Source organism: Phalangium opilio, unplaced genomic scaffold (assembly GCF_054372755.1).
Source record: "Phalangium opilio isolate 3A_F unplaced genomic scaffold, DU_Popi_V2 ptg001170l_1, whole genome shotgun sequence".
Classification (NCBI taxonomy): Eukaryota; Metazoa; Arthropoda; class Arachnida; order Opiliones; family Phalangiidae; genus Phalangium; species Phalangium opilio.
The window spans coordinates 8,366,818-8,490,000 of record NW_028324255.1 but is presented as its reverse complement, the minus strand read 5'-3'; the positions used below and the strand labels follow the sequence as shown (position 1 = coordinate 8,490,000).

The 123,183-nt window shown below is 36.5% G+C and overlaps 12 protein-coding genes and 2 long non-coding RNA genes across 18 annotated transcripts; 5 read left to right on the top strand and 9 right to left on the bottom strand.

Annotated features, from left to right (window-relative positions):
- Positions 1-5,290: 5,290 nt before the first annotated feature.
- LOC149584718 (sterile alpha motif domain-containing protein 3-like) lies at positions 5,291-6,585 on the bottom strand. Its single transcript, XM_089863413.1, has 5 exons — positions 6,450-6,585; positions 6,146-6,342; positions 5,879-6,059; positions 5,743-5,819; positions 5,291-5,670 (listed from the first exon to the last, which is right to left on the bottom strand). Exons 2-5 carry the CDS (start codon positions 6,239-6,241, stop codon positions 5,389-5,391), a joined length of 636 nt encoding a protein of 211 aa, XP_089719539.1. The 5' UTR covers positions 6,242-6,342; positions 6,450-6,585; the 3' UTR covers positions 5,291-5,388.
- Positions 6,492-11,682, bottom strand: LOC149584717 (uncharacterized). Its single transcript, XM_089863412.1, has 7 exons — positions 11,455-11,682; positions 10,519-10,636; positions 8,286-10,408; positions 7,355-7,623; positions 7,046-7,270; positions 6,812-6,904; positions 6,492-6,627 (listed from the first exon to the last, which is right to left on the bottom strand). The coding sequence occupies exons 3-6, from the start codon at positions 10,398-10,400 to the stop codon at positions 6,862-6,864; spliced, it is 2,652 nt and encodes an 883-aa protein (XP_089719538.1). The 5' UTR covers positions 10,401-10,408; positions 10,519-10,636; positions 11,455-11,682; the 3' UTR covers positions 6,492-6,627; positions 6,812-6,861.
- Positions 11,683-15,492: 3,810 nt separating this feature from the next.
- LOC149584716 (uncharacterized) lies at positions 15,493-18,705 on the top strand. Its single transcript, XM_089863690.1, has 3 exons — positions 15,493-15,790; positions 17,314-17,615; positions 18,169-18,705. The coding sequence occupies exons 1-3, from the start codon at positions 15,617-15,619 to the stop codon at positions 18,377-18,379; spliced, it is 687 nt and encodes a 228-aa protein (XP_089719816.1). The 5' UTR covers positions 15,493-15,616; the 3' UTR covers positions 18,380-18,705.
- A 2,601-nt stretch (positions 18,706-21,306) lies between these two features.
- Positions 21,307-28,979, bottom strand: LOC149584715 (uncharacterized). 2 transcript variants are annotated; one of them, XM_089863390.1, is made up of 5 exons: positions 28,925-28,979; positions 28,759-28,873; positions 28,557-28,672; positions 22,863-23,092; positions 21,307-22,432 (listed from the first exon to the last, which is right to left on the bottom strand). In XM_089863390.1, exons 2-4 carry the CDS (start codon positions 28,810-28,812, stop codon positions 23,002-23,004), a joined length of 261 nt encoding a protein of 86 aa, XP_089719516.1. In that variant the 5' UTR covers positions 28,813-28,873; positions 28,925-28,979; the 3' UTR covers positions 21,307-22,432; positions 22,863-23,001. The 2 variants fall into 2 exon arrangements, with proteins under 2 accessions (XP_089719516.1, XP_089719515.1); XM_089863389.1 differs by having other exon boundaries at positions 28,759-28,970.
- Positions 28,980-31,417: 2,438 nt separating this feature from the next.
- LOC149584714 (uncharacterized) lies at positions 31,418-37,408 on the bottom strand. The gene is made up of 3 exons (XR_016380387.1): positions 37,381-37,408; positions 36,967-37,269; positions 31,418-31,514 (listed from the first exon to the last, which is right to left on the bottom strand). It is a non-coding gene; the product is annotated as an uncharacterized LOC149584714 (long non-coding RNA).
- A 12,675-nt stretch (positions 37,409-50,083) lies between these two features.
- Positions 50,084-92,503, top strand: LOC149584708 (uncharacterized). Its single transcript, XM_089863440.1, has 9 exons — positions 50,084-50,210; positions 88,400-88,534; positions 88,639-88,710; positions 88,892-89,001; positions 89,920-90,022; positions 90,083-90,389; positions 91,075-91,286; positions 91,403-91,710; positions 92,070-92,503. The coding sequence occupies exons 3-9, from the start codon at positions 88,669-88,671 to the stop codon at positions 92,299-92,301; spliced, it is 1,314 nt and encodes a 437-aa protein (XP_089719566.1). The 5' UTR covers positions 50,084-50,210; positions 88,400-88,534; positions 88,639-88,668; the 3' UTR covers positions 92,302-92,503.
- Positions 51,799-53,409, top strand: LOC149584713 (uncharacterized). The gene is made up of 2 exons (XM_089863466.1): positions 51,799-52,217; positions 52,284-53,409. The coding sequence occupies exons 1-2, from the start codon at positions 52,017-52,019 to the stop codon at positions 52,908-52,910; spliced, it is 828 nt and encodes a 275-aa protein (XP_089719592.1). The 5' UTR covers positions 51,799-52,016; the 3' UTR covers positions 52,911-53,409.
- Positions 55,583-56,545, bottom strand: LOC149584712 (uncharacterized). Of its 4 annotated transcripts, none has more exons than XR_016380336.1 (4): positions 56,392-56,545; positions 56,058-56,324; positions 55,870-56,001; positions 55,583-55,791 (listed from the first exon to the last, which is right to left on the bottom strand). XR_016380336.1 is itself a non-coding variant. In XM_089863632.1 (4 exons), coding segments are annotated over exons 1-4 (459 nt in total). In that variant the 5' UTR covers positions 56,461-56,545; the 3' UTR covers positions 55,583-55,789. The 4 variants fall into 4 exon arrangements, 3 of the variants coding, with proteins under 3 accessions (XP_089719758.1, XP_089719757.1, XP_089719759.1); XM_089863632.1 differs by having other exon boundaries at positions 55,870-55,975; positions 56,043-56,324; XM_089863631.1 differs by having other exon boundaries at positions 55,583-55,975; positions 56,043-56,324.
- LOC149584711 (uncharacterized) lies at positions 56,654-58,365 on the bottom strand. The gene is made up of 2 exons (XM_089863494.1): positions 58,126-58,365; positions 56,654-58,066 (listed from the first exon to the last, which is right to left on the bottom strand). The coding sequence occupies exon 2, from the start codon at positions 58,004-58,006 to the stop codon at positions 56,654-56,656; it is 1,353 nt and encodes a 450-aa protein (XP_089719620.1). The 5' UTR covers positions 58,007-58,066; positions 58,126-58,365.
- Positions 64,314-66,426, top strand: LOC149584710 (uncharacterized). Its single transcript, XM_089863328.1, has 2 exons — positions 64,314-64,579; positions 64,667-66,426. Exons 1-2 carry the CDS (start codon positions 64,536-64,538, stop codon positions 66,201-66,203), a joined length of 1,581 nt encoding a protein of 526 aa, XP_089719454.1. The 5' UTR covers positions 64,314-64,535; the 3' UTR covers positions 66,204-66,426.
- LOC149584709 (uncharacterized) lies at positions 66,359-69,186 on the bottom strand. The gene is made up of 3 exons (XM_089863330.1): positions 68,687-69,186; position 68,423; positions 66,359-66,830 (listed from the first exon to the last, which is right to left on the bottom strand). The coding sequence occupies exons 1-3, from the start codon at positions 69,046-69,048 to the stop codon at positions 66,420-66,422; spliced, it is 774 nt and encodes a 257-aa protein (XP_089719456.1). The 5' UTR covers positions 69,049-69,186; the 3' UTR covers positions 66,359-66,419.
- Positions 92,504-103,629: 11,126 nt separating the features above from the next.
- On the bottom strand, positions 103,630-105,798 carry LOC149584707 (nose resistant to fluoxetine protein 6-like). The gene is made up of 3 exons (XM_089863433.1): positions 105,252-105,798; positions 105,039-105,181; positions 103,630-104,157 (listed from the first exon to the last, which is right to left on the bottom strand). Exons 1-3 carry the CDS (start codon positions 105,385-105,387, stop codon positions 103,987-103,989), a joined length of 450 nt encoding a protein of 149 aa, XP_089719559.1. The 5' UTR covers positions 105,388-105,798; the 3' UTR covers positions 103,630-103,986.
- Positions 105,799-105,824: 26 nt separating this feature from the next.
- Positions 105,825-113,317, bottom strand: LOC149584705 (nose resistant to fluoxetine protein 6-like). Its single transcript, XM_089863432.1, has 16 exons — positions 112,521-113,317; positions 112,163-112,423; positions 111,744-111,913; positions 111,517-111,664; positions 110,424-110,584; positions 110,131-110,242; positions 109,461-109,569; positions 108,887-109,393; positions 108,174-108,361; positions 107,983-108,088; positions 107,816-107,909; positions 106,922-107,011; positions 106,577-106,742; positions 106,408-106,487; positions 106,086-106,283; positions 105,825-105,972 (listed from the first exon to the last, which is right to left on the bottom strand). Exons 13-16 carry the CDS (start codon positions 106,724-106,726, stop codon positions 105,825-105,827), a joined length of 576 nt encoding a protein of 191 aa, XP_089719558.1. The 5' UTR covers positions 106,727-106,742; positions 106,922-107,011; positions 107,816-107,909; positions 107,983-108,088; positions 108,174-108,361; positions 108,887-109,393; positions 109,461-109,569; positions 110,131-110,242; positions 110,424-110,584; positions 111,517-111,664; positions 111,744-111,913; positions 112,163-112,423; positions 112,521-113,317.
- On the top strand, positions 109,361-110,148 carry LOC149584706 (uncharacterized). The gene is made up of 2 exons (XR_016380276.1): positions 109,361-109,592; positions 109,677-110,148. It is a non-coding gene; the product is annotated as an uncharacterized LOC149584706 (long non-coding RNA).
- Positions 113,318-123,183: the final 9,866 nt, after the last annotated feature.

The window sequence follows — 123,183 nt, the reverse complement described above, 5'->3', positions numbered from 1 at the left end:
AATAGGCGTCACCCAGATTCTCGCGTAATCTGGGTAACACAGGAAAGATTGCGGGCAACTGGAAGCGTTTTGATTCAAGGGGTGGATCGTGGACGTCCAGCATTAAGAGCAGTGGCAGTTGAGGAAAATGTTTTGGATTTGGTGTCTAACGACCCCACTCTCAGCACTAGACGTGTTAGCAGAATGCTCAACATTCTCCAGCCGATCGTTTGGCGAACCATTCACCATGATGATCACAGGGTTGGCAACTACCTATCCAGTCCGGTTTAAACCACCTGGTTTAATCCGGATTAATCCACTTAAAAAAATCCACCTAAAATATCCGGCTTAATTATGAATGGGGAAAAATCAATTTTGTGCCATAAAAATAATTAAAATACAACCAGAAACAGGACAAAAGTATAGGAAGCGACAACTAAAGATTATTTATTTTAAATGATAAAACTAATAGTTATGTTACCAGTTACTGTCCAGTTACAGCTTACAATATTTTATCAGTATTACTCGAACTTAAAACAGAGCGTGGTTCCTGTGGATCCCCTACAAGTTGACTTTCCTTACGAACTCCAGCCGTCCAGTTTTGGCTTGGGAAAGCTAGAGGCATTTGTGGGCGAGAATTATACGTGCATGTATAAATCCCGCCCACTAGCCTTTACCAAGCCAAACCCGGAGTTTAGAAGGAAAGTCCTCTTTCAAGGGATCCACTGGAGCCGCGCTAATGTTAGGCTCGTGCACTCGGGAAAGAAATAGATTTTATGAATACATTTTTGCAGTTAAACTTGCAGACGATTTTATATTGGAACCAGGGTTAGCGGTTGGGGAGTGCCCCAAAGCTTAAATAAGAGCTAAACAGACGCACTTTGCCTTCAAAAAAACCTAAAATGACTCGTGTTTTTAAAAAATCCGGATAAATCCAAAAAAATCCGGTTTAATCTGTTTAATCCAATAAAAACCACTGGTCTGGATTTTATTCAAATTATCCGGATTTTTTCCAACCCTGGATGATCAACACCCATACCATTACCAAAGAGTGCAGCAATTGCGACCCCTCGATTTTCCAAGGCGCCAAATGTTCTGCCAATGGCTCTTGGAACAACATGATGCGGACGACCATTTCCGTGGCCGTATTCTCTGGTCGGATGAGGCAAAGTTCACAAGGAAGGGCATTCTAAACTTACACAACTTGAACTATTGGGCTCACGAAAATCCGCATCTCATTCGCAACGCAAGTTTTCATGAAGAATGGCGTATAAACATTTGGGCCGGTATGCTAGGCGACACCCTGATTGGTCCATTTATCCTTCCGTTTCGTCTTAACGCGGAACGTTATTTGGAGTTTTTGCAAACAGATGTTCAAGATGTGTTGGACGAACCACCATTGGCTGATCGTGTTCAACTCTGGTTTCAGCACGATGGGGCACCGCCGCACTTTGGCCGTCAAGTGAGGGCATATCTAGACGAGACGTTTGGTCCAAGATGGATTAGTCGAGCGGGACCAACGCCTTGGCCTGCCAGATCGCCAGACCTTACACCAATCGACTACTTCCTTTGGAGCCGCGTGAAGGATTTAGTTTACGCAAAGGAAGTCCCTGACGAAGAAACCCTTTGCGCGAGAATCCTTGGTGCGTTTGACATCATCAGGCAAAGTGGCGAGAAAAGGAGGGCATGCTTTTCCATAGTCCGACGATCACGGCTATGCGTAGACGTCCATGAAGGGGGACATTTCCAGCAATCCGGCCACGAAAGCAAACAAAAGCCAGCGATTCATCAGGTTTTGAGAATCGAATGTGAGAATATCTAGTCGGACTCTCATTCCTTCGAAATTCCAACTGATTTTACAGTTAGTTGCAATCCGGCTACGAAAGCAAACAAAAGCCAGCGATTCATCAAGTTTTGAGAATGGAATGTGAGAACATCTAGTCAGACTCTCATTCCTTCCAAATTCCAACTGACTTTACAGTTAGTTGCAATCCGGCCACGAAAGCAAACAAAAGCCAGCTATTCATCAAGTTTTGAGAATCGAATGTCAGAACAACAAGTCAGACTCTCATTCCATGAGGCAAAACACGCTACACCTCCAAAAACTGACATTTAGTTCATTTCTTAATTTGGCTTCTGACTTTACAATTTTTACGTACATTGCAGTAGAGCCCATGTGTTCCGTAACTTCTTACTCCATTGACGATCAAATTGTTATAATTAAGTTTTGATCCGCTTTAAACAAAAATACGTGTAATTTTGCTTGAAAAGCTTCACTTCTTTTTGCGATTCTCAGAAGAGAGTGGAAATAAAACATTAAACCTTTGTTGATTGTTTGATAGGTTTTTCTCAATCCGGCAAGAATCTTCCCATTTGGTCCTTTTTTATTAAATTTTAAATGCATTTCCCCATTGGGTTAGGCTTTTCTCAATTCGGCATGAATCTTCCCATTTGAACCCATTTTCAAGCTTACATTGGTGGAGGACTTCTTTACGGAGTTCACGGGGAAGTAAATCGCGAGCGCCATTACTAAACACGTGAGTCCCCTTAAAAAATGTATTCAACCCGCTGGGCTTTTGTTTAATTTAATTAATTTTAAGGGGTCATCCGTAAATGATCCTTATCATAACTTTTAAACGGTGGCCTGGATGACAAAATGTCATAGAACATTTTCGACTTAAAATCGCTCATAGAACCCGCAGTAGTCCGGTTATACCACCATTTTAGAATCACCCTGTATTTAAAATATACAGAAAACGACTACAATAGTAGTTTTACTACTGAGGGCATTTGTAGGCACCCTTGGTAAATTTGTAAAATAGTGTTGGCCCGTTTTTAAAACATTTATTACATTTAGTCCCACCATGTTCAAAAAATTCTATTTATATGATTTTATCATGAAATTTTGCATTTTTGAAAAGAGCGCATGAGAGGACAAAGAATTAAATTTTTATGTTAAAAGTGTTATAATGAAAAATATTAATTTGTAGCCGCTATAGGGTACTTACGTTCCGCGATTCGCTTATACGGCAATACTTTTTATCGACACACGTTGTGTGTGGAAGAAAATATACCACCCTGGAAATGGGCGCGTATTCTCATCGTTTGCGAGAGCTCGGTATTATCTATTCTTTATCTACGTCATCAAGATCTCATTCACGTAAAGAGAGAACGTTCGAGTTTACCTTCATCTTCGCTACCATGAAGTACTACCTAGGCCCCTCCCTAAAAAAATTCCCGCCATTTTATCGATACACTAACACCGCCTGGTGGACTATCCATTCATTATTTATCGAAATTGTCGTTCTCGATCTCGATGTGAGGGAGACTGACTCCAGAATTAGTAGAAATGTTTATTAGAGCAACAGTTGATAGTGCTGGTTATGTCGATATAAATATAGACCGAATAGTCAATAGTAAATAGTGAAATAGACAATTGTTACTCGATTATTATAACAAGGAAAGGCCACTATTATTTTCCTTAAGTGCCAGAACAACCAAGGGTTACGTTTGAAACTTCAGCCATATTTTAATATAATACCACGTTATTTTTATCTGTCCCTACCCCGATTGATAAAAAATATATTTTTAATAAGGCCGATCCGATGTTATTAATCTGAATCGTATACTAATACTTAACATTGTTGTCAATAGTTTCTTTCGATTTCTTGCCTAGGCCGACTCTCGAGTCGCTACTGGCCGCGTCCATTTAACATTTTATTTAGTAAATTCCGGTTATTAGGTGGCGCGCTAAACCATACCCCACTCGATCACGCGCGTCACGACGCAAGCTGCTCTCGCTATAGCTATAGCGCAGAAGCGCAGCGTCTGGGAGCGCGGATCGAGTGGGCTATGGCTAAACCGACTTAAACTAGGCCTCTCCCAGAAAAAAAAAAGATAACTCTGACTTCATGGAAGCGGATTAGACTGACTCGAACGTTCTCTCTTTACAAGAATGAGATCTTGACGTCATTTTATCTTTATCCATACTTTAGAATTATCCACAGAACTTACCTGTTAAATCGTATTTTATTCACAACCTCGTTTATAAAATAAATAATCGGTTATCAACCAATTTGCGGATAATGCATAGAAAACGAAGAGCTCTATTTGCGATTCATGTACAAGAAGAGTGCCCAGCTTTAAAGTGCAGACGTAGTAAGACGTACTCGTGTGTTTTCATACCAGGGCTGCCTTATTCCTCCCAAAACACGGAAAGCAGTCACATCTGGGGTCATAATATTCGAAGAAAGAGTTGAAAATGTTATATTTTATTAAAAATGTTGTTTATTTAAGAAAATATTTTGTATTGCTTAAGTGGAGAAATCCCCATTACACCGCTTATCGACACTACACTGTTAAAAAAAAGGGGTCATTCGATACCTATAGAGGTATTTGATCGTGCATCTGTGGGAGAACCAATAGAGGTTTTTATAAATACTCTTTCTAGACTGTACTGGAAAATACCTTAATTTAAAGGTATTTCCATGATATATAAGGAATGAGAAAGTACCTTTACAAGTATTTTTCCCTGCTCAGAAGGGCATTTTTGGGTGCTAAGAATGGTATTTTTGGGTGCTAAGAATGGTATTTTTGGGTGCTAAGAATGGTATTTTTGGGTGCTAAGAATGGTATTTTTGGGTGCTAAGAATGGTATTTTTGGGTGCTAAGAATCTTATTTTTGGGTGCTAAGAATGGTATTTTTGGGTGCTAAGAATGGTATTTTTGGGTGCTAAGAATGGTATTTTTGGGTGCTAAGAATGGTATTTTTGGGTGCTAAGAATGGTATTTTTGGGTGCTAAGAAAGGTATTTTTGGGTGCTAAGAATGGTATTTTTGGGTGCTAAGAATGGTATTTTTGGGTGCTAAGAATGGTATTTTTGGGTGCTAAGAAAGGTATTTTTGGGTGCTAAGAATGGTATTTTTGGGTGCTAAGAACGGCATTTTTGGGTGCTAAGAACGGCATTTTCGGGTGCTAAGAACGGCATTTTCGGGTGCTAAGAATGGCATTTTTCGGAGCTAAAAACGGCATTTTTCGGTACTAAGAACGGCATTTTTCGGTACTAAGAATGGCATTTTTCGGTACTAAGAATGGCATTTTTCGGTACTAAGAATGGCATTTTTCGGTACTAAGAATGGCATTTTTCGGTACTAAGAATGGCATTTTTCGGTACTAAGAATGGCATTTTTCGGTACTAAAAATGGTATTTGTCGGTACTAAAAATGGTATTTGTCGGTATTAAAAATGGTATTTGTCGGTACTAAAAATGGTATTTGTCGGTACTAAAAATAGTTTTATTTGGTACAAAAAATTGTTTCATTTGGTACTACAAATGGTTTTATTTGCTACTCAAAATGGTACAATATTCATGTAAACTAACCAATGAAATGCGATTTTTGACTGTATTGTTCAGGCACTTAATCGATTGATGGCATTTTTAATTGGCACTGATATATTTTTCAAATTAGGCTCCACTTGTAGAATAGCCTTTTGGACGAATTCTAATGTCTTCGTAAGTTTTTTCGGGTACTCTATGCCAAAAACGTAGTATGACACAAATAAGGAAACAAATCCTTTTGTTATATTCGAAGACGAAAATATGGCGTTTTCCAACAGCATTTTCGTTGGTTTTTCTAAAAAATCCTCAGTTTCCAGAATTAAAATGGCATTTTTGTGTTCAGCACCCGGGTCCTAAAATTGAGTAGAATAGGGGTTATAATGGCGGTTTTCGGGAAAACAGAAAACCATGATGTCTAAACCCACTTCAAACTTTATCAGCATTTCAAAACTTTCCTTAAATACCAATGGCAATAGAATAATCGAAGCGTTGATTTGAAGCTCTAAATTAAATCCAAATATTATAAAGCTTGGAAAACATACTTCACCGTTCTATTCATACCATTATACTTTTCTTCACTTAAAAAATCCTTTTTGGCCAGTAACTGTTCGGTTATCTTTCGAGAAATAGATGTCCGCTTCGTGATGCTTAAGATTTTTGTAGCTAGAGGCATGATATACGATTTAATTTTCTTCTCGGGGTCTATATCACTGGCTGTCACTCTTCGAAACTCCCTGATAAGCTAATATACATTTACAGAATGAAACAATTAGATTCTTAGAATTTTAATACGATTCACATAATAAAGTTTAATTATTCGTAATTCACCTCGTCACCATTGATTAGATTGGGGAAAATTTCCAAAATTTCGGAGACATACTTGTCTTTCACTAAACTTTGTCTATGATGAAGAGTTCTCTTCATTTTTTCATTAAGCAAAACTTGATTTGGCTTGGTTTTTTAAACTCATCTTGGATAATTTTTATATGGGCTTGAATACTCAACTCATCTTCAAGGAAAGACTCCTGGAAAATTTCATCGTCAAACATGTAGAACAAATTACTTTTGTTTTAATATTTTCCCTTTAATATTTAGAAAAATGCCATCCTCAAAATGGGGTCTTTGAACTTACAGTCACTTTAATCCTCTGTACTTTCGTTATTGTGTCTTTTTTAGATTCAGGGCTGAGCTCCCTTTTTTTTGTTCTTTGAGTGACCATGTTTCTTTTTCTTTTCTTGTACGCAATCCAAATGAGTCAAAGGTTTTCGCTCTCTTTTAAATTTTGAAATTAAACTTCCAAGCCAAGTGTCCTTGAGAAAAGAGAGAAAATTAATGAAGACAACCCCCATCCAAGAGACTGATACCACATTAAATGGTATCTTTTCAAATCCTCATTAATTTAGATTACTGGTGAGCTTTGGCAGTTCATTTCAAGGCACATGCGAAGCATATGAGACCAAGTTGACAATTGATTAATATATCATTCGAACTTACATATTCAGTCCCAACTTTGGTTCTATCTACTAGAAATCGGTTGTCTCTAACTAAGCAGACACAACTCTTACGTATTCGTCATGTTGAGGATACCTAGGTTAAAAATGGAACAAATAGTATAGATTCGAAAGTTTCAGCCGAAAATAAAAGAGCTTTTAAAATATGCACCATGTCAATTTTGATAAAAATGTGCATATTTTGAATAAGCGTAAAGTGTAGTTGAATATAGCGTACATTGTATATCGACTCAAATCTTCATATAACAAATCTATTATTTTCGACTTGAATTGTGTTGCGAAAACGAAACTGTTTTTTGAATCAATCAATTGCTGAACAACAGCTGGTAAAGGTGGAACCCTATATCCTAGCGGCAGAGTGGCTATTGGTTTCAAATTCGAATCATCTGCTGTAGAAGAAAGCCGACTTTCTAAATCATAATCACTTGATTCACAATTCCCACTATGGTAGAGAAATTCGTCGAAATTAGGAATAATGAGTATAATTATTTTCAAACCTTAAGTGCATGAACTTTAATTTTATTACCTCATTGCTGGCAAATAACCAACTTCTAGAGAAGCGGTTTTCTCAACCGTACCAATAATATTTAATTCTGTACCATCTGGCGGGCTTTCTTCCTCATCGCTATCAATATCAACGTATTTGTTCCATTTGGCAGATAATACTTGTATAGCGGTAAAATCTTTTTTGAAAGCTTTCTTGATATTCACAGAGAGGTTTTCTATTGTGAAGGGGCTATGTAGATTTACTTCTTTTGTCCTTTGATGGTATGTGACACAGTAGCTACGTGACGCCTACTCGGGTGGTTTTATGATAATGTTTAGATTTCATACTTGTCAAATATAATAACTATTTAGAGTTTAAAATTATTCTTTGAAAATATTCGTAACTATTCTTAAACAATATTCGTAATTATTCTTTAACAATATTCGTAACTATTCTTAAACAATATTCGTAACTATTCTTAAACAATATTCGTAATTATTCTTTAACAATATTCGTAATTATTCTTTAACAATATTCGTAATTATTCTTTAACAATATTCGTAATTATTCTTTAACAATATTCGTAATTATTCTTTAACAATATTCGTATAAAATATGTTTTAATTTAACACATGAAAAAGGTTTTAAATTTGTATTTTATATATTCCTGAGCTCCAAAATGCTATTTGCAGAGACTATATCTTAAACTTACATATAGTTTTGAATCTATGCTGTAAGCATTGTAAGCTGAGTAATCTATTTCCTGCCCAGGATGAATAACACCCCACTTTTTAGAATCACTGACATTAAAGGAGTGCAAATGAGGTGAGAATTCTCTGGCCAAAAATATTTTGCCACAAATAAACCATTCATTGGATATTTTTAAAAGGTGCGAAACTTTAAGAAATACAGGAATATTTTCGCCATGCACTAAATCTATTGTTATAAACGTACCAGGCTTATAGCATACCGATTTAATTTTTATTTCCTTGGCTTTCCAAACCGTTTCTGTCCCGTCGTTTAAAGTAATATAGTTTAAATCTTTAATTTTTCCTTTCAACTCATACGGGAGATTCTTAAACAAAATAACTTGGAGGTTTTTCTCTTGATTATCGTTATCTAAGCCTATACCTAAACTAAAATCATAACATTGAGCGTACTGATGACGAACAGCTAGTGTTTTAGAAATGTTCGTAAAATTGCGTCCTCTCTCCGCCATCGTTTTTATGTTCTGGTGTTTGGCTTCAAATCTTATGCACGAAAGTCTGCGAATGGGTCCGAACAAGTAAATTAATCTAGGATAGTGAATCATATAATGAACTTTGGGAGTAAATTTTTCTGGGGCCAGTTGTTTAAGTTTTTGGTAAAAATTCTCTATTAAATCGGCAGCATAGGATAACCAGGATTTATGTATAACTGGGGCAACAACGATGTCAACAATTTCTCTCAAGTTTAAATATAGCTTCCAGTGCGCATGGTTTTCTGGTACTAATGCCCCAAACATCAACGGAAACATGTAAAATAAGCAACATTTCTGAGATGCCGAACCGATTAAATGGCCATCTTTTAATATCATGTTTTTTGTAAAAGTACCAGATTTGCTGGTTGAATCTAAAGAACCGTAGTTAAAATTTTCCAAAATATGATTCGTTTTATCCAAGCTAAGAACGTCTGCCGTGATTAAGCCAGCCAATACAACTTTTATCACCAGAGGTATGACTCCTTCATAAAGGTCGTGCATGACATCGGGAGGGAAGCTTTCCGTAACGCGAAAACCAGGAATTTTGAGAAAGGGAGATTTTCCCTTGACACCATAAATCGTAGAATTGTCACTATTTGCTAAAACTGCCTCAATATGGTACAAATGACCTTCTTCATTTCTAATTGAATATTCAGATTCACAAAATTGTTCTGCTATATTGTTTTTAGTGGCCATGCAATGGCGACATATTCTTCCACGTGAAAAACTTTGATTAAATCCTGCCAATAAATGCGATGACAAATTATCACCTGAAACAGACGCTAAAGCTCCTTTAACGATCGAATTTTGTTCTTTTACATATATACCCTCAGTTTGAAGAGTAATTAAATCACGTATTAGAGGTTCCAAAATGGCTTCATACCCGTAAAGCTCCACTAGCTTATACCTCACTATAATTGCCAGATAAATATTGCTAATTTTACTTCGATATCTTGGGGAAACGTTTCCAATAAAAAAATAGAAAACACTAATTTTATGTTTTCCCCGCTTAGATCCTAGGGGATTTGCCAATTCCAACTCGTCAGTGTACAAATGTACTCTTAAAGCTGTGTTGTCTATCGCAAAAAGATGATGATTTTTAAAAATATCTCCATCATGGTAATCAGAAAGCCTCTCTGTCCCAAAAGACGTTTCCCGGTATGATTTTATCTCATCCCACACGTCATTAAATGACAGCATTCTGCTAAGCAATGTCAAAATACTAACATACTGAAAGCTATCTTTATATACTTTTCCAAATCGTTCTCTTACACCTAGATTATACTCAGTGGGAGGGATTAATTTGAGTTCTTGCATGCAAAAGGTATTGAGCCTGTAATCACTTCTAATTACATCCGTTAATGTTTCAATAGGAATACTGTTTGGCTCATAATTTGAAAACAGGTCTTTAACGTTTTCTAAAATCATCCCAACACCATTGGCGATATCTACGGCTACCGAACGAGGAAGCATATGCTTTTCTCGAAGTTTTAAAACCATGAGGGCCAAGTTTTTCCTCGTGTTAAATAAATAGTTTTCCCTATTAAATTCTGGAGCTCCTAAGTTTAGCGTCTCATCACTTTCCGCTAAACATTCATTTAAATTATTGTTTTCAGCTAAATGCTCAACATTAGCGCTTTCCCTAATTGGATTTTCTCTGATCTCGTTTTTATGTTTACGATGGGCATGGCTTTTAAATGTATTATAGTTGATAAATGTCTTTGCACAGCCTCCTAAACTGCAGGTAATTTTAAGATTACGTTCATGTAAGTGCAAATGTCTGTAATGAGCTAGAAGTTTGATGAAAGAAGCTCTCTTGGCGTGGCACACAAAGCATTGATACATTTTCAGTTCTGAACAATAACAGAACACTCTTTTAGAAATGTTTGTATAGACTTTAAAGATAGAGTCAAAATAATAGTGTAGGCCTATTGAATAATAACCGAGTTGAGTTTATAATTACCATATCAAAATATAGTGGCTGAATATTAGTTCTCTTTTAAACCACAAAACTGCAAAATATCGTCAAGTGAGAAATCTCGTTGATAATTTCAAAAGCAAGAAAACCCCAATGCTCTCTTCTGCAAGGTAAATTATATTAGACGTTACTTAAGACAGCCTAACTGATCAGTATAAATTTTATATATAATTATGTAACCATTTATTTGTATTTTCACACAAAACACAAAAACTTCCCTAGGCTAACTAACTGCCTTTACTATAGTGTTTCTGTCGGAGTAGACTAGGGGGAGGGGAAGGATATGCGCTTCGTACCCCTCTCGCCTCTAAAGTAGAATAACCCGGGGGAGGGGGAATTTCCGTTAAAAAAGGTGGGGTAAAAATTTTCCACATTTTATTCTTTGAAACCAAAGAACATGAAAGCAAGGAATGTAAAGAACAAAAGTCCTCAACTTGGCCATTCCGGAGTTTTTCTTATACAGCAGAACGCAGGGGGAAGAAAGTTTTGAAGCGTTTTAACCCTTAACCCTTTTGAATATAATAGGCCTTAAAAAATGGTTAATAGCAAAAAAATACGCGTAGTTTTTTAAAGATATGGTTGTGGCCTAACAGTTTCGAAATATATCTCGTAAACATGTTTACACTAGACACTTTAAACCGTTTTTAAACGAGAAAATGCAATTATTTTTTCAGAAAAGGGTTTAGGGCCTAAACCATATCTGAACGCTTCAAAACCGTTTCAAAGCGTTTGGCTTATGAGACATACTTCGAACCTGTTTGGCCACAATTACATCTTTAAAAAGGTAGGCCTACTTAAACAGATATAAACTTTATTTGAGTTCAATAATGTAATCTTAGTGTTAATATCGAAATAATTTCAACAATAGTATCTCTAATTATCCAACCCAGATGTTCAAATAAAAACAACAATATTGCTTACCTTTCTAAACTGGGCGACTGGTTTGAAATACTTCCGCAACTTCGATAAAATAATGCCGTACTAGGCCTAGCTCTGGCACGAGGAGCGTCACGCGAGGCTCTTTTCCTATTCTACCGCAATGAAACACACGTGAACCGGTCGAACTCTTGCGCCCCTCGTCAAAGCGATAAATAAAAAGTCCGAAAAGAGAACGTAAATGGCGACTTTAACCCTCTTAACAACGTGGGAGACCTGCTTTACTGCTAGTGCTACGCCTACCGGTCCAGGCCACTTCGGCAACGAGGGAGATCCCCTTTAGCTCAAGCCCCCCCGGCGAGGCGGGAGAGCGTGAACTTTATACAGGGTTACTAAAGTTAAAAAAATATAACAAGGGGGCGGGAATTTTTTTTCTGTTCAAGCCATGGTCCTTAAAATTTTCCGTGGGTTTAAATAAATATTATAGAGTAATATTGGTGGAGAGGGGTATAAGACTTAATTTTGCTTTTGGGGAGCAATTTTTTTTATAAGAGATACTGCTGGGGGAGATGAGACTGGTGTAGGGGATAGATAGAAGTGACGTTCCATTGTATAGGAATGAAATCGCTATTCTTTACTAGTTATGCTTTAAAACATTTAAAGCAATAATGATTTAAGTGAATTTAAGATAATGTAAATTATTATTTTGAAAGAATAAGAGCCTTCGGAATGACGGGCTTATCCTAACTTCCTTGTACTCTATCATATTATGGATTATTATTCACTAATATAGCTTTGACCTGCCACAGGGCCAAAATGATTACGAGTAATTCGTAATCGGTGTACAAGATTTATCTGAGTGATTAACTAATCGCAAATATACCATTTTAAAAAGGAGTAACCCTCTAATAACCCTCATTTCAAACATTCCCGACATTTCTGTATATCTTGCATTGTTAGAATGATTACTTACCTCTCTTATAAGGTACTACTCAGAAAAGTATTTAATTATACCAATGTTTCTGAAGAACCTTTTTCGTGATTTTGTAGATATTTCTACCAGCAAAACTTCCCGAAAAGGTATTACTTTATACCAAAGTTTCCGAAAAACCTCTTTGAGATGTTTTCAGTACCAAGGTCATAAGGGAACATCAGTTATACCTTAATGGGTACTAAGAAATACCAAAGGGAATTGCGGAATACCTTTGCAGTACCTTTATTTTTAACAGTGTAAGTTTCGATAATTAACAGGTGTGCAGACTGCCGGGGTCATAATATTCGAAGGAAGGGTTGAAAATGTTGCGCATTAAAGAGATTGCTTTGCATTTGCTAAATTGGATAAATCCCCATTACACCGATTTAGCGACACTAAGTTCCGATAATTTTTCAGTTCTTTGTGACTATAAGGTGTGCAGAATGCCGGGGTCATAAGAGTTAAAAATGTTAAATTTTCTTAAAAATGTTGTGCATTAAAGAGATTTTTTTATTTCCAAAGTGGTTAAATCCCCGTTACACCGCTTTAGCGATCATAATTACCGACAAGTTGTCAGTACTATGTGACTAACAGGTGTGCAGACTGCCAGGGTTATAATATTCGAAGGAAGGGTAAAATATGTTAAAATTTCATTAAAACTTTGTGTATTAAAGGATTTTTTGCATTGCTAAAGTGGTCAAATGCCCGTTACACCGCTTTAGCGACACTGATAATTCATCAGTTCTTTATGACTAACAGGTGTGCAGTCTGCCAGGGCTAGTAAAATGGCGACTTCCAAGCTCTACCAAGACTATGATACCAACGGCAGCACCGTTCGTGGCCGAGTTGAGCATTAGAGATCTTAATAGCACACCCCACATTTTCCCCCTTTTCCACAAGAACTCGGCATACTGATTTCCACACCTTCTATAAGTACTCAGAGCTTTCACGCGTTTATGCGATTAAAAGAATTACATTCGCTTTTTACACTAAAGTAAAATTAACTGTGCTGTTACTCTTTTTCAGACGAAATTTTATGCAGAGAAGCCATTGAAAGGCCGTTTCATTGTTGGTCACGTGGCAACGTTTTTTCTTGCGTTAATTAATAAATTCCAACTTAAGTAATTAGTGCTCAAAACCTGTACCTAATCCAATCTGTTTAATCTGGCTAGAAAAAAATTACCATTAATTAAATTTTTAAGGTATTCTATAAGTTACCTGGAAAAAGAGAACTTTCAAGGAGAGGCAATAAACGATCACAATGGGACGGGACTTATTGGACACTTACTTAGAAACGTATGATTTCCAGTTGGTGTAGGCAATTTTCTCGATTAACTACATCGTTTATTTCAGGAAAGCGATTTGGCGCTGATGCCAATACCGGTTTTACACAAAACACACTTGCACTTGAAATTTACCAGCACAATATGGGTCACTAATTGGAGGATGATTTCGGGCATTCCGGAAACTCAACCCGCTAGTATTTTTCAAGCTTTACAATCATTTGACTTTGAAGTCTGGCTAGCTCTTTTAGTGACCTTAGCCGTCTTCCCGGCTGCTTGGAACCTTGCCAGTAGAATCACAACCTATTCGCAATCGAACCGCGGATATTTTCATAAGGTTTTCGCCGCTTATTCAACTTTGGTTTTGCAAGGTATTACCTATAGTTCTTTTAAGGGGAACATTGGTTTAACCATAAGAAAATAATATATAGCTCCTATTATTTTCTTATGGTTTAACCAAAATCTGAATTATGTACTAAGAGCGTTGGGTCCTAGCTTTAGTCTCTGGGCCATACATCATTAAGAAACTTCGTCTGCTTATATTTTAACTCCACCCACAAACTTTGTCTATAGCGACTTATAGTGGTAAAAATGTCATTCTTATCTCTATTTTGTCGGGAATTGCGCCAGTGTTTAAAAAGCAAAGCGGACAACAATACCTCTAACTCCGGATTTGGTGGAATTAATTAAGTTTTAAAGTTGAGAATATAATTAATTGATGTTTCTTTAAATAGTAGTTTCTTTAAGTATGTGGCTTTTCATGCTATATACTAAAATTATTATTTTAATGCAATTATAACTTATTATTTACTTGCCTTACATGGTATCAGAAGTGAGATGAGACTAGAAGTACTGAGCTAACCAAATTCTTCACTCGGCGAAAGTGAATATTCTTGATAACACACCAACGGTTGGCGCTCTAGTGGCGGTTTCAGAATTTCCCCTCCAAAACGTGAGGCGCTCGCGGTGGTAGACGGCCGAACTAGATTCAAGCACCCGCGTCCGTGTTTCGCCGCTTTAGGTTGAGGGGAAGGGGGTAAGAAACTTTTTTTGGAACTCAACCAATTTTTTTCTCTCTAGCGTAGGCGCGATTGAAGCGGCGTAAAATCCTCAAATTTGTTCACTAATGCCAGGATCTATTACCAATGCTAGAGCCCTTCACTTCTAGTCTCATCTCACTTCTGATGGTATTCATCTTTAAAGCCCAAAATATAAGAGAATATGGCCGATAGATGGCGAGTTCGAGTTTTGAAATTACAAGCCACTCCCATCAAAACATTAAAAGTAGTCGACGACGGGTAGGGAATTTGCTAAATTAAACGTTATAATTACATTAATCCGTTTTTGCTTTAAATTACCCGTTTTCGTGTGCAGCGTCTAAAATAATAGTGTTTCACGAACCAAACTTTTCTAAATCATTGATAAACTCCCAGTATTTGAAATATTTTTTATGAATTACGGGGTATACGTTTTAGGATTTCTAAGATAAGCACCTCTTGAATATTTCACGATCGAGTGATATTTTGGTGTCTATATCGGGTTTCTTTTATAACAATATATGAGACAAGTTGGGAAAGATTCCACGGTCTCGCCCTAGCTAGGCTTTTCATTGTTGTTATAGTGCGACATTTGAGTTATGAGAAATATCGGAAAAGGATTCGAGATTTAGGCGGACAAGGGTCAGTCGATAGGGAATTATTCGATAAGATTGCCAACATTACCTCAATCTTTGACATCCATCATCTTCGCTTTCAGAAGTGCGCCACACACCCGAAAGTGCTCGTTTACTAAAGTTGCGATTCAGAATATTGAATACTTTTTATTTCACTGTTTACTACCAAGGCTGTTTTAAGCCAATATTTTATTTAAATTGCATTTCTACGCTAAAAATAATTTCATATGGCTTTTAGCTCAAGATTTTTCGATTGGATTGGCACAAAGGATATTATACATGTCTTGGTTATTGGCCTCATTTTGGTTGACTGCTGCTTTTATGGGAGTATTTTTGTCCAAACTAACCATGCCTGATCCCCCTGAACGTCTGGAATACTTAACGGATACACTTAAATACAAGAAATTTGAAATTTTCGTCGTAAAAGACACCAGAGTTCAAAAATTCATAGAGGTTTGTCTAATAGATACATTTTAACAGAGATTATGAAGAGAATGTAGATGAATCTGAAGGTAAAATGGTATCACGCGAGGTATATGTCCGTACTCAAGTTGAACACAGAATTTTTTTTTTTAAAGTACCTAAAATTTTAAAATGAATTGAAATTAGTGAGACCGAAATTTACTTGAAAATTAATTAAAAAAACAAATAAGATATTTACAGAATTCAAAAAAAATAACACACGTTACGGTTTCCCACCTTTGTGGTTGTCACATTATAGAACGTGGCAGACTATGGATATCGAGTTCTCGCCCAATCACGAGCTGTTTTATCTATACTATTTTCTCAAGTTAGGACTTAGGAGACCAAAGTGAACCACTCCGAGTCGAGAGACAATCAAGACGTTTTTTCAAAAATAATTAAATAAATATAATTGATATCAATTATTTTAATCGTCATTAATTTACCTTAATTCTAGTTAAATCGTTTTAAGAAACTTTATTCCTAAAATCATTTTAAACATATCTATTGTTGACGTTTGAAATCAAGCGTATGCCTCTGTATCAATTATGGAAAACTTAGGGTATATATGGCAATTGATTCACCGTAAACGAAAAGAAACCCCGTAGTTGCGTGAACCTTTGGTGGAAGCCTTGCCGTTGGGATGCTAGACGTTTCTCGTAACCCTAGCTGATCGCCGCGTAATACTACCGATGGGAGTAGAAGACAAAAATTGCTTCCTGCGAACACGTTTGCTCCGATTTGAAAACTGCGAACGCGGATACAGACGCACTCACAGACGCGTCCAGTGTAATATCTCTCCGTGTCGTAATCGTCACTCGGAGAGATAAATATTAAAAAAAATTCTTTAGCGAGTGAAAGTCGGTCCACTCGGTCAAAGTTTTCGAAGTTTAAAAAACCTTATCTCGATGCCATTATTAATCTTGCTTGATATTTAACTATAGCCAAGAACTAATTCAGGATACTATAAGAACGTTGGAACAAGGCAATGCTGGCGTCATACTTTGGGTATATGGAAAATGGAATCGCCTAGGTCTAGGAGTGTTGGTGTCGGTGTCAAGAACAAAACGGTTAAAATAGATAATGATGAACTGATATATTTTAAAAGATTGGACAATAATGAAGTTATAAATAACCTAGATTATTCTATTAGAGAGCCAGATATATCTGGGGCAAAGTCAGTACAACGGATTTCCCAAACTTTGGCGTATAACGCCAGGGGTTAAGACCAGAGAAGTTGAATGTTATGTGATACTAGCCACTTTAATTGATTCATAACCGACCGATGGCGCTAAAAACGGATTTTAAGGCGTTACCTCGAACGAAGGCGCTAACGGTTTTCGAAAGAAGTGATACCAGGGACAATGTTACCCTTCCACATTCTTATGGTATCCTGAATTCGGTCTTGATAAAGCCTCAGAATAGATCTACTTTCATTGGATAAGGAAGTAGACACGGTTATAACCGTTACATATCTTAATCAAATTGGAGATCTTATTGTTTCTCAATATTAGGCCTCCGAGGACTCAGAAATGCGAAAAGTTTGGAAGCGTATCTTGGATTCAAACAGCATTATTTCGATCGATTTGACTAAAATCACGATGACAATCATGGAGATTGGCAACCCAGACTTTCGTGCGATGAAAGCAATACTTCTAATGGATCATGCATTCCTACAAGGATTGGCCTATTATGGAGTTGACTTAATTTACCCCAACCGCTTCTATATGCCCGACCACATAGCGTTCTCCGAACTGTGTGCTTTCGCATTCAGAAAGGGAATGGACAAAGTCCTCGCTGATAAAATATTACAGATGTAAGTTCAAGGAAAAGCAGTAGCGTTGCTAGGGTTTGAAATTTTGAGGGGGGGGGGTAAATCTGGGCAAACTATTTGAAAGTTATTATAAGAACTATATATAAAAAATTGCATAATGGGCTTATTGGCAAATGTGTTGACCTTTAAAACTATCCATAAATTTGTGTCAACGTGAAATTATTCGTATTTTAAACCTTTCAATGATAAAGACTACGGAACCGAATTCTAGGTCTTCCCGTTCAGACGACGAATCTTGTTTATGTTCGGGTTCAGCGCGCATAGTGGCGGAAATCGCGGCGCAAGCAGATCATAAAAATTTTAATAATCAAATGTAGATGGTCTGAGAGCATTCTGAATCCTCTACACTCTAAGCATTAGGATATCAAGGATTGCATGATCGCATTTCAATTAATTATAAAATTTATCTGACTATAAAAATAGTGTTGATTGTGTGAGTGGCCAATTTTCTTCATTATAATGGAAGAAAATACACACTTGGCAATAGTACTAAAAGTATACATTAACACAGATTTTCATTTCTCATGTGTTTCAGGGCTATGTTTTTCTTCGAATCAGGAACCCAGCGTCACGACTTCGACTTGGAGATTTGGAAAGGTACTCCAGTATTATACCACATCCCATCAGTGATTGACGAGACATCTTTGGATATGCGCAGCCTTTTTTTCCCCTTGGTTATCCTCGCCATTGGAATTCTTTCTGGGCTTATATTACAACTCTTCGAGAATATAAGGCAGTTCTTTTAAGGTATAATGTTAGTTATGTTACCTGAACTTTTCCTTTAATTTAATGTAAAAACCGCATTATATACTGTTAACTTCACTTATCTATTAAAAAAAGCTAGCATGCGAACCACTGTTAGCTCAATCATGTCCTGAAAAGTTTAATGCAAAATTTAAATAGATAATTATGAATTGTTTTTGCTATTTCACCGATAAAACGTTGGCAAATATTTCTAAAGATAAAATATTTCAGTTCAACTTATATTTAAATGTTGTGTAATATTATCCCTTTCTATATTGGCGGACTTAGTAGCATTTGCAACTTTGTCTCATTCAAGTTGTAGACTAGACTGAATTTTACCGTCTTTAGTTATAAAGCAATCGATAACTTATCGACTAGCTAAACCCTTTCGCTATGTTATCACTCTCATGAAAATTAAAAACGGTGAAATTTTAACTTAAGCACCTTTTTCTTATTAGCACGAAAGGAATTCGCGAGACATCCGTTACTTTTCGTTCAAGGGCTGATGACACCTAAGACTAATCACGTTTTTAGACATCGCGCACTCATGGAACGTACGAGGTTGACACCAAACCTTTAGACTATAGTAATATCACTTAAAAAGTTAGAAAACTGTTCCAAAAAGTAACTTCGAATTGGACATACATTAAGCCTTTACTTGAACTTCGAGTTAGATTACATTGCTTTAGAAACTAAATTTAATTTGAACTACATTGTCTTTACAATTGATCTTGTATTTAGTACCTATTAAAGTCTATATTTCTTTGTTGAAATTCGTTTTTTTACAGCCTAGTGTAATTAACGTGCTTAAGCCTAATAGGGTAACATGGCTTAATGGCGCATATCTTTTTCATATCAACTTTAGAATAGAGTTAATCATCACTGTTGATTGCTCGTATTGAACCGTTGCGATTTTTGTCTTTTACTTCATTATTTATAACGCTTAAATATAAAACAATTGTAATTTGTAAAATGTTGCATACACAAGAAGTATAAGACTCGTAGATGTATTTTTTTGGTTTCCCAAAGTGTTTTCTTGAATCTCATTTTCAATTCAAGATAATGCAATACATATATATGGTGGTACAACATTGATTGGGTGAAGTATTTGAAGATATAAAATCGAAAATTATTTATATTACATTTCAATTGTTCATGTTTAGATTTTTCTAATTGAGGATTGATACACACAAAATGTTTTTTTCCACAATGACGGTCAATAAGCGCCGGATGAAAGGGGGCGAGGGGGCACTGGCCCCCGGCCGCAAGGCTTGTTGGGGGCGCATTGAGTTCAACTATTCCCCCCTAGCAACATTTGCTGTTCCCTTTTTTTCGGCTTAAGGGGGCGCATACTATTCGGCCCCCGGGTGCAAAATTGCTTAATCAGGCCCTGCGGTCAATTGTAACTGGTTCGCGCAGTTACAATCTTTTAATCATCAATTATTTCACTATCTTTTGGAATAATCTTTTTCGGTTTTCTACGACTGTTCTACGCGCTGCCCTACATCTTTCCACTTTTAACGAAAAAAGATCTGAAACGTAACCACTAAACAATACCATTAGTGTCGTGTACAAGTCACTTAGTTGTATATAGACGGCTGAATCTGTGAATGCATCCTTCATTCCTTGCATTTTAACTGGCCACATCATTTCTTCTTGCCACCAAAGAATACAACCACTTTCGCGCATGGAAATGATACTATTAGAAAATCAAATTTAAGAAATTTCAGTGGACAAATGGATGGATTATGGATAGAAGAAAGAGGCCAAAAGGAGACACGAGTTCAGCAAAGTGGAAGTAGCATTATGACATTTTGTTATTTGCATCACGGGCCACTAAACTAGTGTAGTGGCCCGAGTTTGCAACCAGGATTTATGAACTTCGAAAGCAAGATAATTTTTCGACCCCAGAGAGCCTATGGATATATTCCCATTGAACAGAAATCCTATTCGCTAGAATTCCCAATCGACAGAAATCTCATTAGGGCAAACTTTAGCAACAGGCAAAAATCCCATTAGGGCAAACTTTAGCAACAGGCAAAAATCCCATTAGGGCAAACTTTAGCAACAGGCACAAATCCCATTAGGGCAAACTTTAGCAACAGGCACAAATCCCATTAGGGCAAACTTTAGCAACAGGCACAAATCCCATTAGGGCAAACTTTAGCAACAGCACAAATCCCATTAGGGCAAACTTTAGCAACAGGCACAAATCCCATTAGGGCAAACTTTAGCAACAGGCACAAATCCCATTAGGGCAAACTTTAGCAACAGGCACAAATCCAATTAGGGCAAACTTTAGCAACAGGCACAAATCCCATTAGGGCAAACTTTAGCAACAGGCACAAATCCCATTAGGACAAACTTCAATAACAGATAGATATCCCATTAAGATGAAACATTCCAATCAACAGAAATTCATCTGGACGAAACATCCCAATGTAAATTAATCCATTTGGACTAAACGGGACTAAACGGGACTAAACGTCCCAAAGGACAGAAACCAGATTTGTTTTATTAGTTTTGAATTGCGATTCGGAAACACCACAGTACCTCCAATTGAAACTCATTCGGCCCCTAGTAATGCGTAAAAATAACAATTACGATTCAACATACATTTGGTGTTGTTAGGTTTGCTAAAGACAAAAAACCACGTTAAATGATGCGTCATTAAATGTTCATTTAAAAAAGTAATTTAGTTAAAATGTTATAATTTATAAATATATTATGTTTGTCAATTTAGTATGAAATCATTCCATTATCATTTGGGCAGTGTTGTGAACTAAAAAAATTTTCAAATCACATTTGCGCAAACCCCATTTACTAATAAGTTGGCACCTTTCCAAAAAATTGGTGTAATAATTAGTTGCCACTTTTAAAAAAAATACTGTCCTTAATACATAGCTACCACTTTTTCCAAAATATTGGCTTGAGATTGTATTTATGAATTTCTTTTGACCATCTCCCGGCTGACGAATAGCCTAACTTTTAACAATTTTTTCTAAACTAATCGTGTTCTAGTTTTATTTGAATCCTTGTAAAAAATAGCAATTAAATTAACCTTAGGACAAGAGAGTTTGGGTTAGGTTTGCTAGATAAAAAAAAATATCGTCAATGCAGACCTATCTACTCATAGGTTTTTACGTTTTCGAAATATTAATCCTAATAATTAGTTGCCTCGGTTTCCAAAACGACCTAAATAATTCGTTGACACGTTTTACAAAAACTTAAGCCCAAAAAATTCATTTTCATCGTTTCCAAAAATATTGCCTCGAATAAGTGGTTGCCACAGTAACCGTTTCCAGATTATTGGCAATAATAATTAGTTGACACCTTTTCCAAAATCTATGCCCCAATAATATTACTTTGACCTTGTTAATTTGCCCTTGCCCCTTCAAAGTGAGCCTCCTTGGGATACATTGAACTTTGTTTTAAAGTTTTGGCTTCGTGCTAGTTTTGCTCTTCGATTCAATTGTAATTTAATTACTATTCATTGGGAAAAGCCATTTTTGTATTTTTTTCATTGAGACACATTGGTTTTTTCATTTCGGTCGAATGGGATTTCTACTCTTTTGGATTCTATCCAAAGAGACACGAGCAAACTGTGGGAAAGGAAACGTGTTTCCTAGAGCTCGGCATTTTCTATAAATTATCCACAAATTAGTGGAAAACCGAAAAGTTGTGGATATAATACGATTTAACACGTAAGTTCTGCGGATAATTTTCGAGTATGGATAAAGATAAAATGACTTGGATAGATAATGCCGAGCTCTTTTTCTGTCCAAGTAGCTTAGAAATTATAATTGCACTCGGTTGAAGGATTCTTTACAAGTAAAATATTTCCTGAAGCCGATAGCTATTCTAATGGAAGCTATTGGCTCTCCAACAGCACGAATTAAAGATTCCGGGAAACCCTTTTGATAAAGTAAACGAGTCATTCTTAACTTCGGATAAACAGTCGTAATAATCTTATTCTTAATATCCGAGAGATCTGTTTGTCTTGGCGGTCGAACATCACTAACTCTCCGGAATAAGACGCCGTAAGGATAAGATGGCTGCTCGTAATGGTTACCATCAGTAATGTTTTCGACAAAAAAACTCATGTTATTTTAAGGAGAAGCTTAGATAACATAACATTTTACCTTGCTAGAAGGGTCTTTTTCTAAATATAAAAGGAAAAATATTAAAATAAATAAATGATCTCTTGTTACATTATAATTATCACTTAATTACACTTAGAAACGTGAACTACAACGTCGCTATTCGTTGCTGAGAGAAGTAAGGTGTAAGAGGTTTGGTTTAGCAGACGCCACTAAACCAATGGCGGTGCAGTTTGCTAGTTTTTAAGACTAATTAAATGCTAATTATTTTGTAATAAGAGACCATTTATTTTATTATATATTTTCCCTCTTATATTTAGAAAAATTCCGCTCTTGCGAGGTAAAATGTTATGTTACCCGAACTTTTTCTTTTAATATTGCTTACCATTCCTTGGATAAAATTGTATAAACCATGATGTTCGGGTATAAAAAATTTCATCGAACCACTTTTGAAAATATCTGAGAGTTCATCTAGTGAATCGATGTTGCCATTGATAGAAATTCCTGCCGATGCTGTGAGCGCGTCACCATAGTGAATAGTTATTAAAGTACAAAATGATAGCCAAGATGAGATAATCAGAGCAGATGACGTCTGGGAACAATTCACATCGACACCTGTTAAACAAATGCCACAATTTTAGAGTTAGAATATACTGATAAGACAATATAACTCTTTAATAAAGCGCGTGGTGCCGTTACACAAAATTCGCAAAATTTCAATGACTGTGAATCAGGTCTCGAAAAAACCGGGGTTTTATTAAAAAAAAAGTCAGCCCACCGGGTTTTATTGCGTTTTGTTTCTTTATCTTAAAGGGAGGGTGAAGTGGAAAATCAAGTGATTTTTTATCGATTCTTCTACTAATTATGAGAAAATTCTGCATAGTGTAACATCCAGGAAATATCTCTGAATGATTTTAAAATTCAAATTAAGTTCAGATTTTATGGATAATTTAAAATAAGGACCTCTGACCACTCGCGTAACGCCCTGCCTTCCTGTTAACAAAATTGCACGCTGAATATCTCGCACTGATATCAAATCGCGAGCAACTTATATCAAATCTCGCGTTAAATTTCATTCGGCATGGAGCGTGCCACGCGAATTTCATTAACAAGAAGGCAAGGCGTTATGAGATTGGTCGGAGGCCCTTATTTCAAATTATCCATAAAATTTGAACCTCCTTTGAATTTTGTAATCATTCGTAGCAGGAATGTATGGAAGGGCTGGAATGGCTAAGGGGGCTCTCGTTGTACCCTTGATGGTGGAAACATAAGGCTAGTCCTTTTTGTTTTCTAGAAGTGTAGCTCCTCCCCCTACGTCTGTTTAGCTGTCCACCGAAGGCGAAAAATGTCATGACTCGTTAAAAAAGGCAGGGCAGAAGTGACCTTTTAAATTTTTTAAAGTTAAATGCGCTGATTCGCCGCCGTTTGCGTTCATATTCGATTCTCTCAGCCTAGGTAGAGGACCTAGGGTAGAGGGTGGAGAATTATAGAAAACAAGTTTTTTGGCAGCCAATGAATGGATGAAAATAATTTAAGTGGTAAATACGATTTTTACGTCAGGCTATGACGTCACTAGCGTAAATTAAGCCACGCCAGTTGTTTCCAAGATCATTTCACGCTGATTAGGATTTTACCTTAGACATTCCAATTCCTCCATACATTCCTGTTCGTAGATATTTCCTGGATGTTTCACTATGCAGAATGGCCTTATAGTGTGTAGTAGAACTGATTAAAAATCACTTCATTGTCCACTTCACCCTCCCTTTAAGCAGTTACGTGCATTGTAGAAATTTTCATTCAAATGTCATTGCTTAGTAAATGAAAATCTCAAAATTATTCATAAAACATATATAAATATTATTACATAATACTTTTGAAGTTGAAACAACAAATAACTATTATTTTTTAAATATCTTAAACTATCTTTTAATTGAAATTTCTCTGGCATTCAAATTCATCAAATTTGAAGATTTTAGAGAGGGTTTTTTTAAGTGGCTTTTTTATGGTGGGTAAAACGTAATAAAACCGAGGGTTTCTTTGTACTGGGTATTTTTAATTTTAAATACTCTGAAAGGCGGAGAAATCTCCAAATCGAAAGAGCTCAAAATGTTTCCGAGCTTTTTCACTGGACTATCAAAAGGAAAACACGACCGAATATTTTTAAATGAAGTTTAATTTAAACGAGTATAGAGGAAGATTCATATACAAGTAATAAACTCGTCATGTTAGTTAAGACCTACTATAGTTGAAAGGTCTAAAATAGCTCTACTTCGCAATAAGCGTGAAATTCGTTTAGGGACGAATGCTTGTATATAGGCTAAAGGCCAGAGAAAGCCAATTTTCCCACGCTTTATTACATGTAAAAATACAACGGAACGCTATTTGTGGAGAGAAGAAAGACTAAAAGAAAAGCACTATTTCAGTGACTAAGCTCGCGAGTCGTAGTGGCTCGATCACTAACGGCTCGGCTCGACCTTAAAAAAGCTAGCCCGTTAATAAAATCGAGCCGCCAAAGTGTCGGCTTGGCTCGAGCTCGTGACCAGTCCTACTACTTTATCTATTCATTATCCACAGAGTTAAGATCATAATACAATTTAACGTCTGATAAATTTTCCATTATGAGTAAAGATAAAGAATGTGGCTAATAGATAGGAAATGTCGAAATCCATCAGGAGTTCATAATAACCCCCTTCGGGGGGATGTATGAAACTGGCCATAGAGCTAATGGTAAAAATCGCGAACAACAACATTCTGTCGTTGCGCATAGAAAGGATTAGCCTGTTTATGGACATACAACCTTACAGTATATCGTAGTGGTATCTATGCTCCTTGGTTTTCGTTCCAAAACTTCCGTTGGCTGGGATCTCCGTCGAAAAGAAAAATGGCGATATGGTGGACGTAGAAACACGTTGCAATTCTTATATTAAGGATACTGGGAATAAATTTGTCCAAACCGTTTTAATTTAACCACGGAATTCTCACTCACCCATATCACAAAAAAACATTATTGACGATCGTTTAAATGTTTTGTTGAAAACTAGAAACCCCGACTAAAAGCCAACTTCTTAGCCAAGGCTTAATTTACATCGTTCCGACAGAAGTAGACGTGAGCCATTTTCACTCCCAAAATCACAAGATAAAAATAGTGCTAAACCAGAAGTGTGTAAGATAATGCGCGTGGGCCCTAAAAAATGGGGTAACCATTTCTTTGGGAGTTAAGCGGTGTATGAATCCGCTGAGCTTTACGGTGAAACTTTGTTATTACTGGCTTTTTAACCAGTTTCGTACTTCGGGTTATTATGAACTCTTGATGCCATGAATAGTATTACGAGCTTTATTCACATTATTCTGAAAAGGAGATAGAAAAAAGACACGTTGCGTTCTGACAAGTTTGTTGACGCCAACAAAGAAGTTGAGGGTGTCAATGAGGTAAGATTCGCTGAAATCTATCACTGTTCTTCTAGAGTTTGTATCCATCAGAGCTGATAGTGCAAAATCGGCTTCCTATAGAAAATTTACTACGTTACTCTAGGTTTTAATTATGTAACCGTTTTGTTATTCATAGTACATTTAATACAGGAAAAGGTTTAAGTCCAGAAATCATTGAAAACCGTGAAGGGTGGTTAATTTCCAAAAGTGAAATTAGAAGTGGGTAAGTTTCAGCTTTATAGACCGCTCCTATTATGCCATACAGCAACCAGCAAAGGGTATGGGCGGCCATATTAGGTAGGCTTGTTTCCTCGCTCTTTGAAGCACCGAAAGCGATAGTGTGAGTCGACTAACCTCCGCCTGTAGCGAACGTGAGGCGTTGCCTCATGCCGCGAGGGAACTACCCTAATATGGTGGCTTCTCCCTGTACGCAGTGGCGTCGCTAGGCCTTTTTTGGGGGGCTATAGCCCCCAAATTCCAAACTTTGCCCCCCAAAATAATCCGTAAACCCTACCAAAAAATTACTGTTAGCAACCTAAAATTCTGTAGCAATATATAAAAAATTATAATGATAGATTCGTTAAGTTTCATCTCTGCAGAGATGAATTTCAATATCAAACAGTACAATTTTGAACAAAAGAGCAGATGGAGACAAGTAAAATGTTACATGTTCTTTCGAAGGGAGTGCCAATAGTGTGGACTAAAAGCTGACCAAAACTAAAAGTAAACTAACGACGAGTGAAAATCCTTCATAATCGGTTCCGCAGCTTTTAAAAAAGGTTGTATATCTTTAAAATACGAATAATTTCACGTTGACACAAATTTACCGATAGTTTTAAATTTAAGGTCTACACATTTTCCAATGAACCCGTTATGCAATTTTTTTTATTAAGTTCTTATAATAACTAGTTTGCCCAGATTTAGCCCCCCCCCCCAAATTTCAAACCCTAGCGACGCTACTGCCTGTACGTTCTAATTGGTAAATTCATTGACTTGCTTTTCATTTCGGATGAACTTACTTTATTGTGGAGACGACCCACAACTCCAGTCCATGAATTATTAGATACTCGAGTGCCGTATTCTTTAACGTTTCAAAGTGCGTATCATTAAACGATATTCACTATGATACTTGTTGCACGTTCTCATTTGCATACAATGACACATGTCACACCCTGTATACGAGCTCGAAAATGTACTGCAGTGAAGTAGTCCGTCAGGGGTTTTGGGGGTTTTCCACTAATTGAAGCCGATCCATTGTTCTTAAGAAAGGTTCTTTTTTCTGATGAGGAGACATTTCACAGGGATGGTACGGTAAACCGACATAACTTACATTACTGGACCCAACGAAATCCATACTGGTTACGGCAACATTACCATCAAATTCGAAGGAAGATAAATGTTTGGTGTGGCATTCTGGGGAACAGAATCATCGGACCTTTCTTCTTCGAGGACAACATTACTGGTGACAGGTATTTGCACTTCCTGCGCCACGAGTTTAGTGATGCGATAGACGCATTATCATTAGCAGTGATGCGGGATCTGTGGTTCCAGTAGGATGGTGCGCCACCACATTGGGTGGTCAATGTTCGCCAATGGCTAACTGAGCACTTTCCAAACCGTTGAATCGGTAGAGGTGGACCAATTCCGTGGCCAGCAAGATCCCCTGACCTAACCCCACTTGATTTCTTCTTATGGGGATATGTTAAGGGGGAGGTGTATGCAACCGAACCTTTATATGTAGACGACTTGAAGGCCAGAATTCGAAGCGCAATTGAACGAATCACTCCTCAAATGCTAGAAAACGTAATACAAGGCATGGACAATCGTCTTGAAGAGTGCCTACACCACGACGGTAGGCACATCGAACATTTACGCTGATGGGTTTACCAAACAGCCCATTAATTTGTAGTGTGATGCCTTAGTTCCTAAGCTTAATCGTAGGTCTTTAACGTTTCAAAGTGCGTATCATTAAACGATATTCACTATGATACTTGTTGCACGTTCTCATTTGCATACAATGACACATGTCACACCCTGTATACGAGTTCGAAAATGTACTGCAGTGAAGTAGTCCGTCAGGGGTTTTGGGGGTTTTCCACAAAGGTAGGTGTTACTCTGATCTCTTCCACACTGTATAATAGCCAGTTCATTGATTGAAGGGATACTCTCAATGTTTTCCGACTAGTACAAGATGAGGGCAGATTTAGGTAAAAAAATGTGCCTAAAATTATCTGTGCCAAAACACGTGGATACTAAAAGCTTGATACAATTGTTATGCATCTCATTGTGTATTGAAGGGATTTATCAAATCGCGGGGTATGTATAATTTTAGATGATGAAATTAACGTTATATTAAAGCATACTTTTATAAGATATGTTTCATAAGTGTGACATTACCTATGCTTCGTAATGCTAGAGACTTATAACTCGAGCTAGTTCGAGAACAAGCGAGAATTGACAACACTTGGTTAATTGCAGTCCATCTACCTATGTAGTCTGCACTAAGCCTTTTACAGCGCCTCAACAGGCGTCGCTTTACCCGGAATCTATGACATTTCACTCATATCACTTCATTACAAGCTCTCAGTAATCAAAGACAAACTTAGGGAACATATCCTATGAGGTTGGAACTTATGATAGGTGTTCTTACGAAAAGTTCAGTGCAGAAGACAGTGTCCTTAACAGTTTCCATTCAAGCCCTTCTAATTGGTATTCTTTTCTTCCATCGACTAAGGTGGTAATTCCGGCAACATCAAGTAGAGCCGTCTATGGAATATGTTAATCATATTTTTTATGCCTGAAATCTATCGTAGCAACTATATGGTTTGATAAATTATCGAAACCTATCACACCTGCATGAAAGTTATATTAAACCTATTTCCGCAGCATCTTTGGTCAGAAAGCATCTTTGATTTTGCTTGGTATTTTATTGTTTCCAGACGAGCTACTGAGAAACCTTCATGTTTGCTAGAGATTGGAAATTAAATTAAATCGAAAGTTTCTGCTGAAATATCTTACACGAATGTCTTTATTTTATGAAGAAAATAGTCGGTTCGTTAAATTTAAATCTAAAAATAAAAATAAAAAAATTAAAAACTGATTTAAAATTACTTTGAAGAGATAAATACCTTTTATATAATAAAAAAAAATTTTGATTTCCGGAATAATCGTATATAAATTTTAGATAATTATAAGAAGTGAAATATTTGTCGTTTTTGTCGATAAAATGAAAAAAAAAAGAAGTTGGCAAATCAAAGTCAACTTCTCCGAGTCGAGACAAAATTAAGAGGTTTTTTTGAAATAAATAAATATAATTGATATTAATTATTTTAATCTTCAGTAAGTTACGTTGATATTAGCTAAGTCGTTTTAAGAAACGTTATTCCTAAAATAATTTTAAACATAGCTATTGTTTACGTTTGAATTCTATCGTATGCCTCTTGAAGAATATTTGGAAATTGAGGGTATATAAGGCTATTGATTTACAGTAACATAAAAGATTATAAAAAAACGTCTTGGTTTGGACCAAGGCCGAAAAAAAAAAACGATATGTGTGAGGTTTATCAATTGGCTGAAGTTCAGATATTGCAATTTTTTTAGTTATTTTTATCCATTTAATCCTTAATCAATATTAAATTCAATCAACTGATTTTACTGTTAATCGATCTATTCCCTCTAAATTAATTTAAAAAATTACATATCTACGCTTTTTCAAGAACAATTACATTTTCCGAAAACATTTTATCATGAAATTATTTATTTTGAAGGGAGTATTTGTTGAGGGATTAATATTGAATATTTGAAATACTCTGTCTAAAAAGACCAAGCGAACTTTGACATAATTCGAAAGGAAAATGTAAATATTTAATAGTGGATGCCAAACCAGATTGTTGCACGAATTCATACATTTAATTTCGTATATCGAAATGCTACATTTCTAATGTCGCGACTATGAAAGAACGGTTGTACTGCAACTTCCCTCTTCGTACTTTCTTGGGTGGGGGGGGGGGTGTTCAGTTAAGTGTGACCTTCTTCGTTTAACTGGTAATGAATGGAAATGAATATAACAAGCCTTTGGTACTGAAACGTATTTCTTTTTATGTAATTTTTACCTATACTTTTGGTTATATTTATACCGATATCATATTTTTCCAGTGCTACAGATAGCTACCTACTAACAAAAACCACACAGGATAAACGATGTTGCTTTGTCTTAAGTATACGGCATTCGTTTATTAACTAGTCTGAACAAAATAAATTTAAATTATCATATTTTGTTTAACATCAGTCTTCTTAGCAACTTACCGATTTAAATTTTTTTTTGATGCAAACTTGAAAATTTGTCAAGCCAGCAACAATTAAAACTATGTCCGTCAAGGAGCTTACACGAAATCCCTTCAAAATAATTAATTTCATGATAAAATGTTTTCGGATAATGTAATTGTTCTTTAAAAAGCGTAGATATGTAATTTGTTCAATTAATTTTGAGGGAATAGATCGATTAACAGTAAAATCAGTTGATTGAATTTAATATTGATTAAGGATTAAATGGATAAAAATAACTAAAAAAATTGATAAACCGAACACATATCGTTTGTTTTTTTCGGCCTTGGTCCAAACCAAGACGTTTTTTTTATAATATCTGTTACTTCAGTCTTAACGTAATTAAATTTTGAATAATTATGTTTGCTTTACCGTCATACATTTGGGGTGGATCTATTTCTCATTGCTTAAAGAAGTACTTAAGTAGCGTTAATTACATTTAACTTATATCCAATAACATTGATTTCGATAAGCATATAATGTTGCACTTTATTTATGAAAGAAGCTTAAAAACGACGGTACTTGAAATATGGAAGAAAAATATTTGTTTCGTACACTGTATACATATACAGTGGTGTCGAGATCAGATCAACAGCTTCCTTTATGTACAACCCCCAATACTACCAACGGGTGATGTCATACTAAATTATACAGGGTGTAAATAAATGTTTAGAATTCATGTTTTATTGTATGCAAGTGACAACGAGTGACAAGGTACAAAAGTAATACTGGAGAATGCAACAAAATATTTTAAAGCACTGTCCTACGATTAGTCTTAGAACGTGGGCCTCAAATTACAACCTCTTAACTGTTTGTTAAACACCTCAACGTAAATATTCGACGTTTCTACCATTGTGGTTTAGGCACTCATCCAGACGACTGTCCATGTCTTGCAATACATTTGCAAGCAGTAAGCTCATGACGCATGGTAAGACTAATGGTATTGCCGTCTTACGAAATCCTCGTCCGTTAAGGCTTGATGTAGGGGGGTATGATAATGCCGGTAGTGATACCCTTGTGAACTGGCACAAACAGTAGAATGGCTTAGTGCAACTTCTTGTTCCACCGGCCGCTACTATTAGCATGAATTGGCTTCAAAACGTGCTACGATGTCAAAATCTCTATCCTCATTACAGACTATACAGTCTCTTCTACGTTCACGATCTTGCACTACCTAAATCACGAAGGTGCTCGCCAATGTCGGAAAAGGTGCTTCGCACCGGATGTTGTCGGTGTGGAAACCGTTCGGCATAAAGCACTGCCTTTAGTTGAACGTTACTGCGACCTTCACCCAAAATAGACATCCTGTCCAATTTGTCCTGGTTGGAATAGGTTGGCATTTTGCTAGGAAACGAGACTAACTACTGTAATTCTACTACTTAGCTCCTACGTTGAAGACCCTGTATATCAAAAGGGACCGGAAGTACCTCAAAGTTGAGTTTTCAAAGATTGCCAGATTGAGCAGGTCATGGGATTTAAAGTGATGAAGGTCGGTTTAACGTTCTGCAAGTGACACCGCGGTATGATTTTGGTGCTCCAATATCCTCATCCGATAAGTCCAAACAACTACCATCCTGGTTTTTCGGCTCATCGTTGCGGTATTACCGGTTCCATTAGAAATTATAAAAAACGTCTTGGTTTGGACCAATTCCGAAAAAACAAACGATATGTGTGAGGTTTATCATTTGACTGAAGTTTCAGATATTGCAATTGTTTTAGTTATTTTTATCCATTTAATCCTTAATCAATATTAAATTCAATCAACTGATTTTACTGTTAATCGATCCATTCCCTCTAAATTAATTAAAAAATTACATATCTACGCTTTTTCAAGAACAATTACATTTTCCGTATACATTTTATCATGAAATTAATTATTTTGAAGGGAGTACGTGTTGAGGTGTCAATATTGAATATTTGAAATATTCTACTGACTTTCTAAAAAGAGCAGGTGAACTTTGACATAATTAGAAAGGAAAATGTAAATATTTAATAGTGGATGCCAAACAAGGGTGTTGCACGAATTTATACATTTAATTTCGTTAATCGAAATGCTACATTTCTATTGTCGCCTCTATGAAGAAAAGATTGCACTGCAATTTCCCTCTCCGTGCTTTAGAATTTCTTGGTCATAATTCAGTCTTCATTTGAAACGTCATTTCTACATTGTTGGCGCTACTTGTACCCCGGTTATGTATTACCAGAAGGGAATAAGAAAGAAGGGAGACATTAGAGCCTGCTTTGGTAACGAGAGTCCGACCAACCTCAAGAAAACCGCGAAAACTTAGCGCAAGTACACACAGCTTTTAACCAATTTACTGCAAATATAGTTCTTTTAAGTTCTCCGCGGTATCAGGCGGCCTATTTGTCTGCTAGATTTTCATTCTCCAAAGGCTTAGGGTTGTCGATGTTTCGTTCTTGTGTAATTATAACCTCAAGCATGTAATTTATTGAAACTAATTTTTATTTTTTAATATTAATTCAGAATAATTAGTTTTCATCTATTTATTTCCTTCAAATTTTCTGATTTTGGTATGTTCTCAATTCCCGTGTATCTAAATTAATTGCACAGCTTGATTTCGTTTATCAACATGAAATTCGGCCATTTTTATCTCCTTCAATGTAAAGTTGTAAACAAAACTACTTTTTATTCGTCAACCGAGACGTCACCTTCTTATGTGACCCCACAGCTAAGACAGAAGTTAGCCAATCAGTGAAGGGTAGTTGATTTGAGGTTAGTAAGACTGTTGTTACGAGTGTAAAGCATTATGGAGATATAAAGTGTGTCCCTTCTCTCTTATTCCCTTCTGGTATTACGCGTAATCATTTTAGCACGCTTAAAGACCATTTTGGAAAACACACAGGGGCGAGGCCACCATTGGGGTATTCTCCCTCGCACCAATGGTCACCGCCAGACGGTGCCAAAGTTCACTAGAGGCAGGAGGCTAGTCAACTAGCTCTGCCTATAGCGGTGCTTCTAGGCATCACCGTTGTGTAAACTTGAACCCAGATTTTTTTATATTGGGAAAATAGAGGATGGGGGTCGGAGTAAAGTGTGACCTTCTTCGCATAACTGGTAATGAATAATGTGTATACCCATATTATTTCCGCATGAAATGTAATCTTTACCCTTATCTTTGGTTATATCAGAAGTAAGATAAGGGACTAGAAGTATCGAGGTAACCAAACTCTTCACTTGGCGATGGAAGCGGCATAAAATCGTCAAATTTGTTCACTAGTGCTAGGCTCTATTACCAATGCTAGGGCACTTTAATTCTAGTCCCTTATCTTACTGCTGGTTATATTTATACCGATATTATATTTTTCCTTTCCTACAAAACGAAACCACACAGGATAAACATTGTTGCTTTGTCTTAAGAAGACGACATTAGTTTATATATTAGTTTGAGAAAAAAAGTTCCTTATCATATTTTCTCTAACATCAGTCTTCTCAGAAACTTACTACAGATTTAAACTTTTTTGGTGCAAACTTGAAAATTTGTTAAGCCAGCAACAATTAAAACTATGTCCGTCAAGGTGCTTACAAGTTAGTGAGCAACGAAACGAAATCCCTTCAAAATAATTAATTTCATGATAAAATGTTTTCGGAAAATGTAATTGTTCTTGAAAAAGCGTAGATATGTAATTTTTTCAATTAATTTAGAGGGAATGGATCGATTAACAGTAAAATCAGTTGATTGAATTTAATATTGATTAAGGATTAAATGGATAAAAATAACTAAAACAATTGCAATATCTGAAACTTCAGTCAAATGATAAACCTCACACATATCGTTTGTTTTTTCGGCCTTGGTCCAAACCAAGACGTTTTTTTATAATATCTGTCACTTCAGTCTTATTGTAGTTAAAATTTGAATAATTTTATTTTTGCTTTACCGTCATACATTTTGGGTTGAAAGAAGAACTTATGTATCGTTAATTACATTTAACTTATATAAAAAATATAAAAAACATAGATTTCGATAAGCATATAATTTGTACTTTATTTAAGAAAAAGTTTAAAAATTACAATATTTAAAATATAGAATAAAAATGTTTATTTGTTTCGTACACTCTATACATATACAGTGTGGTCAAGATCAGACCAACACCTTCCTTTATGTACAACCCCCAATACTGCCAACGGCTGATGTCATACTAAATTATACAGCGTGTAAATAAATGTCTGGAATTCATGCTTATTATATGCTAGTGACAAGTTACAAAAAGAATACTGGAGAATATGCCTGAACACAACAAAATATTTTAAAGCACAGTCCTACGATTGGTCTTAGAACTGTTTGGTAAACACATCAACGAAAATATTCGACGTTTCTAGAATTGTGGTTGAGGCACTCTTCCAGACGACTATCCATGTCTTGCAATACATTTGCAAGCAGTAAACTCATGACGCCTGGTAAGACTAATGGTATTGCCGTCTTAGGTAATCCTCGTCCGTTAAGGCATGATATAGTGGGGTATGATAATGCCGGTAGTGATGCCATTGTAAACTGGCACAAACAGTAGAAAGGCTTAGTGCAACTTCTTGTTCCACCGCTCTATTATTACTTATTAGCATGAATTGGCTTCAAAACGTGCTACGATGTCAAAATCTCTATCCTCATTACTGACTATACCGTCTCTTCTACATTCACGATCTTGCACTACCGAAATCACGAAGGTGCTCGCCAATGTCCGGATGTTGTCGGTGTGGAAACAGTTCGGCATAAAGTACTGCCTTTAGTTGAACGCATTTTGCTAGGAAAAGAGACTAACTACTATAATTCTACTACTTAGCTGCTACACTGAAGACCCTGTATATCAAAAGGGACCGGAAGTACCTCAAAGTTGAGTTTTCAAAGATTGCCAGATTGAGCGGGTCATGTGGTTTATAGTGGTGAAGGTTGCTTTGACTTTCGACACGTGACACCGCGGTATGTTTTTGGTGCTCCAATGTCCTCTCCCGATAGGTCCAACCATTTACCATCCTGGTTTTTCGGCTCAGCGTTGCGGTATTGCCGGTCCCATTAGAAATACAAGGTCTGTATTGTTAAGGCTTAGAAATAAGTGGTTTTTATATACTGGTCCTCAGGATTAGTGACTCCTAACGTCTATAAAAAATAAATTGGTCCTTAGGACCAGTGACCCTTACCTTAATATTCTTTCTACTGGTCCCATTGTAAAATTTTTTGTTGATATATATAGGCGCTAGCCCACTTGCGAGAAGGTTCAAGGTAGTTTGACCATAAATGATAGGTTTGACTAAATTGACTCTGCGAGACTTCAAAATTCCAATCGTGTGCCGAGACTGCCGACTGCCGCGTAGTTTTAAATCTAACTTAATACCACTACCAAAACCTGGTACCACTTGGCAAGCCCTTCATTTGGGTCTAAACTCTAGAGTGATGCGGTTTATTGTGTTTGAAAGAGAAAAGTTAAGAGTAGAAATTGGAAGAAAGCTTGAATTTTTAAACTGGTCCCGCCTCAATTCCCATCAAAAAACATAATTATTAATTTTTTCAATTAAAAACTGGTCCAAGCAATTAATAAACTGGTTTTGGACCAGTGGACGTGTGCTATTTCTAAGTCTGGTAGTGTTAAAATTGTAACAATACTCCTGTTAAAAAGGCACAAATACTGTAACATCCCGCCTAAACTTTTAAGTTTCGCTCCTTTTCAATAGCTCTCTTTCAATATGGAAAAATGCTTTTAAATGACAATTTATTTAAGTGTAAGAATTAAACAGGAAAGTGGAGGCTGAGTGTAAGATAAGTGTAGTTTTAATTATAATTTGTTAGCTTAATTATAAGGTATCCATGAATTTACCAAAAACATTCGTGTTTTGGGTTGATTTCACTTTAATTATACTTGATTAAGTTTAATTTAACGGTTTATCTAGTGTGGATACAAGTTTCGATAAAATATTAACTTTAATTGCAATTACCCTAAAATATGTAAGAGCTTTCGATGTATTTTAATGATGAATTAAATAATATGAAAGTGAAATAGGAAACATCTGTGGCTGTGCGAAAAACTTGTGATGTTTTAATATTAATTTGAGCGCGGTTCGGGAGAGTGGATTAAGCTTAAAAGTGTAATTTATTGGAATTTTTTACCCTAATTGCAACGTTTAGTGAAGTTTAACATTTTTGCCAGTCATTATTTTACCCAAAACTTTTGAATTTCGCGCCAATTAATGTACTTTAAAGATAGTTTAAATTAACTTAAGTGTGAAATAGAAAACATTGGGATTTATACCAATGGCTTGGGTAGTTTTAAATAAGATTAAAAGTTATTTGAGTTTTATCCAAAAAATGAATATATTTGGTTTAATTTCACGGTAATTATTTTTAATTGAGTGACAATTAACGTAGGATTGTGTTTTGGCAGTGTACATTTAGGTTATAAAATGACTTTCAATATATACTTCACGTTAATTGCAATTTTTAGTGGAGCTTTTGAATCTTATTTTACCCTACACTTTCGAATTTCGCGCCTATTAATGTATTTTAAAGATAATTTAAATTAACTTAAGTGTGAAATAGAAAACATGGGGCTATACTAACAGCTTGTGCAGTTTTAATCTTAATTAAGTATTTTATTTCAAAGTTACTCGAGTTCTCTCATCCAAATATGTATATTTCATGTTTAAATTCACGTTAATAATTAAGTTGAAATTAATGAAGGATTGAGGTTTGGCAGTGTTGATTTAGTTTATAAAATGAGTTTCAAATCACCTTAATTGTAAAGTTTAGAAGAGTTTTTCATTCTTGCCAACACAATGTGTTAAATTTTTATCATACAACGTGCTAAATTTGCGGTAACATAAAGATCATCTATAACATATGTTAATGAATGATGTGATTCTATAGTTTAGCAACTTTGGCTTCAATAACAGTAATTAAATTAAATACCTAAACAATTCATAGCAATTTAGACAAATGAACAAACGGCAATGTGAACTGTGGAGATAACGAACAACGTAACCCTCCGTTGCTGACGACAATGTCCTCCTGGATTAATCAGCACCACTGTTACTTCTATTTATGAATTAACAAAATCCACTGTTGGTAACAAATAGTTAAGCTGCGCTAACGTAAACACCACGACTCTGCCGTAGGGAAAACATATTAAACTTTTTGTCATCTTACCAGTAGTATTTTGAAGTTTTCGATCTTTATTTCAACACGTTAATAATTTGAATAGGTATGCCATTTTTTATATCACGGTAAATACAGCATAAAAACCTAGGGTTAACCAGGGCCGGAAATAAGCACAGGACAGTGGACATTGTCCAATAAAATTTTAAAATGTCCCATAACTTTTTTAAAAACTAAGGGGGTCACTGGACATTTTGACCAATAAATTTTCCGAAGTTTTGATAGCTTGACTATGAATATGCGACACTATTTATGCACACGCCAGTGGACAATGTCCAATAAATTCCCAGTCAAATAGGGGGGTCATTGGACACATGTCCTATAAGAAATTTTTCTTATTTCCGGCCCTGGGGTTAACCCGGTTAGGCTATGTTTCAACTTTCTAGCATAAAATTGAGCAGACTACAGGATTCCAAAACAAATGGGAGCTGGAAATCAGCCTTTTTAATAATCTTTAAAGCAGTGTGGGAAATAAGGATTTTTTTAAAACGGGACCTGTGGCCAGTAGAGCCTAGGTATTTTAATTAAAAAACTGGCCACAGTGCCACCTACCATTTTTAGCCTCAAAAATCAGGCTTCCGTAATTTATGGCCAAATTATCTATTCTTGATAAAATGTGCTATGGCATAGGCTTAGTAGGTTAGGTTTTAGAGGTATGGGTATTTCAAAATATTGGAGTCCTAAATTAAGAACTATTAGTCTTTATTGAGTAATGCTAAATTAAAAAATTCGACTCGTAGGGAGGGAGTTGGCACCAGGGTTGGAAATAAGACAGGTTTACAAGTCCAAAACCAGTTTATTAATTGCTCGGACCAGTTTATTTATTCCAAAACCTAGGGTCAGTGGTCTAAGGGACCACTTTATTAATTATCGTTTTTGGAAAAAATAGACGGTGGGACCAGTTTATAAATTCGGGGTTCCTTATTAGAATTTTTCTATCTCAACATATTTTCTACCAATTCTACTCCTAGGTAGTTAGTACTCCTTGGCTACAGCTTCCCTACAAAAATTTTGTAGTCTATTGACTATTGATCTTGTCTAGCGTCTATACTCTAGAATGAGTCTCTTGTAGTCGACAGTCTAGACCATAGCCAGTACTAGTTGTCAGTAGTCGTATTAGGCAGTAGTGCATGGTCACATTTCAGGATTTTGATCTGGCTTACTGATAGCGAGAGAAGATATTGCCACCGAATTTATGTAAAATGCAATAAGGATAGTTCAGAAAAGGATTCAGAACTTCAAATATCATTAGACATGTTGATTTGATATTTAGTGGCAGCTAGTTGAAAAATTGTGATAAGAAATAAAAGTTAACTGTTATGGATTGTTATATGCTACTTTGTCCTACAGTAAATAATTCAAAATCAATTAGAATTTTCAGCTTCTTTACTTTTGTGTCTTTACGTGCTTTTAATTCTCACCATTTTAGAAATTTAATTTATAGTGGGACCGGTAAAATAATAATTAATGCGAGGGTCACTGGTCCCAAGGACCAGTTTAATAATTCCAACATGAGGGGTCACTGGTCCCGAGGACCACTAACCAAATTCACCTTATTTCCAACCCTGGTTGGCACTCCATTGTTATCTTCCCATAGACGCTAATACAGTCAAAATCAGCAGACTGCCTTTCCCTATAGACCAGACCCAAACAAGACTACCGAGAGATTATCTTTCCTTTAGCTAACTGCAAAAATCACTTCATCTACAGATTCTACACTGTGTGTAGAGCGTAGACAGACATACGAAACCCAACCATAATCCCACTCCCAAATACACAATTCAGGGCAAACAAGCAAACAGCATAGAAGCAAAGACGAGACAATTTTAGGGATTAATCCCATAGTATTTATTTAATGAACGAAAATCTTGAGGGGGAAAAACTTTGAATTAATTAAGTGGCCAGCAGGGCCAGTAGACCCCAAAGCGTTTAATTTTTAAACTGGCCCAGGTAATTTTTAAACTGGCTATTGGCCTGTGATTGTGCCTTATTTACCACACTGCTTTAAAGAGGAAAGACACTATATGAGACTAAAATTACATAGAGTAACTAAAATAGGGGAATGGCAGCCCTCTGCCTTCGACTGTATTAAGCTCTATGGGGAAATAACATGGAGTGCTATTAGACTATACAACTTAAGCCTTGGCCGTAAAGAAGATCGAAAAATTTACTTCAAAAGATATAAAAACCTCTATTAACAGAAGTTATTTACCTGAATTAATTTTTAGATGAAAATTCGACCTGATAACAAAGTATTTGTTCTTAAAGGTGTTATAGATAATTAGCAAATCCAAATAAAGGTGTTCAAGCTCGGATGAAATTATAAAAAAACGTCTTGGTTTGGACCAAGGCCGAAAAAACAACCGATATGTGTGAGGTTTATCAATCGGCTGAAGTTTCAGATATTGCAATTTTTTTAGTTATTTTTATCCATTTAATCCTTAATCAATATTAAATTCAATCAACTGATTTTACTGTTAATCGATCTATTCCCTCTAAATTAATTGAAAAAATTACATATCTACGCTTTTTCAAGAACAATTACATTTTCCGAAAACATTTTGCCATGAAACTAATTATTTTGAAGGGAGCACGTGTTGAGGGATTTAATATTGAATATTTGAAATACTGTGTCTAAAAAGACCAAGCGAACTTTGACATAAATCGAAAGGAAGATGTAAATATTTAATAGTGGATGCCAAACCAGGGTGTTGCACGAATTCATACATTTAATTTCCTATATCGAAATGCTACATTTCTAATGTCGCGACGGTGAAAGAAAGGTTGCACTGCAATTTCCCTCTTCGTACTTTAGACTTTCTTGGGGGGGGGGGGTTAAGTTAAGTGTGACCTTCTTCGTTTAACTGGTAATGAACATAACAAGCCATTGGTACTGAAACGTATTTCTTTTTATGTAATTTTTACCTATACTTTTGGTTATATTTATACCGATATCATATTTTTCCAGTGCTACAGATAGCTACCTACTAACAAAAACCACACAGGATAAACGATGTTGCTTTGTCTTAAGTATACGGCATTCGTTTATTAACTAGTCTGAACAAAATAAATTTAAATTATCATATTTTTTTTAACACCAGTCTTTTTAGCAACTTACCGATTTAAGGTTTTTTTTTTGATGCAAACTTGAAAATTTGTCAAACCAGCAACAATTAAAACTATGTCCGTCAAGGTGCTTATACGAAATCCCTTTAAAATAATTAATTTCATGATAAAATGTTTGCGGAAAATGTAATTGTTCTTGAAAAAGCGTAGATATGTAATTTTTTCAATTAATTTAGAGGGAATAGATGGATTAACAGTAAAATCAGTTGATTGAATTTAATATTGATTAAGGATTAAATGGATAAAAATAACTAAAAAAATTGCAATATCTGAACTTCAGCCAATTGAAAAAACCTCACACATATCGTTTGTTTTTTCGGCCTTGGTCCAAACCAAGACGTTTTTTTATAATATCTGTTACTTCAGTCTTAATGTAATTAAATTTTGAATAATTATGTTTGCTTTACCGTCATACATTTGGGGTTGATCTATTTCTAATTGTTTAAAGAAGTACTTAAGTATCGTTAATTACATTTAACTTATATCCAATAACATTGATTTCGATAAGCATATAATGTTGCACTTTATTTATGAAAGAAGCTTAAAAACGATGGTATTTGAAATATGGAAGAAAAATATTTGTTTCGTACGCTGTATACATATACAGTGTTGTCGAGATCAGATCAACAGCTTCCTTTATGCACAACCCCCAATACTGCCAACGGGTGATGTCATACTAAATTATACAGGGTGTAAATAAATGTTTAAAATTCATGTTTTATTGTATGCAAGTGACAACGAGTGACAAGGTACAAAAAGAATATTGGAGAATGCAACAAAATATTTTAAAGCACTGTCCTACGATTAGTCTTAGAACGTGGGCCTCAAATTACAACCTCTTAACTGTTTGGTAAACACCTCAACGTAAATATTCGACGTTTCTACCATTGTGGTTTAGGCACTCTTACAGACGACTATCCATGTCTTGCAATACATTTGCAAGCAGTAAACTCATGACGCATGGTAAGACTAATGGTATTGCCGTCTTGGGAAATCCTCGTCCGTTAAGGCTTGATGTAGGGGGTATGATAATGCCGGTAGTGATGCCCTTGTAAACTGGCACAAACAGTAGAATGGCTTAGTGCAACTTCTTGTTCCACCGCTCTACTATTAGCATGAATTGGCTTCAAAACGTGCTACGATGTCAAAATCTATATCCTCATTACAGACTATACAGTCTCTTCTACGTTCACGATCTTGCACTACCGAAATCACGAAGGTGCTCGCCAATGTCGGAAAAGGTGCTTCGCACCGGATGTTGTCGGTGTGGAAACCGTTCGGCATAAAAAAACTTTTAAATTTCGCGCCTTTTCAATAGCTCTCTTTTCAATATGGAAAAAATTATTTTAAATGACAATTTATTTAAGTGTAAGAATTAAACAGGAAAATAGAGGCTGAGTGAAAGATAAGTGTAGTTTTAGTTATAATTTGTCAGTTTAGTTATAAGGTATCCATGAATTTACCAAAAACATTCGTGTTTTGGGTTAATTTCACATTAATTATACTTGATTAAGTTTAATTTAACGGTTTATCTAGTGTGTATTTAGTTTATAATACAAGTTTCAATGAAATATTAACTTTAATTGGAATTACTCTAAAATATGTATGCGCTTTTGATGTATTTTAATGATGAATTAAATTAATATGAAAGTGAAATAGGAAACATCTGTGGCTGTGCGAAAAACTTGTGTTGTTTTAATCTAAATTTGAGCGCAGTTCGGGAGAGTCAATTAAGCTTAAAAGAATAATTTATTGGAATTTTTTACCCTAATTGGAACGTTTAGTTCAGTTTAACATTTTTGCCACAGTCATTATTTAACCCTAAACTTTTGAATTTCGCGCCAATTAATGTACTTTAAACATAGTTGAAATTAACTGAAGTGTGAAATAGAAAACATTGGGATTTACCAACGGCTTGGGTAGTTTTAATCTTAATTAAACAGTTTATTTAAAAGTTATTTGAGCTTTTAATCCAAAAAATGAATATTTTTGGTTTAATTTCACGTTAATTATATTTAATTGATTTAAAATTAACGTAGGATTGTGTTTCGGCAGTGTACATTAGGTAATAAATGACTTTCAATATATACTTAACTTTAATTGCAATTTTTAGTGGGTTTTGAATCTTATTTTACCTTAAACTTTCGAATTTCGCGCCTATTAATGTACTTTAAAGATAATTTAAATTAACTAAGTATGAGATAGAAAATATGGGGCTATACTAACAGCTTGTGCAGTTTTAATCTTAATTAAGTATTTTATTTCAAAGTTACTCGAGTTCTCTCATCCAAATATGTATATTTCATGTTTAAATTCACGTTAATAATTAAGTTGAAATTAATGAAGGATTGAGGTTTGGCAGTATTGATTTAGTTTATAAAATGAGTTTCAAATCACCTTAATTGTAAAGATTAGAAGAGTTTTTCATTCTCGCCAACACAATGTGTTCAATTTTTATCAAATATACCACGTGCTAAATTTGCGGTAACATAAAGATCATCTATGTTAATGAATGATGTGATTCTATAGGTAAGCAATTTTGGCTTCAATAACAGTAATTAAATTAAATACCTAAACAATGCATAGCAATTTAGACAAATAAACAAACGGCAATGTGAACTGTGGAGATAGCGAACAACGTAACCCTCCGTTGCTGACGTGGTTACCAGGGTGGGAAATAGCACACTTCCTCTGGTCCAAAACCAGTTTATTAATTGCTTGGACTAGTTTTTTAATTCAAGAAGTGGGGGTTACTGGTCCTTAGGACCAGTTTATTAATTGTAAATCTATAGGAGAACAAAGGCTGGGACCAGTCCGGAGACCAGTTAATTATTTCGGGGACTAGGGGGTCACTGGTCCCAAGGACTAGTTTAAAAAATATCCTTATTTCCCAGACTGGTGGTTACGTTGGAAAAATCTGCGTTGAAGTTTTCGATCTTTTCACAGGGTGAAAAGCACTATCTTTATTTCAACACCTTGATAATTTGAATAGGTATGCCATTTTTTACATCAAATTGGAAGCGCACACAGTAAATACAGCATAAAAACCTAGGGTTAACCCAGTTAGGCTATGTTTCTAGCATAAAACGGAGCAGACTATATACAGGATCCCAAAACAAATGAGAGCTGGAAATCAGCCTTTTTAATAATATTTAAGGAGGAAAGACACTATAATAGACTATAATTACATAGAGTAACTAAAATAGGGTAATGGCAGCCCTCTGCCTTCGACTGTATTAAGCTCTATGGGGAAATAACATGGGGTGCCATTAGTCTATACAACTTAAGCCTTGGCCGTAAAGAACGTCGAAAAACCTACTTCAAAAGATATAAAACCTCTATTAACTGTAATTATTTTCCTGAATTAATTTTTTAGACGAAAATTCGACCTGATAACAAAGTATTTGTTCTTAAGGGTGTTATAGATAATTAGCAAATACAATCAAAGGTGTTCAAGCTCGGACAAAATACCAAAATAATTAATTATAGTTGCCTTACTGTGGTCTGCTATGAAATTAGGAATTTTCCACATAAAAGCAAACGTTTGAAATATATCAACGTAACTTGTTAGCACCCACAAACCTAGGCCCTTCTAGTTTTCAACGAGAACGAAATGAAGAAATAAGTTTAAGCGCGCTAAAAGGCTAGGCTGACTTCTGACCCAAAATTAATTTTTGACGTACTTTCTTAATTAGTTAAAGTACAATACTTAGACTTCATTATTTAAAAATCCAAACAGGTAAGTTTCTCATTTAAGAAATGCTTGTTAATTTAGAAGTATTCCGAAAACTAACTTCGCTATAGTTTTTCCGTATGGCCTGTCACAATTGCCTTAAAAAACCGAAAACTTTTTAATGCTTTTTCTATGGGACGCTAACCCTAAAAACTGTGAATTTTCCTTTAACATTACGGAAGGGTGTCAAGTCATATCTACAAGGGCCTACCGGCCCTGTAGAATAAAGCGCAATTGCGTGAACCATTGGTGAAAGCCCTGCCAATCCTAACAACGATGATGGAGTAGAAGACGTCATCTTCACTCGGAGAGGGAAAAATTCTTTTTTTTATATATAATAAATAATGTCACTGCTCATAAAGACAGTTGAGATTTCGTATCGTATCAAAAATCTAAAGCTAATTATTTACAATTGGCCGTCGGCCATCCCGAGACAGGGACCGCGTCCTAGCCGGTGCACGACAGCCCTGGTCACCCAAGCTGATGTTGACACTGATGGTAGAGTGACAATTGCCCTCACCGTTCCGAAATTCAACCTCTACGGTATCAGCTCAGTCGACAGTCCTCTCAGAGAGTAAGACACCAGTTTACGCCAGTTTCACTGGCGTATAAAGGCGTACTCTGTGTGGCCGGGGGGGGTTTCATTACTTTCCCCTTTTCAGTCTTCTCTTTAGGCGGTGGCGTACCAGAGGGGAGTGGCGTATTGCTGAGGGGGTGGGGGCTGGGAAGAATTGATAACGTCACGTGTCACGTGATGGTGTTGGCGGGAACTTTGAATTTATTTTTTTGGTATTGGTATGACGCCACGTAATTTATTGGTGTTGAAGGCATTCAGTGTCACTCAACATTGTGAAACATTAAGGGGATGATTTCTTGGTAATTTTATAGGTTCAGTAGACCCTTTCTACACCATCCTGTAATGCTATTCTCTGTATGATTTTGAGGTTTCCATGTATGCTTATGTTATCAGAAGTCCATTAAATTATCCTAGGAAGTGAACAATTACAAGAGCTGGTATGGCGTACGTCTTTGCTGGGATAAGAACTCCTAACTCCATGGATAGGGGGTTAAATGTTTCCCCCTTTCCTAACACTGTTAATAATCTCGAGCTCCTCTCAAGGAAGTCTTTCTTGACTGAGCGGGGCGTGACTTCTTCAGCACATGAACGCTGGATCTTTAAAGGGTAGATTGTTTGCTTTATGAAAAATTAAAAAAAGGAACGGCCACGGTTGTTAAAGGGAGGGTGAAGTAGAAAATCAAGTGATTTTTTTATCGATTCTTCTACTAATGATAAGACCAGTCTGCATAGTGAAACATTCAGGGAATACTTCCGAATGATCTTAAAATTCAAATTAGGTTCAGATTTAAGGATATTTTTAAAGAGGAACCTCCGACCAATCGCGTAATGCCTCGCCTTTTTATTAACAAAATTCTCGTGGCACGCTCCATGTCTCACGCCACGAATGTCACGTCGCGCCCATATTTTATCAAATCTCGTGCTAAATTTCAATCGACATGGAACGTGCAACGAGAATTTTGTTAATAAAAATGCAGGGGGTACGCGATTGGTCGGACGTCCTGATTTAAAATTATCCTTTAAATCTGAACCTAATTCGAATTTTAAAATCATTGGGAAGTATTTCCTGAATGTTTGACTATGCAGACTGCTCTTGTAATTAGAAGAGTCGATAAAAAATCACTTGATTTTCTACTTCACCCTCCCTTTAAATAGTTTTTTTTTTCAATAGGTTTATGAAGAGTCATAAAAAACTGAATGACCTTGACTGTTCCAAAATTCACACCCTCATCCCATCTCCTATGCTAAAGAGGGCTCGGTTTTACAGTGGAAGGGGGCGTTTTCGGCCAATAGTTTTTTCTCTCTCGATAGTACAAATTTTGGCGTACTAGTCGCACCTAAACCGGAGATTTGAGAAAAATTACCGCGAGGTGGCGAGTGTGTCACCCCTCTTCAGTATTGCTACACAAGAGAGGGGAGTCCCAAACCCCGCTTTTGGTTACTTCCAAGGCTAATTTAATGGACTTCTGATGTTATTCTTATATTAAGGAACCAGTTTTAATTGAGATAAGGTCTACATTGTAAAATACATTTACAAATTAAGTTACGACGCGGTTCTAGGTGTACCCATGTTTTGTATTGTTATTATTAGGTGTATCTTTAGGTTATTGTGTACATTCAGGATATGATTTATTGGTAATTCTATAGGTTCAGTAGACCGTTTCTACACACACCCCTCCTGTATTGTTGTTCTCTGTATGATTTTAATGTCTCCATGTATGCTTATGTCATACTAAAGAACTAGTTTTAATTGAGATAAGGTTTACGTAGTTTATTGAAAATTAAGCTATGACGCGGTTCCAGGTGTACTCCTGTTTTGTATTGGTTATCAAGTTACAGGGTTAAAATGATAATACATTTTAGTATCAAAAAAAAAAAATAAATACGGCAGTTTTTACACTATTCGGTAGCCAATAATTAGTTAAAATGAACAAATATTACTAAAACATCACAAGAAAATTAGATTCACATTAGTTTCAATACGATTGGGTAGCTGATAAAGAGTTAAAATGCAAAATATTACTCATAAAACATCAGAAAATACGAGTTACATAGAATACATGGCAAATAAGCACAATTAGGTAGTTATTAAACTAAAAATCCTCATAGGATTGACTGAACAATATATTTTTTCATACGCGCTAAAATATTGATATACAGTTAAAATGCGAAATCATTACTAAAAAAACATCATTAGAAAATACGAATTACAATGGTTTTGATAACAAACAAATTCAATAAAATGCAAAATTAATACAACTTCAAAAATATCATAGTACAAGAAGATTAAGCACATATATTAACATATACCTTCATAGAAAATAGAGCAATATTACTACATGCGAGATTATTAAGTACATATATACCCATGTACCTTCATAGAAAATATAGCAATACTACCTTTCACGATGATTAAGCAAATGTATTGACATAAACACGAACCTACAGTACTCGTAAAAATCTACAATGGTTATTATACGATTTTAGTACAAATATTAGGCTAGTTATTAAACTAAAATGTTCACAGGATTGACGAAAAAATATATTTTTTCAGACGCGCTATACACGCTAAAATACTGATATACGATTACGGATAAAAATTATCGAAATATTACTAAAAACATAATCAAAAAATAAAAATTACACTTATACAAACCATTAAATACAAATACTAATCGACTAAAATATATAGTCTTTTGCAAAAAAGCGTACTTTTATAAGTGCATTACGAGAGTATTACGCACATATAGTTGACATAAAAATATGCCTTCAGTATTCATAAAGAATTGTAATGGTTTTGATACGATTTGATTGTAAAGCAATGAATACAACACTAATTGACTAAAATGCAAAATACATACAAATTGTTACACCAAAAAAGCTTACTTCTAGGCATATAATACGAGAGGATTTCGCACATAAACATGTATCTTTAGTACTCATAAAGAAATATAATGGTTACGATGCGTTTTGGTACGATTATTGAGGTTGTTATTAAAATGGAGCTTCCCTATGGGATGACTAAAAATATAATTTTTCATAAGTGATACACGATTATAGTTAAAATACGTTAATAATACTATAAATAATACTCGAGATACTAATTAAAAGACTGATTCAGCTATCGAGATATATACAAGTAACTCATGGTGAAAAAAATCAATGATTCTACTTGATATAACCGTAGGGGTCAGTTTTATAATCAGGAAATATTCTAACTTTATCCACTACGACCTGATATGTTTTAGTCTGATTGATAGTGATCAGAGTATGATCTGGAAGACGTCTGATTTGAGGGCCTATAGGGGCTTGAACCGAGTTCAGTAGAGGTTCACCATCATTGTTTACGCCTAGTAGGTTCTTCATTGTTGCAAAATTTATATAATTTTCAGTAGAGGCGTTTAAATAAATTCCTTTAACTTTGATAATGTTAGTTTTAGTGCCTGTTTTAGGGTCGAGAATGTCCATAGAATAGTTCTTTGGTCCAGCACTCCCCCATTCACAAATATAAGCATCTGGTCCATAGGATTCTAATTCATTTATTAGTTGCCCCAAATAATCGCCTGCGGGTAGCAAATGAGCGCCGTCTGGCGAGAGGTACACTAAACTGTCAGTGTCATAATGAAAACAAAGGTCACCGACTAATTCAAGGTGCCTTAATAAATGTAATCGTGCCATAGCTGTTGTATAACACAATGTCGTTTTCGAGAATGTGTTCGTATTTTACTAGTACTGTGTTTTCGTTAATTGTTAATAGACTTTTAACCTCTATATCAGGATTTAATGTTAAGCCGTATAATTTGTGGGCATCTTTGATTAGTTATGTAGAGGTGTGTCTTGTTTTTTGGCCGAATTTACCCCAAAAAGAGTTAAGCATAAGTTTGCTAAGGCATCTAAGACCCTCATTTTTCTCTACTTTAGTGATATCTAGTTCAACACCCTATTCGTCTTTGAAGTTTTTGATACTTTCTCTTTATATTCTTTGAGTCTGACAATCTGCCGGGAAGCCACTGGCTTCGGTTTTGTACTCTAAAAAGGTATTAACGTAATCTTTAAATAACCGTCCTTGCTTTGTTTCGGGGTCGTATTGCGTCACTTTGTATGACCAAGCCTCGTACATTCGTGTGATTTTGTAGCCATTCTCTACTGCAAGACGTAACTTATCGACTACCCATGTACCTCTCAATTCTCTTTGTTCAGGAGTGTGTTCACAATCGTCTTGAAATTGGGTTTTGCAGCAGGTGTATCATAATGGAGATGTTAATTTTCCATTAATACGAGCAGGCAAAACAGGATGGATTAGGTTTTGCGCCGGTAAGACGTCACATTTAAGAAGTCCATCAAACGAAGATGTGTCAGGAATGTTGTCAAATATTATTTCAGGATGGCCTATAGGTATCTTGGTGGTTTTGTTAATGAAAGGGTATAAACTTGTGAAATCGACGTAATGAACACGCTCCGATCCTGCTGTTTTATGATAGAGTTTTGTGGCGCAACTTCTTCCTTCGAAGAATGCATCACGGGGGCCCAATCTTTTCGCTATTTTTTGCCTTATGTACGTTTTAAAAACTCTATTATTTCGGGTTTATTTGCTTTTTCTTCCTGCCAGTCGCACTCCCATTTGACATTTACTTTAAAATTGAGGGATTCAAATTTGGCTAACACGTTCATGCTTCTAAAATATCTGGAATTCAAAGTCTGTGCAGGGTCTCCGTGCAAAGGCTTGTTTCTGTTTAAAGGAAAGTGCATTTTACATCCGTGTTAGAAACACCCCCAATACTCAAATATTTCTTGGTTGATTTCGCAAAAACCGTCTACTTTATTATTTTTGCACTCGACATCTAGATGGCGTTTGCAAAAATCTTACACCATACGGAAAATTTGACGAGGGAGAAGCCGCTCCGTAATAACTAATAAAGTCTTTCTGAGGGTGTACGATGGGAAGCGTATTACGCTAGTTGCCTGATCCCTCGAATGCCGAGCGCTTCTCGCGGGGTGCGGGTTAGTAACCTCGTATTTTAAGCTTAAGATGATACTGAGAATAAACTAAGGTGAGATTGGCGCGGCTCTAGAGACCGCGCGCGTTATCAGGGGTATCGTAAATTATGTACGTAGGAACCTCGTATTTTTAGATTAATTATGATACTGATAATAAACGAAGGAGAGATCACTGGTCTAAACGCGCCAGATTTTACGGTAGACGGTAGACCGGGAGTCTTATATTGCGTACGCGGGAACCGTGCTGACTGACGACGGCAATGAAACTGAATTTTCTACTTTGATTTAAATATTAATTTATTAAGCGAAGTATAATTTTTGTGATCTACTGTCTTGTGACACTTGAAGTTTCGACTTAATGTTATAAACAGATTCAATCAATTGTCGGTAAGTGTATTCAAATGGCCAATTGATTTAAGTTCCTATATAGAAACTAGTTCAAAATTCAAATAAAACGAAAATTATCAAATCTTAACTGAATTTCCTACTTAGATTTCAATATCAATTTTTAAAGCTAAGTATAATTTTTGTAAACACTGCGATTAATTGTATTATTTACTAAAAATTGTGATTAATGTTTAGAGCTCGGCATTATCTATCCATTATCCACAAATTGGTGGATAACCGATTATTTATAAACAAATACGATTTAGCATGTGAGTTATGTGGATAATTTTCGAGTATGGATGAAGATAAAATAACTTGGATAATGGATAGATAATGCCAGCTGTATTAATGATTTATTTACTAAACATTGTTATTAAGGCTTTAGAGCCGAATACCAAATCTTAACTGAATCTCCTACTTAGATTTAAATATCAATTTTTCAAGCTAAGTATAAGCCCTGAAAATTTAATGACAACTGTGTTACGATCGATTATATCCAAAAATGGTTGAAAATGTTCATGATTAATTAGTTTTATAAAAAAATTATTTTAGTACTTTTACCCTCTTTTCAAGATTAAACGTATTGCTTAGACATTAGGTTAAAAATCTTATAATTAAACAAAATTATAGTCCCTAAAGCCTAAAACACACCTATTTTGGGAGAGTTCAGAAGAACCCTTGTGTTTCAACCAAAAGCACATTACAATTGACATTGGAAATTAATTTTTATAAAAATAATTATCCACTCTAAAAGTTTGAATTCTTTTTAATATAATATAATAGTTTGTAACACACCTCTCATTAAAATTTTAGAACATTTAAGTATAATTTTTGTGGTCTAAGCTAGGACCATTAACAACCCCCGGGACTCGCTACGCAATAAGATCCTCGTATTGAAATTTCCGCCTCTAATAGTTACGGCTGTTTTCGCGACACGGGAGCCATCAAGCGGCAATAGTAAACGAAGTCTACATATGTATCGGCTTAAAGAAAAACCCCAATGTGAACCTTTTTACGATGGTTCTTTCTCGGGCGGCCTGCTGTTCGATGCGAGGTGCGGGTCTTTGTTAACCGGTACTAGACAGAATGCCCTATTTGGCATTTCACCAGACTGTAAACTATGCGGCTTCGCGGTGGAGGATCTATACCATATACTGTTAGCTTGCCCAAGTACAGCCATAGACAACGACATTCAGAGTTGGCGCAATACGTTTGACGTCATGCCTATTAGCGCCCTTTTGGGCTTCGGTGGGGACCACTCTCACTTAGCTATGGTGAAACATATTTTGTTCGGGTGGAAACGCCTTAAAGACACGTGGCGCCGCCAGCATTTATAACATTTATAACATTATCCACATTTTTTATTGTACATATTTATTTCCCAATAAGTTACTGAACTTACAGGTGCCCAAAATTTTGTAGCTTGTACCGGTCTCTATATATATATATATATTTTTCCCCACTATTATCATTTTTCTCCTTAAAACAGCGCCCCCACTATACAGTGGTGAGCCGCCCCGCTCCAAAGGAGTTGTATTTTACATACATGTTTTGCAATAAATCTTGAATCTTGTATTGAAACTTATAGGGTGTACAGAACTTCCGGTTCCGGATATCGCTTAAAAATCGTCTTGTTCTAAATTCAGAAGCCGAGGCCGTAATTGTTTAGCTGTCTAGATTTCTAAAATAATGCTCAATGTACTATTATAATAATATATCGCCAAATTAGTTTTATATCTGAAATATGGTTGTTAAAAAAATATGTAGTTACGGTGTTTGTACTAGCACCACGTCGAAAGTCCCGGTATGAAATTTTATCGGTTTCCTAACCCTAATAACCAATATGATAAGTGGAAGATTTGGGTTGAGTCCTGTGGCATTAAAGGTTTGGTGGATGAAAGCATGTTTACACTCAAGAAAAATCCCAGATTTGTCTGTTCAAGGCATTTCCAGAATGGAATAGGACCTTCTAGCGAGCATGCTAACCCAATTAAGCTCAAAGGGCAGGTAAGCAAAGTACATTAAGTTTTTAAAATTAATAAAGACAAACGAATAATATACTGGTTTATAAAGGTTACGTTGGTGAATGGGAAGCGAAAATTGTTATCTGTGAATGGACCAGAATCAGATAATCCGCACTATATGGATTGTATTGACCCTAATGAAGGTAATGATTTCATAATTAATGTGCTTATGAAATGTAATGAAAAAATATTTATAGCCCCAAAAGTGATTATTATATCTACTGAGCATTCAAGCATTAGCGATGTTGTTGTGGAAGTTTTTAATGACGGTATTTGCCAAACTGATGATCGTCTTGCAATTATAACTTGCCCTGATTCCATTAATGAGATGGAACCTCTTCCTGATGTAATTGACATTGAACCGAGTGATTATCTTGACAACAACAACATTGTAGTAGATAACAATCTTAAAAATATTGCTAACTCTACACAACTGGATCATAATTACTGTGCTTCACCTAAGTATCGCGAGAATGAAATTCATGGAGGAAATTCTACGGAACAGCTGATTTTAGATAAAAGTTCACTGAACTGGGACTCTTTTTGCAAAAATATTGCTGTTTCTTCCAATTGGACTACGTTTTACAATAAAGAATTTGCAAAATTTTCCATTATTGAGCATGATTCGGTAGTTATATCATACACGGTAAAGAATAACTTTTCTGCTACTCTTTAGAGTACTGGGAAATGATATTCATTTACACCCAGTTATGGAACTTATAAAGTCACAAATATACTGCGTCAGGGATGTTTTAGACTCTCTTGACGTTCAGGGAAATTGGAAAAACTGTTCTGGTAACTCGAAGAATGACTTTATTATCTTAAATGATGAAATTGGGAAGGGCTTTTATTGTCACATTACCAAGGGCTATCATTCGAACAAGTGCCAACGTCTAATTGAAAAAATGGGCAAGGTGAAAACAAGATATGTTGAGTGCATAAGGTACAGAAATATCCTTCGTGTCTACAAACAGAGGAAAGAAAACAGAGGAAAAAATAACAAAAGAAAGTCTGTTCTAACAAAGAAAGAATTAATACAGAAATTAAATAAAAGTGACAGAAAGGTGAAATATCATTCAAGGCAAAACAAATCGTTGAGACAAAAATACACCAAACTGATAAACCTACAAGGTCACTCTCTATCTAAAAATGATAGTAAAATACTAGAAGATATTCTTCAAACTAATATGGATGTAGAAGATGATTTTTCTAAAGTATTTCTACAAACAACATCAAATGAGAAGTCTAAAAACAAAGTGTAAGACTCAGCGAAAGTGGCACCCCAAAGTGATAAAATGGTGTCTTTTGATGCAAAGCAAAGCTCCTGGTGCTTATGAATTTTTAAGAAGGACTAACGCCTTACAATTGCCATGCTCCAAAACTCTGTTCAACTATGCTTTACCACTCACTAATAAAACTGGATTTACTGAAGAAGCTTTTGAACTTCTAAAAAATGAAATGGACAGTCTGGGATGCTTTAAGGAAGAACACACAAAATATGTTATGTTGATCATTGATGAAATGAAGGTAAAGCAGGATCTCATTTACAAAAGAACTACAGGAGAATTGGTGGGTTTTTGTGACCTTGGTGACACCTTAAATGAATTAAAAAGTTTGGTTAAAGTTAACGACCCAAAAAAGCAAAATAAAGTAGAACTAGCCTCAAACATTTTTCAAATCATGGTAAAAGGCATAACATCAAAACTGAAGTTCACCCTAGCCTATTTTCCATGTTTTAGGCTCAAAGCCAGCGAAGTAAACTGCCTGGTAAATGAATGTATTGAACGTTTAGAAATTATGGACTGTAGAGTCTTGGGCGTCATAGGCGATGGGGCTAGCACAAATCGAACCTTTTTCAAGTCAAATTTTGCAAGCCATGACAGCAGTGGTAATGCAATGGCAATACCTCACTATGGCATTAATTAGTGAAAACTGCCAGAAACTGTGTAGAAAGTAGCGCAATGAATAGTAAAACAAGAGCACTTTTAAGAAATAAGAAACATATTCTTTGGGATCATGTCTCAAGATTATATTTCAAAGATTGTGTAAGAATACCAAGGAAGTATCCAAAACTGAAGTTTAGTCACATCAAATTAGGATCTTATGGAAAAATGCGTGTCAAATTTGCAACATAAGTCCTAAGTGCAACCGTTGCAAGTGGTATCGAGGACGAAATTGGTGAAGAAGCTACAGAAACGGTTAAATTTTTCCGCCTACACAGAAAAAACAATGTTTCGTATCTAAACGTTTTCCTAAACATCAAAATGCAACGCGATTTTAAACACGTGAAATTCCTAAACGTGTTTACGGTTAAATGTAGAGCTTTTGAATATGCTTATGGCCCGAAGTGTTTAGCCACTACACATGTTTAGATGTATCATGTTTAGGTTTGCAACATTTATTTCTCTTGGTGTATATTTTTTAAATGTATTTAGTTTTACTCACGTATAGGTTCCTAACGTGTTTAGGTAACTAGTGAATAGATATTTAACGTGTATAGGTAGGTAGGTGAATAGTTATTTAACGTGTATAGGTAGGTAGGTGAATAGTTAATTAACGTGTATAGGTAGGTAGGTGAATAGTTATTTAACGTATATAGGTAGGTAGGTGAATAGTTATTTAACGTATATAGGTAGGTAGGTGAATAGTTATTTAACGTGTTTAGATTTGTAGACGAAAATGTTTTAAACGTGATTTGCTTATAAGGAGTTTAGGTTTGCAACGTTTATTTTTCTTGGGGTATAGCTTTTAAATGTGTTTAGTTTTACTCACGTATAGGTTCTTAACGTGTTTAGGTATCTAGTGAATAGATATTTAACGTGTATAGGTAGGTAGGTGAATAGTTATCCAACGTGTTTTGATTTGTAGACGAAAATGTTTTAAACGTGATTTGCATATAAGTCGTTTAGGTTTACTTTATTTAGGTCTAAGTTAATGAAAAACCATAAGTTAAATATTGTTTCTATTCTTCAAAAAAAAGTTTTATTCTCCATCAAGTTTTTTTTTATTCTCCATCATATTTTTTTTATTCTCCATCAATTTTATTTTTATTCTCCATCATATTTTTTTTATTCTCCATCAATTTTATTTTTATTCTCCATCTAATTTTATTTTTATTCTCCATCATATTTTTTTTATTCTCCATCAATTTTATTTTTATTCTCCATCCAATTTTTTTTTTACTCTCCATCAAGTTGTTTTTTTATTCCCCATCAAATTTTTTTTATTCTCCATCAAATTTTTTTTATTCTCCATCAAATTTTTTTTATTCTCCATCAAATTTTTTTTATTCTCCATCAAATATTTTATGCTCCATAAAGTTTTTTATGCTTCATCAATTTATTTTTATTCTTCATCAAACTATTGTTTTTAATTTTTATTCACGAAAAGCTCGATTGTGCAAATTGACAATCAGTGATAACATTATTTACGCAGGTCACTTAGAGAGTACTTTTCCACAAAATTCAAATATTTGTATGACCTTTTAAATGCTGACTTTGGGGTGTAGTCATTTAATACGTATTCTTGGTAAAAGCCAAGAACTTGACTTAGGACTCCTGGATAAGAAAGATCGAACACGTAGTAATACGCCAACAGAGAGAAAATAGCCTCTCCCAAAACTAATGGAAATGTACATTTCAACTTCTGTTCTTGAAACAGGATAAATATTTGCTTTTCGCCATTTTTTTGAACGATGACCAATTGCGGTGCGTCGATTAAGTTTGAAACTGGAAACTCGTCCTGGAAGTATAATCATCTATTGGAATCTTTTTAAAATATATCATTAGGAAAAAACTACAGAACATACTTGAGTGACATTTACAATTGAAAAGGGTTGATTTTTTTTCGATTTCTTGCGTCCACAATTTTTTTGGGAACCTTTCACTCGACCAGTAGTAGTAAGGCTACGCTCTAAAAACATCACAAGTTCCAGATCTTTATTCAATTGACTATTGTCTTCATCCTCCAGATCATCACAATGATTTTTCAAAATTTCATTTCCCAAAATTTCCTTCAGTTTTTTAAAATTTTCAAGAAATATCTTCTTGGAATCCTCTACCTTCAGAATAAGGTTGAGTTCCGCTTCCAGCTAAAAGGAAGAACATAATTATTTCAAGAAAAAATCATTTTCCTACCACTAATGAAATTTTACTCACAAAACGAACATCACTAAATTGAGGAAATTTATCCAATATCGAATTATGATCCACTTTATTCTGGAGCATCCATTTTCTTCTCTTTGTATACGTTGATCGATTTAATTTTAGTACCTTTGGAATATCTAACTCAGGTGCTTCAAACAACGCTGTAAGTTCCAATAATGCACTATCGTACCTTATTTGCGGCATCTCAATTTCTACTGAACAAGCTTCGTCTAAAGTTTTCGCCAATTTAATTTTCTTTTTATTAGCACCAAAACTAAAAAGCATGTAAAAGGTCTTGCGTTAAAGTTAAGTCTGGCATTTCTGAAAGTGGACTTTTGCCATTAACACCATACTGCTTAGACCAATAAATTTTGGCTTTCTTCGAACAGCTTTCTAAAGCCTCTAGCCTATCATTATGTTCCTGCTTGTCACGAAGAGAAAACGTTTCAGATACCAATGACTGATTAATATCAGGCTTTGTTATCTCGCAAGTTCTACAAAATTTAAAGGCAGTTCCAACACCCTCTTTAAAACCTCCAATTTCTTGTGCAGCTAGAGTATCTCCTAGGACATAGGCTAACTTCCCTTTCACTTTTCTCTTGACACTATTTACGTTGCAGCTAACACCAGTAAATAATTCCTTTAAATCTGTGTTGAAATTCTTCAGTAAAGCGCTCAATCCAAATGACTTAACATCTTTGTGTTTAGCAACTGCAAGCAGTTGCATTGAAGTTAACTTGGATCGTAAATATGGCGGAACATTTAACAACTGCCAATAAAAAACTGTGACTTTGTGCTTTTTCGCGTGGGCACCAATTGGATTTGCAAGTTCGAGATCATCTAAGTATAACGCGAAGAGCAAATTTATCTCCCGATCAGTTGGTTCTTTTGAGGAACTTTTGGCTTTCATGACCGCACCATCAAATATGTCACAAATTATTTCAGAATTTGCCGATTCAAAAATGGAATCTTCCTCTATGCTTTCTTCTATTTCAGGCATTAATAATAGTTTTTTGACAGAAGTCAGGAACGGAACGTAAAAGCCAAATACAGTTTTAACATTATTCTTATTCGCCGAGGGTTGAGAGACTGATGGTTTATCATAATCTCCCATCTTGATTGGTAAAGGTGCTACATAGTTCATTGAAGACATGAAAAATTTCTGTCTTTTGTAAGCAGTTTCTAATCCTTTAAAAGGTTCTTGTTTTTCAGCATGATTTAAAATAATTTCGTTACTATACGTAGTTATAAGCTCGGACGTCATATTCATGATGTCATTAATCAAGTCATCTGATAGTCCATGTTTCTCTTTTAACTTCAATACATATGACGCTTCAATAAATTGCTGTTTACTGGGATCGATAGTAAAATTTCTATCAACCTCTTCAAATGCGGGTTGAAATTCACCAGCTGGTGCAATTGGTATATCCTCATCACGTTCAGGATGTTTTCTAAATTTATGACTACGATATGAACTCGCATTTTTGAAAACTGCCCCACAAAAGTTACAAGTGAAGGTAAAGGTGGCCGAGTGTTTATGATAACGCACAATATGCTTCAAAAGAGCTTCATCAGATTTAGTATAATATGCACAATACTGACAAATCTTGAGAGACACTTGATCCATGATTGATAAATTTAGAACACAAATAATATTACGGAGTGGATGGCAAACTTCACTTATTATCTATGAAGTCAAAGAGCTCTTTAATATCTAATTAGCAAGCCTTAAAACGGCCTATTAACCTTTGAATCTGCCAGATCTTAGGGGAAAACAGTTGCAACTTTTCCTTTGTAGTATCATTCCTGGCAGCGCCACCAAACGATGAATGCTTTTTTGTGAACCGTGAATTTGACTGAAACTGCTCCAGCGTGATTCCCTAATTATATTACATCCTCTGCTATGGCGACTGTTTCAAATTTTTACAAGGCAATTAACCAAATTGTTTTTAAACTCGTTATCAAGTAGGCCTAATGCACCCTTGACTGAAAAGTTAAGAAGACAAACTCGTAAACTTGAGAATAATCAATTTGAAGATTAATTGATAACAGTCAAATCAATTTGAAGATTAACTGATAACAGTCAAATCAAGTTGAAGATTAATTGATAACAGTCAAATCAAGTTGATGATTAATTGATAACAGTCAAATCAAGTTGAAGATTAATTGATAACAGTCAAATCAAGTTGAAGATTAATTGATAACAGTCAAATCAAGTTGAAGATTAATTGATAACAGTCAAATCAAGTTGAAGATTAATTGATAACAGTCAAATCAAGTTGAAGATTAATTGATAACAGTCAAATCAAGTTGAAGATTAATTGATAACAGTCAAATCAAGTTGAAGATTAATTGATAACAGTCAAATCAAGTTGAAGATTAATTGATAACAGTCAAATCAAGTTGAAGATTAATTGATAACAGTCAAATCAAGTTAAAGATTAATTGATAACAGTCAAATCAAGTTAAAGATTAAATGATAACAGTCAAATCAAGTTGAAGATTAATTGATAACAGTCAAATCAAGTTGAAGATTAACTGATCAAAATCTAATCAAGTTGAAGATTAACTGATCAAAATCTAATCAAGTTGAAGATTAACTGATCAAAATCTAATCAAGTTGAAGATTAACTCATCAAAATCTAATCAAGTTGAAGATTAACTGATCAAAATCTTATCAAGTTGAAGATTAACTCATCAAAATCTTATCAAGTTGAAGATTAACTCATCAAAATCTAATCAAGTTGAAGATTAACTCATCAAAATCTAATCAAGTTGAAGATTAACTCATCAAAATCTAATCAAGTTGAAGATTAACTCATCAAAATCTAATCAAGTTGAAGATTAACTCATTAAAATCTAATCAAGTTGAAGATTAACTCATTAAAATCTAATCAAGTTGAAGATTAACTCATCCGTTAACACTGTCTTAGTATCGGTACCGATATTAGAGTAACAAAACTTAAGATTAACTCACTTAAGTTACACTCAATTTAAGATTAAATGAATAAATTTATACACAATTAAGATCCCATTAAAGGGAGGGTGAAGTAGAAAATTAAGTGATTTTTATCGATTCTTCTACTAATTATAAGACCAATCTGCATAGTGAAACCTTCAGGAAATACTTCCGAATGATTTTAAAATTCGTTGTTAATGGTCTTAGGACCCGTCTAAGTGAGACCATTTTTGTTCGTAATATATTATTTTACTAATAGCTCCTTAGAAGATTGCGTCACGTGTTCTTTATTTACTACTTAGAGGAATTTTAGCTGCGCGAGCTTTCGGCTTTGAGTTTTGACGGGAGAGTGGAGACCGGGAGTCTTATGTACCGTCGGGAATCTCGTATTTTCATTGCCGACGTCAATGCTCTAAGCCTTTGCTTAACTGAATTTTCTACTTTGATTAAAATATTAATTTTTCAAGCTAAGTATAATTTTTGTGGTCTAAGTGAGACCATTTTTGTTCGTAATATATTATTTTACTAATAGCTCCTTAGAAGATTGCGTCAAGTGAGGAGTTTTATCTTCACCATTGCAAGCAAAACTCTGAGACCATTGCCCAACGTTCACTGAGCCGCTTCGTCACATTATCTTATTACATTATCACATATAATGATGATATCCTGTTGAGATTGTTTTAAAGTTCCTAACTCTCGATTTTGAAGTTATATACTGTTTAGTGACACTTGAAGTTCCGATTTAATGTTATAAACAGACTAGGATCGTTAGCCGATATCGTAAATTAACCGATGTCAATATCAAAGCTAAAAAGGATAGAATCGATCTATTGACTACTAATGAAAAGCTTTCATTTTTTTAAATCAGATAGAACCTAAAATTACGTTTTCAAAAATATATAGATATTGATAGTTTTAATAACTTAACTATTTTTAATTAATTTTTAAAAGTATTAGTTTTCGGGGCCGCTCCGATCACTGCTCCCTCTACAGGCGTTTGCAAAAACACGAGCGAAAAAACTAAATTACTCCCGCGACTTTCCTCTCGCTCGGAGGTACAGTAGATTTACTCCTAAAAGTAGTTTTCATACTATTCTGCATTTTCGCCAAATTAATTTAGCTCATTTCGATACGGGGATGCTTTGAAAGTTATAAAGGAAGGTAAATAGTTTCAGTGTAATTTTGGTGTTCAAAGTAATAGTTTTACTATGTTTAATTACAATTAAAAATATGTTAAAGCTTAGATTAGGGCCATTAGCTAAAATATGGCCATACCATTATTATACATGGAAGCTAAGCCTTTGCCAAAATAGCGCAAAAATGTGGGGTTTTGGACATTACCTGTAACAATTTTGACAAATCTCTATCATCCTTACTCTACAACGTAACCGAGAGTTAAGAGAAAAAAGGATAATAAACAATTAAACATGAAAAATCAGAATTATGTTTACAAAGGTCTTCTCAAATATGCGCCGCTTCCCCACCCCCAGTGATAGTGACGGTGGGTGAAAAGCTACTATACAGTGGTCTAGAGCTCCCTTCATCTCCTATTAATCAAAAATGTCTTGATTAGAATCAAGACCTAAAAAGTATCGATAAGACTGAGGTTATCACTTGTCTGAATGATCAGATATTAATTTTTCTTTTTAATTGAAACTTAAATGCATGCTTAAGAAAAAACAACGTTCCATTACCGTTTTCCGTTGAAATAAATTATTTTACTGGTAATCAATTTCAAAAATTTACTTATCTCGGCTTTTCGACCACAATTCCATTCCCCGAAAACATTTTATCATTACATTAATTACTTTTGGGAGAGTACGTGCATAGTTTTGCGTTTTAAAAGGTTCCTAAAGACGTTACATCCCCATTTGTGACCGGCACGCTTCGCAGTGGAACATTTTAATTATTCTAAAACCAATGGCGCCAAATTGAATAGGGACAGTAAGATTTTTACTCGCGGTTTTGCAAAATGATGTAATATCAAGTGTACTTTAGTCAACCGTCGTATTGTTCTTTCTCATAGTTCAGGGCATGATCAGTGTTACTGCCCAATTTCTATTTCTAGTTTCTAACAATGGTCAGAGACTATTTGATATGGCACGGCACAACATTATATACATTTGAAAATTCTAAGTAGCACAAAAGGAAAAAGGTTCCATTTTTTTTATATTTTGTTTTGAAATAAATAAATTCATGATAGTAGTTATAACGAACAGAAAGTCAAGGGAATGGCACCGGTAATGAGCTGCAGAAAGAGAGGAAAGTTTGCTTCAAGTTAGCAGAGGGACATAGTAGTGAAAATAGTAATCTAGAATTTTGTTCATTCAAACCTTATTATATCATGAAAAATTCAAGTGAGCAGGCGGCACTATCTAGAAAGATTGATTTTGGCAGATAACAGCGAAAAAATTATGTTCTACACACATTGGGACTATGGGAGAGTTTCAGGGCCGCAGGTCGCACATGATGAAATTTCAACTCCAGATTACATCAATTCTCTCTGGTCGTACTAGTAGCAGGTTAAGCTATAGTTTGCTCAAGTCCAGTTAGTCTCGAAAGGGTTATATAGTGCTTGCAACTTTTAAAAGGTTGTTATCATGGCTAAACAGACCGCTATTACAGTTTTTTCTTCTTTTATAGGCTATTTTGACACGTTATCTCCCAAAAGTAATTAATGTAATGATAAAATGTTTTCGGGGAATGGAATTGTGGTCGAAAAGCCGAGATAAGTAAATTTTTGAAATTGATTACCAGTAAAATAATTTATTTCAACGGAAAACTGTAATGGAACGTTGTTTTTTCTTAAGCATGCATTTAAGTTTCAATTAAAAAGAAAAATTAATATCTGATCATTCAGACAAGTGATAACCTCAGTCTTATCGATACTTTTTAGGTCTTGATTCTAATCAAGACATTTTTGATTAATATCTGTTCCTTCAGTCTTCATTTTAATTAAGAATGTTAAGAAATTGTTTTACATTTTCAAAATCTGCACTAAGCAGAAACATATACAGGGTGTTTCTGGAAAGTCTGGCACAAATTAACAGGCATGTTCCTTGGGTCAAAAGGAGTCCGAAAGGTCCTATGACGTTTTAGGGTAAAGCGCTTCGTTGCGACGTTATGGGCTCTCAAAAGTAGGCCGAAAAACAAGGGGATTTTGCAGAATTATAGCACTAGTATTGTGGTTTTGACCCAATTGTTTTCAATTTTTGAGCATAAGGCAATGATCGAAATAAGTTCAAACCTAGTGGAAGACCGTGAACGTGTTAAACGGCCAAAAGCGTTAATCCCTTGGTTTTTATTAATGATTGTAATTAAAGGTAAGGAAAGTAGCTCAGATATCGGTTACTTGTTTGTTCAGATGTACTGGTAACTGACCAGTCTTTTATTCTTTTTTTCAATTAGACACATTACTTTTACAATAATTCGAATGAACACCTTAAATTTTACAATAATTCGAATGAACACCTTAAATTTTACAATAATTCGAATGAACACCTTAAATTTTACAATAATTCGAACGAACCCCTTAAATTTTACAATAATTCGAATGAACCCCTTAAATTTTACAATAAATCGAATGAACCCCTTAAATTTTACAATAAATCGAATCGATTCCATTAATTTTACAATAAATCGAATCGATTCCATTAATTTTACAATAATTCGAATCGAACCCATTACATTTACAATAATTCGAATCGAACCCCATTACATTTACAATAATTCGAATCGAACCCCATTACATTTACAATAATTCAAATCGAACCCCATTACATTTACAATAATTCGAATCGAACCCCATTACATTTACATTAATTCGAATCGAACCCCATTACTTTTACAATAATTCGAATCGAACCCCATTACTTTTACAATAATTCGAATCGAACCCCATTACTTTTACAATAATTCGAATGAACCCCAACTATATTGTTCTACAAAAATTATTCAAAATGGACACCATCAACGTTTAAGAAAACTTGCGCGCGTCGTTTGAAAGATTCACGAACACGTTCGAAGATTCCTGGCGTGTTACGGATGCTATCACATCCATCAATTATCCTTTGTCGTAAGTCTTCGACATCGCGAATTTCACTTCGGTATACCAAGTCCTTGAGATGGCCTCAGAGAAAAAAATAGCATGGGTTGAGATCGGGAGATCTTGCTGGCTTAGCATCAGTTCCGCCTCGACCTATCCACCTCCGTTAAAAACCAATTATGCTGTGTTGGTCTAAACATTAGGGTATCTTTCAACGTCAGAAGTTGAAGGTTTTTTACAGACGGCTTAAATGTGTCTACCTTAACGTGCTTCATGAAGTACGTGCACATTTGGAAGCTTATCTGGAACTAATCATGGTCTACTTCACGAATGCAAAGTACTCAGATATCCATCTTATGTATGGACTGGCTCGGGGAAATGCGGTGGAAGCTCGGCGCTTGTACCAGGAGCACTTTCCTCAACGACAAGTTCCCAATCGACAAACATTTACGGCAGTCGACAGACGGTTGAGAGAAACCGGGAAACTTCAACCGTCGGGACCTGAACCTCGTGCGGCGATTGTTCCCGAGGATGTAGAGGACACCGTTTTGACAATTTTCGAAGATGACCAACAACCAGTACCAGGAACGTCGGGCGGCAATTGTGCGTTAACCATGTAATCGTCTGGAAAATCCTTCGAGGATATCAGTTACACCCATACCATTTGCAAAAGGTACAAGCTTTAAACGAAGCTGATTATCCGAGACGGGTCGATTTCTGCCAGTGGTTTGTGGCACGGGTAAATGACTTAGACTTTCCGCGTACTTTGCTATTTTCCAACGAGGCCAATTTCTCGCGTGACGGGATACTTAATTTGCATAACTATCACGAGTGGAAGCAACAAAACCCGCACGCGACCTCTGTCATGAAACATCAAGTTCAGTTTAGTTTGAACGTCTGGTGCGGAATTGTAGCAGATCATTTAATAGACCAAGAAAAAAAATCCCCTACAAGTTGGTTTTTCTGTAATACACTACTTCCGCAGGGTCCAGAAAGTGTGGACTATTTTGATTGGTCGAAATTATTAGTATTTATTTAGTACGCTTATTTCTATTCCTGTCATTATATTCACGGTTCGTCTGCTTCAAAACGTTAGGTATGACTAAGGGTTAACAAATTAACAACTTTGAATTTAGCCGACGTGTTAGGTTTATGCATAAGCCAACCATCAAATTAATGGAGCCGTCTAAAATAAGGTATGTGGTTAAAAATTAGAGCGTAAATCATCCGTTGGCAAACCTAAGTATGTACAAATTAACCATTTTTGACATATTATATTGTAGAAAACCTTTAAAGCCTCTTAAACCGGAAAATTTGATAACACAAAAACTCCCCAAGGGAAATTGGACGAAACAACTGAAAGATATTCCAAAATGTTTTTCAAGTAGTACCATAACTGACCATCATGCCAAGAGCAATAAACATAACAAAAAGGGATATACCATGTTCAAGTCAAATAGAGTCAACAATGTGTTCCTCTCTAATCAAGCTAGTCAATCTCTTGTTTACATCAAAGCTAAAGTAGGAGCATCCTACAAAGTAAATGAAAAGTACAACTGTTACGTGGCTTTAAATAGCAATAGTGGAGGTGTAGAGCAAGGATTTTGTGAATGCCGTTGTGGGCAAGGTGGGGTTTGTTGCCATGTGGCTGCCGTTCTGTGGTTCATATTAGACTGCACAATGGAAAATAGGGTCTTCGTTCCTGAAGATTTGTCACCCACAGAAAGACCCCAAAAATGGGGACATTTCAAATCAATAAATAAAAACCTAAATACATCCCATTTCAGTTCATTAAACTTTAAAAAATATAACATTGAAAACCACCGGAAACCAATATCTCAGAGGCAAAGAAAGGTTTGTGTTTCTGCTTATTCATCTTTTGATGAGAGCACCTCGTCCATGCCAACAGAAGATGTGACCATAAAGACCTTCTCAAACACATTAAAAGACATGGGAATCCGCTCTATGTGGGTCAGAATAATGGAAGAAGAAAATTATAAAGCTGTAGAAGGGCCGGGTATTAATTATGGTGTTGAAACGCAACCAGAAATTCAAACAACAGAACAAGCATTTCCCAGACTGGATTTGCCACTTAACGAAGTAGCATTTAACGTGGGTAATTGTGTGACTCCTCAATCATGCCAAGTGACTTTAGAAGAAGCAAGAAGTATTGAAAAAGCTACCCGTGGTCAATCTCAGTGCCAGCTATGGGAATCTGAACGACTGAAACGTTTAACGGCATCCAATTTTGGGAAAATTGTGAAACGGAGGAAGGAAGTAACATCGCAATTTGTAAAAAGTGTTAAAGGAGGAACTTCTCTATCACACCTAAAATATGTAAAGGAGGGTTCAAGAAACGAACCAAAGGCAGTATTAAAATACTGCGCTTTAAAAGCTAAAGTTCATGTGTATGAAGTGGGTTTTATTATAAATCCTGGATTTCCTATTGTTGGTGCATCTCCTGACCGTCTCATTTTTGATGAAAATGAAGATAAATATGGACTTTTAGAGATTAAAACCATGTCAAAATCTAAAGAATTGGGCTTAACAATAGAAGATACCTTTACCCATAATTTAAAAACATGTCTTAAGAAAGATAAGACTGGCAAAATTATGTTAAACCGAACACATGATTATTATTACCAAATACAGGGTCAATTAGGAGTTTCAGGGCTTTCTTTCTGTGATTTGTATGTAGATACTGGGAAAGATGGTTATTGTGAAAGAATCTCATTTGACTCGAAACTATTTTTTGAAGTAATGTTACCTAAACTTTACACTTTTTTCTTCAGTCATTTTATTAAGTCCCTAGACTTGTGATATTTTTAACTCCCTAGACTTGTGATATTGTTAAGTCCCTAGACTTGTGATATTGTTAAGTCCCTAGACTTGTGATATTGTTAAGTCCCTAAACTTGTGATATTGTTAAGTCATTGTTTTCAGTGAGTGTAAGACTTGGGTTCAAAGTCAATGAATACCAAATTTGAATTTTTATTTTGTTATACCAAAAAGTGTAAACCAATAAAAAGAACGTTCTTATTTATCCTTTCTTTTCCTTGTCACGTCGAGAAGTGGCTCAGAAATTAAATTAACTAAATAACAGGATACTTTCCAAATTTTGTCAAGACTGGCACTCATTGAATTTGGGAAAGTAAATTTCAATATACGAAAGTCTTTCAATTCTTTAATAACACGTTCAACGTGAATTCTAACTGCTGCAATTTCTCTGGTAATTTGTTCATCTGCAAGAGATAGCTGAGGTTTTCCTCCAAGGAAAGGAGGTATATTTAGTCCTACTCCTTTTGTCTTCAAGACGTCTGCTACTAGAAATCCACGGTCTGCCATGACCGAGTCATTTGGCTCTAATAAGGCTAGCAAACCACTTTCTATAGTCAACTCAGAGTCAGACATCCTACCTGGAGCCAAAGTTGAGACAAATGATATGAACTAGGGATGCAACGATTCGTAATTTTTCGGAATCGGCCGATTCGATGCATCGGTCTGTAAAAAATCGGCTTCGGCCGATTAATCGGCCGAAGCCTCAAGGTTATACGTTTTAGGCGTTAGTATAGGAGTGCTACTTGTCAAAAATATCTAAGGACAATAATCTATCTAGTTTGGTTTCCGAGATACTAGTTCATTTAGTTCAACACACATTTTGTTCATTCTTTCTGCTACAACTTGTTTTTGATTAGTTCTTTCTTTGCATTCCGGATAGGAAAAAAGAATTTTAAGCGTGAGTTTTAAGTTTCATTTCCTAAAAAACCCCTTTCCTTTCTCAGCCTTTTAAAAACAACAAGTACCATTCAAGACTTCAAGTATTATTACTTTAAGTAAACAAGGGACTGCAGGAATACACGCTAGAGACAATGCCACCAAACACATTAGAGGGATAGCTGACAATAATAAAATCCAGACTGTGATAGAGCGACATTGTTTGTGAAACGGGTGGGAACAAAGAGGATATACCAAAAGGAGCAAAAAGTCTAGCCTTCCACAGGGGTTTTGAAAAGCCCGGCCACGGTTTTGGAGTAACTAGATCCGGTTTTTGTTAAGTGGCTAAGCCGCGACGCCTTTTATTGGTTAAATTATGTCGGCTTATTTTTGGTGGTGGCAAAGGGTTGATCTCTGCACGGATGTGTATTGTAGAAGGAGTAGAGACTCGTAGCTTCCCCTCTACTAAAAAAAGCTAGACCTTATTTGTCCATAAAAAGGGGGTATGAGTTTTGACCCTCCCTCCAAACCTAGACGAGCCCATGTAAACAAGAAAGATGGCCGCGAGCTACGGACGTTCAGGAAGCTTAAGCCTCGGTCTTTTGTGTATCGGGGTCCTAGTAAAGGGAGTTTCTCAAGCGTTTGCAAATCTTATTTAAATTTATATTTTTACTATTATTTCTATTTATGTTAACTATATTATGGAAAATATTCAAAGGATTAAGCCTGGAAAGATTTAGTGGCACCTTGTTTAAAACACGCGTTCTCTAGGAGAATGGCGATATGACGTCAGAGATTGTTTACATAGGCTCGGTATGCGCGAAAATTGTGCGCGGAACACTAGTACGCTTATGTCTAGGCCCTTGAGGCCTAGTCTCTAATCCTTCTACAATACACATCCGTGATCTCTGGTTTGACCATTGACGTACACAAGGTAATTTTCAAGTAAACGACACGGTCACGTGAACAACCGGAACTTGTTTCTCAAAAATGTCAAAATCAGTCCCGGTCCCTATTTACAAAGTTACCAGTCCTCTTGGTATATTCTCTTTGGTGGGAAGTAGCAGTGAGCACAAATCGAAAGGAGAGTCAAAAATAGAAGGGGAAGGCAAACCATAACGGTCGGGCACCATGGCTCTCCCGCGCACCTACCTCGGCGCACAACCGAGGAGTAAGACGTCACGTGATCCGTTGAGAAGGAAATTCAAAAAGGGTAAACCCGAAAATACGGTTAAAGGCTTACCCTAGACTAGAGAGATCAGCATTCAGCGTTGTTACCGTGATTTTTTTCTCTCTCGGTTGCGCCGATTGCGCATGTGCGAAACGCTCTTAGAGAGCAACTGGTACTGGTAACGTTTTTGAAAGGGGGGGCTGACGGAGAATTTGGTTAAATTACGTTATTTGTTAAATGGCAAACTTGTTAGTTCCTTTATACTAGCTCAAAAGATTAGATCTAACCAAAAAGAGTCGGCCGAAAAAAATCGGCCGATTACCTTAGAAAAATCGGCCGATTCGATTATTCGGCCAAGTGGCCGATTCTGCCCGAAGCCGATTCTTGGCCGATGCATCGTTGCATCCCTAATATGAACCCATTTGGAGTTATTCCAATCAAACCTTTAGCTGTATTATGTCGCTTGTAATTTGAATATGTGTCACTCTGTACAGCATAACTACTCGGCGTCTCAATAAAAAATTCCGTGCAGTCGATTATGACTCTTGTACTTGGAAATTTTTCCTTAAATTCAATGGGCATGTAATCGTCTACCACTTTCCTTGATGGCCAAATAGGGATGCGCGTCAGCTTTTTATATAACATATCCAACCACGTCGTAAAATAGTTGTTAACAGTAGTTTTTGATATCCCAAACCGATAGGCCAAATCTTTATTTGGTAGCCCTACTCGAATCTTGCATAATGTTAAAAATAGCTGGTTTTTGAAATCAAGGGACATTGGGCGGCCTTTGGTTGACTCACTACTGCATGGTCGTTTAACTTTCCTCTCATATCCAACCCCATTGTTGTATAATCGTAAGTTTGCCAATTCAGGTTCAATTTGGGCATAAAGTGTGTTATATTCTTCAGTAGATGCAAAGCCAGTGTAGTACTTCAATTGCTTACAATCTTTCGAAATTGTAGTGAAAGAAAAATTGCCTGTGGAATTTTTCTGTGATTCTTGTTGCAATCGCCTAATCGTAACACGAAGAGAAATATTCTCTTTCTTGGAATTTTCCAAAAACGTTTGCAGACGTGAAACTTTTTGCTCTAACTCTTTTATATGAGACAGCGCTGATGTGAGCTGTTCTTTCACTTGACGGGGGTCCTCAGGAAGAAAATATACATGATCTGGGAAAAAGCTTTAATGAGCAAACATTCAAGATAAAAATAATGAATATTAACATACCAAAGTTACTAATCTTTAAAAGCTCGTCTTTGTTTGAAAGCTTAATTGCACATTCTTCAACAACGGCTTGTCTTATCTCCACTTCAGAACCAATATTCTGGATTAAACCTTCTGGGTCATCATCAAGTTTCGTAGCTGATAGTTGCACATTTGAAGGGTAATAACGGTTCCCTAGGTAGACTGGTAAAATGTCATCTCTTTGCTTGATTCCACTTGAATTGAAGTGCACACCACATACGACACTTGTCTTTTTTGGTTGCCAAATAATTCTTCTTTGAGGTTTAGCTACAACATCATCATCTTCATAACTACTCTGAATTCTTGAAATCCATTCGTTTCTTAAAATGGGATCTTTAGGTAGCTTATGAAAACATTTTTTTTCCAGTAAAGAACGATGACCGCGGCTGTTATTAGTACAGTTCTTTACGCAACATACTGAACCTCCTTTCATATTTAACTTATTCATTATTTATAAAATCAATTTAAAGCGGTTAATTTAATGAAAGTTGTTTGTAACTTGGATTTCTACACGTAAGCCTCGGCTTTCTAAAAGCTCCATTAGAGCAGACGAATGCTCACTTTTCTAGGAGTAAGCATCATTTTTTAAACTGAACTGAACTGAATTAAGTTTTACACCCCTTATACCTCCCCTCTCGACCTCAAATCCAGTACTACTGAGGGAAAACAAAACTTCCAGGGGTATTTTTTTCCTGGTCTATTGGGCCTAACTTTTTGCAACCGAGGCTAAATGGGGAGGCGTACTTGTCCTTTCTGCGTGACAATTTACCGGAGCTTTTAGAAGACGTACCGTTACGACTGCGACAAATAATGTGGTTCATGCAAGATGGCGCATCGCCCCAATTTAGTCTTCAAGTTAGAGCATATCTTGATGTCGCGTTTCCCCGGAGGTGGATAGGTCGAGGCGGAACTGTTGCGTGGCCAGCAAGATCTCCCGATCTCAACCCATGCGATTTTTTTCTTTGGTGCCATCTCAAGGACTTGGTATACCGAAGTGAAGTTCGCGATGTCGAAGACTTACGACAAAGGATAATTGATGGATGTGATAGCATCCGTAACACGCCAGGAATCTTCGAACGTGTTCGTGAATCTTTCAAACGACGCGCGCAAGTTTGCTTAAACGTTGATGGTGCCCATTTTGAACAATTTTTGTAGAACAATGTAATTGGGTTCGATTCGAATTATTGTAATTGGAATCGATTCCATTTATTGTAAAATTTAAGGGGTTCATTCGAATTATTGTAAAAGTAATGTGTCTTATTGAAAAAAAGAATAAAAGAATGGTCAGTTACCAGTCTATCTGAACAAACAAGTAACCGATATCTGAGCTACTTTCCTTACCTTTAATTACAATCATTAATAAAAACAAAGGGATTAACGCTTTTGGCCGTTTAACACGTTCACGGTCTTCCAATAGTTTTGAACTTATTTCGATCATTGCCTTATGCTCAATAATCGAAAACAATTGGGTCAAAACCACAATACTAGTGCTATAATTCTGCAAAATCCCCTTGTTTTTCGGCCTACTTTTGAGAGCCCATAACGTCGCAACGAAGCGCTTTACCATAAAACGTCATAGGACCTTTCGGACTCCTTTTGACCCAAGGAACATGCCTGTTAATTTGTGCCAGACTTTCCAGAAACACCCTGTATAAAGGGGACCATAACTTTAGCTCAATCAGACATTTATTTATAATGATACTTCAAAAATAAAACGTAAATCATTAAAAGTTTGTATTCTTATTGTAATTAGAATAATACATTATTTACAATCATTTATTGAAACGCGAGGCGCCCCCCTAAAAATTCCACCTACCCACAAGCACCTACAAGCACCCGGGCAAAGCATCTACCCAAAAGTACCCACAAGCACCCGGGCAAAGCATCTACCCAAAAGTACCTACAAGCACCCACAAGTACCCACAAGTACCTACAAGCACCCACAAGTACCTACAAGCACCCACAAGTACCTACAAGCACCCACAAGTACCTACAAGCACCCACAAGTACCTACAAGCACCCACAAGTACCTACAAATACCTACAAATACCCACAATACCTACAAGCACCCACAATACCTACAAGCACCCACAATACCTACAAGCACCCACAATACCTACAAGCACCCAGAACTACCTACAAGCACCCACAAGTACCCAGAAGTACCTACAAGCACCCAGAAGTACCTACAAGCACCCACAAGTACCTACAAGCACCCACAAGTACCTACAAGCACCCACAAGTACCCACAAGTACCTACAAGCACCCACAAGTACCCGCAAGCACCCACAAGCACCTACAAGCACCCACAAGTACCTACAAGTACTCGGAGCAAGCACTCACAAGTACCCGGGGCAAGCCCCCACAAGTACCCGGGGCAAGCCCCACAAGTACCCGGGGCAAGCACCCACAAGTACCCGGGGCAAGCACCCACAAGTACCCGGAGCAAGCACCCACAAGTACTCGGGGCAAGAACCCGCAAGTACCTACGAGTACCTACAAGTACCTACGAGTACCTACAAGTACTTACAAACACCCACAAGTACCTACATGAACCCACAAGTACCTACAAGCACCCACAAGTACCTACAAGCACCCACAAGTACCTACGAGTACCTACGAGTAGCTACAAGTACTTACAAACACCCACAAGTACCTACAAGTACCTACAAGTACCTACGAGTACCTACGAGTACCTACAAGTACTTACAAACACCCACAAGTACCTACAAGTACCTACGAGTACCTACAAGTACCTACGAGTATCTACATGAACCCACAAGTACCTACAAGCACCCACAAGTACCTACAAGCACCCACAAGTACTTACAAGCACCCACAAGTACCTACAAGCACCCACAAGTACCTACGAGTACCTACGAGTACCTACAAGTACTTACAAACACCCACAAGTACCTACAAGTACCTACAAGTACCTACGAGTACCTACAAGTACTTACAAACACCCACAAGTACCTACAAGTACCTACAAGTACCTACGAGTACCTACGAGTACCTACAAGTACTTACAAACACCCACAAGTACCTACAAGAACCTACGAGTACCTAAAAGTACTTACAAACACCCACAAGTACCTACAAGCACTCACAAGTACCTACAAACACCCACAAGCACCTACAAACACCCACAAGCACCTACAAACACCCACAAGCACCTAAAAGCACGCACAAGCACCTACAAAGACCCACAAGCACCTACAAGCACGCACAAGTACCTACAAGCACCCACAAGTACCTACAAGCACCCACAAGTACCTACAAGCACCCACAAGTACCTACAAGCACTCACAAGTGCCCACAAGCACCTACAAGCACTCACAAGTACCCACAAGTACCTACATGAATCCACAAGTACCTACATGCACCCACAAGTACCTACAAGCACCCACAAGTACCTACAAGCACCTACAAGCACCCACAAGTACCCACAAGCACTCACAAGTACCCACAAGTACAAACAAGCACCCACAAGTACCTACAAGCACCCACAAGTACCCACAAGCACTCACAAGTACCCACAAGCACCTACAAGCACTCACAAGAACCTACAAGCACTCACAAGTACCCAAAAGTACCTACATGCACCCACAAGTACCTACATGCACCCACAAGTACCTACAAGCACTCACAAGTACCCAAAAGTACCTACATGCACCCAAAAGTACCTACATGCACCCACAAGTACCTACATGCACCCAAAAGTACCTACATGCACCCACAAGTACCTACATGCACCCACAAGTACCTACAAGCACCCATAAGTACCTATAAGCGCCCACAAGTACCTACAAGCACCCACAAGTACCTACATGCACCCACAAGTACCTACAAGCACCCACAAGTACCTACAAGCACCCACAAGCACCCACAAGTACCTGCAAACACCCACAAGCACCCACAAGTACCTGCAAACACCCACAACCACCCACAAGTACCTTCAAACACCCACAAGCACCCACAAGTACCTACAAGCACTCACAAGTACCTACAAACACCCACAAGCACCTACAAACACCCACAAGCACCTACAAGCACGCACAAGTACCTACAAGCACCCACAAGTACCTACAAGCACCTACAAGCACCCACAAGTACCCACAAGCACTCACAAGTACCCACAAGTACAAACAAGCACCCACAAGTACCTACAAGCACCCACAAGTACCCACAAGCACTCACAAGTACCCACAAGCACCTACAAGCACTCACAAGTACCTACAAGCACTCACAAGTACCCAAAAGTACCTACATGCACCCACAAGTACCTACATGCACCCACAAGTACCTACAAGCACTCACAAGTACCCAAAAGTACCTACATGCACCCAAAAGTACCTACATGCACCCACAAGTACCTACATGCACCCAAAAGTACCTACATGCACCCACAAGTACCTACATGCACCCACAAGTACCTACAAGCACCCATAAGTACCTATAAGCGCCCACAAGTACCTACAAGCACCCACAAGTACCTACATGCACCCACAAGTACCTACAAGCACCCACAAGTACCTACAAGCACCCACAAGCACCCACAAGTACCTGCAAACACCCACAAGCACCCACAAGTACCTGCAAACACCCACAACCACCCACAAGTACCTTCAAACACCCACAAGCACCCACAAGTACCTACAAGTACCTACAAGTACCCACAAGTACCCACAAGCACCCACAAGCACCTACAAGTACCCACAAGTACCCATAAGCACCAACAAGTACCGACAAGCACCCACAAGTACCTACATGCACCCACAAGTACCTACAAGCACCCACAAGTACCCATAAGCACCAACAAGTACCGACAAGCACCCACAAGTACCTACATGCACCCACAAGTACCTACAAGCACCCATAAGTACCTATAAGCGTCCACAAGTACCTACAAGCACCCACAAGTACCTACATGCACCCACAAGTACCTACAAGCACCCACAAGTACCTACAAGCACCCACAAGCACCCACAAGTACCTGCAAACACCCACAAGCACCCACAAGTACCTTCAAACACCCACAAGCACCCACAAGTACCTACAAGTACCCACAAGAACCCACAAGTACCTACAAGTACCTACAAGTACCCACAAGTACCCACAAGCACCCACAAGCACCTACAAGTACCCACAAGTACCCATAAGCACCAACAAGTACCGACAAGCACCCACAAGTACCCACAAGTACCTACATGCACCCACAAGTACCCACAAGGTAATCAAGTTTAAATAGCTTTAACCTAAACAGAGAAAAGATAAAATGTCCATTAAGCTAGCTATTTGTTCTAAGAATTTGACTATAACCGCGGTAAAACGACCTAACTCGCTTCATACACTACATTACTCATGCTAAAATGTCGCAGGTTCCATAGTTTCAGGGTAAACCACGTAAGTCGGAGCAAGTAATTAAAAATATGAAAAACAGTACTTAAACTTAATTTTTCTTGATGAAAAAAAAATAGGCGCCAACTATGGATATGGGGCTTTCATTTAAGACCGTTTTCAAATCTATCTGACGTATAGTTATTTTTGTAAGGGTATGGACAAAATTTGTAACTTTGGAAAATTTCCCATGTTATTTCTATGGGAAATTTCCAGTTTTTCGTCAAAATCTGTGATTAATTTTATGGAAATGAAAACCACCCTTAGCAACTTTATTTTTTATAAAATAAACTAATTAATGGATCTCTTTGAAATTTTAACCACATATTAAGAGTCCGAATTGTAGTTCAGTGGAGTTTTCTTGAACCAATTAGTACAATACAAAAAAAACTACATCCAAACAAAAAACCCTCCTTATACATTAAGAGCAGTATGAAGTCTTATCTAAGAGAGCTACCGCTCTCATAGAATTTCCAAACAACCAATGAATCAAGAGACATTTGCAACGTCACAGTGTGAAAAACAAGTTGGGCGGTATTTCGCGGCTAGTTTGAATTTCAAAATATCTAACGTACTTTTCTTAATTTTAAACGTTTTAATTCGATTTTTTTTGGCACACATAATTTCAGGCACATTTTTTTACCTAAAACTGCCCTCATCTTGTACTAGTCGGAAAACATTGAACCTATCCCTTTAGCTGAAACATGGATACCAATTTTTTTAACTCATTAATCTAAAAAAAAAATATAATCTTTCATATTTAAAAAAATATTCAGGTAGTATTTATAAAATATTAATTAAAAGACGTAGTAATTGTCTAGATTAGTAAAGTCTATTATCGGTAAGTGTACTCATACAAATGGCCATTTGATTAAAGTTCCATTATAGAAACTAGTTCAAAAGAAACGAAAATTATATTTATATTTCTCCTTTAATATCACAAAACGTTAACATTTCTATTTTGGAATAGAAAAATTTGGGGAATTATGCAAAGAAGCTGCCAATTTTGGTGTCAGAAAATAATAAAATTCATCTTCTTTTGAAACTTAACCTGAGAAATTTAAATTAAAGAATAGCTTGATATCTTTTCCAGTGGATAATTGTTTGATATTGATATCTTCGTTTCATTGATTTTAAATAAATTGGTATTGACATCGGTTAATTTACGATCGTGGCCAATTGATCATCACTAATAGTTTAAATAATTTCAATTAAACGGTTCAAAACCATCAGGAAAAGATTAGTTTTATAATGAACAAAATTCTAATTTTAAAGTAATAAAATAATTTATCGAAGGTAATTAATTTACTGCCTTAGTGTAATTTATGCTGAAATAAAATTATGCAATGAAAGAGGAAGCGACGTACATTTGGGTAAGAGTTTCGCGGGAGATTCAAATGTCGATTTGGGTTAAAGAAATAAGAGAATAATTTGAGATGGTGAAATGTTTGGCGGGAGATTCAAATGTCGATTTGGATTTGGGTTAGAGAATAAGGTTTTAAGCTCTCTCTCCTTATGTTTACATTTGGATTTGGGTATTTAATCATTGAAAATTTTGGAGAATAGAATCCCTGGATACTCTTCAAGTGTTCTGCTTATTTCCGCTCTCGCGAATTTCCAGGAGGCTCAAAGTATTTGACTTATTTCCGCCCCCTTTCAACCTTGTCTTGCTGTGAGCTATCAGGGTTCATACAAACCTGGAAAAATCAGGGAAATAAATAGTTGACGAAAACCTCAGGGAAAACTCAGGGAAATTTAGAATTTTTAGTAAAATTCAGGGAAATCAGGGAACTTTGCGTCAAACAGAGGCCGAGTAATTATGCAAAATGTTCATGACATGAACATAGCCTCCAATGGATTAACTTTACACTAATCTTTGGAGGCTCAGAACTCTGGTTCTACTAGAGATACGGGGACGTCCTTCGAGTATGTTATAGTCTTATTTGCCTAACATCCAACGATACTAAAAACTTGGGATTTTGTCAAACAGGGGCCGAGTAATTAAGCAAAATGTTCGTGAACATTCCCTCCATAGGATTAACATAACACAATGCTTTGGAGGCTCATAACTCTGATTATATTAGATATACGGGGATGCCCTTTGATTATGTAATTGTCCTATTTACCCTTCCTCCTTCGTTAACATTTGCTCCTTAGGATACTCCATATACGGGAAAATTCTGGGAAACTCAGTGAAGTATATGGAAAAAACCTGGAAATCTCAGGGAAATCTGTTTTCCAAAGTTGTATGAACCCTGCCTATTGTGTCGGTTTTCTATTTAGCCGGGACGGAAATAAGATAACTTTGATACACTCTTAGGGGTCACTGCCTCACTGAACCAATGTCCTATAAATTGATTGGGTGTGCAAAAATGTTCTGGTTGCTGGACAAGCTTGTTTTTTTACGCTTTGACGCTCTTTAGAGCTGGAAAACGTATTGTTCCTACCTTAGTTGGCTGGACGGCTGGTCGGCTGGTCTGCAGGTCGGCTGGCTGGATTTTGGTATGACCTGATGAGATTCGTCATAAATAAACTTTTTAAATTTCGAATTTCCCGCGAATTTTCGACTCCAAATTCACCCGTAGTTCACATTACACCTCTTGGTGGCGTAACGCATTTTATTTCAGATGAAATTATTTTTCAATCCATATTAGACGTCAGTGAAGACGCCCGCGCGCCCTACCACGTAGCTACGCTCGCTTAGACTATAGAGAGAGTTAAGTTAGAGTCTAGAGAAGAGAGAGGTAGCAGGATATGGACCCCCCTCCCCGACGCCCTGTAGCAGGAGACGAGAGAGAGAGAGGGAGAGAGAGACGCGTCGTGCGTCCAAATTTTTTAAATTTAGCAATATAATTTAAATCTATGAAACATTCTCATTTTAAGTTAAATAATTATAAATCGCTAATATGATTATTATATTTGAAAAAAAAACATATTATTTAAGTCATAAATTTAACGAAAGTGCTGATACATCCAATAGAGGGCAAAATGAGATGTCATAAATACAGAGTCACTATCAAATCAAACTCATTTCAGTTCGGTTTAACAAACTGCGTAAACACTGAACCAGCTCCGATTCCCCTTCGTCTTGTGCCGACGCCATTTTGGTAGATATAGGCTCGTCGGTTTAACGTGTTGTGTACCCAGTTTTTAAGAATAAAACGGTTAGAATTTGTTCTTTGAAGAGTTGTAGAAGCTGCTCAAGTAAAACAGAACACGCGCTTCTTTCGAATACCGGGCATTTTAAAAAACCAAGGAGAAGCATCGTACAAATTATCCGCTAAGCGACGTAACCTTTGGTTACACAAGTTGGGCCGTGGACCTGAGCAGTGGTGGGAATTTGGCGATTTCTTCCCTAAACCAACCTTCCCCTTCTTTGACGCAGAGGGCGACACCGGCAAATCCCGCTTCACCTTCTCAGAAGCTTTTTGAAAAATTCTCTCCTCTCCCTTCTCCGTTCAAGAGTAGGGGTGTTGGAGAGAAGAAAGGGGTGAGTAACTCAGACAGGCTGAAGGTCTAGGGTTCGAAGTGGTATTCCCCCTTCTCAACTGTAGGTTTCCCCCATTAGAAGAAAATTTTTCCTTCTTTGTAAAAGAAGGCGCTTGCCTCGGAAGGAAAGTTTACCTTCTTTAGAAGGAAACCTACTATAGTTGGACGAAAGATTCCTAGAGAGGGGACAGCGCCTTCTTTTTCGAGAAGATCTCCTCTCTCACTTCAAAAAATTTGTTTCACGGGATGCACGATGGTGGCACTGGTAAGGCGACCATGAGATATAGGATAGATAGGGTCATTCAATCATAGAAATATTTAAGTGTAAATGCTCCAATAGAGCTGTGGTACTACAAAATGTCTCTTGACGTCTCACCCTCATATCTCTTACCTCAGTTTTTGACTTTTGTAAGAAAAAATAATATTTTCCCCGGAAGGGGGATATCAATAAAGTAAGAGATAGAGTGTTATGACCATGGATAAAGAATGCGCGTGAGTAAATTGTTTTCACTCTACAGGATAGGCAAATCCCTATCTCGAACGACAGCTTATTCTGGATATACTCTGTTACAACATCGATTGTCAGCACGAGCAAACCTAGGTCTCTACGTAACCTAGCTTTGTGCGTGCTGACAAGAGACGAAAAACTTCAGGATCTTCAGGATTTAAAATATCCGCGAGTTTTTTTAGTTCGTGGGCACGGACCTCTATGCCTAATTTTCAAATACCTATGAAATTACTTACTCTCTAATGAAAACATGTGTACTTGTCTTTGTCACGCACTTGAAGTTTGGATACAAATTTGTCCATACTGGTTGTGTATAAGAACCTTAAGATTTGAAATATTAGTATAAACATGACTTATATCCATGACGTAAATTTATTTTATTAATGTTAATTATGAACATGGAATTGTATTATTGATGTGTCTATAATCAAAGTGAATCAAATTGATAATTATTTTTAGCAAAATTTAATTCTTCAAAGTTGGAAAAGCAACAAATCAAAATTGTACCATAATAAGAAGTGATCTCTGCCTAATGATGTTCGATATTCATAATAAACATGTTCATAAATAATGATACTTACTCTCAAAAAGTATGTTTTTTTTGGGTTGGATCGAGGAGAGAGGCCATTATGTAATATGGGTCCTTCAACATTGATGAAATCCGTTTTTGGAGGTTTTCCAGTACTCCGATCGTGGAATTTTTTGTTTCCATAAACCATTGCTTCCAACATTATTCTGGAATATATTTGTTTGTTGTACAAAATATTCTCTATTAGAACTTGCTTGTCTAACTTTTCAAATTGAAGTTTGACAAAAAAACATTCAGAGGTTCTTTCTAGAAAAGATGGACCCTTAAAATAAACTGACCTTCGGAAATCGTTCCAATCCAAGAAAAACAGCGAACACCCCCCTATCATTTTCAAATCAACGCTGCAACTTCTTGATTTTAATTCTTCCGTCCATTTAGGCGATTTTCGAAAAAGGTTTATCCAGTTTTGGACATTTTCGAGTAACTGTTTCGATCTCTCATTGGCCTTAATGGTATCATTTACAACTAATTGTAGGGAATGCGCTATGCAACTTTTTCTCTCCCAACCGTCGTCATCTAACGTTGCCTTTAGTGTTTAGTTTAGAATCCGAATCCGAGTCTTGTGCTCCGAAAATTGTCGCCAACGGATTCCAGGTTGGATAAAATAAAATGTGCACAAGGTGAAATATCTATCACCTGTGCAAAATTACTATGATTAAAGGGCGCCACAAAAGACTTGCTGGGTGAAAATATTCACCGGCCCGCGGCGGAGCAAGCATCTAACAAAGAGAATACCGCAAGTCTCGGTGGCTCCCGTTTAGGTTACATATAAACCAATTGAATAAAAAAGCGAGTTTTTGTTTACCTTCGTCGAGTTTGATATCAAAATCTGTTTTGGAATCGCTGCTTTGATTTGATCGTCACAGATTAATAAGTTGATGCTTAATATTAAAATTTGTAATTTTACGCTTAATACTTATATCCGTAATTTTATGCTTAATATTGAAATTGTCCGTAATTTTATGCTTCATAATAAAATCCATAGTTTTATGCTTCATAATAAAATCCATAGTTTTATGCTTAATACTAAAATCTTTAACATAATTCACATATAGGCCTAGGTTTAATATTTCATTAGGGCAGAAAGTTAGTATTTGAACTCAATAGAAAAAACCATAATTGTAATTACTACATACTAGTGACTTAATAAATTGAGAATGTTCAGTGATCTTCATCGATTCAATCAAATTCATATTTTCAAACACATAAAATTTTATTTGGTGGAATAACATCATCTACCGATAGTTTCTCGTATTTTATTTCATAATAGAGCTGTACTACCTTACCTATCAGAACTTCTTTCCCATTGAAAGAAGCCTTAAAACCTTCCGCGGGCTGATTACATCACGGAAGAAAAAGAAATTCGCTTCTTGGGCAATGCCTATTCCCTCCCTCCCCCAAAACGTCCCTTCTTTGCCACTATCCCTTCCCAAAAAAAGAAGGTAAACATCCTTCTCCAGCCAGTTGCCTTCTTTAATTCTAAAGAGATATTTCTTCCCAAAAAAGAAGGCTCACCTCCCTTCTTGAGGGAGTACCTTCCGAATCTTAGAAGGGACGCTCGCGATAGCTAAAGCTCCATTCCATGCATTTTTCGGTCTGGGGAAGGAAGGTAGGGTAGTAGGAAGGAAGTTGTGCCTTCTTTTACCCAATCTTCTTTTCAAAGAAGGCGCACTTCAGCTTCTATAGTGTTACCCTCTCTTCTACGGAAAAGAAGGGTTAGAAGGCGTGATAGCGCCCTCCTTAAGAAGATTCTTCTGAAGATTCCCACCACTGGACCTGAGTCCTCAAGAGTCTCTTAATAAGAGAAAATACTAGAATATGTTCAAAGTATTTCGTCTCGGATAAGTAGAATGGTTTTATGATAATACCAAGTTAGAATAATATTTTTTCTGTTGACAAATGTACCCAGGCACGGCCAGAATTGAATGTAATGGACCGTAGCCCCAGTTTTATGTTAATTAATTACATTTAAGTTGCGGAAACTATTTTAATCGATATTTTCATAGCTTTTGTCGTCCATATCGCAGAGTTTAATAGAAGGATTTCTGAAAATATAGCCCTTAAATGACGGCAAACCTGAACCTAACCAAACCAAACCTTAACCTAACCTAACCTGAACCTAACCAAACCAAACCTTAACCAAACCTAACCTGAACCTAACCAAAACTTTGGAAAAGGGGGCAATATTATTTCGGAACTTGAATGAAGATAGCAAAATACAATATTTTGGAAAATGCATAATATTATTTGGTAAGTAAATTAAGATAAACAATATCTTGGAAAAGGCGTAGTATTATTTGGGAAGTAAATGAAGATAAAAAACAATATTATGGAAAAGGTGTGATATTATTTGGAAAACTAAAATGATCTAACCAAACCCTATCTATAATATGAACGGTAAATATTAAAAAACATGGAAAATACATATTTTAATTAGTTTCCGCATCTTAATTTTAACAAATTAGCTTATAATTAACCTTGAATAAATGATATTTATTGAAAAAAACTGTATTTAAATGCGCGAGCTAAAGTAAAGATTAGCCACATACTCACCCAGACTGGTTGCCAACTCCAGAACGTATCAAACAAAAAGTATTTAATTGTAATTTGGAATTTCAATTTTAATGAATCCAAGTTTTTAAAATACTGTAACTAAACGTTAACGACCTCTAGTCTCTGCCAAGTGATTTAAATGTCAGATTTTCTCTGTGGGAAAGGGGGAATTCAATTAGGTAGATTTACAAACTGACATCACATTTAAGTTAAGTTATCATTCTAAAAACTTAGTTCGTCGACTATAAATAAAAGGGTATTGAAGGTTAAAATAACGTTACTATGAATAAATCAAATAAAAAATCTACAACTTAAGCTCCTCAAAAAAATGAACATTAAGATAATTAGGGAGAATACATAATTTACAGACTAGTAGGATTCATACTTTTACACAATGAGGCCGGACTCACTGGGTGAGTTTAAAGCTGGGCCTCCTCGCGTAAATGGTATTAATCCTCCTAGTCTGTAAACTATGCAACCTCAGCAAGATCAAATTTTCAAATCTAGCTATATAGCCAGCCATCTATCTATTTTTAGCATTATAATTTAAATTAATTAATCGTGATGATTTAAAGTTAAATAATTATATATTTTGCTAATGTATTTATTATTTAAGTAATTTTATTTAATTTAAATAGTAAATTTAATGATGGTAACTAAGGGTTCCACGAGAGGGTAGAATTTTTTTTAAAAATTCAGTAATGTTTTCACCAGGGATAAAGGAGGAGCGTGAGGATATTTGTTTTCACGCTTAGAGGATATTTGTTTTCACGCTTAGAGGATAAGCAACTCCCTATCTACGACGGCAGCTTATTCGATAAATAATCTGTTCCAGCATAGGTCGTGGTTGAAAAGGGGTTTTAAATTTGTAATAACATTATAATGGTTATTTGCATTCAATTAAAAAGACGGGGCCTACTATCATCGGGATCATTTTCGCCTAAAATCAAGATAGGAACGCTATTTTTGAATTTGTGGACGAAAATCGAATATTTATTTAAATAAACTTTGAACTTTTCAAAAGACTCAGCCGTCCCACACTCACTAACCCTTACGTCTGCCTTACGACATAGGTCTAAAGCAGCCTCTTTTTGGGATTTATTCCCCGGTCTTGCCCTATATATAGCTTCGTATTGAGTTTTTAGAGCCTCTGTTGTATCGTCTGTGTAAGCTCTATGAGCTATAGCTACACAAAGGGTTTGGGCTAGACATAGGTTATCAGAACTGGCTATACGTACAATACCACGTCTATCTTGACAGAATAGATTGAAAGGTTTAATACCTCGGGCTACAGAGCGCCCTTGGCCCTCAGGCAACCTTACAATGCTAAAAATATTTTTAACAGGACCTAGGAAAAATGCTTCCATTTCGTCATCATAAAGCATAACACTAAGCTGGTCAAAAGAATATTAGGGTCGACTTGATCTGCTCTTCTAAAAGATAATTCTAGTTCGGACCTACAAAAATTTGCCGCACTCTTTAAAGTAATTTGGACGTAATCTGTAGGCCTGTACTTACTAAGAACGCATTTGGTTACGGTACATACACTAGCGACGGGATCTTCAGTAACTCTGAGAACTACCTCCCGACCACACATGTTAAAATGTTTGTAATATCTCTCACTTTGACCTATTATCTCGCAAGAAGGTACGTTTTCAACAATTGTGGGCTGGTCCGTTTCTCCTCCTCCCCATTGTACGTCGATATCATCGTCAGAAAGCGCCTCTTCAGATCCGTGCTCCCTCTCTAAGATATCGTTCAATAGTGTCTCCTCTGCGGGTGGTCCTTGGTCCTCTCCGTCTAAAAATGCGGCTATCTCTTTGTCATATAGCGAGTTGTTGAAGTCGGCGATTAGTGCTTCTTCTCGTATACCACGCTCAATTTCTTCTTGTCGTTTCGCCAGGCGATCTACGTATTCAGTTCTTAAGGGACTCGGAATTAGATTCCTTAGGTTTTCCAATTCATCTATAGTAGTACAGTCCTCTGGTACTCGAGCGACTGTTTTCATATACTCGAGTAAGTCGAGGCAAGCTCGAATAGCATTTAAGTCACCCTGTACTACGAGTTGTGGTAGAGTCTGAGGTCCATACAACGGATCTATTCGCAGATAGGCGCATAGGAAGAAATAAAACTCATATATTAAACGTAACGGCCAGGGTCTATTTATAGTCAGTTCGTTCAAAGTTGTACGAAGAGCTTCAGGATCCATGTTTATCTTTCGGTGTTTGAAGATCGACTGTGTATTTTGATCATTTCCTAAGCCGCTTTTACACTGAATTTCCTAATAGACACGCCCACATTCCTCAATCGTTTAACACTGCCCTGATTTATTGCCTCCTCAGTCACCAGATGTTTTCTCACTATGCATTTTCGGACACACAATTGTCAACAGTTTACCGATTTTATAACAAAAGAACGGTGGATTTTTTTGTAATAAAAATGTCAACAAAAGAGTGGCCTATAAATAGAATTTTAACAATACCTCTTGGACGAGAAGCAAACCACAAATACACGAGATTGGCCAACTGAGGTCAGGAAAAGATTTAATGTAATATTAGAAGTAAGATGAGACTAGAAGTGAAGAGCTCCAGCATTGGTAGTAGATCCTGGCACTAGTGAACAAATTTGAGGATTTTATGCCGATTCCATCACGTCTACACTAGAGGGAAAAGAATTGGTCGAGTTCCAAAAAAGTTTCTACCCCCTTCCCCTCAACCTAAAGCCGCGGAACACGGACGCGGGTGCTTGAATCTAGTTCGGACGTCTACCACCGCGAGCGTCTTACGTTCTGGAGGGAAAACTCAGTAACTGCTACCAGAGGGCCAACCGTTGGTGTGTTATCAAGAATATTCACTTTCGCCAAGTGAAGAATTTGGTTAGCTCAGTACTTCTAGTCTCATCTTACTTCTGGTAATATGATTGACGTTGAAAAACATTTTTTTTAGCCTCGGACCAATATTCGAAACGAAAGTTTTCAACTACCGAGAATTTGCGTTCAATTACCCCATTGATTATATCACGTGGAAGAAACCATTGAAAAGCTCGACTGACTTGGACCTCAGTAGCGTCATCGCTCCTTTCTACTTGTTTTTTTATGCTGATGTCAGTGTCAGTAGTCATTGTCTTTATCAAGATTTGCTTCAATCATAGAAGATATTAAGCAAAACTCTGCTAAAAGTTCCGTCATTGGGTAAATCAACTAGTTCACGTCGGGTTTGCGAAATTCTGTCTCAATTCGCATTTTTACTTTTTTCTTCTCAATTTTGTCTTTAGGGTATATTTAAATGTGAAGTTAAAATTTATTCTTATAACGGTTCTGCTCAAAGCTTGATACCTTTTTTTGCAATTTGAAGAAAAACTATAGCTCCCGTAAGAACATTTTAAAAGTGGTTAAAAAGGCAATTTTCAATAGAACAGCAGATGAATGTTCATTATGCTTAGTTGTGGCTTAATCAGCTTGTTCGAATGTACCCGAAACGTTACTGTATTTGTCACGTGGTAGAGTTGCGCCACCGTGACTGCCGAGAAGGAAGTCACGTAATGGTAAACGTCACAGATGACGCGATATTCTCTAGAAGTACCTCCCTCTTTAGGAACACTTATTGCTGAAGTCAAAGACGTCTTTAAATGTATTTTCCAGTTGTTTACCCTGCAATTACTAGCTAAAACGTTGTTGCCCTGATTTTTCTGACGCCGAATAGTGTCACAATTTGATTGACTCGAGTACATTCATACGAGTTGTTGTTCATAGAACTGGCATTCACAAATAGTTCGGTTTAAAATAGACAATAAACAAATGATAACCCCATATTTATTTCGTTCATGAATGTGAATCGAAGACTGTGGAAGGGGGTGGGAACTTTCATAAGCGTCTGATAAGGTCCTTAATCCTTATGACAAAGACATAAGCAACATCGTGGCAACACGTTTGTAAAAGACTTTAACAATAAACTTTTATGCTTAGTATTTGAAGTATGCCTTCACACCATAATGCTCTTGAAAAGTTATAGCCGACATTTTAGCTTACAGCATAGTATGTTTATTTGTATCGAAACATTAACAACTTCAATCTGAACTAAGTGTAATATTAAACAAGTTGGGAAACCAAAATAAACCTCTCCGAGCCGAGACGAATTTACTTTCCAAACACAGGTCCGCAAGCCAATGAGGCAAACCGGAAATAGATAGTTCTAATCGGCGAGATATTGCCATGATCATTTAGTTTAAAGCGTTTTAACAATTTCCTGCGTATCCACAATAATTCTAATGAGGACCTAATATCTATCACTTAGATGTGTATTTAACTTTCGGCTCAATCTGAACCGTTAAGACCTCCTATAAGAGGACATGAAACAAGGTCAATTATGGTTAAGATCTAGGTTATCTTATCTCATAGACCCAGTCGTTTCAACACGTATAGAGAGATATATGTAAGTATTAACATCCTTAATATTTAATGAAGCTAAAAGTTACGTTTACACTATATATAAATGTAGTAAAGATGAATTAAAAAGTAAACACCAAATTTTAAATGTTAATATCAAAAGATGTTCTTGGAATATTGAGATGAAACAGAGCTTTATAGCTACACAACTACTAAAAGAATCGTAAGGCCGAAAAATATTTAAGTATTTCCATTTAATATTCTGCAAAAAGAAAATGTTATCGTTTTGTAAGAGATCTTTTCACCCTACTCGCTTTATATTAACTTTGATATGCGTGTACTGTCTCGATTCAGATGCAATCTTCATTACTCGTTCTATATTAACTCTCACTTGTGTCAGTACATAGAAATAAGTTTATCTTAAATAATTAATTAAATATAAATGATATTAATTATTTTAATCGCCAGTAAATAACTTTAAAAATAGTTAAATCGTTTAAAATAAAGTTGTTCCTATTTTCTTTCGAAACTTTGCTAATATTGACGTTTAAAGTGAAGGGTACCCCTCTTGCCCGCTTTCTTCAAATTTTGGGGTATATATACGATTCGTTTCCATAATAATAATAGATAAAAACGCATTCGCGTGAACCGATGGTGGAAGCCCTGCCATTGGGAGGCTAGACGTTTCTCGTAACCCTAGCCGATCGCCGCGTATATCTTGAAACCAATAATAGATAAAAACGCATTCGCGTGAACCGATGGTGGAAGCCCTGCCATTGGGAGGCTAGACGTTTCTCGTAACCCTAGACGATCGCCGCGTATATCTTGAAACCAAACGATGACGAGGGAAAAGAAGCCAGAATGGACTGACTGGCGTCCATGTGGAATGGACAAAGACCTGAAGATGGTGGTGCATAGAAGCTGGTGTCAATGTGGAATTGACGAAGAACAGAAGATGGTGGTGCATAGAAGCTGGTATCAATGTGGAATTGACGAAGAACAGAAGATGGTGGTGCATAGAAGCTGGTGCAAGGTGAAATGGACGAAGATCAGAAGATGTTTGTGCTAGGAAGCTAGCAAGTACAGACTAGTGTCCATGTGGAGTGGACGAAAACCAAAGCTGGTGGTGTTGGAACTCAAGTAGAATAGCCAGAGGAGACAAACCCAAATTTCCGTGAACTGTCAATGCAGTCCGGAAATTGGGAACACGTTTGCTCCGATACGCAAACTGCGAACGCGGTCACGTGGGGTCTGACAGACAGACACACAGACACACAGACAGACACGGCCGGTGTAATACCTCTCCGTGACATACGTCACTCGGAGAGGTAAAAAAAAGGGAGAGAAAATATGATCAATGGAAAGAATAAGTATTTTACGCTAACAATAAACGAAATGAAAATGCTTTACGTTTTCAGCACTTAAGGCAATTTCAGAATCGCAAAAGAAGTAGCAGTCATACCCATAGTTTAGGCAAATACACTTAGCTCTTGAAAAGTTATGGCCGACATTTTAGCTTACAGCATAGTATGTTTATTTGTATCGAAACATTAACAACTTCAATCTGAACTAAGTGTAATATTAAAAAAAAGGGAGAGAAAATATGATCAATGGAAAGAATAAGTATTTTACGCTAACAATAAACGAAATGAAAATGCTTTACGTTTTCAGCACTTAAGGCAATTTCAGAATCGCAAAAGAAGTAGCAGTCATACCCATAGTTTAGGCAAATACACTTAGCAAAAAGAGCACAGGGATATTGGTGTATCGCGTGCAAAAAAAATCAAAAGACTTGATCGACCATATAAAAAAAGTTTGATGAAGTTTTTAATAAACAATCACTCCAGAAGCAAGCGAAGCCATTATAATCTAAAATACAAAATCCATCATAAAACACGAAAAAGCTATCGACCACTAGAAAACTAAGTGTTTTTTGTTTATATTCTCTGGAACCTTCGAGCACTTTGACGCTAACTAAATGCGATTGGATTGCCCGAAAACTACTTCAGTGCATATTTCATGGTGATGCCTATGACATGCTGGGTCTCCATTAATTGCTGCATTGCGCCCACCTTCTGAGTATTTAATCTGCCACGTATGTTAATTTTGGTCTTTCTTGATAAATTTTAATTGTTTGTCCTTTTTTATTAAGAGAGAGTGCACAGTAAGAACGCAGTTTTATTTATTTATCATGCTTAGTTTGAAGTTTCTTCAAAAAAGGAGTCTGTCATGAACCAAAGCTTATGCGTTATCAATTATTCAATAGGAAATGTAAGTGTGTATGTACTTCTAACTAAAAGCTGTCGACAGAAAACATGAACTCTGATCATGTCCGAATATAGCTGCTTCAGAACTGCTGTTTTGGGAAAACGCACTGTTTAACTAGAGTTTTGAACAATTCTTAACCCTAAACAGTACAATATATGGGTATAATTGTCCATATTTTCTCTAGGATTATCTGGAAAGTGGAATACACGAGAAATTTAAAAATGGACATATTTTGAAAAAGGATATCGCTCTTTCTGTGGCTCAATATGTTTTTCCTAATTTGCAAAACGTCAGGTATCGAAGATTAATCAGTTAGTTTTATAAAAAAAACCTTTGTTCTTGGCCAAGGATAAAGAATGCGCGTGAGGAAACTTGTTTTTAAGCAACAGGATTAGGATATGCAACTGCAACTCCCTATCTCCGACGGCAGATTATTCGATATATACTCTGTTCCAGCTTCGGTTGTCAGCACGCGCAAACCTAGGTAGCTTTGTGCGTGCTGACATGAGACGAAAGCAATAATTATTTTCAGGACTTTAAATGTCGGAAATAAGAAAGTTTTCATTTTAAGCATAGCCCACTCGATCACGCTTGTTGATCACGGAAATGGTTGGCTTTCATTTGCTCTAAGGGGGTCCGGGGGATGACGTAGAAAATGAAAATGTGGGCAACCTTTTCTCAATGAGCTCCTCTTTTTTTTTAACACCAACCAATTTCGCAGTTTGATTCTTTTATTAATTGAACTACTTAAAATTACATGAGAATATATAACCATCGCTTGGTTTAACAAAATGTTACAATATAACAGAACTCAAAGAAAGAAATTTCGAAGCGTAGACAATTTCATTTTTAATCTCAAAGGTTTAACGCGAATGTTTGAAAGAGAAAGTAGATGACGCTAAGAATTGTAGATGCGAAATCTGAGAGAAATAGGTGCGCTAACTGTGGAACGACTCAGGTTGGTTGGGACGCTAAAAATGGGGGAGAAATACACGGAAAATGGCGGACGGTCTTCCTGATTCATCTGACATAGACCGCCCACCATTTTCCCGAGTATTCCTCCCCCGTTTCTAGCGTCCCACCGGACCCAAGTCGTTCCACAGTTAGCGCGCCTATTTCTCTCATACTTTGCATCCTCCCTCATAATACTTGGTTTTCAGAACAGAAAACCTGCCCCTGAATTAATGGTTTTGTTTGCTAAATACGATGCAGATTGAACTTTGTTGGACCCCGAACGGTTACCTCTCGATATACGAAGGACCCTGTCACTGGTATACAAGAAATACTATATTTCGTTCAGGCATTTGATGATAAAGTAATATAATAAACCTTTAGAACTGTCAAAATCCAACGATATAATTTATTTCAATTTCAGGTGTTGGACGTTATCTTGTTCTTAATTTCACCACCACCCCTTTGGATATTCAAAAATCATTTCTCTCATAACGTTTTGGTGAACAGATTCTATATTTATTCCTGCGTCGAGAAGGAAGGAACTAAAGCCAGTTCTTACTCAATAAAGGGATTTTCTAATGAAGTTTGGGAAGTTTTGATAATTTTTGTCATATTTCTATCATTATTTTCGAGGCTTTCGCAAACGGTAACACCGAAAGACTGCAATTGCCAGTTTCGTTCATTCCCCAATTCTCTGTGGTTCTATTTGGCAGGAATTCTTAAAAATAGTTAAGTATTTGCTCATCAACCGATTGCAAAGTATTTTCTTGATTTCCTTGATCATCTGTTTTTACCTCTCCGAGTGACGATGACGTCACGGAGAGGTATTACACTGGACTTGTCTGTGTGTGAGTGTTTGTCTGTCACCGCGTTTGCAGTTGGCAAATCGGAACAAACGTTTTCGCAGAAAGAAATTTTTGGCTTCTACTCCCATCATTAGGATTAACACGTACGCGGCGATCGGCTAGGGTTACGAGAAACGTCTAGCCTCCCAATGGCTGAGCTTCCACCAAAGGGTTTCTTATCATTTATTGTGAATCAGTCGCCTTATATACCCTAAATTTCCAAAAATTGTTAAATAGGCATACGCTTCAATTCAAACGCCAACAATTGCTTTTTTTAAAATGATTTTAGGAATAAAGTTTCTTAACAAGATTTAAGTAGAATTAAGGTATATTAATGACGATTAAAATATCAATTATATCTATTTAATTATTTAAGAAAAACCTCTGAATTGCATCTCGGCTCGGAGAGGTTTATTTTGCTTTCCCAACTTGTTAATTTATATACAAACTGATGTTTTATGAAAATATCCGAAAGTTTTAACATAATAAGGCAGGAACGTTTTCAGAGTTACTCTAGCACAATGAAATATTATGTAATGAAAATTCTGCCCTGATTAATATTCAATAGCCCCTCCAACGAGAGCTAGAACCTTAACATTCCGAATCTTACTTGGGACATGGTTCATAACTTCAACAATTCTCGTGATGGCCTACTCTGGAAACCTGAAATCCGAGTTTCTATTGGGGAAAGAGACACGTCTTGATACCATTCGAGATTTGCTTAACAGCAATATCACACCGATAGCTAGATGGCAGTCTCCGATACTAATTAAAATATTGGTAAGAATTAATAATCTAGTGTAAAGTGCTTGAATCTCACGATTTGAGAAAGACAATACTTTAAATGGACTTCGACATATTTGTCTCACAGTAGTGTCACATTGACATTTATCTAGCAATCACGTGGTCATGACGAAATGGAATTCAGAAGCCTTAATGATCGAATGACTGGGGGTCTAAGAGATTCTTTGATACACAATTTTACTGACTATGACGAGAATACTGTCAACCTCATTCTACACGGTAAAGCGGCTGCCTTGGATAATCCAAGATTTTTCATCCCTGCATTAGAGCTACTTAAAAATCGATTCCCGAAAATTGGAAAACAATTGTACCAAGGAAAAGAGATTGTATTGTGGAATCCAACCACGTTAATGTTCAACAAAAACTTGTCTATTGACGTGCTACAAAATATCGATAAGTTGTAAGTGAAATCAGGGATAGATGTAATTTTTGAAGCAGGAATGGAGAACGGTTAGTATTTACTTCGGTCCGACTCATAGCCTAGTATAGAGCCCCTCCAACGCGTAACGAAAATTTTAAATTATCTCACTTAAACTACGCTTTGATGACGTTGCTGAAGGTGGGGGCGTAAATTACGTTATTCCTTTTTATCTCTGTCGCCATGACCCGCCTCTTCTTTCACACCCCCATTCGTCTAGGGAAGGGGGTCCGGAACTTTGACGCGTGCCCAGATTACTCTGTTCTCCATTCCTGCTTCTAAAATTACATCTATCCCTGGTCCCATAGTAAAATTAATATAATGTGCCGTTCTTGTTTCAGAGTGGCTAGATACGTTGAAACTGGTCAAGAATATCTAGTTCAAAGAGAGGAAAGCAAAAAATACGCCAAGTATTTTAATAAAAAGAGTTCAAAACAGAATTCAGATCAGATCGTATCAGTACCTCAGCTGTTAGTCATTTTCAAGATATGGAGTTTGCTAATATTAGCTTCGTGCTGTGTACAATTTCTTGAACTACTTCAAAAATGCTGGCAGGACAATAGTGTTGTTTAGCAAGGCCTTTTGCGGATTAAAGGTTTACACTTTTAAGGCATTATTGATAAGCCAATAATTATGAATGTAACCATTTGATAATTATTGTAAAGTATATTATCACACATTTTATCACTCAAATCTTGCAGAGATGTAGCCTCACTAAAATTTATTTGAAAACCATTACCACTAAATTTTATTTGTACAACAGTTAAATCAAAACATTCTCGTATTTTGTCAATCTAAAAAAAATAAATAAATAATATTTTGCACTCAATGGTTTCACATAAATTTCATTCTAAATTAATTTGACGTTGCATTGATCTTAAAAGATTCTAATTCAACTTTGATGCAGAGTAAAATAACGGAAACAACGATCAATTTAGCATTAGAACTAGTTTTAAATAACAAAACTAAAAATTTATATAAGTTAGTATTTAAGTGCTACCCAAAAAACAATTCGTGAAACCTATTATGTACTTCACCAATTCATTCGGAATGCCCAGATCCCACCAGAGGTAAATATACATTTAAGCATGTGATTTTTTAAAATTTAAATGAGGTTTGAAAGATTGATTTTACTTAATCTCAAGCAGCCATAGACACTATACTAATATCTGATTAGAGGTATTGGGAAGGGCTTAAAAAGTCGGGTTTTATTGATTATTCAAATCTATAGGTCAACCGTCGAGTTTTAGCTGACAATACTACATTTTTTTGAAGCGTACGAGGTTTTGCCGTTTTAGAATCGGCAATTTATTTTATTGTTAAACAATTAAGCCGATGTCTTAGATGTTCGGTATCTCAAAACTCAATATTGAAAACAGATGATCTATTAATTTCGAGAAATGATGACGTTGCCCCATTAAATCCTAAGCCTTTGAACACTGATTCTAAGTTTGGATATCGCTGGCGATGTTGGCATTCGGTTTCGTCGCGCATAAGTCGCGGCACAATGTCGCAAGCTGCATCGATATCATGTGTTTCCTATATTCAAATAAATTATGCGTGTCGTCAGTTATGACGGTTTCTACACCTCTCTTTTAATTCAAGCAGAAAGGCTCAAAAAATGGCCTGGTAATGATTCCAAGTAGAGGAAATCTATGTATTGCAGCAGCCATCGATTGACTATAAAAAAGGGGCTAAAGAAAATTTCTCATAATTTCTTTTTTTTCTTCACGGTGCTTGCAATGTAAGTAACCATTCCAAATAGGTAGAACTAACAACACTCAAAAAGCTTGCGTGCAATGTTCAATTTACTACAGTATTTCCACTGACTTAGTAAATCCATACATAAGGACTTTTGAGTGGAAGTAAAAAAAAAACCCAGAGTCTACAAAGTTCAGTTAATTCGCATTTCATAATCGAGGAAATAGTTCAGAATACTGTACTTAGATTGAGAAAATGTAGTCCCATTTATAAAGAATTAGTTAAGTTCGAAAATTAATAGCATTATCTCTAAAATGAACAACCGTTAACTTATTCTATATAATAAGGAACATTCGAAAAAGGTTTTGTTATTGCGAGTTGTATCTAAATAATGTTTGCACAAATTTGACTTCTTCATTGTTACTTTCCTTTAGGTTTCCAACAACCGTGCTACTTTCAATTCAAAATAACTTCCGATTCAAAAAACACCTTCCTAACCTCTCTATTTTTACGAAAGGTAAAAATGTTGCAATGCATATTTAACCATTTACCCCAAAGGGAACACGTTATCACTCCAAATCAAATGAAAAATAAAGAATTAGGCCTACAGTTGATTGCATTCAGAATTACTTTCCAAACATTTTTTTTTCACACCAAATTGTATGTTTAGGCTGTTTGCAAAGCTGTTATAGCAGGTAATTCAGGAATGAATAAAGCCAAGAAGTGATATCTAGTTTATTAGGGAGAAGGTGTAAATTCGCCACATTTAAAAACGTAGGTCCGGAGTTAATCCCCGCCTCTAAATTACAACCAGCATCTCATTGGTTCTTGAAAACTCACGTCAGCGCGACGCGAATGACGAAAATTACGTATTTTCCGACTGAGGTGAAATAACCCGGCCTCCTTTAACGTCCCCCCTTGCATTTTGAAAAGGGGACTGGGACCATGGCGCGCGAATGCTAAGGCATCTTAAACCTTCTCCCTAATAAACTAGATATCACTTCTTGATACAGCTAATACGAATCTCACCAAAAACATCTCTGTAAAAATAAGCCAAGTTGTTTGGCCGTAAAAAGAAGTGAGATCTAAAATACGGCCAAGTTATTATCTCCAGGTGAACCAACATTTTATTCGACTTAAAACTTCTCAAGAATGTTTTTCTGACTTGGCCATTAGCATTCCAAACTTGCATCCTTCTTCTTTGCACCCGTGAAGGTTAATAACGGAAATTACAAGTTTAACCACAAAGGCTTATCAAGAATATTTAACCAATTTGATTTAATATTTTAATTTCGATCCATATCTGGAATTAAACGAATCCTTGATATGCAAATGGCCAAGTCAGAAAAACATTCTTGAGAAGAAGTGAACCAACATTTTATTCGACTTAAAACTTCTCAAGAATGTTTTTCTGACTTGGCCATTTGCATATCAAGGATTCGTTTAATTCCAGATATGGATCGAAATTAAAATATTAAATCAAATTGGTTAAATATTCTTGATAAGCCTTTGTGGTTAAACTTGTAATTTCCGTTATTAACCTTCACGGGTGCAAAGAAGAAGGATGCAAGTTTGGAATGCTAATGGCCAAGTCAGAAAAACATTCTTGAGAAGTTTTAAGTCGAATAAAATGTTGGTTCACTTCTTCTCAAGAATGTTTTTCTGACTTGGCCATTTGCATATCAAGGATTCGTTTAATTCCAGATATGGATCGAAATTAAAATATTAAATCAAATTGGTTAAATATTCTTGATAAGCCTTTGTGGTTAAACTTGTAATTTCCGTTATTAACCTTCACGGGTGCAAAGAAGAAGGATGCAAGTTTGGAATGCTAATGGCCAAGTCAGAAAAACATTCTTGAGAAGTTTTAAGTCGAATAAAATGTTGGTTCACCTGGAGATAATAACTTGGCCGTATTTTAGATCTCACTTCTTTTTACGGCCAAACAACTTGGCATATTTTTACAGAGTTGTTTTTGGTGAGATTTCACTCCTTTTTGTACGTGCATGTTCTTGTAGATTTATAGAAGTAGGATTATGAAGTGAAATAAACATTTGTACTTTTAGATTTTTATTTGTTCTTTCCAAGAGTTTTACTTGGCTTTGCCTTTTTCAACTTTTTTGCATTCAACTTTCTTTTTTTTTCTCAGGCTGTGATAATTGTTAACCGTATTTCTATTCGAAGAACACAATATTGTGGCAAGTAACACTTTTAATCAACAGAATAGATTTAAGAAAAACTAAATGAATCAAAACACGCTTAGAACCATTTCAGACGAAATGAAAAGGAAATGAGTAAAAAATTTAATTACTAAAACATTATGTAAAAAACATAAATTTTGCAATAATACGAAAGAATCATATTAGTAAAAAATATTAATATTAAAAGACGAAAAAAATAAATTATAATGTCCTATTACGAGGGGATATAAATTATAAAACCCACATTTCAGGGGCTAACAGGGGAAAATTCCCGCTTTTGGGACTTTTTCCTTTCTTTGTATGCTAAGTCCTACTTGTATGCCAAATTTTATCATTCCCGCAACACCGGAAGTGCCCTAGAGGTTTAGATGATGACTCTAATTCTAAACCCCCATTTCAGGGGCTAAAAGGGGAAAACTCCCGCTTTTGGGACTTTTCCCTTTCTTTGTATGCTAAGTCCTACTTGTATGCCAAATTTTATCATTCCCGCAACACCGGAAGTGCCCTAGAGGTTTAGATGATGACTCTAATTTTAAACCCCCATTTCAGGGGCTAAAAGGGGGAAACTCCCGCTTTTGGGACTTTTCCCTTTGCTTGTATGCTTAGTGGTACAAGTATGCCAAATTTCATCATTCTAGCACCACCGGAAATGCCCTAGAGGTTTAGATGATGACTCTAATTTTAAACCCCCATTTCAGGGGCTAAAAGGGAGAAACTCCCGCTTTTGGGACTTTTCCCTTTGCTTGTATGCTTAGTGGTACAAGTATGCCAAATTTCATCATTCTAGCACCACCGGAAATGCCCTAGAGGTTTTGATGATGTGTCAGTCAGTCAGTCAGTCAGTCAGTCTCATAATGTGTCATTTTCACATAGGATTATCACAGAAACCAAATGAGTTAGAAAGCTGGAAGTTGGAGGACTTCCTAGGATTAACACTGTGCCCTTGAGGTGCAAATATGAGTGGTGTACTATTCCCCAGTACCGAGTTAAGAGGGGGTGAAAATGAGGCTGAAATGTTTTGGGTAAAGGATTGCTGGTAGTGCACGACAACTTGGCGGGTGCACTGCCGTGCACCCAGATATAGACCGATTTTGTCTGAAGAGTTAGACTATGTATGAGGAATTTGACCTCGCCAGAGTCGCCAGTAATTTTTATCCCGCGCACCCAAGCTCGTGTTGCTACTAACCAAAAAAAAAAATCACAGTTAGAAATACGTCAGAATTATGAGCCATGACGGATAGTACTAAAACCCGGCCCACAAAACCCGAATAGAAATTAACAGGGGTTATTTGTGGTCAAAATGATTCCAATTCTAGTTGTATGTATTCCTGGTTATAGTCATGTACTCTAAAGCTCGCTATAAAGCGAACACGTTATCAGTAAACATATTGATCGTTTCTTTACATCATATGGCTTATACCACCAAGCTCATAATTTATGACACGAAAACCAAACGACATAAAAAGGCTTTGCAATTTACTGTGTTGCTTAAGCAACACTTTTAAATAAAGAAATGTTTCCTAACCCGGTCGATGCGCAATTTCCACTTTCCCAGAAAGTATAAACCCCTGTTAAAGCTTGAAATGCATTTCAGAATAATTCATAAGTGCAATTTATAATTAGATCACAGTTAAATTTATCATTGGAGAATCTTATTTTGAAGACATGTTCATATAAGATTAGTAAGTCATGAACCAGAGCTTATGCGTTATCAATTATTCCGTTGGAAATGTAAGTATAGCTTGTTTTTATATGTAACTACTCGCAAAAAAAAACAGTACGATTCGTTCACTCATTAATTTTTGGGGTTTAAATTGGAGTAAGTTTATAAGATATGTTCCATAAGTATGACACTGCATACACTTCGTGATGTTAGAGATTTACTGAGAGCTAGTTCGAGAACGACAAGCGAGAATTAACTACACTGTTTTGCAGACCTTCCTATTTAGTCTGTACTAAGCCTTGAACAGCACCTCACCAGGCGTCGCTTTACGAGAATCTTTGACGTTCACCTACATCACTTCATCACAAGCTAACAGTAACAAGTGAAAAACTTAAATAACAAATCTTATGAACTCATATTAGTAAAATACAGCCTATTCAGTCAAATATGGACGATTTAAACAAATAAAATTAAAAACCCTGTTTAAAATAAACAAAGCCTATGAAAATTTAAGCAAAAAATAAATTAGGCATAATTCTCTTTATTTTCTTAAAGCATTATCTTGAAAGTGGAGTCCATGAGAAATTTAAAAATGGACATATGATGAAAGATGACATCTCTCTTTCTGTGACCCAGTATGTTCTTCTTAATTTACAAAACGTCAGGTATTGTATAATTTAAAAATATTTTTTTGATTCACCTTGATAAATATTTAACTATACTACACATACTCAAATCAATTATCATAGATGTTGGCGACATTAAAACTGTAACTAAATTTTATGGAAAAAGCACCACTGACCCTTAACCTTGCGTAAGGTTTATAAACCTCAAGACTGACCCTTTCCCTGACATATACCATACCAACTCGCCTATTAATTTTAAGTTGAATCAGAAGGGGATAATAATATATAGAAATATTATACATATACTTCTGGTTGAAAACATTTATGGAATTTATTCTAAAATACTGACGTTGTATAACACTTCGCAGGCTAAACTTTATCGAACCTCGAAAGGTTACCACTCGATATACAAAAGAAGCTGTTACTGGCATACGAGAAATAGTGTATTTGTGTCATGGCTTTAATGATAAAGTAAGACTTTCTAAGCACGGTCTTTCATGCTCCGTGTATAAAATCAAAACTACTTGTGGTACTAATATGAAATCTAGAAGTTATTTGGGTTTAGTTTATTAAGGAGAAGGTATAAATTCGCCACAGTTCAGCTTTATCTCCAGTCCAAACGTAGGTCCGGAGTTAATCCCCGCCTCTAAATTACAACCAGCATCTCATTGGTTCTTGAAAACTAACGTCAGCGCGACGCGAATAACAAAAATTACATATTTTCCTTTTACGTCCGCCCTTGTATTTTGAAAGGGGGACTGGGACTATGGCGCTCGAACACTAAGGCATCTTATACCTTCTCCCTAATAAACTAGATATCACTTCTTGATACAGCTAATACGAATATAGACGGATTTTGAGGGAAGAGTTAGACAATGTATGAGGAATTTGAGTCGCCAGTAATTTTTATCCCGCGCACCCAAGCTCGTGTTGCTACTAACGAATAAAACTACAGTTAGAAATGCATCGAATAACGAAAATTACGTATTTTCCGACTGATGAGAGGCGAAATAGCCCGGCCTCCTTTTACGTCCTCCCTTGTATTTTGAAAGGGGCACTGGGACTATGGCGCGCGAATACTTAGGCATCTTATACCTTCTCCCTAGTAAACTAGATATACCTTCTTGGTCATACTGAACTTTACATTTGAGGGGCAGTTGTATTTTTTTTAATCGTCTGCCCAATTTCAAAGAGATTATCCTTTTTGGTAGCATATCATCTGTGAAAATGTAGTTATATTTAGGCTAAACGTTCAGTGTCATCGAAAGTAAGGTAGACTTTTCATTTGTGCCTCAAATTCGTTTTGGTTTATTTACCGGATCAAGCAATATCTATACTGTGTAAATAATTAAATTTTAGGTACTGGACGTTATACTGTTTTTAATATCACCACCTAAAAATATGGATAAGTTATTCAAAAGACATTATTCACACAACGTTTTGGTGGACAGATACGCTATTTTTTCCTGCGTTGAAAATGATGGAACTGGATCCGATTTTTTCTCAATAAAGGGATTTTCGAATCAAGTTTGGAAAGTCATGATCGCTTTTATCGTATTTCTATCATTATTTTCGTGGCTTTCGCAAACTGTTACACCGAAAGACTGCAATGGCCAGTTTCATTCAATTACCAATTCTCTTTGGTTCTATTTGGCAGGAATCGTCAAAAATAGTAAAGTATTTAAGTTCTTAAACCTACTGAAAAGCGCAATATATAAACCCCATTGCATCAAGAAAAAACAGAAGAATGTATAATAATTCTGACTCCTCGTGCTGCGCATCGTTTGATGGGTTAGATTTCTACCATTCAAGCGTGGCGACCCTCCGTCCCTGCAGGATATATAGAGAAAAATAATTCCCGCAAAACTGACTGCGCATTAGAGGAGGCGGGCGAGGGGTGGATCCACCTCCCAGAATCCCTTGAGCAGAGCTACTTCCCAAAAACACAATATCTAAGCTCCTGATTGGCTACGAAGTTTTATGGCGATAAAATTATAGGCCGACCCTTAAAGGGACTGCAAAAAAGGCATCGGCGGGTGGGTAAAAATGATTTGAAATACGTCACAGACATCACGTGATGCCGAGATATAAAGACTCTTCGTGGAGTGAAACTGGACATCTAGTCCTTGTTTTTCGCGAGATTGCAGCGCCAATTCCATGAAGTGGTTGTTTTCGAAATAAACCGAACTAAGCTTCTTTGAACCACGCCTCTCCTCGGTCACGTGCCTCTGACGTATTTCAATTAATTTTTACCCAGCCGCCGATGCCTTGTTTACAGCCCCTTTAAACAAGGTAAAAAGCAGGGCTCAGGGCTGAAGTAAAATTTGACGAGGACGCAAAAGTATTATACACTCTTCTATTTTCTCTTGATTGTATCTGCCACGCTTACAAATAATTAGGTTATGTTTTTAATTATGTACCTCAATACGCAATTTATTCTAATCGAGTTTTTAATATTTGGCAGCTCCTCCAACAAGAGTTCAAACCATAACATTTCGAATCGTACTTGGGACATGGTTCATAACCTCAACAATTCTCGTGATGGCCTACTCTGGAAACTTGAAATCAGAGCTTCTATTGGGGAAAGAGAAACACGTTGATACAATTCGAGATTTGCTAATTAGCAATGTCACGCCGTTAACTAGGTGGCGTTCACCGATACAAGGCAATATATTGGTAAGCGTGCCTTCAACTTTTTAAAATATCACTCGACGTGCTTAATTCAAAGAACTTTTACATTCGACTCGAATAAAAAACTTAGTAGAATCAGAATTAAATTTGTCAAAAGCACTCGGACAGGTTGTGTCCTACCCAAGTATCATTTGACAAATGAATTTATAGGGAGCCTTTGATAATGACGAAATGGAATATAGGAGTCTTAACGACCGAATGACTGGTGGTCTGAGAGATACCGTCATCCACAATTTCACTGATTATAACGACAATATTGCTAATATGCTAGTACAAGGTCAAGCGGCTGCACTGGATAGCCCAAGGTTTTTCGTTCCTGCATTAGAGCTACTTAAACATCGACTGACAGAAAATAATAGAAAGGTTTACCAAGGAAACGAGATTCTACTGTGGCAGCCGAACACATTAATATTCAACAAAAACTTGTCATTTGATGTACTGGAAAATGTGGATAAGTTGTGAGTTATAAACCATCACAACTCTGTGCTTCAAGTTAATGTACAATATTTAATTCAGAATGGCTAGATTTGCCGAAACAGGTCAAGAGCATCTGTATCAACGAGAGCAAAGTAAAAAATTTGCGAAATATTTTAATGAAGATGAATCATTCAACAAATCGAATGAACCCGTATCAGTAACTCAGTTCTTGGACATTTTAAAGATATGGGCTTGGCTAATGATAGCTTCGTGTGTGGTACAACTCTTTGATTTACTTCTTAATTTGTGGCAGATCAAGAATGCCGTTTGTTACTAACCTATACCCACTGCAGAGTTTTTTTACTAACAAATATTTTGTTGAAAAACCATTACTTCATCTAACTCCGTTTGCTAACCTTGTGTAGTGGCGAAGGATAAGGGTTACAAAGAACTTAGCAGATGCTCATACTTGACTAAAATATGACCATCAAACAACCTAAATTTCACTTTTAATCAATCAAATGTTGTAAAACTTGATTTGCAACCTTTGAATTTTTATATCACCTACTCGTAATGGCTAAATATAACACTTTATGCGGTCCGAATACCACATCAATTCATGGTCACAAGGATAAAGCCCTAACTTGGCTGTGCTAAGATCAGTAACTTGGTAAATTTTCTAAAGTGTATTATGCGTCAAGCAAATGAAAAAGAAATATAAATGATTTTGGTTTGTTATATCTTTCTAATTAATCATACCGTTGTTGGCACTGTAGTTAATTAGCACTCCGGGGTATGTCCCGATAGAGACTAATAAAGGTAAAGGCAGGAAGCTACCAAGTTCCGTTATTATTACCATCAATCAGTTTCATAACAAACATAAATACACTGCACTTTCTTTAGCTATAATTTTAATTCCGACTACTAAAAGAACTAAGTAGCATTTCAACCTGAATATTATACTCAAAGCGTGAATGAAAGGTCCGACAAAAATTTCAATGGTTTAATAGAAGCCTACTTTGAGCCTAACTACCCAACGATACTTAGCTAAATGTTTGTAAATACGATACATTCGCATTATATCTATTCACATTACCACCTTTTACAAAATATTGTACCTAATATTTAACTTGAGTTTGTATTTATTATTTCATTATTAATTTTATTATTATTTATCATTATAATATTTTTTGACCAACTTCCGGCGAAAGAATACTTTTCACCTAATTCTTCTGAGCTCCCCGAGCTCTAATTAATCAGACGAGACTTATTTCACGTGAATAGATATACCCTAAATCACACAAAAAAATAAAAAATTACTCGCGAAAATAAATCCATGTGACGATCGTCGATGGTTAGATGTAATCTACATAGTAGGATTTTTTTTTTTTTTTTTTTTGAGGTTTCAATGCGAATTGGGTCAGAGGACCGCGGCAAGGATGCGATTAGTCAGGTTTCAGTATGTGTTTAAGCAGGGGAAGGAAATGAGGTTTACTTGGGAGGTGACGGACGGGGTGTGGGGGTCAAGTCACCTCCGGCGGACACGGGGCAGTCGGCACCTATAGGGTAGGATTGCCGACATGTGTCGTATTCCCTCAAACTTTGCCGCCCAGTAGCTTGGCTTACAGGAGTGCGCCACACTCCCGGCACATAGTAGGATTATACCGAAATCAATCAAGGCGCGAGACAAACGGAGAACCAATAATCATTCCATACCAACTGACTTTGCGTACTCCATGCACCACAACGCAGATTTCAAAGGCAAATTAAGACATCCAATCAGATTGTTCCTTTCGCATCACGTGGAAATTAAGCTTAGATACGAAATGCATGAGCTCAACTAAAAATGTTAAAAAATACACTTTTTTCCTCATCCCCTACCGGAAAAAACAAGCTTCCGAATATTTTGTTTTCTAGCGCATGCGTATGTGGCTTTATTTAGAGGATATAGAGAGCCAAAGGTCAACTGTCAAAATTTCCATGGCGTGGATAGTTTCGGAAATTTTTTAAGGCAAAGATCGATGTTCAGAGGCAAAATTTAACAAGTTGGTAAACTATAAAAAACCTCTCCGAGTCGAGACGCGATTACGAGGTTTTTTTATTAAATAATTAAAAAAATATAATTTATATTAATCATTTTAATCATCATTAATTTACTTCATTCTAGTGAAATCGTTTTAAGAAACTTTATTCCAAAAATCATTTTAAATATTGCTATTGTTGACGTTTGAATACAAACGAATGCTTTTTTAACAATTTTTGGAAATTGATGGTATACAGGGTGTTTGTGAAAGGTCCATCAATAATGAAAGGGCGTATTTATTGGGCCATTTTGAGTCGAAAATGTTCTATGACATTTTTCCGTCCGGGCCACTGTTTTCAAGTTATGATTGGAGTAATTTACGGATGACCCCCTTGAATTTAATTAAGAAATTGAAAGACAGCGTTAATTTAATTAAGGGGTCATCCCTAAAATATTCTAATCATAACTCGAAAACCGTGGCTCGGACGGCAAAATGTCATAGAACATTTTCGACTCAAAATGGCCCAATAAATACGCCCTTCCATTATTGATGGACTTTTCACAAACACCCTGTATAAGGCAATTTATACAAAATAAATTATAAGAAAACCCACTAAACCAATGGTAGCACAGTATTCTTCGTTTTTAAGACTAATTAAATGCTAATTATTTTGTATTAAGAGATGATTTATTTTTAATTTTTTCTTTTTATGTTTTGAAAAAGGCCGTTCTTTTAAGGCATAATGTTATGTTAAATTAAATATTTGTTTAACATATAGAAAAACTACATCCTTTTGACGAGAAATTTCATACTTATACGAATTGTTGGCTGTAATTTTGTTTGTAACAAGTTATAGAACACATAATGTACGTTTTATTTTACGAGAACGGTGTACCAATGATTTGACACAATTGACATTTTATTAGCTAGTCCAGTTAGTCATTAAATTTCACAGTTTTTCCATTTGAATTTGACGTGCAACTCTTTATTCGTCTCCCTGTTTTATTGAAAAGCTCTTCAAGTTTCATTAAGGGTTGTTCGATAGTTAGAGAAATCATCAGAGCGAAGATGAACGTAAGAGCCAAAAATCCAAAAACATAGACTGACTAAAAATAAATACAAAATATATTCGCACCTTAATTAGACCACGTCCAACTTTAAAAACAACGGTTTGATAAATGCTGTTGGATTTAACAAGCGAATTTGGTAATCTTAACTTGAGAGGGAGTGTAAGTCTAATGTTAAAGAAGCAGTAATATAAATGGAAGGGGGAAAAAGGGAGAGTAGGAATTTTTGTCTCTCTTTCCCTCGATTCTAGCTAACGCGCACGCGCGAGTAGCGTTGGTTACTACACTACCACCAGCTTTTACTTCCAGTTCAAAGCCGGTTTTTAAATTTGACACATGCGTGCGGACACCGCGGCGAGTGACTGAGCCAGCACCGGAGAGAGACTAGTTTAGCCACGAAGCAAACCAATCCGCCTATTCACATTATTACTCCCTCTCAAGTCCATCCTCAGCTGGTTTACATTTAGAAAGTTTCGATAATGTTTTAACGGATACTTTAAGAGCGGATTAAAAATAACTGGTTTACAATTGTAACTTATAACTATAGTCCACTTCAAAGCAACATTTTTGAAAACCACGTAGGACGTTTTCCCTCGGCAATTTCATTATGCTCAATAAGGTTTAAATACATACATAAGTTTATAAGTTATGTTCCATAAGTATGACATACATTATACTCCATAATGCTACAGACTTACTGAGAGCTAGTTCGAGAACGACAAGAAAGAATTGACTACACTATGTTTTGCAGGACTTCCATCTTCTTATTTAGTCTCTACTTAGCCTTAACAGCGCCTCACCTGGTGTCGCTTTACGAGAATCTATGACCTACGTCACTTCATGATAAGCTCTCAGTAACCAGTGACAAGCTTATGGTACATATCTTATGAACTCTAGATATAAATTATAACAGAACTTACTGTTAAGTAATTATTTAAATGGATAGTTGCTCCTACTCCAAAGTAACAGTATCTGATAACGCTACTGTGAACCAAATAGGCGCAAAAACTAAGACGGCTCAGAGGTATCCATAGACTCCATGAGAGAAATTTATTTACCGGACCTGAAAAGGCATTATGCATAATTTTCAAAGAACAATTTGGAAATTAACAAAGTTCAGCATTTCTTCAAACCTCCGATTCCCGTTAAACAGGCGAAAATGACCCATGAAACTGCAATAGCCCATAAACTCCTCGAGAAAGAATTGTGAAGAATGTTCACCACCGGTCCAGTTTTAACCCAATATAGACCAAAGATTAGGAAAAACATGGTCCCGCAAGACAAAAACCAGTTGAAGTATGTCCAATACTGCAATTTAAAACGTTAATTAGTAAATATAGGACTTCATAGACGGTAAATTCACTTCGTCACTGATTTTAGTGGCATATTTATATGACAAATATATGGTTTTTATGAAACCAGAGATCCATTTAATTTTAGAAGCAGGAATGGAGAACAGAATAATCTGGGCGATCGTCAAATCGGACGGGGGTATGAAAGAAGAGGCGTTTCATAGCGACAGAGGTAAAAAGGTATTAAGTATTTTTCGCCGTCCTCGTCAGCAACGTCATCATAACGTAGTTTAAGTGAGCGAATAACATAATTTAAACTTATCGTTGCGTGTTGTATGGGGGGCTCCATACTGGGCTACGAGTCGGACTGAAGTAAATACTAACCCTTCTCCATTCCTACTTCTAAAATTACATCTATCCCTGATGAAACTTATAATCACTACTCAAATTTTGTTTTATGCCACTAATATGAAGATAGAGAAAGGCTAGAGCACATCCAATAACGTAAGCTGCCACTCTTGTATACGGTTTCAGATATACTTCATTTTTCATCTCAAAGAATCTTAAAATAAATTTCAGTTGGAATTAATGGTGGAATTAATGTAAACTATTAGATTAGACAAGTCCTCTTCAAATACCCAAGCCGCACTGTTTATTTCTTGATATAAATCTTACTTTTTAATATCGGTAGCGTCATACATATGATCTTGAAAAAGGGTATCAGAATCTGCTATTTTAGAAGCCATATCTCTATTACCAAGTTGAAGAGCTGGTAAATCTTTAGTCCAGGTTATGTAAGCCAAAAACATCCAGGAACTCAATGATATGGCAAATAAAATTAATAGCCCAATTGTTCGTAAGAATTTCTTCGAGCTTGGTGAAAAAAGAGTTGAGAAACTGCGATTAAAAACTTATTTTTGAGCTTTTACCAATGGCCGGAATGGTAATGTTATAACGTCACGTTAGGCTCTGTTTTACGTATTGAATTAGTACGCACCTCTTAAGAAATATTAGAAATATTGGACTAATGAGGAAAAACTGCATATCGCAAGATATGTACCACAAAGCGCCTATACACTAAAATACAGCGGAAAACACTTTAATATTAGTGTGATCAATTAAGCCCACCTCTGGTTGGTGTGTTCTTCTTGAAAACCTTTACTCACTTGTGAATCAAGTGACTCCAAGTTAGAGATAAAAAGTAGATTTTTCCACCAGTTTTTATAGCAAATATCTTTGTCATATTTTACAAACTCCCAGTTAGGTCCATTATCAGAAAGCGAAATCAGAGAGTAATGAACGAATATTACCAGCATTAAAATCGGAGTCACCCTAAAAGGGATTTTGATTAATCTTAAAACTTAAAGGGACACGATATATGAATATGCGTCAACCACAACAACAATGTACAATTGGGAAAAATTAAAAACGAAATATTTGGTATCACGTGACAACTCCATCCAATCTAGTGTCCCTTTAACTTACTGCAAAAAAGGCAAGAATTAAATTACCTTATGAGTTTATGCAGGTACAAGAAACAAATATTTCTTCGTGTCAATGGAGTGGGTTCCCGCAGGATAGCGTGTGTCAACTGGAAACCACTACAGGAATTTAAAAATTAAATAAGAAATAAAAACCAAGGCAAGCCAATACATGGTGTTCCAAAAGTTGTAGTTGACCGAACTACAGTGGATTTTATGGGCGATTTGTAGTCAAAAGGTTCTATGATATTTTGCCCTGAGGGCCACCGTTTACAAGTTATGACTTTACTGTTTTATGGAAGACCCATTTATTAAATTAGCATTGTCTTTCAGTTTGTTAGTTACATTTAAGGGGTCATCCGTAAAATATTTCAATCGTAACTTGTAATCGGTGGCCATTAGGGAAAAGTGCAGGAATACATTTTTACCACTTGGAATCATCAAGAGGCCATAGACTCCATACTAATATCTGATTGAAGGTAAAGGGAAGGGCTTTTCAAGTGCTATTCACGTATATAGGACAATTGTCAACCCTAAGTCTAATCGTTCACACGACGCATAGAGAACTGGTTTAAATTCAACCCTCATAGGTCAGGGGAGTCTCGGCATAGGTAGCTAGCTTCGTCAATATCACGTGGATTTATAAGTTAAAATGCATTATGCATGACGTCTGGGGTGACGGTTTCTACGCCTCCTCCTCTCTAGTTCAAGCAGAAAGGAACAGAAAATGGCCAGTTAAAGATTCCAAGTTGAAGAAATGTATGTTTTCTGCAAAATGTCATTGCACATTCTCGATTCAAAATCACCCACCCTGCATTTATGTAAAAATATATACTGGACCAATAGTAGAACGTAATTTCACACAGAGTTTGGCATTTATAATTAAAGGACGTAGTTTTTGAAAGGCATAATTAAAGGTTTTACCTTAATAAGAAAAATGTGTCGTACGCGAAGAACCCTTGTGAGATAATGTAGGTTTCAAAATTGTAATAGTTCAATAAAACGTCAATGGGACTCTCTGAAAAATCATTCTCATTACCAACGAAATCATTTAAAAGGCCCATTGATCCTAAAACAAGGACTTTACTCACCCAAAATGGGAATCGCAAAAGTATATGACTGACAAAGTACTATCCAAGCAAGTATGATAACGCGAATTCCTTGTAAACAATTTAGATTTTCGTTGCTTGTCGTTGTCTTTAAGATTGAGTTCAAATTTTTCGATAATGAGAAGCAGGTCAGGATATTGGTGACTAAAAAAATAAAGAATGAACCTACTAACCAATTACGTTAAGTGTAGGGGTGAACAGGAGTAGAGCTATCTTAATTGTGACGTAAGTGCCTAGGTAAACCGTCTGGGGCTTAGCAGCCTTAGGCTCTTAGCTTTCAGTGAGCGGCCATGTTTGTTACCACTTTGGTTCTATGGGCACATAGCATGGGTGACGTCACACTAAGACTTCTGAGAGAGCTCTATAGTGATATTAATTAGATACAACCATTTTTATTAACAATGAAAATGAAATCCTAACAAAAACATTAAAATGTAAAAGTATGCCAATCTTCATTTTGAAACTGCTACACCGTAAAAATGTTTCGAAATCCCATCTACAGCCAAGTTTTAACAGTTCCAAAGCGAACATTGGTATAATTGGTTAATGTTTTTGCAAGAAGGGATATCTAGTTTATTAGGGAGAAGGTATAAATTCGCCACATTTCCAGCTTTATCTCCAGTCCAAACATAGGTCCGGAGTTAGTCCCCGCCTCTAAATTACAACCAGTATCTCATTGGTTGTTGAAAACTCACGTCAGCGCGACGCGAATGACGAAAATTACATATTTTCTGACTAAGGAGAGGCGAAATAGCCCGGCCTCCTTTTACGTCCCCCCTTGTATTTTGAAAGGGGGACTGGGACTATGGCGCGCCAATACTTAGGCATCTTATACCTTCTCCCTAATAAACTAGATATCGCTTCTTGGTTTTTGTTAGGATCTCACTCCTTTTTGTTGGTAAACCTCCTTTTTCGTTTCTGGTATTGTTTCTAACAACAGCATCGTTTAGTTTTTAATGTCGATGACCAAATAAGGCAAATTTGACTTGAGATATTTCGTAAACTATGTTTGGCACAAACTTGAAACTTGAGGGTCCAGTAAGTACTCTTGGTAAGTAAAATTTCAGACCTCTTTCTCTACCAACAACGAAGGTACAGGGGTACAAAAGTGCCTAAGTTGCTTCGAGAAAAGAGTGTTCAGAGTGCTCATCTTGATGAATGCTTAGAGTGCTCATCGTTACGAATGCATAGTGTGCTCAACTCTGCGGGTGCACCTTGATACGCTTGAATGGTTCCCGAACCTAAATGTTTTTCATCCAGGGGTGAAGGACGTTTATGAGTGGTTGGTATCTCAAGAGCAGATAATTCTATGGCAATCATATCTGAATTTGTTTGTCTTGCGTCGATAATTGTTCCAATGATGTTTACACCAAGTAGAAAAATCAGTAACAATCTATGATGCAAAGTAAAGACATTGTACAAAGGCCGTAAGAAGTTTGACAAAGAAGTTATATATTTACATGCACAATATTGATGAATTAGCCAATGGTTCTTTGTCCGCGTGACAAGAAATGTTGTACGACGAAGTTATACTCGCCACTGGAATGAACTTTTCGATGGGAATAACACCTGTAAGAATTTGGAGATTCGACGTAAGGATGCATCGTTACTTGATTTAATTGATAAGGAACTCCATTTGAATGATTTTCGAAACTATTTCAATTTAAAATTTATAGATGTCAAAAATGACTTTTTTGTTCACGTTTTTACGAAAACGGGTGGTTCAAAGTACGGTTTTGTGTCAAAAATATTCTGACCTTTTACCCTAAGAGCCACCCTAAACATATGTTATGATTATCGCCTCAAATAATGGCATAAAGTTAAAAGAGGGACTATCATTAAAGTCCCCGTTACAGACCCCTGAAATTAAAGCAAGAAATTGAAAGACAATGCTTATCTAATTAAGGGGTCAGCTGTAAAACACTAATGAAAACTTCTAAACGGTGGTCCTTCATAAAACAATTCCTACTCAAGATCAGCTATGGAACCCAATGTACTCTGGTCCTGTATTTTAAATATTATTTCCTCAATATTTTGTTAAATAAACCTAATTCTAGTTGCCAATGAAGATTCTAAGTACCGATTATTGTAAATTAATATATGTTAAACTAAAATAAAAAAGGCTCTCACTTGCAAGTTTTTGAAGAAGTATTCTAGTATACATGTGATTGAGTTCTGCTGCGTTACACGTATCAGGAACGCATATGCCGATTTTTAGAGCCATTTCGCCTTCAACACTGCCCTGAAAGATAAAAATACTCATTTAACCTTAATGCGGTTTTTCAACGTCAACAGTGCTCAATGGGTTTCAGGAATAATTTTTATCTTTATATTATTCAAACTCCTCCACTCATTTCTGGTCAAATTGACCCGCTGTGAGGAGGGTGCTAATCAATGATTTTTACATAATTCTTGACACTTACACCACCAAGTGGTATTTTTAAGTTACAGTATCTTCCCTTAACTTCAGAAGTAAACTTGTTTCTATTTGGAATTCGCAAACTCTAGCATTTTGTGAAGTCACCTGGCCAATACAGTCTTCCTCCCGTTATTCCACTAGGCGGTTTTCCAGCGAAATCGAGCACTAAAAAATATGTCGTTTAACTTAAAAAGCAACGCCCGGTTGGAGTATTTTTCCAACCAAAATAATGTGTAAAACAATGAATATAATCAGGGATAGATTTAATTTTAGAAGTAGGAATGGAGAACGGTGAGTATTTACTTCAGTCCGTCTCATAGCCCAGTATAGAGCCCCTCCCTTCAACACGTCACGAAAAGTTTAAATTATCTTATTGGCTCGCTTAAACTACGCTTTGATGACGTTGCTGACGGGGACGTCGAAAAATACGAAATTCCTTTTTACCTCTGACGCTGTGACCCGCCTCTTCTTTCATACCCCTCCGTCACGTGGAAAGGGGTCCGGGACTTTGACGCGTGCCCACATTAATCTGTTCTCCATTCCTACTTCTAAAATTAAATCTATCCCTGGTTTTGCACAATGAATTTATCAATTAGAACCATGTTTTTTTCTACAATATTAAAGAGGAAGATGCAAGCAATTTGGTTTCCTGTATGGATACTACGCGTTAGGGAGGTTTGCATCAAAGTTTGGTACAGCATGTTCAGTCTTTCATTATTCTTTCTATTGGCCTCCTTGGTTGAATCAAGTAAAAGGGTTTGTGTTGAAAATAGTTAAAAAATAACAACGCCGAAGATAGTTTTTTTATATAGAAAAAAAAAACCTTCACACTTATATTTTTTTAATGTTTGTATAAATAGCTTTCACTGTGTACAAACTTAACCAGTCTCTTATCTTGTTTCGATTAATTATGTCTTAATTTAAATTCAAAGTTTGTTAGTTGTCTTTCTACGCGAAAGTTTCTTCTTTTCTTGCTACACACCCATAACCCCAACAGTTTGTCCGCGTATGCACGCACGCTAATATGTAGGACCTATATCAAGCTTATATTCCACAAATCGAGTTCTACTGCACATGTGTGAATTTTGTAGACTTACTGGTAATGGGCATCGTTGAATCTCTCCGCCGAGTCGTGCCACGCTTATTCACGTGACATTACCCATCATTACTCCAGAAAATAGTAACACTACTACTTCAATATATAGGTCCAGAAGTGTATAACACTTCTCTTCGGGAGAAGTATACCTATAAGCGGGGTAATTGTAACATGATTCTTCCCAACATCGAAACATTTGGAGCAAGGCTACTAAACCGAACCACATACGCCATAAATAGTTCCTTCGTCATTACTCTATTAACGTTAAACTATTTGGTAAGACGCGCTTGTGGATTTTTGTCCCTCGTCAAGACAATCAAGGTTTGTGCGTTAATTGATTGCTGTGGATTTAGTACTACCAAACAGTTATTGAATTCACCCTAGGGTGCGATGCCCATCTGAAATTTGAAGAGCGGAAAGAGCAAAAAAAAAGGGTGAGCCCGGGAAGAATGACGTTACAAAACTAAAGTAACAAGAGAAAACAGAATGTCATCCTTCTTCCAATATCCCCTTCTGATAGGTCTAAAACCGCCCCCACAAGTACAGAACACGCTTTTAATGAAACAGTAATACGCGCCTACTAACAAATTATTTTGGTAGAGGTTTCGATTAATAGCTCTTTAATTGCGATTAATATTACGACTTACGTTTCAGCGCCCATATGGTATTTATAGATTTGAAAACGTAATTGAGTGATTCAACGCAACGATAAACTTTTACTGGGATCATTCTTGGCGTAGCAATCTCTTTTTCAACTTTAAATGCATTTTCAAGTATTGCGAATGGGTTTACGAGTTGTGAAACCAGTAATTTCGTCTTAACATTCTCCAAATTTTGAACGATACTTCTTTGAAGTTCATCGCCATTTACCTCATTCAGTTCGTTATTTTTTGAAAGGCTTGTTAATACTTGAGAAAATAAACACAAGGCGAAAATTTTGAACGGCATATTGCTTGTCGAACTCGTCGCTTAGGCAAATAAGGTTCAAATGATAATTTGAAAAACCTCTGTTTATTCTGATGCTGTAAGTGAAGTGTAGACTAACATTTGTTTGGGTAGTAGAGAGCGAAAGCGCGTTTAGAGTATTGTACATTTACGTTGACTCATTAACGAAGTAAATGTTTTGTTGTAGTATAAAACCTTCAACAACTACTGCTTAAGCTTTAAAAAGCACAAATCGCGCATTCTAAATACTTCTAGAAACCAAATTAGTTTTAATTGAAACAAATAATAGCATCTTTAAGTGGTAGTAGAGTATTAATTGATTACTAAATTATGAATATAAACGTTTTTTTCGAAAAAAATATATAAAAGCATAAGATACGCTTCATAACTGTGACACTACCTATACCTTGTATGCTGGAGGCTTACTGAGAGCAGCTGGTTCGAGAACGAAAAGCGAGAATTGACAACACGCGGTTTTGCAATCTAGTCTGTACTAAGCCTTTGATAGCGCCTCACCAGGAGTCGCCTTACGAGAATCTATGACCCACGTCACTTCATGACAAGCTCTCAGTAACCAGTGAAAATCTTATGGAACATATCTTATAAACTTATGATTAAAGTAAAAACGTTTGTAAATACGTTTATGTTTTGAGAAATGGTAAAGAAAAAGTCACCGTTATGATGTCATCTGCCAGTCAAGCGGTGGGCTGTGTGCTTATTTGATTTTAAATTTTGAAATAATAAAAACTATTATACAAAATATTGTTCCCTATATAAAACCATCAAAACCTGATGGGAGTCGATATAAAATGCCACTATCCTTTTTACTCGTGCGGGGGAGAATCCCCCCCTCGCACGAAGTATTGGTCCCGGTTTTCAAGGTCTCTCTAGCAATAGCTTTGGTAATGCATGGCAACAGGAATACCGTGTGTTCGGGGCTTTTCATCCCCATCATTCCGATTTCGAGTTTTTTAAGTAAACACTTATTTGGTGACTCCACCAAAACGAACTCTAGTTGAAGCGACAAAAAACGATAAATAGACTCCGCCTCCTCCCAAGCCCGCGATGGTGCAAGAGGATAAAGACTCCGGCTCCAAGGCGCACGCTGTTGTTTGGGCATGGTGCTAGTAGCTAGAGCAGGGCCGGAAATAAGAAAAACTTCTTATAGGACATGCGTCCAGTGACCCCCTGTTTGACTTGAAAATTTATAGGACATTGTCCACTGGAGTGTGCAAAATAGTGTCGAATCTCCATAGTCAAGCTATCAAAACTTCGGAAAATTTATTGGTCAAACTGTCCGGTGACCCCCTTAGTTTTTAAAAAAATTATGGGACATTTTAAAATTTTATTGGACAATGTCCAATGTCCTGTGCTTATTTCCCGCCCTGAGCTAGAGGATAATTAACTTTCCTTCTAAAGAGTTACGCTGTCTGCTGCGAGTTCTACTGTTAAGATTATATTTATTTCGCTCAGAACTGAAGGTATGGCGTCTATTAAAAAAATTGTCACCTCATGCTCGCTTTTTTAGCCCCTATTTTTTCACTTTTTAATTATCTTACACTAGCCGTTACCCGCGGCGTCGCTCGCGTGTAATAAGAACTTCCATCTAATAAAATGATATAAAGAATGGGTTGATTTTACTGATGACTAATATTTTTGTAGCACCCTAGGAGCGAAGGCACTCGGCACAGTCCGTCAGCCCGTCAGGATATTTTTTAATACTTTTCACGCGGGCATTATTCCATAAAAAAGGGTTTTTAAGTTTTTAGCCGCCATTTAAAAGATGGCAACAAATCGAACCCAAAATACCATTCAGCCCGTCTATAGGTTAAAGGAAACCATAGTACTAAATATTTGTGAAATCGGTTGAAACGCGCTGACTTTATTGCATAGAGAATATTTTCTTACATTTCTGGGCGCCATTTTAAAATATGGCGAAAAATCGAACCCGAAAGACCATTCAGCCCGTCTTAAGGTTAAAGCAAACCAGTGTACTAAATATTTGTGAAATCGGTTGAAACGCGCGCACTTAATTGCATAGAGAATATTTTTTACATTTCTCGGCGCCATTTTTTAAGATGGCGGCGGATTGGAAAAATCTTTCTTAGTACGCGCCTACTACTTATGAGTAACGTTCCTGCAAAGTTTCAGCCTTCTAGGGCAAGCGGTTTGGGCTGGGCGTTGATTATCAGTCAGTCTGTCAGTCAGTCAGGACTTTGATTTATACAGATATAGATATCCCGCACGAGTGTCCTTTCTGCTGGGGCAGCTTGTTTAAAGAGAAAATAAAAATATTTTTTTCACTTGAGACATAAAAAACTTAATTAAAAATAAATAAACATTAAGATACCAATTATCAAAATTTTTATTAAACAGGAAATTCTTTCAATATTACAAAATATCAAAACCAGGGATAGATGTAATTTTAGGAGTAGGAATGGAGAAGAGTAATCAGGGAGCGAGTCAAAGTCCCGGACCCCCTTCCCTGAGACGGAGGGGTATGAAAGAAGAGGCGGGTCAAAGTGACAGAGGTAAAAAGAAACTACATATTTTTTCGCCGCCCCTGTGAGCAACGTCATCAAAACGTAGATTAAGTGAGTCAATAAGATCATTTAAAATTTTCGTTACGTGTTGAAGGGATTGGCTCTATACTGGGCTATGAGTCGGACTGAAGTATTGGCTAACCGTTCTCCATTCCTGATTCTAAAATTACATATATCCCTGATTATACTAAAACTTCTGAATTTGTATGAGACATGCTTATAGGCGAGATTGAACCTGATTTAAATTAGTTTTTCATTTAAACTTGATCTTTTCGCCTGATTTTTGTGGTTTACTCTTTTGAAAAGTTTTTCTAGTCTCATAATTGGGCCTTCGATAGACAAGGAAAGAACGAAACCACATGTGCATGAAATCGTTAAAAATCCAAAAACAATTGGCTATCTGAAAAAAGTAAAAAATAAAAGATTAAACTAAACTTTTCTTTAGTTGGAGGTAAGGTCATTAAACTCAGATGAACTGGAATGGTGATTCATCACGTGGTTCTTTTAGGACATCGCCTCTCTAGCGCCACGCCGCGACCGATATTGAAACAATTTCGATTCAAAGCATAGTCATAAGTTTATGAGTCGGTAAGTTTTGGGACTCCTCCGCTAGGGGCGACGACAGGCGATGCCGTTCGATGAACGGGGGTTTTAGCTTATCATTTGTGTTTAGTGATCTTAGGAGCTGCAATGCTGCCAGACACTTCTCCCACGTATTTTTTGGACTGTTTGTCGGCTGCTCTGCTTTCCGTTTTCAGACACATCCGTAAACGATATATTTTTGTTTGTGGCAACTTAAACTTGGCTTAATTTCAATAACTATTTATTTAAATTGGAAATCACAAACTTTAAACGTTCAAGACAACAGTAAAACCTTAAAGAATACAACATAGACGCTGGTATTTTTAAAATTGTGTCCTCTAGTTCTCTGAACAAATGAAGAAGACGATAATTATAAAACCACAACCCACGCGGTCACAAACGTGATCGAGTTAGCTATGCCCAAACAAAATGTCTCTCTCTATAAATGGCGGGCAATCACGTGATCATATTTTTCCCGCGGAAAACGCCGCAAGATTTTCTTTACACATCCGCGGGGCTCGAATGGGCTAATTAATTCTATTCTTTATACTTAGTTTTCAGGCTAGGATGATCCATACCATTTTAACAAGGAGACCAGTCTACTAGGAGGACAAAATAGTTTGCTCTTCTGTCCTCCAAAGCAGCCTCGTCTCCTTGTAAAAATGCGGAATGAATCCTCCAGGAATGAGAACTATATACTCACCACAATCGAATTTTCAAAATGAAGTAGAGTACTTCTAGAAAAATAGAAATAATCAATTACAATTCGGTGGACTAAGTAGATAGAGTAGTTAACACGACTAAGAATAATCCACACATTCCAGGACAAAAATGTATCAACTGTTCCTGAAAGTTAATTATTTTTTAGTGAAATATTCCTTGGATGAAAAGTTTGAAAGTACATTTTCATACCTCCATGTCCAGTCGAACACGCGAAGATAACCCAAGACACTGCCATTGACCATAAGGTTTTAGAAAATACGTTGAATAGAATATTTATGATTGGTCCTTCTTGGGCCCAGTAAAGGCAGTGGATAATAAACAGCAAAGTAGTGCAGGAGATAGTCCAACCCGCGTATATCAAAATCAAAGCCTAAAAAGATGATAAGCAATTTATTACTTACCGAGAAACCAACACACATAAGCGGGATATACATCATATCATAAGTTCATGTGATGTGTTCCTTAAGATTGTTACTGTTTACTGAGACCAAGAAGGGATATCTAGTTTACTAGGAACAAGGTATAAGATGCCTAAGTATTCGCGCGCGGCGCGCCATAGTCCCAGTCCCTAGCTCTTTCAAAATACTAGGGGGGACGTAAAAGGAGGCCGAGCTATTTCGCCTCTCCTCAGTCGACAGTAGTCGCGTCGTGCTGACGTGCGTTTTCAAGAACCAATGAGATGCTGGTTGTAATTTAGAGACGGGAATTAACCCCGGACTTTCGTTTGGACAGGAAATAAAGCGAATTTATATCTTCTCCCTAGTAAACTAGATATCTCTTTTTGCTGAAACCTTGTCTTAAAGTGACATACATTCTCGTAAAGCGACGTCTGGTGAGGCGATATAAACTTATATGCATTAGGATTAATATAGCGCTATTTGTCCTCAAAGAGTTAAGGCAATCATGTTTATATCTCACCTTATTTAGAAACCCTTGAGCTCCATTCATGTGAACAATGATAAAGCCTAACAGGCATCCAATAATATAAGACTGAATTCTCGTATATGGTTTTTGACTAATTACGTTTACGTAATTTCCGATGCTAAAAATAAGGTGTTGTAATTAAATATTAGCATCAATGAGTATGGGATTCCAAAAATACATGGATTTCATTTACTTGGCGCCCGTAAACTACATACTAATATCTGGTTGAACTTTGAAGATAAGGGGAAAGGCTTCAAACTTCATGAAACCGCTAGCTTCTCCTTCCTCGCGTCTCATTGGCTATTCGAATTCTACAGGACCGGTAGGCCCTTGTAGATATGACATGACACCCTTCCGTAATGTTAAAGGAAAATTCACAGTTTTTAGGGTTAGCGGCCCATAGAAAAAGCATTAAAAATTTTTTTAAGGCAATTGAAGCCGGCCATACGGAAAAACTATAGCGAAGTTAGTTTTCGGAATACTTCTAAATTAACAAGCATTTCTTAAATGAGAAACTTACCTGTTTCGATTTTTAATTAATGAATTCTAATTTTTGTAATTTAACTAATTAAGATAGTACGTCAAAAAATTACTTTTGGGTCAGATGTCAGCCTAACCTTATAGCGCGCTTAAACCTATTTCTTCATTTCGTTCTCGTTGACAACTAGAAGGGCCTAGGTTTGTGGGTGCTAACAAGTTACGTTGACAAATTTCAAATGTTGGGTTTCTTGCTGATTTTCCTAATTTCTTAGCAGTAGACGCTGGTATTTCATCCGAGCTTGAGCACCTTTATATGTATTTTCTATTTAACTGTAGCACCCTTAATAAGAAATACGTCGTTATCAGGTCGAATTTTCGTCTAGAAAAGTAATTCAGGTAAATAATTACAGTTAATAGAGGTTTTTATATCTTTTGAAGTAAGCTTTTCAACGTTCTTTACGGCCAAGGCTTAAGTTTTAGTTTGTCTATGTAATATAGTATTTACATAGCCAACTAGATTAGACTAATCTAGTTGGCTATGGTATTTATAGTGTCTTTCCTTTTAAAGATTATAAGAAAGCTTATTTCCAGCACTGTTTTGGATTGGAATTACAAAAATACGCAGTCTGCTTCGATTCATGCTACAAATCCTAACCCTAGGGCCTAGGTTTTACGCTACGTAACCCGTAACTTAATACTGTATTCATCATGACTGTTTGTTGACGCTTCTAGTTTTAAGTAAAAAATGGCATATCTATCCAAGTTATTATGGTTTAGAAATAAACGGTAGTGTTTTCACCCTGTGAAGAATTCAACTTCAAAATATTACAGGAAAGATGACAAAATGCTCAATGTGTTTTCCCTACGGCAGTTAAAAGAGTGTTGTTTACGTTACATTCTCATTTGAGGACAGGTATACACGGTTTCATTATTTGTTAATCTCACTAAAATGCTACTAATTGTGAAGGTGTGTGATATAATTCCTGAAACTAAACCAATGTAGAGGACCAGATTATTCGTTAAAACAATTTTGATCATATTGAATCAGTCATACTGTAATGTTACGTTATCATTTGTTACCAACAGTGGATTGTTTAAGACATCGTTTAAAACAAACTTCAAGTAAATCGGTCTTTTAGATCTCGAGATATAGAAACATCCGGTATGGCGGCCATTTTCCAATATGGCGGCGAAAGCCGGCACCGGAGGCTTGGGGACTTTTGGGACGTTAATTAGGACCATAAGCTCTTTGGATTCTTAAATTTTCAGCTTGGTCATATTTAGTTCCTTTTTTTGGCCGAAAAATGCGTATTTACCCTGTACTATGTGCCCTTTTTAAAAGTCGGAGCTTACAGGATACCCAAGGGCGGGCAAATAATATTAATATAACATGCCTCACATGTAATTTTTAAAAATCTTACAACTAAAAAGTATTTCTGCTGTTCCCTTTTTCCGGTTTAAGGGAGCGCATGTTCTCACCCCCCCCCCGGGTGCAAAATTGCTTAATTCGGCCCTGGAAGCCATGAGAGCTGTAGCAACTAGGAATGCCACAGGCTAAGCCTTAGATTACAAATATATGCACATAGATATGAATTTTATTAACTGCGCATAATAAAATACACATATAATTTATTTATTTGATAGCATATCGTAGTCGTTCCCAGAACAATTTTTGGCCCATTTGCTTTAGAGTCCATGGAAGGTAGGTTCGAGTTTTAATGATGTATCTGAAAACATAAATGTAATTATAAATAATTAAATAATATAATTTGGGGGATTTCTCTATCGGAGAAACTTATTCCTGATATATCTCGTTAAATGAATTCTGGCTTTATGTTGGATTTAGGGATTTCGTTTTTCCTTTAATTTCAACCGAAAAACTTAAGGCCAAGCTTAGTCATTCATTAATTATATTATTCATAGGTCAATTTATTTGGAAAAATTCACAAGAAAAAAAAACATTTTCCCAATAAAAGAGGGCAACCGGAAGTCTATTTTATGGGCTTCAAATTTAGATAACTTTTGAGATCACTAGGAGAAAAACAACTCTTTTTTTGGCTTTATGTAACGCGTCTAACCTGTTACCGTTTACGACATAAAATCATAGCTAAGCATATATTATCTACCATATGGCAAAAGTCTTATTTTCTACTCACTTGCGTTGGAAAAAATATAATAATCTATATGTGAAATAGCCCAGAAATCGATTGGAAATTTTAGTTTTGCGAATTGAAAAGATATAATAGAGCGAGGGGTCCGACATTTATAGGAAATCCCGTACGCTTCTCGCAAAATCGTGAAGTCTTTCACACAAAATCCGGAAATCTTTGAAGAAATCACGATATTACGAAATCAAAGAGGAAATTTCGAAATCTTTGGCGAAATTGGGAAATCAAAGAAGAAATCACGAAATATTTGGCAAAATCGTGAAATCACGAAATGTTGTACGCTTTTTTGGGAATGTCGGACCCCTCGTATGAGAGGGTCACCACGAGATACTTTTGGTGTTTAACTCAATGGGTCTTTGGCTCTCTATCAAAAGGGATTTCTAAATTAAGGATATCTCTTCACTGGAGGAGCAACTATCTGTAATTTTACTATAATTTGCATTGCCTTTACTTTGTTGATGTTAAAACGAATGAAACATTACCTTAGGTTTTTGGGAAGTAGCTCTTTAGATACAGGTTTCAGTTGGACAACAACGGTTCTTGTGAAATGGCCTTTCACAGATTTTTCAAAAGCAATATCAAGCTCAAAAGAACACAACTCGCTTTCCAAGTAATCTTCCGTTAACACGATTATTATGGAACGGCTTTTTACCATGGACACGGCAATATTTTCCGTTATCAGAAGACCACCCTTCATTGATAAACAAGAAAAATGAATTTTTTGAAAGATATAAGTGTTTAAAATGGCTCTCATTTTATTTGTATTGCCTTCAAGAGAAGATTACTTCCTTTTTGTTTTAGTTTGCGATCTAATCGTTTCATCGGCTTAAATACTAAAAATATAATATCAGGCTTCTAAAACACTGAAATAAGCGTGCATGGTATGCGCGAAAACATGTGGTCACTTTTGTAACGGCCATATCGCAAACGCGAAATGGCGTTACCCCTGGTAGGCCGTTGCTCCTCATTACGTTAAAATTAGCGAGCTTGGGGTAGCAGCGGAACGAGCATACGCTTGTAAAACTATCAGGGGGGTCTAAGAAAGTTCTATTGCACCGCGCAACTGTCCTCGTCGGAATCCCGACAGAGACTTAACCCCTTGACCAAAAGTCAAGGGGGAAGGAACTCTTAGACCCGACTCGAGACCCGGTGTCTATAAAAGGAGGGGCCGGGGACCAGGAGCTTTATCTTTTGGCTGCTCACCGAAGAGAGGAAGCTCTGCTTTTTACCTTGTATTTTATTTTGTACTTTTTATTTTAAACTTTAAACGATGACTGGGTGAGTGAGAATAAATTATTGGTTGCTAAAACAGTGCTGTATTACTCTAGGGTAAGCCTACCAGTTTTGTAGGACTTACAAATTGGCGCCCAACGTGGGGCTTTGAGAACATAGAGTAATACATGTACTTAGTTTAGTTTCTCTAAGTTTAAATCGAAAGAGTGTTTGGGTCGCGAGCCGATTTAGTTGATTGATAGTTAGTAGAGTTAAGTAAAATTAGATATAGCGATTTCGCTATTATTTAATTATGCCGGAAACTAGATCCGGGGTTTCCGCTAATAATGGTGAAGGCGCAGTGTCCGGAGATCCGGCGCTACAAATGAGCCAACTTATTAGTGATGCCCTGCGTCAAGCTTTTCAAGGTTTTGTCTCAGGTAGTGGGGCAGCTAACGTTGGAAATCCAACGCAAACTCCCCAGGTAAGGTTGCGAGTAGACGCTCCAACCTATTTAGGACCCGCAGATGAGAAATCTCCGATGGATTTCCTCGAGGCTCTTCTGCGGTATCAATCAGCGACCGGCTATAGTGATAAGGATATCCTTTTTCACGTGATCCCTTTGTCTTTACAAGGGCCGGCCGATCGTTGGTTTAAATTTGTAGGGGGTGCAGCCGCTTTCAAAAACCTTTCGGAATTCCGAGATTGTTTTAGAAAAGAGTATCAGGCAACTGATTACTCTAGGCGCATTCAAATTGAGTTGGATAACCGAACTCAAGGAGAAAATGAACCATTGACTCAGTACATCCATTGTTTATCGGAGTATTCTCACCGATTAGAAACACCGGAGTCTGAGTCGGTACAAATTCAGCGCGTCCTACGGCAGTGTCATCCGACATACCGTAGAATGCTAAGGGGGAAAGCTTTCGCTACCCTAACTGAATTGGCTGAGGAGGCAAAGATTATTCAATCTGATCTCCTAGCCGAGGTAATGTACAGACCCCCACCGTCAATGGCGGAATCCTTAGAGCCTGGTCTGGCATATGGGGCAGGTATTTCGATTGAGCAATCGCTTCAATCGGTAAATAATGCCGTTAGTATGTCAGTTTCCTCAAATGTAAACGCATTTTCGGAAAATCAGGTGGGAGTAGGTTTAGCAGCTTTAGATCCGTACTCTTATTTTAGAGTACAGAGACAGGCGTTGAGCGGAGTGAACACTCGCTCAGGTAAAAGAGCAGATGCTACTTTTAACGCACATTCCAATGGCGGAAATCCAGACCAAAGGAAAGGTAACCGTAGTATGGGGCGCTGTTTTAAGTGCAACCAACTCGGGCATTTCCAAAGGGATTGCAATAATCCGGGAAATGGGAAGCCGAGGCAACCAAGATAATCGGAAATCCGAATTATTCTTGGGAGGGGCCTCGGTATGGTTTTAGAAATAAAATAACGAGGGCCAAAAGACAGGCAAGAAATTCGAAAAGTCGAATTTTCGCGCCATCGGTTAATCGCTGTTCCGATTTTGGCGGGAAAACTCCCCCATTATTGAGATTTCAAGCTATGGGGCAATCGTTCCTTGGCTTGTTAGATAGCGGATCGTCAGTTTCTTTGTTGGGCGATGAATTCATACCCATATTCGAAGAACGAGAAATGGCGATAAAAGCTAATAGGACAATGGTTAGATTCGGTCGCGGCACATGCCGCGTAGCCGGAGATATCCGTCTCCAGGTATATTGGCCCGGAGGGAAAAGAAGGCAGCGCTTTCTTATTGTCCGAGGTCTTACACCCTCAGTTATTTTTGGGAGAGATTTTCTTCGAGGAACGGGGATAGACATTAGGTTAAGTGAAGGTGGGTGGTCAATCGGCCCCTTCCCTCAAAAAGTCATCCCGTTCGATACCGAAGAAATGGAAAAAGGGGCGTCTAATTGCTTTGGCGAAATCGTCAAAAGTGAAAAAGACCCCTTAAATGTGTTAAAAGCTTTAGCGTCGAAATCGACCTGTAGCAAAGATGAAAGAGCTAGGTTGGTGGATATGCTTTCGGAATTCCAAAGTATATTCACAAAGAAACCCGGCGAAACCTCGCTAATTGAGCAC

Excerpts from the sequence above, each read along its gene's own strand:
- LOC149584718 (XM_089863413.1), bottom strand. The coding sequence starts at position 6,241 with ATGAAGAGAACTCTTCATCATAGACAAAGTTTAGTGAAAGACAAGTAT. Across the intron at positions 6,060-6,145 it reads ATCTAATCAATGGTGACGAG|CTTATCAGGGAGTTTCGAAG; the intron begins GTGAATTACGAA and ends AATGTATATTAG. Across the intron at positions 5,671-5,742 it reads AAATGCTGATAAAGTTTGAA|GACCCGGGTGCTGAACACAA; the intron begins GTGGGTTTAGAC and ends ACTCAATTTTAG.
- LOC149584717 (XM_089863412.1), bottom strand. The coding sequence starts at position 10,400 with ATGTATCAATGCTTTGTGTGCCACGCCAAGAGAGCTTCTTTCATCAAA. Across the intron at positions 7,271-7,354 it reads GGTTATTTGCCAGCAATGAG|TGGGAATTGTGAATCAAGTG; the intron begins GTAATAAAATTA and ends TCTCTACCATAG. Across the intron at positions 6,905-7,045 it reads GATTTGAGTCGATATACAAT|GTATCCTCAACATGACGAAT; the intron begins GTACGCTATATT and ends TTTTTAACCTAG.
- LOC149584716 (XM_089863690.1), top strand. The coding sequence starts at position 15,617 with ATGTCTTGGTTATTGGCCTCATTTTGGTTGACTGCTGCTTTTATGGGA. Across the intron at positions 15,791-17,313 it reads GAGTTCAAAAATTCATAGAG|GCCTCCGAGGACTCAGAAAT; the intron begins GTTTGTCTAATA and ends TCTCAATATTAG. Across the intron at positions 17,616-18,168 it reads GCTGATAAAATATTACAGAT|GGCTATGTTTTTCTTCGAAT; the intron begins GTAAGTTCAAGG and ends CATGTGTTTCAG.
- LOC149584715 (XM_089863390.1), bottom strand. The coding sequence starts at position 28,812 with ATGCTTTCTGACCAAAGATGCTGCGGAAATAGGTTTAATATAACTTTC. Across the intron at positions 28,673-28,758 it reads TTAATATAACTTTCATGCAG|ACGGCTCTACTTGATGTTGC; the intron begins GTGTGATAGGTT and ends CATATTCCATAG. Across the intron at positions 23,093-28,556 it reads TCTTCTGCACTGAACTTTTC|GTGTCGATGTGAATTGTTCC; the intron begins GTAAGAACACCT and ends TTTGTTTAACAG.
- LOC149584713 (XM_089863466.1), top strand. The coding sequence starts at position 52,017 with ATGAAATTTTATCGGTTTCCTAACCCTAATAACCAATATGATAAGTGG. Across the intron at positions 52,218-52,283 it reads CAATTAAGCTCAAAGGGCAG|GTTACGTTGGTGAATGGGAA; the intron begins GTAAGCAAAGTA and ends TGGTTTATAAAG.
- LOC149584712 (XM_089863631.1), bottom strand. The coding sequence starts at position 56,460 with ATGCTCCAGAATAAAGTGGATCATAATTCGATATTGGATAAATTTCCT. Across the intron at positions 56,325-56,391 it reads AATTTAGTGATGTTCGTTTT|CTGGAAGCGGAACTCAACCT; the intron begins GTGAGTAAAATT and ends TCTTCCTTTTAG. Across the intron at positions 55,976-56,042 it reads CAATTGTAAATGTCACTCAA|GACGAGTTTCCAGTTTCAAA; the intron begins GTATGTTCTGTA and ends TTATACTTCCAG.
- LOC149584711 (XM_089863494.1), bottom strand. The coding sequence starts at position 58,006 with ATGGATCAAGTGTCTCTCAAGATTTGTCAGTATTGTGCATATTATACT.
- LOC149584710 (XM_089863328.1), top strand. The coding sequence starts at position 64,536 with ATGCATAAGCCAACCATCAAATTAATGGAGCCGTCTAAAATAAG. Across the intron at positions 64,580-64,666 it reads ATGGAGCCGTCTAAAATAAG|AAAACCTTTAAAGCCTCTTA; the intron begins GTATGTGGTTAA and ends ATTATATTGTAG.
- LOC149584709 (XM_089863330.1), bottom strand. The coding sequence starts at position 69,048 with ATGTCCCTTGATTTCAAAAACCAGCTATTTTTAACATTATGCAAGATT.
- LOC149584708 (XM_089863440.1), top strand. The coding sequence starts at position 88,669 with ATGAACCAAAGCTTATGCGTTATCAATTATTCAATAGGAAAT. Across the intron at positions 89,002-89,919 it reads CCTAATTTGCAAAACGTCAG|ATTGAACTTTGTTGGACCCC; the intron begins GTATCGAAGATT and ends AATACGATGCAG. Across the intron at positions 90,390-91,074 it reads GGCAGGAATTCTTAAAAATA|CCCCTCCAACGAGAGCTAGA; the intron begins GTTAAGTATTTG and ends AATATTCAATAG.
- LOC149584707 (XM_089863433.1), bottom strand. The coding sequence starts at position 105,387 with ATGTTTTTCCTAATCTTTGGTCTATATTGGGTTAAAACTGGACCGGTG. Across the intron at positions 105,182-105,251 it reads CTGTTTAACGGGAATCGGAG|GTCCGGTAAATAAATTTCTC; the intron begins GTTTGAAGAAAT and ends ATGCCTTTTCAG. Across the intron at positions 104,158-105,038 it reads ATTTAAATAATTACTTAACA|TCAGTCTATGTTTTTGGATT; the intron begins GTAAGTTCTGTT and ends ATTTATTTTTAG.
- LOC149584705 (XM_089863432.1), bottom strand. The coding sequence starts at position 106,726 with ATGCTGGTAATATTCGTTCATTACTCTCTGATTTCGCTTTCTGATAAT. Across the intron at positions 106,488-106,576 it reads TGGAGTCACTTGATTCACAA|TGTATAGGCGCTTTGTGGTA; the intron begins GTGAGTAAAGGT and ends GCTGTATTTTAG. Across the intron at positions 105,973-106,085 it reads GACGCTACCGATATTAAAAA|ATTCTTTGAGATGAAAAATG; the intron begins GTAAGATTTATA and ends ATTTATTTTAAG.